General features: G+C 36.6%; 5 protein-coding genes across 6 annotated transcripts; 3 read left to right on the top strand and 2 right to left on the bottom strand.

Moving 5' to 3' along the window:
- Positions 1-8,709: 8,709 nt before the first annotated feature.
- LOC139701021 (uncharacterized) lies at positions 8,710-74,289 on the top strand. The gene is made up of 7 exons (XM_071599582.1): positions 8,710-8,894; positions 60,492-60,617; positions 61,970-62,171; positions 62,759-63,101; positions 64,798-65,394; positions 66,893-67,110; positions 72,843-74,289. The coding sequence occupies exons 2-7, from the start codon at positions 60,511-60,513 to the stop codon at positions 73,128-73,130; spliced, it is 1,755 nt and encodes a 584-aa protein (XP_071455683.1). The 5' UTR covers positions 8,710-8,894; positions 60,492-60,510; the 3' UTR covers positions 73,131-74,289.
- On the bottom strand, positions 73,372-87,527 carry Dhfr (dihydrofolate reductase). Of its 2 annotated transcripts, XM_071599584.1 has the most exons (6): positions 87,321-87,527; positions 83,226-83,381; positions 82,995-83,118; positions 82,165-82,274; positions 81,009-81,066; positions 73,372-73,481 (listed from the first exon to the last, which is right to left on the bottom strand). In XM_071599584.1, the coding sequence occupies exons 1-6, from the start codon at positions 87,425-87,427 to the stop codon at positions 73,461-73,463; spliced, it is 576 nt and encodes a 191-aa protein (XP_071455685.1). In that variant the 5' UTR covers positions 87,428-87,527; the 3' UTR covers positions 73,372-73,460. The 2 variants fall into 2 exon arrangements, with proteins under 2 accessions (XP_071455685.1, XP_071455684.1); XM_071599583.1 differs by lacking the exon at positions 73,372-73,481 and having other exon boundaries at positions 79,933-81,066.
- On the top strand, positions 87,506-88,412 carry LOC139701023 (translation machinery-associated protein 7 homolog). Its single transcript, XM_071599585.1, has 2 exons — positions 87,506-87,614; positions 87,893-88,412. The coding sequence occupies exon 2, from the start codon at positions 87,893-87,895 to the stop codon at positions 88,085-88,087; it is 195 nt and encodes a 64-aa protein (XP_071455686.1). The 5' UTR covers positions 87,506-87,614; the 3' UTR covers positions 88,088-88,412.
- A 61-nt stretch (positions 88,413-88,473) lies between these two features.
- On the bottom strand, positions 88,474-117,543 carry LOC139701124 (A disintegrin and metalloproteinase with thrombospondin motifs 12-like). Its single transcript, XM_071599701.1, has 20 exons — positions 117,133-117,543; positions 114,164-114,311; positions 113,152-113,216; positions 109,410-109,631; positions 109,230-109,319; positions 107,722-107,843; positions 107,123-107,278; positions 103,929-104,075; positions 103,691-103,838; positions 102,396-102,509; positions 101,902-101,997; positions 99,361-99,570; positions 97,613-97,718; positions 97,377-97,501; positions 94,603-94,723; positions 94,144-94,270; positions 93,947-94,070; positions 93,386-93,526; positions 91,441-91,559; positions 88,474-88,924 (listed from the first exon to the last, which is right to left on the bottom strand). The coding sequence occupies exons 1-20, from the start codon at positions 117,541-117,543 to the stop codon at positions 88,474-88,476; spliced, it is 3,243 nt and encodes a 1,080-aa protein (XP_071455802.1).
- Positions 117,544-119,488: 1,945 nt separating this feature from the next.
- Noc2 (Nucleolar complex protein 2) lies at positions 119,489-135,962 on the top strand. The gene is made up of 13 exons (XM_071599586.1): positions 119,489-119,673; positions 119,753-120,090; positions 120,162-120,280; positions 120,793-120,902; positions 123,975-124,135; positions 125,804-126,055; positions 126,680-126,868; positions 126,976-127,095; positions 129,840-129,971; positions 131,101-131,313; positions 132,142-132,396; positions 134,531-134,652; positions 135,740-135,962. The coding sequence occupies exons 1-13, from the start codon at positions 119,544-119,546 to the stop codon at positions 135,903-135,905; spliced, it is 2,307 nt and encodes a 768-aa protein (XP_071455687.1). The 5' UTR covers positions 119,489-119,543; the 3' UTR covers positions 135,906-135,962.
- The last annotated feature ends 8,217 nt before the right edge of the window (positions 135,963-144,179 follow it).

Here is a 144,179-nt window from a genome sequence, read left to right on the forward strand (position 1 = left end):
TTTCGAAAAAATCTGCAGATAAAAATAAAGCTACTTTTACTGAACAGTTACTCCTACGGAACGCATTTTTTTCAGATATTGAATGGGTCCATTTCTCGTAAATCAGACATCCCTCTCCCTGATTCGATTTTATATTGATGCTTTTATTTCCTAGAAATATCACTAAATTAAAATTCAGGGAAAAATAAAGCAAGATAAAGTCTTTTACTCCTCCGGAGCACAATTTTTAAGAGAAATAGATTACTTTTTCAAAAAAAGGATTTATGTATCTGACTCGATCCCCTTCATGAATTTTCTCAATCCTCCTTTTTTACTATTTCAAAGATTTTGAGGATCGTTGAATTCCTACCCGAGTACCATAAGTGGACTAAATCTTTATAAAAGCAACCCGGACCCTCAACGGCTCACAGTGATTTGTCCCTGTCCCTTGGTCGTTTATGTAACTTAACACTGGAGAGCTCAACCTATCCTCCTTTGGATTACATTTATACTCTGGTATCGGTGCATGAGCCACAACACTACTCCGGATGAGCCCGCACCCAAGAATGAGCTAGGTCCAGAGGCCGGACGAGAATTTAGGAGGCCTTGCGGAGTAAGTTTATAGAAGGCAGTACACCTGTTACCCCGCACATGTCAGGTGTCGCCGTTGCCCGGATAAAAGCGCTGAGGGAAGCTGTCTCCGAACCGAGAAAATCCGCATGGGAGAGCAACCACGCGCCCACGTTTACAACGTAATAAGAAGGAGCTTTCCGAAACCTGCCACTAACCCGTCAACGCCATTCCATCGGATGACGCTGAATAGGCCCGGAAAATCGAGAGGGCGTGAGAGAGAGAGAGAGGCAGATTGCATGGCGAAGGGAGTTTCTGACGTCGCGAGGGACACAACCTTTCGGGAAGACACGCAAAATCCATCTAAGACGGGAACCGTCATAAAAAGAACCCATGACAATATGTAGATCGAGACGCCGATCCTTTTTTCGCGCGCAGGATCACGCAGTCTATACCCACTCTTTAACGCCGTAGATCTCAGGGGAGAAAGTTCCACGCTCACGAGGTAATTTTTTTTCATTCGGCAGTACTCGTGGTTTCGCCGGCTGAGACCTGAAATGTAGCACATGAACTTTTATACTATCGATTTTAGAAAAACAATATGTAAAAATGGGGCAATGTCGTCAGCTAATTCCTTTAATATTCTAGCAGGTATTTCTTCCGGACCAGGTGCCTTGTGTGCTTTGATACTACGGAGCAGATGTACTATTCCCTGCTTGGTCAGTGTAAGATCGCTCATGTGTTCCCCGGGTGGGTGTGGAGGATCGTTTGGTGCGTTTGTGTTTTTGTTGTAGACGCTCTGGAAAAAATGGTTTAAAATATTTGCCTTTTTCACGCTATCTGTAATGATTTCTCCATTTTCCGTCTTCAAAGAGTGAACAGTGGGACGTTTACCCTGTATTTCCCTAACATAGGACCAGAATGACTTTGGATTTTCCTCAAGATATTCGCTTAGCATTTTAGATTTAAAAGAGTGTAGTGCTGTGCGCATAATACTTTTCGTCTTACTACGACATTCTTTTAGTAGCTGTTTGGTTGTATTCACAAAACTTATATCGTCACTTTTTAAACTCTTTTTGAAATTTGACTGTAGCTTTCTTTGCCTTCTTAATGCCGATCTGACTTCCCCGTTGTACCATCTAGGTTCCTTACTGTCGCATTTGAGTTTGGACGGGATGTACGTCTTTATTCCTTCGCGTAAAATATTTAAGAAATAATTCCAAGTGTTCTCTGTATTTGTTGTCAGTGTTTTTGTCTTGTATTCCGGTAATTTTATCTTTAAATATTCTCTTAGTCCGTTAAAATTTGCCTTGTTGTATAGGTATATTTTACGCTTTTCTTTGTTTATTTTGACGAACTTAGTTTTTAACTCCACAAGAATAGCCTTATGGTCACTGATTCCGTCTATTATTTCAATGTTAGTAATGATTTCGGGCATAGAAGTCGCAAAGATGTCTAGTATGCTTTGGCCCCGTGTTGGTGATTTAACTATTTGTTCTAAGGAGTGTTTTGTGAATATATGAAGGAGTTCTTGGCATGAATCTCTGTTTTTGGCAGATTTTCCCACGCAGTAGTTTTCCCAGTCAATTGACGGTAGATTTGTGTCACCAGCGATTATAGTAATACTGTTGCTTTGTCTGCTGCTGATAGTGGATATTTGTTCGTCGAGCTTGTGTAGGACATCTGTGTTAGAATCTGGGGGTCTATAAAATGAACACACGTATAGGCTTCTGCCGTTGTAGTCCTTAATGTTGCACCAAACGCTTTCTATGTCATCTACGTCGCATTCATATCGTTGGCTACTAAGATGTGACTTTACTGCAATGAATACTCCCCCACCCAACCTATTTGGTCTGTCCCTTCTGTAAATTGTGAAGCCGTTTGGAAAAACCTCATTGTTTGCTATATCTCCCGTGAGCCAACTTTCTGTTCCAACTACTATGTCTGCGTTTGTACTGACAAAAATATGTTCAATATCCGATATTTTGTTTCTAATGCTACGGCAATTTAATGTTATAATTTTAATATGGCTAATAACTTCTTGTTTTTCGGTTTTATGTACGCTAACAAAACTGTTTTGAGACGATTCGTGGTGAACAGAGACAAAAGAATTACATTCACTTGCATTGCTATCTGTTATGTATGTAGAGGCACCAATTTTATTAAATTTACGTGGGTTATATGTTGTTTTAACGCAAGTGCTTGTTTGTTCAATATTTTTGGGGATTTGAGAGGCATTACCTGAACTGAATTGACAAAAAGCGCTGGATTCTACTTTATTTTTCCCAATATATGACCTACGCTCTTGCCTACCAGCTATGCTAAACCCTCGACACGTGTTCGTGTAACCTACGCGCTACCAACTGCGATGCCTCGGCAGTATAATGGACCCCGGAGCGATTAAGGGGTACCCGACACGATGAGAGGACGGGCCTCAGATCAACGAAGTCCGCTCCGATTCCCCGGCAAAATCCCAGCAATCTCTCATTTAAACCCTCAATGCGGCTCCAAACGAGCCTTCCGCGGTCTGAACGCGGCACAATACTACATATACTTAATTTAATTGGGACCTTAAACTCTGCCTCGACTCGTTTCACCTCCGAGTGCATCTCCTTAAAGGAGCGCAGGATCTCTTCAGATCCACGTTCCGAGGCGTCGTTTGTCCCGACATGAGCCACAATGCGTAGCTTGGAGCAGCCCGTATTACTGACGGCCGCCTTCACCGCCAGCGTCGCCTGGGGTACCCCGCCGCCCGGTATACACCAGGACGACAAGAATCCAACACCTCCCTCCTGTTGGACTCTGCGGCGCAGCGGGTTCATTATACGCCGGACATTTGAACTACCTAATATAACGGTTCCCTCCCTCCCCGACCGCTGATGCCTTACCCTAGGCAGTGCCCTCGGAGTAGGGATAGGGGCTGCAGGTACGGTGGTGCTGTCATCCGACAGCACCTGGTACCTGTTGGAGACGGGGATGGTATCTGCCTCCGCAGAGTCCAATCCTCGCCGCAGCGTTACCTTCCCCTTGCCCCGAGAGACGACCCTCCAATCGTCCGACCTACGGACGTGAGACACTCCCTCGTTGAGAGATGGGACACGGGGTAGGTCTCTAATCGCCCAGCCACGTGTTGCATTCGGACGAATCCGTGCACCCCTATGGGCGTGGCGGGTTTTCGAATTCCCACCCTGAGCACCATCTCTCCCGAGGGGAGCCCTCCGGCCGGCGATCTCCGATCGAAGCTCCCGCACCATTCTCTCCAGCATGACGATACGGGCCCTTAAAGCCGCGCATTCGCCAGTGCCTTCGAGCATAGCAACAGGGGACCTGGATGAAGCCATCCTAATTTAATTACCAAGTTCCCAACAAAAGCTAACCTGTATACACTATGCTAAAATTTCTAGAAGGGGTTAGCTAACTTTAGCTCAAACAATAAGTTACGATTTGGAATTGAATATGAAGCCTAAGTGGAAAAAACGATGTTTGAGTAAGGTCTGGTTTTCAGAGGACCAAAAGAAAGAAAAAGGAAAGCACTCACCGGTCACCAATCAGAGTCGAAGGACAAAAACCACCACAATCCACTAAATAAATTACTACTACCACACACAGGTTAACAAACCACACACAAAACGAAAACTATATAAACGAAGCAACGTATACGTTGACACTACACTGCACTTCACTAAAACCAAAAGCACCAAGAATCGAGGTGGCAGGCAGGTAGTCTCTGGTGGGTCAAACCGGTTACCAGGAGCGCTCAGTAGGCAGGTCCGCTCAGGTTGAGGGCTAGAGAGAGAATCCAGGCATACTAGACTGAGATAGAAAGGGCATTACGGGAGATGAAACTAAATAAGGCCGTGGGGGTGGGTAACATTCCCGCGGAACTATTGAAATGTTTAGGAAAAATTGGGAGGAAGAGGCTACATGGGCTGATTCGTAGTATTTATGAGGAAGGAATCTGGCCGGAAGGCTTTGTGATATCACCCAAGGGGTTGCAAACATTGCTGAGTGAATTGGAAACTCAGTGCGACAGGTATGGGATAAGAATCAATATTAATAAAGCAACGGTTCTGCCATTTTCTAGAAAGAAAAAGGCTAAGCTTAACATTAAAATTGGAGGGCAAAAAATAGAGCAGGTAGAACAGTTTACGTATCTCGGTAGTGTTTTGGACCAACACGGTCAAAGTAGTAGGGACGTAAGGAGAAGAATTGCGCTAGGCAAAGAGGCTTTCACAAGGAGGAGGGAGTTCATGACAGGGACGTTGAGTAAAGACATTAAGAAAAGACTCGTAAAAACTTTGATATGGAGCGTAGCTATGTACGGTGCGGAAACGTGGTCATTGAAGCAGGAGGATGGACGTAGATTGGAGGCTTTTGAAATGTGGGTGTGGAGAAGAATGGAGAAGGTGAAATGGACAGAGAAGAAAACAAATGAGGAAGTACTAGGTATGGTGGGCGAAGAGAGGGGTTTGTTAGGAGAAATCCTATGGAGGCAGGAAAAGTGGATGAAGGGGGTGTTGACCGGCAGTGGGATGTTGAAGACTGTGATAGAGGGGAGAATGTTGGGCAAAAGAGGAAAGGGAAGGAACAGGATAGGGATGTTTGACGGGATGAAGGGAGGAAGAAAGTACTCAGAGATGAAGAGGGACCTGATATAGAGTAGGATGGATTTTTTGTTTTGTTAGGAGTAATAAAATTTTTGTTTGGTAGTTGTGTCCATCCAAAAATCTACGTTAACCGGTAGATTACCTTAAAAAAATATAATACATAGCTATAAACACAGTACGTTTAAATGAATATACTTTGTAACTTCCACACAATTTTTATTCGTACTACCGGTTTCAACGCAACGGCGTCATCATCAGGTACAAACATTTTTCGGGCACAGGGTTGTATATATATGCACTTTTCGGAAAGGAATGTTGGGGGAGGGTGGGTGGGGTGAATGGCTAATGGGAGGGAGAGGGGTTAGGGGGGGGGGGGTTAAGCCGCGTGGCTGGCAGGTAAAGGTCCGTTGGCGGGGGGGGGGAGGGAAGGTGGCATGGGGGAGGTGAAAGAGAAAGGAAGTTTTTGGGGTGAGCTAAATGAGGAGGTTGGAGGAGGGTAAAAGAGGCATGATACAGGGGTTTTTTGGCACATGTTATTTCCTGAAGGAGATTTCCAAACTTGGGGAGTGATTTTCAAATAAAATTTCGTTGACCAAATGTCCACTCTTCATGTGTCTTCTTATCTCCAGTTCTTCCCATTTGTCCATTCTTCTTCCCTTTTCCACGACGTGTAGTATTTCCGGGTTGAAGTCGCTGGAGTGGTCCTCCTCCCACAAATGTTTCGCAAAGTGCGATTGTTTTAAATTCCCCGTGCGGTGGCTGCGTTTGTGATCCCCCGCGCGTGTGAGGAAGGATCTGCCTGTCTGTCCGATGTATGTGGCACTGCAGTCATTACACTTCAATTTGTATATACCACTTTTGTTGACCCTATCCACCTTGTCCTTGGTATTATTTAGGAAGGACCCAAGATTATTGATGTTGTAGTAGGCTATCTTAAGTTTGTCCCTCGAAGTATATTCATTTAAACGAACATGAACCTCCACAAAGTTGAGCCCGAGACCATAGAATTCATAAACACAGTAATTAACCCGAAGGTCGGTTTGGTGGGTGATGGTAGAGTTCACCCAGTACTAAACCCGACGGCGTGTGAAATTCACGCATGAGGGTAAGTGGGCCAGTTCCTTTCCCTGTATATATATTATATATATACATATATATATACACACATATACATATATTTTATGTATATATATTTTACATATATATTATATATATATACTTATATTATATATATATAATATATATATATACATATGCATATATATATATATATATCATATTTTATCTCGTATATAATTGTATATATGATTATTAAATTAAATGAATAAGCACAATACATATCTACCAACTAGAATACCTCGTCACACTGAGAATGATGGGTGGATTGAAAAATAATTGTAATAAATGAAAGGGTATGACAATGAGAATTCTCTCACCAAAAAGTCAAATATAACAGGTAAAGGATATTAAGGAATAACAAGGAATGGTGGTCCAAAGTAACAATTAAGGAGGCTAAAATGGAAGAAGAATTAGCACACTCTGATTGGCTAGGAACCTAAGATATAACCTAACAAGAGAAGGCCTAACATCCTTGAACTCGACGGTTCGAATACTTCAAGGATAATGCGTAACAGGAAGAAAACTAATCCACTCTTCTGGAATGAACTCTTCGTGCTTGAGAGAAAATTTCATTGAAAGTTGTGGGTATCAATGTATGCACTTAATACTGTCTCCAAACTCATTTTAATCAGCCCGAAGATTGATTTGAAACATAATGCTAGAGATTACTTCGTATGAAGCCCTATACGGCTGAGAGATTCACATGCAAACAGGCTAGGGTGAGTAGTTCCTTTCGCTTTGCCGCCTCTGGTTTTACAAGAAGATTTGTAACTTGAAAATCACAAAGCTAAGGTAAGACTGACGGTGGACAGAGGCATCATCTGGAGTCGAACCCGGGCCCTCTGGTCAGTAGCACAGCGCTATTACCAATTGTGCTACCACAGACACATACCTCAGGTTTTTTTGAATCGCTGCTTCCTTTACCAATTATTTTTCATATTTGCATACCATAGCCGTTGAATATTAATTGTTTATAACTATTTTTTATGTTTTGAAAGCAATTTTTCATCAACTAACCAGAGAAAAATAGCGTGTTCGTCATTTAAGTACCAAGCATTCATATAACTCGGGAAGGAGTTTCCCTGAGACGCCCTGATGGGAGGACGTATCCTCTCTTCCCCTGGATTTTACGGCCGTCATAATGCCTCCGCTAATCTTTTCTCCAACTCCACACAAGATTTACGGTTATTTGTTTATTCTAAGTGGACTATATAAATTTTTACGCAAATGACATCAAAATTCCCTTAATTTTTTGCTAGTTTCTATTCGAAGTTTCAATTTCAGATCTTAGGCTAAGTAATTAAATTATCTCACACACCCGTCCCCAATTCATGATATATATTTCAACTCATAATACTACTTCTGCAGGAACGTCATTGGCACATGAAGTGGAGACAATGAATTATGAAATTAAGAAATTTAATTTAATTATCAATTTAAAAAATAGAATGCAACTAAATGTAGCAATAATGCAGTGAATTCACATAAAAACCGATACGCAAAAATAGCAACTCTGGAAAATCCAGAATTTTGTCTAAGGAATCGTTTATATGGCAACTTGGGCATGTTAAGCGATGTATTAGGGTATCTGGCTTAAAATGTTACCAATTTATGATTGCCCAACAACTTCTTAAGAGAGAAGAACTGCCCCACTGATCTTTATTTATGTAGTCTTTCAGTTAGACAAAAAAATTAAGGTGAAAACCTTTGCCACACAAGGAAAAATACAAGTCATGGTTTCCGGAAGCTTTTACTGGAAAAAAAAGGTTAGGCAAGTACGCGTGAATTAAATCGTCCGCTGGACCCGACTTTGCTAGTTAGGTGCTCCGAGACGTCGGCGAGTGTTGGGAAACACTGCTCGTGAACCTTGGATGTGCCTGGGTCAATGCCTATCTGATAGGGCAAGTGCAAAAATGACTGGGGAGTGCGACGTATGTATATGATGGGAAGAGCGAGGGAGATGAGCTCGGATGGGGGTGGATGGGAGAGTGGGAGGGAGCGAGAAACATAACGTCCATCTCCGCCTGCATTCATCCCTCTCTCTTTCTCCTTCTCGCAGATTTCAATGTTCTCATCTCCACTCGCATTCCCAGTCCAAAGTTTCGAAACGCATCTTCTTGAACGAACGCGATTGATTTCTGTGAAGCCCGCGCTCCGGAGGACGTGTGTATAATGTTATTATTATTACTATCATTTCCCGACCCTGGGAATACGGAACTGGTTTCGTAAATTTCTCGTCCTTCCCTCTCCATCGTGTGCACTTAAAGAAAAAGAACATCCCACGGGATGGAGGAACAAATAGACAAATAGAGATAAAAATGTGTGAGGCAAGGGGGGAGGCGTGTGGAGTTTGGGGGGCGTGAGGGGAAGGAAAGGGGGAGAAGGAGGGACAGGGAGAGTGTTGGAAGGACTGCGACGGCAACGCCCCGGCGCGGCGGTCTCCGTAAGCTTCCGGTTTAAGGTCTTCCGTGTCCTCCCGGCGAGTCGCCGACGGTCGTCAGTCAGGAGCGGTCGACAAGGGTGCTCGCAGCCGAAGAGACGAAGGAAGGCTTTCGCCGCGGAGGAGTCGAGAAACAGCCGCTGACTTATTTTTTTTAGAGAGCGTAACCCGGTGCACAGGTTCGTACCTCAGCAACAAGCTTCTGGCCGAAGCCTTTTTTACGGTCAAGTGAATTAATTTGTAAGTCGACTTTTTCGAAATATAGCCCTAATTTTAACGCATTAAGCGCTTCCATGTGAAAAATTCAACTGAAACGAGTTGTTGATTTTCAGTTGAGAAATAATCAGTATTAATTTACATAAAAAGTTCAGAAAAGACAAAAACCTTTCTCCAAAGTGTGTAAGTGCACAACCAATATCTTTAGATCAGGTGTATAATAATGGAAACAGTAATCAAATTACTTATTTTGTAGCTTTCAATCTTTCTTGTTATATTTCTAACGCATGAAATATAACGATAATTCAAGTTAACTAGGTGAACCATTTTTTGATTCAGCTGTCAATTCTAAAATTTTCGAATTAGCATTTCAATTTAACAAAGTTAATTTTTTGTAAAAATCAACTTTAATTTAGCTCCATTACGACATTACAAACTTTTTAAGACTGGATTATTTACTATTTGTCCTAGTTTCCTTTTTTTATTTTCATGGGAACCGTTGTGGTACAATTTTAAGAAAAATTACAGTTTTTCATGATCATTCCACTGAATAAATACAATGAGTCGAATCCTTGAGGACCCTCTATAAGGTCCTTGACCGTCTAAAAAAGAAAAAAAATATTATTTGCATAATAATGTCATATTCAGTTAGTTAATCTATTTACATGTGAAACCTCGGGCAATAATTTCGTAGCATATTAGACGGAGATGATTCCATTTCGTCAGTTAATGTATATTTGTCATTTTGGTTGACATCATGTTTCCTTATATCATCTTACACTATATTTGCTTGTTATCGTTGAAGCAGTTTCATGTGCTACGATCTTTTATCTGGTTATATTCAATGACCCGAGCGATTTTGTGAGGGACTATTGACCGCTCTATAAGCTGTTTCAAGGTCAATATTGGTGTAAAAAAGTATGTTCGTACACGCCTTTCGAATTTCTTTATCACTGTCGTCGATGCAGCATATATTACAGGCAAACAAATAGAAACGTGTCTATATGTTATAGCAGTCACACTTTGTTGTATTTTAACTCCATTTTTGAACAAGACCTGGCGCATAAATTGCATTTTATTATACATTTTTCCATTGATTTGTTCGGTTAGAAATGGGAAGTTTTTCCCAAGTCGGACAGAAGCGCCAGTTTGACCCGAGAGCATATTTTGAAGATGTCTCCTGGAGACCCGGTTCGAAAGCGGCGACATTCCTCGCAATAAAATGCTCCTTACAGTTGTAAATATATACACATACTTACTCTTCACGCCATCCCCTTTCGGGGCAGGAAAAAATGGGAGCCCAGAATTTCATTTCAAAAAGTATACTTCTCTGTACTAATTTCCCCCATTTATTACTGTCCTTGTACACTTCTTTCACCTACGAATTTCCTCACTAACATTACTTCATGATCATGTCTCCATAAATGTTTCATATTTTTGGGCAGCCCTCAATGGTGACAGTACGAGAATTCGATCAGCAATGTGGAACAGCAAAGCTACAGTAATCAACCCTAAGTTTGGTATGATAGCAAGACAGAGATACATGAGGGTAGACTCATCCAGCACTAACCCCAGCGAAGTGAAAATTTCTTTCTATTTGACTTCAGAGTATGGGAAGTTAGGTTACCTTTCCCTGATTTGAGATATTTTTTCATAAATTATTAAATTTCGATTAAATTCTTACTTCACTTTCATACAAATTGTCCTATTTGGGGCTGTCTGAATTGAATATGTGTAAATGTATTCAATTGATCCTCTCCCCGATTGAACACCATCACGAGTCTAATTTCCTTGAATGCATTCAGGGGCTTTAAGCACACTACCCCTCTCAAAGTTCTTAAGTAGCAATCCCGCATGTAATCTCCTGGAAGAAAATGGATAGAGTGGATTATATCGAAGATAATTATGTGTTAACCAAACACAGTCCAGGAAATACATGGTGTAGGTATTTATAACACAATGTTAATCCTTAGAGCGGATCTCACACCGTTGGGTGTCCATGCTGTGTGAAACTGTACAATTCATTGAACTTTTTGATGAGAAAAGGGAAACTTTTTCACTGTTGGGATGGTAAAAATGTTATTTAAACGTCGAAGACTTTTTGTTGAGAAAATTAGGGTATTCATTTATTGAAAGTCGGGTATCCTTCTTTTCCATAAGCTGACAATTTGTGAGCACTCGAAGTATTTCAAATTCTTTCAGTCGCATGGACTGAAAGAATTTGAATGGACACGTGTGTTCAATGTACACAACTATGGAAACTAGGGATCCGGTCCAGCTTTCATTGCATTTAAGGTACAGTACATATTTAAAGGTAGATTTTGGACGGGTTCTAGCGACTATTTACTTCAAAGTATTGTGAGAACATTCTCTCTCTTTACCCTATATTATATCATTTTTCATTTCTTCATAACTACTGCTTGCTTTAATGTTGTTTTACAAATCTTATTCTCTTCCATCCTCTACACCGCTTACCCAACTCCCCCCATCTATCACCACCTTTCAGTATTTCCAACAACCCACTTATTTGCCTTATTCCGCTGCGAAGGAAAATGAACATTATTACCACCCGCACGTTGGAAACGACGCAGTTGCCACTGGACCTTTGTTTGTTTATTAGTTTCCATTCACCCATTATTTTATAGAACGTTCCTCGTTTTTTGAGCTTCCTTCCCTCCCTATTCTCTCCGCCCCCCCAATTCGCCCGCCCACATCCGTCCGGGCCCATTGGCCCCTTTCCCGTCGAGGCACTTGATCCCCTCGACTCCCCCTTTAGAAAAATAAAAACCCCTCTCTAATCCCCAGTTCCCACTCAACAATTCTCTCAAACCCTTAGAGCCCAAGCGGGGTCCTCTATTCGTGAGCAGGGCACCATAATTCGCACCCAAAAGCGAGCTTGCCCCTCGCCCAAGTGAGAGATGAGTTTTCGGAGTCCAAACCATGAAGATTTACAAGCCCTGTGCAGATACATATATTGCCGTATCTATACATAAAATGGTCATTAACCGCCAAGAACTATAACAGAAAAATATGACGAACTACTAACGTGGAGTCACTCAGACTCTGTAATAATTTAATCATTCATTTCCGGTCTCATTTAGTGGTATAATATTATTGAAATTCAAACCGTCTTTACTTTTCAACGGGAATTTTATTGGCGACTGATTTTAAGATTAGCACGTCATTACTAAATTGTTCGGTCCCCTTGATTATGACGTATTAACGTTGAAACCGTTGTCATTTGTTTACAAAAATCCTACCGAATAGTACAAAAACCGTAATATTATTGATCCCAATTGATTACTTTTAAAGCATCCTAGTGGTAATTATTTCTTGGAATCATTGGAGGCTAAAGATGGAAAATAGACCAGAAAATTTTGAATAAATGTTTTTGAAATGCAATATACTCGTGGGAAAGTATTTGAAAATCTTACCATTTCGCCAATAGAAAATCGGCGCGCAAAGTACGTATCTCCTCTGTGTGAAATACAGTGACGTAGATGTTTTCGATTTGAGCTTTGGAAAAGCAAATGGAATAAAAATTCCTTTTCCCAATAATTTAAACACAAAAAATAGTAAGCATTAACTCGTTCTGCAAATTGACACGACAGGAATCTGCACATCTTGTATCACGATGGCCTGCTTGGCTTTCGGATCAGAAAAAATACGAAATCGAAAAAGGTGAGAGAGGTTTTTATGATCTTTCGGAAATAAAACGACTGAAAGGTTTTCATATTTCTTTTATTCATCCTTGACTTCCGTCAAGCACTTGGCATTTCCTTAATTAAGTCAGTCTCTCCCTTTTAATGATTTCCAAATCAAGGGCCATCAGTGGATTGCTTACCAAAATGACGGGATTTGTAGACAAAACAATGAAAATAGTATTGCGAATCAGGTCTAGCATAAATTACATGTGGTAATAATGACGCATACATTCATACTTCGTTGGAATTCATTTTATTACTTTTAACCTTAATAAGTATATTTTTTACCTACTATATATATTTTCCTATTTAACATTTCAATTTCACTATATTTAATACCATCTGTGCATTCAATTGAAAATGGTTTTATCAGCTGATATAGATCCACATCAATCAACCCTAAGGTTCGTTTGATAAAAGAGGGTATATTTCACTTGGTAATTGGCCCAACGGCACGCGAAATTCACACATCAGGGTGTAGGGATCAATTTTTTCATTTTTCCGCCCGTGGTTTCCCAGATGGATCTCGTTCCAGTAAAAAAAAACCTCAAATGGGCCTCCAGCGTGGTAATTTTTCAAATGACGTAAACTAACATAAGGGTTCCTTAATTCAAACTCAACCTATTAGAGATACCAAAGAATCATGCTTTCCCGTAATCTTAGTAATTCCTTGTACCTAGTGATGTAACAGCGATATGGTAGACTAACGATTTTGAGTCACAGGATTTTATAAACAATTATCGAAAAACCCAAAGAGAGATCACAACGCTTCAAAATCCATGACATCGTGTCCGATTCCTTTCTTTTTGCTTGCTCTTAAATTTCCGCGCTCTTAAGTCTTCCCTTGGGAATTTGTTTTCCCTACCATTCCCACCAGCACACGTCTCCTCCGGCGCGGCGGTGGTTGGAAACGGACTGCGGTGGGCCACGGGGAACGCATGCATTCGAGCCGTGCCAGCGAACGATGCACACCCACAATGTGCCACGACAAGGCGCTCCCACGGAGCAGTCTGATGTCCGTGATTCATCCTCCTTCTTAAAGCGCTTGGCGGTAAAAAAACCAAATCTACCAATAATATATATATATATATATATATATATATATATATATATATATATATATATATATATATTTATATTTATATTATATATATATATATATATATATATATATATATATATATATATATATAAACCATAAACACAGTAATCAACCCGAAGGTTGGTTTGGTGGGTGATGATAAAGTTCACCCAGTACTAAGCCCGACGGCGTGCGAAATTCACACATTAGGGTGGGAGGGCCAGTTCCATTCCCTGTGCCGGGAGCAAGCTCTGATAGCCGAAAAATCACAAAGCTTGGGTGGAGCTGAGGGTGCCCCAAAGAGGCTATCCCGGGAATCGAACCCGGGCCCTCCGGTCAGTATTCCAATGCTCTAATTTATTATTGGTAATCTACCAGGGTTTGGTTGGACACAAACTACCGAATGGTACAGTGGCAATTCCCTCGTCTTTCTCTTAGCAAAACATATCTTGACATCTAACATTACATTTAGCCTATCTTAAATTTCGAACACTTTCTTCTCCCCTTAATTCTATCCAACATCCCTATCCCATTCGTATCCCTTCCTCGCTTGCCTAACATTTTCGCCCCATCCCAATCTTGAGCATCCCATTCCCAATCAAAATGCTCTACACCCAATTTAACTACCTCTTTTTGATTTCTCCAGACAATCCTCCCTCCTTCCCCATCACGCCTAGCACTTCCTCGTTTGTTTTTCGTTCTGTCCACTTCACTTTGTCCAGCCTTTTCCAAACCCACACGTCATAAGCCTCCAATCTATGCCTATCATCTTGCTTCAATGGCTTTTTTCCTCAGCCGTACTAAACGAAACATAAATTTTGTAGAAATATACATCAACTAAAGATTAATAGTGAAATTTTATTGCCACATGCCAAGCGTGTAAATACTCCTGCCGCACACGTTAGCGGTGGCGGGCAGTCACTATGTAGATAGCCGAGGGTGCCTAGCGGCCTCCACTGGAATCGAACCCAGGGCCTCCAGTCAGTAGCTATGAGCACCACGGAATCAAGAAATTATTTTGAAATTAATTATTGTATATGAGTCTCAACAACACAAAAATTTATCTAGCAATTTTTCTCTCTAGGACATGGAATCGTTGCCACCAATGCTAAAAATTTGGACTCAAAGATTTATGATATACCTATATTATTAGTACTTATAAACAATCTCGGACATAATGGCAGATTATCATTGGCCTTTAAACCTCAAATATGAAAAACTTCACTCGAGAAGCAATATGTACCAATGGATTAGTTTAATATTAGTTTTGAATATGCTCCGAACCATTTAGAAAATCCTAATCCTTAATATTTTTTCTCTCTAACTTTCATTAATGTGACCTTATGTTAAACTTAGAATCAGGTAGTGTATGTTTTCCCTCCACAAAGAGTCGATCGTCAACCCGTCTCCATTATTTTCTCTAATACGTACTGACGGATATTTATTTTTGGTAAATACGCCTACACTCATCTGTAAACTTCCTTTGCAATTTAAGGTCTTAATTATTACTTCCTTAACCTAACTAACAATATTTGATAATATAATCATATGGAGCTGCTGCAGCAAAAACATTAGCAGATTCGTCCCCAGAATAACACACAAAACGTAAGAATTTTATGGTGGAAGAAAATGTGTAAATCCATTGCGTAAAAGCGTGTGTAATACCGAAAACTTAATTGAAAAATGTTTAAGTTAGGTGAGCCCTTACATCCTTTAAAAAAATTACTAGCGTGATAGAGATAAATGGATGTGAAGTGATAGTGGACGGATGTGTGTGGTAAAAGCCACTAACGCACATGTTTTTATTTAATGTGTGAATTTAACTGTTTCCAGCCTGATTAAGTAGATATATATGTATACATATATATATATATATATATATATATATATATATATATATATATATATATTTCTATTAGGTATGTAGGTAATCTACCGGTTAAGGCAGGTTTTTGGATGGACACAGCTACTAAATAAATATTTGTGACTCCTAACAAAACACAAAATCCAGCATCCTACTCTACAACTTACATATGTACACACACACACACACACACACACATATATATATATATATATATATATATATATATATATATATATATATATATATATATATATATAAGAAAGGTGCGTAAGCCAATAAAGCTTCCTTTTGTGAAATAATAAAATTGTAATTTTCTACAGAGATGCGAAATGTAATCGCATTACGTGTATTCTTTGGTGTCGAGTTTATTACCAAATTACTTAAAACAAGGCATTGTCAACATGAGATTAAGCAGTAAAAATGAAAAATACATATACATCTGACTGTATATTTACCATGCATACTGTCCCTTTCACACGCAAAAACACGTACATACGTACAGACTGGGCCGTTTTTGAATGCGGTATCCCAATTACGGTGCCTCAGTTACTGATTCTGTCGAGGCAAAGGCATGATTGCTTAACCCAGATTTGCTTTAAATGGCAATACGACCAATTTTCCTGCCGTTATGATGGTCAAGAAACGGCCGGAGGCGACAGTGACCTAGCAGTTCGTCGATATTCAGTGGATCTCCATAAGGCGCATCTAGACCGAAATATTGGGACGTTGCCAATAGAATCCAAACTACCAAACTTATGTCTAGTGGTTGTTCATTCAGCCTTCTGTGCTTCTCGAAACGATTTATGACCGACGAATGTTTGAGAAAACACGATTGAACTGGGGTGTGCAAGCGGCCGTTTTACCCTGATGGCCTGATGAGCTAATATTAAGGCCTCTTTGCACTTCACATTTGTGATCATTCGCATACACATATCTGATTAACGTTGAGAGCAAACGAAACTCTTATGTCGTCGTTGATGCATTAGTGGATCTAGAAAACTTCTTGGGTTGGGAGGGGGTAATTCATATCTGAATAAAAATATTTTACTTTTTTTTCCTTGAAGAAAGTTGAAAGTCATATTAAATTTGAATATTATCGCACTAATCAAGAGACCGCCACCCATCCTGAAGAGAATAATTTTATGCAAGAGGAACAGCAAGTACTCAAAATGGTTTTTGGCCATATACGTAATAATTATTTTTATTTGTATTCCATTAATAGTCCACGAAGGGGGCTATTGTGCTGACGAAGCCCGAATGAGAACGACTGTCATTCATCTGTCAGGTTCCACCAAGTCGCGGTTTCGAATCCATTTTCCGGCGTGTACTTTGGTAAAAAAATATTCAGGACTGTCCTTTGAGACCCTTAAAACCAGACGATCTTGGCCTTTATAAAGTCTCGCAGGGACATGGCGTACCGGTCCGTATAAGGAAGTTTCGGATGCATGGCGACTCCCAATTTTTCCGATCAGATAAATATAAAATCTTTAATGGATTCATCATCCTCCAAAAAAACATTATACGGTATCGAGTTCCCTCGAAAACGACTCATAATAATAAACCTCGCCTTATACGCGGATTGACTTGGCGAGACCGGAATGAAAAATAGCTGACACGTCAAGTCCATTGTTTCGAGTTTTAAAAATATACTAATAGGGGAACCCGAATTTGTTGTATGCGGCTCTTGTATTTCTATCATGTTTCCCTGTTGCCGCATTCATTACTTAGATTTACACTTAATTTACATAAATATCCATTTTTCACGAAAAAAGGTGTATTTTAAAATAAAACCCTTTTCGTCATTTTGTTAGCAACCAAAATACCTAAATGCCGAAATGGTGTCGTACATTTTGTCTTAGCAGATGATTCACTTAAAAGGTAGCATAGCTTATCACCTATTTTTAAATACCCACTTGAATCCCAAGCATTAACACAAGCTCCTGACTTCCTCAAGTATTTTCTCCCTAGGCATGGCTGTTACTTTACGAGGTGTGCCCACAAAATAACCGGAATTTGAGTTATTTGGGAAACGTCATTTATTCGGATATATCAATGTGATTCCCTTCGAAGTCATTAGATATTATGCACTTATGCCAGCGCTTTTCCACTCCTTGAAAGACTTCCGGAACTAGATCTTTGGTATAGCTTTTAGCTCTCTCAACGATGTTTTTTAATCTCATCTATGCTTATTGAACGACGGCCTTTTGAGCTTGTCTTTATTTTTAGGAATAGAAAAAAGTCAAACGGGACCATATTTGGCGAATATGGAGGCTTAGACACACAGTTCTGATACAGTGCTGTTTTTGCCCAAAAATTCACGAACAAGCGGTGAAGTATGAGCAAGTGCATTCTCGTGGTGTTGGAAAAGTCATGAATTTTTTTGCCAAAATACGGGTGTTTTTTTCGTATTACTTCACGCAAACGGCGTTGAGCTTTTAAGTAATACTCTTTATTGGTCGTTTGACCTAGTGGCAAGAACTCAGGGTGCTAAATTTAAAAAAAATCCGTTACTTTTTTAATACGTATCGTATTGCAGAAATTTCAAAATGTAAAAATCATTCGCCTTGACCAGGATTCGAAACCTGACCATGAGAGGGATTTTTACACAGTGAGCGTTTTGCATTTGAATGCATATTAGCGGATGACTCCTTTAAAAATTGCTCTTACGGCATCTCCCGCAGTTCTTTGAACACCTCCTGTTGTTAGATTTGTTCGATTCATAGTAAACAATAATGCATTGTTTCACCGTTAACTGTGGAAGAGTAAATTATTATTTGCCTTAAAATTTATACTGGTAACAGTGGAATAGTGCACTATTAATTGATGCAAATTGGTCATGTTCACCTACCACAACATCTTGCCTGATTTGATACAATTGTTAGATTTGTTCTTCCAACCATCAGTTAACATCACTTATATTTGCATTACTGATCTCGAAATATTTCATTAATAAATAAGCGCAAACGTAACTTTCACACACAATCGAAGAACAACTCGTTATGCAGTGTCTACATACATTATATTTTCCATGAACTTCACGGGATTTACATGTTTTTTACACGCCGACGTAGACGACAGTGTTTTATACGTTCATGTAAATCACTGCTCAGGGTTCAAACTGAACTGATGATAAGCTCTGAGACGTGTGAAATTCACAAATTCTGTGCAGAGCGATGGAAGGGTACGGAAGGAGGTTACAAAACTTGATCTCTGGGGGAGTGGTAGAGTAAGGGAGAGGGTTGTCCGGGAATCGAACCCGAACTCTCAGGTTAGTAGCCTAGTGGTACTAATAACTGGATTACTGAATAATTATTATTATTATATGTAAATTTACGGCATTTATCCCAATACTTGCGGGAGTTACCAGCGGAAAACCAAGTATTATTACCCTTATCGAATCGTTAAGCTTTTATGGTAATATTTCCATTTGAGTGGAAATTTGTTTCAAATCAAGGTTTCCTTTGGCTAGGGAAATAGCTTACCACCTTAGCCACCTTAGCCCTCATTATGAATGGTGAGGGATAAAGCTATTAACCAAAAATAATAAGCTACCCTCCCCCTGAGGAGTGAGAGAGTAGTTTATTACTACTGTGCCAACTGCAAATTTAAGTTCTGGGCGGCCGCAGTTTGGTGCTAAGCATAGGATGTCCAGAGAAATAAACTCGATTTGAAATCTGGGGGCTCTGGTCAGCAGTTACATCACAAATAAAGCTCGTGTTTATTGGGACGCATGTTCCGTTCATCACTCCACAGTTCAATTAAGAATCCAAAGATTAAGACATTGCGAAAAAAGATCAAAGAAAGACTAGCTACGTTTGCTTAACCTCTCTTTATCTCTCCGATAACTTCTCTTCATTCCTTATTTAGCTTTCCTCAGGCTTTGCCATCCAACTAGCCAGAATTAAATTTTAAAGTTCATCTTAAAGATGTTTTCTGAAGAAAACATTGATTAACTGACAACAGTCAAGCCTTAATAATACCCTGATATAATTATGGAATTGTAACGAAAATTTAAGAATTCGAACGAAAATGTAAGAAAATTGTCCTCGCGATTCTCTTATCCATTCCATTTAAAACGTTGGTCTAGTATTTCTTAGAGGTATCTTGATCGATTATGTGCTCTGCATTCCACTTAAATCATTATTTTTCCTTATATCATTCCTGAGACACGAAATAAATGAATAATTCTAGTATAATTATGCACCCAAAACACGAGTAATATCTAAAATTCAATACATCTAACCTTGATTAAATAATCCAAGAAAATAGTATCATGTATTTTACGTTTCATCCACGCAAGAATATGAGCCAGCGCAGCCAAAGTTAGTAAATCTAATGTCTCCATCCATGGGCAGTAATCAACCTGTAGATTGATTTTGGAGGAGAGAACTAAGCCTTTAGTCATGTAAAATCCAGGGTATGGGTCCTCTTCCTAGGTCATAATTAATTTTCCCATGAGTTCCTAGTGACAAAAAATACACCATTTGGATAATTTAATCCGTGGCCGATTGACCAAGATTTGAAGGCCCCGGGACTTCCTGCTCGGTAGCCGATCGCTTTGCCCTAAAAGGTAGCACATCCTAATGTAGTCTCTCAAGAGAAAAATTAAATTAATTGGGAAATAATCGCCATAATAAATCAATCTATCGTGTAAATACAACTATCCAGCTCTACGGCCTTGACCACGGTGGGTAATAATTCAATTTCTACAGATCCTGAACCTATCGAAAAAATATAAGTTGGCATGTATACACTATTGCATATTTGTTCCACTCGTAAAAATTCTCGTGTTCCATTATGCAAAATATTATTTCTCAGACATTGCCTGCAACTTTTAGCCCTATCCCGCTTTTGGTGAGTCTCCCCTCAACCGCCACATGGCTCCGTGGGCGTTTCAAGGGACTTCCTCTCCTCCCGAGTCGACGGCAGGAAGGCATATAAGAGGGGGCTGCGCGATGGAATTGAGAAACGATAAAGGAAAAATAGAAGATGCCTTGGGTAACCTCAGATTCGTACTGCGCACTCTAGTGAAAGGTTCCAGTAAGAATGTATGTGCGAAGGCATTACCGGAAGGTTCATTGCCCCCAGCAAACAATAATTGCGAAATTTTACTGTTTACACGATTTCAGATTTAATATTGGATGCACTTTTTGCGCCATTTTTTTCAAGTTATTGAATTTCACTAACGTCCTATGCTCAGCTAATTTAACCTGGAACAGTAATAAAATAACAAGTTTTTCACCTATGCAATGCCATGAGCTTAAGGTGTCGCTTGAAGAAGCAGTGTCATGTAATTTTTCCAGTTCAGAAAATCAATTGCAATCTATACGTCGTGCAGTTTATTAAATTGCCTATCATCACATGTCATTCGAACAAATAACAGAAAGATGACACTCACTATTCCCCTCCGGCGGAGGGAAGTGAGTAATAATATTTGAAGAAACATGAATAACTCTAATAAACTTAAAAATTATTATTTCGTGTTGTCATGATCACTTTTCAAGGAGACGGGAGGACCGAAGGAGAGAGATTTGAAGAAGCCAGAGGAAGCGAGGGAAGAGGAGTTGGAGGTATGAATAAAGAGGCCAGCGTTTCGGAGGGACGGAAAAGGGATGGATGGGAAGGGCGCTTCGTCAAGTTTAAGAGAGGGAAGGTTCCTCAAGCGGGGAGAAGGAGAGCGTTTCAGATATGCGTCACTTTTGTTCTATTTTTCTTTTTACCCCCCCTTCCCCGAAGACATGTGTTCGGTTCGGTTCCTGGAATCGTGGACTCTGGAAGAGGAGATAGAGAGAGAAGGGTGAGCGCATAACGATTGCCCAGGAGCTGGGAGGAAGAGAGAGCGGTAAGAAGGAGGAGTTTTCTCGAAGGGGAGAGGGTAGAGGGTCTTTGGCGTCCCTAGACGAGTTTCTTAAACCCCACGCCGCAACCCTCGCAAGACTAATCCCCCTCCTCCAAGACCATATTTCCCGACTCACCCCGCTCCCTTAACGACAGTCGAGAGAACGAGAAAAGAAAATAAGTGAAGTGTCTCTCTCTCTCCCTCCCTTCCTTCCTTTTCGGTCCCGACTGATGGGTGTTGCCGGATTGATGCTTGCGCCTCCTGTCAAATCCGAAGAATTATTTGTGTCTGTCTACTCACACACGCACGCGCGGGCACGCACGCACGCACACGCACACACCCACGTACTAAGTCGGACCATGGCGGGCCATTTTCTTTTCAAAATGAAAGAAATACCGCCGATGGGGAAGCAGGAGGGGAGAAAGGGTGGACGGTGTTTTTTTTTTCGAGAAAGATAAATACGGATCTATTCCAGACCAGCTTTGCTCCCCTTATACGGTTCACTTGCGGTCCTACCGTGCGTGAAATTTATGTTTGACGAAAATTCTTTTTTTCTCCCCATTCTCTCGGGGCTGATCGTGCTCGGTCGAAATTTTGGAAGTTGCCTTTCCTGTATCCCTTTCTTTGAGTAAAATTTTTCGAATTTAGTTGACCCAATGGCTGCGTTTTTATCACTCCATCCTGCCTACAGCGACTAATCATAGAACAACACTTGTGACTTTCACGCCGGGATTCAAACCTGAGGTCTAGGGGTTGCCAAGTCAATTGCGTGACCGACCTAACTAATGCATGCAAATTAAATGAAAAAAATTCTGTCAATGTGAAATTAGGTAAATTCTATCAATGGTTCAGTAAGTTTAAAACCTGAAAATTAATTCTATTGGTAAGCAGTCTCTTGCTGTGCAATCTCTTCTTCCATGATGTGCTTTATGGAATCATTACAAATTTGCGTTTTTTCCCAGAAATTTACTGCCCACACCTCGAAAAGTTTATAAGAAAACAATCACTATTCATCGGCTGATAATATAATGACACCAAAACACACTGTAATAATGCATTGCTGAGAAAAATTAAAAGTTTTATTTTTCAAAACGTTTCATTTTCTCAAACTACAATCTACCAAAACTATTTAATTATGATTTTCATTTCAAAACACCCAAAATGTAGAAAGTATACAGATTTAGGTAATCAAAGCGGGCCCAGATGTTTTAACTGAAAAGACGCTTTAATTCTCAGATAGCGCTCCGCAGTACATTATCGATATGTAGTGTTTGGGCGTATCAACAAATTCCGAACGCTTCCAGACGGTGGCTTAGCGATCGACTAAGCTACGCGGTTTTTGTATGCAAAGGGAAACATATCGTACGCCCGGGAAAATGACGGAAGAGATCATTGAACCAAGGCACGCGAACACGTTGAACTGAGCCCTTTCCACGTGTTTTGGGCTGATTCTGTGCCCGTCGGTCGTGACAGAGAGCAGAGCATGCATCAAGAGTGTGCCTTCCTGGATCGCATTGGCGGATGGCTCTTGACAGGCGCTGGAGAAAACTTATGAGAGGGAATGAAACACTCCGACTAGTACCCATCCAGACGCTCAAGCATTGACAGTGAGAGGGAGAAGGAGAGATAGAGAGAGAGGTGGGGGAGGGGGGGGGGGGTAGAAGTGAGAAGAAGAGTTTTTTAATGGCTGGGTTTTTTTCTTAACTCGTCATTTTTGATCTCGACCGGAGCGTCTTCCTGCTGCGTGCCCTTGAAAACCTTTGCCAAAACGACCTCTCAAGAAGGGGCCTTTGGACATGTTTTTTTTCCGTCTTCAAAAAGCTATCTTTTGGAAATGACCCTTGAATTTTATTTTTTCAATCCCCGGTCTCCATTTGTCTGCGGCGATACCCGGTGCAAACGGACAGAAGGGAAATCTTTAAGGAAAGTTAATGATGGCCGAGAGGGAACTGACAGACGTAATTCGAGTCGGCGCTTTGGCAGGGCATAAGGAATAAGAAGTGCAATCCTTGTGTGCCACTTTAAGATGATAAGCTCAAATCGTGTACAAAAAACATGTGTGTCGTGTTTTCGGTTGGCAGCTTGAAATAGCCTCCCTTGGGTTGGAGTGATCAAGTATAAAAATGACCTTGGTCATCACCGTCATTTCAGAGCGTTCGATTTGTTACTCTTAACTACAATGTATGTTAAAAGTTCTGGTAGTCAGCTTCAGCAACGCCTTTTAAATACCTCAAACTCTGTTTTCAAAAATTATCACTGGTCTAAATGTATCACACGATGATATATATAAGATTTACAATTACGCTTGCGTTTGAATTTTAGAGGGCCTGCAAATGGATTTGCAGCTTCAATAATATGGCCCTAATCTACTGTCTTCTTTCCAATTGTTTTCTTTCATATGATAAATATTATTTCAGAATTTGATTCGCGGAAACTTTTCACAATGAAATGCACTGAAACTTAGTAATTTCCAACGCCATGATGTCTTGGACACCGACCATGGTTTCAACAGATGGTTTCTTTTATCTTTGTGCATGAAAGTTGCCGGATAAGTTATCAATTTGAACATTTTTCTCTATTTTACAAATATAACCTTCATTCTTTTTTTTCCAGGAGAATCGATTTCCTTCTGATGTCTGATCAAATTAGGAGCTCAAAAATTAAACGTCATTATTCGAAATTTTACAGCTAGCTCAAATTTTAAAACAATTTTAAATTGATTCTCGGGATATATAACCTTAGATGTTGGGCTTAAAAAATATAGGAGATTGATTAGTACCATTAGAAAACTAAGCCTATCGTAATGAATCTATTGAAAAACCTGGGAATACTGCTATAATATAGCATATAATTATTAACTCTAACGAATACTTTTAAATAAATATTTTCTATTGAAATCAATAAATTCGTTTCAACAGTAACGTGAAGTAAATTATAATAGTATAAGGGCAGTGGTTAACGATAGTTCGATTTGTTTCCTCAACAAATCAAAATGCACCACATAATTTAGTATTATTTTAAAATGTGATGGAAATCTGTCAAATTTCAAGTTCCCACTCCTCTTCCATGTCATAAGTTTAAATCCTTATCTTCGACTAAATAATTGTTTCCTTGTGTTCTTGGTAGTGAACTCATTAAGATATATCAACAGTAGATCTTCGTCTCTCAAGTGCGCTGTCGTGGATTCACCGTAATTCTCGCTTCAAGTGTCTGACTCACCGCCCTCACTACTCGCTCGTTTGTAAGGCCAAGATGTTATTCTAAGAAGACTCCCAGTTCCATTTGCGAATGAAATACCAAAATGGATAATCTGTTCCTTTCGCGTTTCATCACGTAAGATCCCGGGTACCCAGGCGGTGGAGCCACAAAAGAGGTCTACGTTGTCGTCAAGGGTTCTCAGTATCCGTGGGGGGCTTCAGATAAAAGGGTGCGCGCCCATTTTAATCTCCTGGGCGAGGTGCTGGCGAGAGAAAGAGCACCTCTGAACTCAACGAAAGAAACGACTGACAGGTTGCCGAGGAAAATCGCTAGCAAGCATGAAGAACACGATCGAATTCTGACCGTCGTATTTTCTTGTTTATCGCTACTTTTCGCGTCTAATTTGCGAATCCAAAGGTGACGAATGTGCTTATTTTCCGCCTGGCGAAAACTTTACCGAAGAGCGTTACGCACTTGGAGGTAGTATTTTTGGGGTGTTAACTTTGGATATATTTTATTGATGATTGGTGAAGGATTAATTACACCCTCAATATATTGTGCTCAAATATTCGTGGAACCTCTAATTTCCTTGTGAGCAGAAAGAAGAGAAGAAGAAATGTGTTCAAAGAACAACAGTAATATATTAATTAAATTAAAGATAAACATTTGGGAGCCCTAAGGGTTTAGATTTTATCGGATTACCGTAATAAAATTTCACCATTATATCGAAATTGTAAAGAAAAATGAAATTAAAATAAATAAAAAATTGAAATCAAACATAGCATGCATTTTGAGAACTAGACATTTACAAATGAAAGCTGATAATATCATGAAGTACACGTCAGTGAAATATTTTGACCTACAAGATGAATTTTTGATATTCTCCGAGTACTAATGTACCAATAATGGACGAGCAATTGTGAATATAATCATTGATTTAATAGCAGAAATACTATATTTTGAGGAATGCAGTAATGCAGATTATCGACAAAATACTTAGTACCCAATAATTTATCCCACAGCGGGTGCTTATTTTCCCCATACTCCATTTCTTTATGATTTCTCCGAAAATAGTAATGGGTAACGAAAACCCGCAATGAAAATTTGATTGCATAGGTCTACCTAAGTGCCACAAGTCTCTACATAAGTGCCATTAAGTTTCCAGCAATATCTTCACTAAGGTCAATCGATTAATGGTATCAATGTGCATGGAGTGTACGCCCTATTATCCAAACATATAATAAATCACACATACTAAGCTCATAAATGAGCAGATGGATAGAAATTAGAAATCGTGGAACACCTTTCGATAAGGATATAGGAAAAGAATCCGTCCAAAGATCTTTGGCGATCATTTAATTAAAACCCAAGTATTTATCAACCTGTAGAAGCATATGATTATTAAAGCACGAAGAAAGAATGAAAGACTTTGTGTTTCCACAGGAAATAATTTATTGCTGTCGACTAGTTTCGCTGCAGTGACTAGATGCTACAGTGTAGCGTAACTAGTCGAGTACAATAAATTATTTACAGTGGATACGCAATGTCTTTGACTTTCTTCCTACTTTGCGAATAGATTTCCACAAAGTATCGGCCTCAACCATCTCTCAAAATATGATTCTTGAATTTTTTCCGAAGAAATATAATAATGACTTTTGCAATAAAAACACTCTATTATCTTTCGCATAAATTTAGGCCATAAAGCAGAGATGCGTAGTAGTAGTATTTGGGGGAGGCGACAGACAGCTGAGGCCATTTTTGCCATAGGGGATGGACAGTAAAGGATAAAGGGTGGAGAGAAACCCGGCGTCGGCATTAGCCTACTCTTTACGAAAGGCGCCAAGGGGTCCGAAGCTTAATGTCCCATCCGACGGACGGTGTACTCATTCAAAGTGCCCTCCACAAAGCACCTCAAGTAGGGAACGAGATACCTCTGAAAAATATTCAACACCGCCGGGATTTGAACCCGCGCCCTCAGTGTGGGAAGCCAGTACGTTAGCCCCCGCACCATCTCAATCACCACAGAGATACATGTAAATTAATCATTCCTCCCTTTAAAGTCTTCCTCATCTACCACATTTTCATTGCCGGCATCCTTACACCCCCTGCAGCACGCTCTTGCAGCGTATTCCGTGGGTTATCGCGTAGATATAGATGAACGCATCACCTCCAAACTGGGCCACTGTGACAGCAGGTACAGTTCGACGACTGCTGATGCATCGGTGGGGGCAACGGTTTCACCCAAAGGACTCACGACCCGCGAATGTCAATACCCTTTGTTTTGGCGAATTTTGAAGCCGAACCGTAGCTTCACGTCAACTGGAGCGATCCAATCAGCGGCGGTCATCTCCCGATCCGACTGCCTGTCCGGATGCTCAGCACTCATCGTTGCCCTTGGAAACGGAGCGTGCACTTTGAAGGGGGTTTGGATGGGGGGAGCAGGATCGTCGTCAGCCCATCTATTATACCTCTCAGTTTGTGGATTCCTATTCCCAATTTTTTTCCCGAACTATCCCGTGAGCATTTCTCCCGAATCTGCAGAATTTCATTAGCTATTATTTTCCGTGAATTCCATCGCTTCGAGAGCCACTGGTGTCTCTGAAGGCAGTGCGAAAGTTTCGTTTGGGGCGTTTTTCCAGTTCCTGCACTCATAATGGTCTGCGGCAAATGGCCTTATCTCATGACTAAAAGTATCATCTTTTTAATTGAGATTCCCAATTAACATATCATATTCCCGCTTTACACAACGAATTTTCGTTTTTTTTCAAAAAAATCCGATTTTTTTTGCCTGAATTTTTTGAAAGTTAATAATTTCTAACTTTTTACCGATTCTGCCGGCATACGGACTTTTTAGACGATTTATTCATTCTTTACTAATACTGATAAGTTAACGACACAATAAATCACTGCTATGATTCTAAGCCCAACCAATCACGAAACCATTTGAATACTCTATAACCTGCAATATAAAGAACCATTTTTTTAACTCCATACACTTCCTGACTTCCTTTATTCCATCGGAAGATGACACTTTTGTGACAAAAGTGACATCAGAACAAAGTATTGGATTTCAGCTAGACCACAATCAACCGGCTCCAGCAACAACAATATGCAAACAACGATCGATTACGAAGTTTAGGGATCGACATCGGACGCTTATTGAAAGTATTTTGCATGGAAACCTGAAGCAATGAGGGTTGTCAAGATCTCGTTCTTCTCACCCCGGGGGCCTAAAGTGCCCTTCGAATGGAGTATCCGGAGAATATTATACCCTCAATTACTTCTACTGATTTTACCCCTTAATTTGTGTAAATTCCTCTATTACGACCATTGGTATAAATGAGGGAAGAACATCTTTTAGGAGTCCATTAAAATCATAACTTGTTTCTTTCGCCTGCAAAACAAATTACGAATCCCAAAAATTAATTCTACCCGAGTGACTCTTTTAATGGACGCTGCCCAAGGGCTTGAACATCTCGGACTTAACTGTGTAACTTAGAAACAGGAACATAGACCGACAAGCCGTTCTGCACGACAATTAAATGGCATTAAAGCAAAATAGTGACACCTCAAAGTGTCACTTCAGACTTCAGATTTCTTAACATGATCATTAACAGAGCCGCTGAAAATCAGTTGACAATTTCTTGATGTAAATTTACACGGTACCAACGTTCTAAAAGAAATTTAATTCAGTCCTTTTATCGCCAAAGAACCGTTCGACGCGATTCGCGATACCCTGTACCCCCTTATTTTTCCCTCAAACCCCTACCTCGAAACGATTCCATTAGGGCGTACTCTGCACCGAGCGAGGGGCATGGCCGTCTTTCCCTGTTCGCCCAGCCTCGAATCTCCCGCGATGTGATCTGCGGGTTACTACCTTCTGATGTCGCAAGCGGGAGGCGCCGAAGTCTTCGGGGTGCGTTTCGTTCCTGACCTTTCGCAAGAGAGTTCCTACGCCGAAACTGCTCGCACTGCCGCGCTGCGAGAAGGGCAGGGGAGGGTAGGTGAGAGATGGTCGACGTCCCGCGAAGGGGCCTCCCTCGAAGCAACAGCGGCAAATGCACTTCCGTCAGCGGGATGTTTTCCTACATTTTCTTTTACGACGGCGAGGAGAAGCTGGAGGGTATAACAGAAAAAGGACGTCTGCGTCGAAGAGCTGGCTTTCGAAAGCTTCCATGTCATTGGAACTGGTCACTCGGGTGGTCCTCGATCTTCGCCTTCGCCAACGGGGGTAGCCTGTGAATTCCGAAGTCATCGCTCTTTCAGTCGACGTTTCGCTTTTGTTTTTTTTTGGGCGGAGACGGGTTGCAGATGGAGAAATGAATATAAAAACTAAAGGAGCTTTTGGATTCGCATTTAGAGCTTCGTCTAATGGACGAGTAATATATGTCGCATATAGATGAGCAGAAATCACCTTTACAAAGACTTTCTCCTCCATTCGACATGACCATGATAACAATCCAGGAATCCGTGATGATTAAAATTAAATTGTTTCGTGAATTCCATTGCTTCAAACTAAACTTTATGAAATGAATGCAATGCACTGTACTTTTCACAATATTTTACAGATTGATCTCGAAAGCCGTACCGCCGCTCTTCGTCTACATCTAAATAAGCTCTTGATGATTTCTATTTGTTTTGCAATAGAACTCATTTAGACTACAATTTAAAAATTACGGTGTGTATTTCAGTCTTTTAACATGGATGCATCAGTGCAGCACTGCGAAAGCGAAATTCTCCCACAGCAGTGTGGAGCACTGATGTAGGAGAATTTCGAGATCAGAGGTAATATTCTTATTTTACCGTCTTAAAGTCAAATGCTAGAAATTGATTATTCTTATGAAACAATTTTTTCAACTAAAATACTATCGTAATGAAACTGTAGAGGAATCAGAAATAGCAAGCATGAAATATTGGACGAAAATAGTTAAAAACAACTTTAAGCCAAAATCGTAAGGAATAAAAAACCGATAACTCCTTCAGTTTAAAATTATTATATCATGTATCAAGTAATAACTTATTTACTCTGGATTTTAACCTGAGTGGTATGAAAAAAATATTAAAACGAAATCGATCGTTTTTTTCGAACTGAGTAAAGTCGTAATTTGTGCGAAGAATTACTACTTTCCCAATAATTTCCGTACACAGCCTATCTTCAACAGCATAATATCCATGAAATTATTTAAATAGTTACTTGGAAACGATGTCCCTAAATCAATTTTGTTTCGCCGGTTCCTTTAATCTACATAATACGAGGTTAACGTTTAATCCAAGTCATCTTAAAGGCAATTCCGTGCGCGCTAATTTTAGACCGACTGATTCCCCGATCCTCAAGTCATCCTGGCACGCATCCCATCACATGCTCGCCTTCAGTGACTGCATATAGCATAGGCTCCCTACGACCAACTGTTGACCCGCGTTTATTCAAACGTCCTGCCGTTTCCGCTATTCAATCGTCCGAAGCACGAGCACTCGCATTGTTCTTCGCCACTCCGCCGTGAGACAATGCCGAATACGAAGAGGAAGCAGCGTTGCAAAGGGCCCATGTGATATGACGCTATATCGACACGTATCGATATTTTTCACATCGTAGGTTGATTTGAATAATGTTGCGTATACGATGTACTTCAGGATGTAATTCATGTACTTATAATTATCGTCGAAATTTCCAGATTTCTGAAATGGACCATTATTGATTTTAACATCATGGACAATAAAGGCGACTTAAAATGCAGTATATACGATACAGTCCTGTATGTACGATGCTGATTATATCAGTTAAATTCTGAATGAACAAACATACAAAATACGAGATACGAAAAAATTCTGGATGATGATTACATATATACCTGTGGTATTAAAACATGACGCCGATTGACAATACGGTCGATTTGAACGGCATTGTTGACACTTTTCACTGATTTCAAAATGTATCGAACATCTTAGGCACCAACTCGATAGCCATCTCAAATATGATGGAAAACTAATGAAATGAAAAAATAATGTTAAAAAAATGGTAGTAAAATACTAAAAATTAAATGTACAAAAGAAGTTCTCGGCAGGATCGGGTGAAAGAGGTTTTTGGGAGAAAATCGAAGAAGGCAGGACAAGTCTGAAGGCTGAAGACGGTGATAGAAGAGGATATGCTGCGCAAAATAGCTAGGGGAAGGTAGAGAAATAGAAATACATACAGCCTGGTTGAAACTTAAGCTGGAATTGAACCCCTGTCTTCCGGTCAGTGATCAAACGCTATATCCACGGGAGTACCACGCCCCTTCGCCAACAGACTACTGTTTTCAATTAAGGTATTCTAGCAATTAAAGGTGGAGTTTGGACAATCTCTGAGGACGATTATCTTCTGGGTATCACGAAGATTTTCATTTGTTTGTCCTATATTATTCTCTTCTTCATTTCTTCGTAGACCCCGCCTCAATGCTGTCTCACGAGGCTATTGTTCCCATCATTCCACTAGCCCGTTTGATATTATTCCCCTTTCTGTCCCAGCCATCAAATTACCTTTCTATATTTCCCCCAACCAACATTACCCGAATTTTTCGAATTGTTCCTAGCAATGTCAGACTCCTGGTAATGATAATAATATAACGAAGGTCGACATTGGAAAATGAATATCGCACCATCGCAGCATTGCGCCAGCGAACGGGGGCGCCCCATGCCGTGGAACTCTCGATTTGTTCACATTGGCGACCTTGCGGAAAGGAGCATTTTGGGCGACCCCCTATTTCACTATTCCCTCCTCTTCTCCCCCCCCCTCCGATTCCCCTTCCCCTTTGGCGTTTTAAAAATGAGCCGCATTGGGCGGGAAAGCAGCGGCTTCGCTCCCCCTTTTCCCGCCTGTTTCTCGTCCCCTCCCCAAACCAAAACGACGGACTGCATGATTGCCGCTGGGGCGTTGACTGCTGTCGCTCGCGCGGCCCTCTACTCCCGTCCGCTCGGCTGTCGAGATGAGTTACATATGAGCACGTCAGTCACTTTCTCGCTCCCTCCCACCCATAAAGGAGGACAGGGAGAGGAGCCTTGGGCTCGCACACAACATACACAAATCTCGGAACGCATGTATATGTATACGAGCACACAAACGAGAGGAGACCCTCTGCGGGGCGGGGGAGATGCCGAGGAAGGAGTGAGGGGGATACCGCCGACGCGCCAGCCGGAGGTAGGCGAAGGAGTCGTTCACACGGCCGTGCGTGTGACCCCGGGCCCCGACCGACTCATAGCCGAGGGAGAAAATGCATCCGAATGAATAACAAGAGCGAGGGGGGTAGAACTGTGCATCCCGGTCCAAGGTTAAACGATTTGAGCGAGCGGGGGCACGATTGCCATCCCACCCCGCGGGATGGTAGGTGACGGAATCCGAAAATTACGGTGCACCGTCCCCAAGATCATACCGTGCAGCTCCGAAATTTTAAAGCGGCTATTACCCTTGGTAGTTGACGCGCAGCAGGCTGATTTTCATCGGACCGAATACCAGTTCCGGTCATCTTGATGGGGGAATCGTACCTATAATTTCGAAGTTATCGTCAGCATTGCTGCCGTAGTGACTATGCTGGACAAATATGAGAGACATTTTGATAAATATGAGATGACAGTAGTTTGTATTGATGACTCCGCTTGCAACAATTCTGTATATTTAGTCGTGAAACTATAAATATGAAAATGTCCGTGGAAAGGATGAAAGGTTATAATCGTATTAAATGGCAAAATCTTACGACTTATGTCACCTAAAACGGGGCAAATTCTCACGAAATTTCTTCTCATAAGGTGGTACTAAAAATCACACAGGCCAAGACTTTACACTATGAAAAGATATGGTACTTCATGGAATCTAGTTTCATAGTTGATCTTCATACCATTTTCCATTGCTAGACGTTTTGAAGAACGATATACCTCTCCATGGCAGTTTCTACGCGTTTAACCAACGAAATTTATGAAGGCCAAATAATGGAGAATTTGAGTGAGTATATATTTTTATACATCTTGGGATTGGAATTTCACTCTAGTGAGGACAAATAAATTGCTAAGGTTATTATCAATAGTGTTTATCCGCAGTTTAAGTTAGTTTTTTTTAGATGGACACAGACTTTACATCGTTACATTTCTTAGCTTCGTCTAATTGGACACAACATGACAGCCCACATTACAATAAACTTTTCTTCAATTCCGCTTACTTTCCACCTCCCTGCATTCCGTCCGGCATGCCTATCTTTTTCCTCCCTCGGCCTCGCTTGCCGAACATCCTCCCCTCTGTCACAATCTTCAACTTCCCATCGCCAAACAAAATGCATCCTTCTGTCCTGCTTTCTTTGGATTCCTCCTTTTTCCCCTTCTCCCATCTTGACTTGTACTTCTCTGCCTGTTTTCCTTTACGCACAAATACCTCGAAGCCTCTAATTTACGCCCATCACTTTGATTCAAAAACCAAGCTTCCGCGCCGTACAAAACCAAGCTTCATATAAAAGTTTTGACGAGTCTTTTTCAAACATTATTACTCAGGTTCCCTATCATCAATACCCTTCTCCTTATGAAAGCTTATTTGTGTACGTTAGTACTATTTTTCCGGAAAATTAATATAAATTTGAACTTTAATACGCCACTGCATGCATTAATTCCGTTTCGTTGTGAAAGCTCATTTGACACATGTATAGGAAACGTCAATGAAAAATATGGATCTGAGTAACACTTTAAATTGTTATTCTTGACAGAGACATCGATAAAAAGGACTAAACACGAGTGGATTTAGGTGATGAAACTCTTTTGGTCCGAATGGTGTTAAGAGAAAACTTATCATTTTTGGCCGCCACGTCCATCGGGGACAAAGGTCATCTCGCATTTCAAATTTTTTGTCCCTATTCCGGGGCCGTGAATTTGTCAACCTTGTATACGGCTGACTCTTATCCTTCATCATTCACAACTGTAAAAAAATATCGCACTCCTCATTTTATGGTGAGTGATAGTCCACTGTGGAAATTTTAAAATCGAGATAGCTTTTAGGCTTAAGGTTATGGTATTTGTAAATTGCATTACTGAAGGTTGAAATTGCGAGATCCTGGAGAGTCTTAATTGATTTCCAATTAATGCGTCCTCTGAGAGAATATGTCCTCTCTCCCATAATAACTTCCCACTAAATATTAAACTATTTCCAATGCATATAATTTGTAAAAGCTTTCACAATTTTATAATTATTGCACAAAAATGGGGTCCACAAACAAGATTGATGTAGACCCCCAGAGGCCACTTTGACATTGGGAGCAGTCGATTCGAGCTAGGGGTGGATTGGAAATGGATAGCAAAAAGTTAATTAAAAGTCATAAATACAATAGAAGCATCAATGTTTATCTTATATATCCTCGTCTCATTTATAAGTTAATGTGATCGCTGGATTAATAAATATATTATCGGTAATATTTTCAATTCAAATCAGACCACCGATGCTCCCCTTTTGTTTCATTTTAAAATACGACTCAAAAGACCTACAGTATTCAAATTTCGTTTAAAAAATGTTTTGACCCGAGTCGATGGTTAAAAACGATTGGAGACCCCCTGTTCTGGAATGATTTCGTCGTAAGCAGGATATGAATGCAAAGGATGAATATCTATTCGCAAGCCTTTGATCTGTGTTGAAAAGAATAATTTTAGGCTACCTAAAAATTAATGTTCTGGTGGGCTACTTTCACGTTTTGTCACAAAATATCAATAAGTGTAGGTCACGGCTTTTCTCACATCCAAGACCCTTTCAGAATATGATTATAATTCATAAGGGATAAAGCTGAAGTTTTCAGCGAAGTTGTCAAAATACATTCGTAATTTATTCCCGTTGATAAATTCTAAATCACTTAATATTCCATTTCGACCAACTCTGCACATTTAATTATTCTTTAACATTCTTGCTACGTTCGTAAAAATATGCTTGAGAAATAGCTCTCTTTACTAAATGTGCCATAGGTTATTTCCTTAAAGAAACATGATATCTTTTCTGCTGGAATTAAATCTCATACAAAATTATTGCAACTCCACGTGTTAAAAAATACCAAAACTTATTAAATCTTTTAATAAATTTCCATTGGAAAATGTTATGTGACTAATATTCGATAGCTGAAGGCTTAGCCCTTCAATCGTGAGAATAAAAATGTTCCTAGCAAAATTGCCCGTAATTCTAACGCCTTAAAAGCTAATTATTATCTGTCCCTATGACCTAACATTTAGCTACTGATGGATTACTAAAATTTCAGAGTGATCTCCGGAAAATACCGGCAGTTTCTTATGACTTACTGATTGGATGGAAATTTTTCTTTTGAACACTTCAATTCATTAATTGACAAGTACGTATTGAGATTGCAAGTCCCGGAGTCTTTTATTTTTCAATTCTCTAACGGTGGTGGTCCGCGGCCTGCGGCGGCAATTACTGTCGATAATTCCTCTTATTCTGTGATAGCGAGGGGGACGCAAACAAAAGAATATGCGGGTCCACTTCATTGGATTGGTTGTGGGCACATGTAGTCAGCAAGAGTCTAAAGGAAGAGGTGTTATATTCTCATCAGTGAGGCCACATTTGCAATATGCCACCAGAATTTAAGTTGCAGCATAAAAAGGTTTAATCAAGCCATTAGAAAACTTTCAAATAGCTACCACTAGAACTTAATTATTTATTTATTTTTTTTTTATTTTCATTATTACTTTTTACCACTAGAACTGTTAAAAATACTAAAATAAAGTAATTGAAATGAACTGCAAAAGTAACTCCGATGAGAGTTCCTACCAATAAAAAGGCAAGAAATATTTTGAAAGGTATAGATAGATAGTCTTTATTTGGGCGAAATTAAAACATTAGGTCCCTTCTTCAATTTAAGCATTGGTCAAGTATATAACAGCGATAATAATTATAGGAAATATAAAGCGATATAGAAAAAGAAAAAATGGTAAAATTATGATTTACAATCAAAAAAATAAGCACAAGATGTTTTTGTGGGAAAAAGATAGGCAGTTCAGACATGAAAACCCTAGTAGAAGTCCACGCAGAAAAACACCCTCAAAGTAGGGGTGTGTGAAAACCCTGCGAAAGCCCTGTAAGAGAGTAAAAAATAATAATAATAAAATAAAATAATAAATGAAGTAAAATAAATACACATATATAAGTGTGAGATAGAGTACAAAACAATATGGTAAAACATATTATGCATATACAATGGAGTACAGTACAATATATACATATGAATACACAGACATACATAATAAATTCAAATAATATGAGATGTGTATTAAAGTAAAGGCAGTGGGATGTTGAAGACTGTGATAGAGGGTAGAATGTTCGGCAAAAGAGGAAAGGGAAGGAACAGGATAGGGATGTTGGACGGGATGAAGGGAGGAAGAAAGTACTCAGAGATGAAGAGGGACCTGATAAAGAGTAAGATGATGGATTTTGTGTTTTGTTAGGAGTAATAAAATATTTGTTTGGTAGTTGTGTCCATCCAAAAATCTAACTTAACCGGGAGATTACCTTAAAAAAAATTAAAGTAAACTGAAGTTGATAGTCAGAATAGGACTGGAAGTTGATGATCAGATAGGATTCTCGAGTTCGCTTATTTTACGGAAGGACTCAGTAGTACATATTCAAAACAAACGAGTTTCCAAGTGACTCTGAGGGTAGTATCATACAGCAGGATTAAATTTTCATAATGGAACATCAGAATATATAATTGAGATATATGTCAGCGCTGACGAATTCAAGTACTCGGTCTTCCCTCTCACGATACATAATAATAACAAAATCAGACGCAAAGATGCCAATTTTCTTAATTCAAAGAGCAAAAAGTTTTTTACAAACACATGCCCTTAGCTTAGCACTAGGGACTGTTGTCTTAACATCCACCGCCGCACAGCCGTGCAGTGACCCGGGGGATGCAACGTATGTACATTTGGGTGGAGACTGCTTCACAAAGAAAACCCATGGCACGACAGGCGAATCGAAACCTACGAATTTTCTCTTCCCTCCTCCATTCCCTCCCATCGTACAACCAAATGATTTTTATCTCCTAAGTTGTCATTTCCGTGGCTCGCGGGGAGAGGAGAGAGAGTTCACCCACCCACCCCTCCCGTATACCCCGGTCGTGTGTGTCATCAAAGGCAGTTATAGCAGTCGCTACTGCTCCACCCACTCGCCGGATGCGGAGACCGAATGAAAGCCGTTCTCTTTCGGTTGTCGACCTTGAAATAATTGCCGGGGGAGTGAAATATGAATTGAACTACCCCCCTTATAAACTCGACAAAATAGAGAGGCGCACGTGCACCTACTACAGAGGTACTCCTGGGCGATGTCCGCCCGGGATTCGACAGGAAATACCCCTTTCGGTCCCGAGCGCATTCACGGGCATGCACAGACAAATTTTCCTTCTCTTCAACCCCAGTCTCGGTGTTTCCGGACCGTAGGGATGGAGCCTCGTGATGGTACAGGGTCGCCGTCGAATTAGGTCCGATTAAAAAGGTAGGCGGAATCCACATTCAAAATAGACGAATTTATTTTCCCTCGCGGGTAAGAATTGAGTTCTTTTTGTCGTTCACAACGCTGGGGAAAAGTGTGGGGTGTGGAGAGGGATGGGAGGGAGGAGGTGGGCTGAAGTAGTTTAAGGGCCCGGAATTCCGGTCCTCGCCTTAAAAATCGGCCCCGGATTGCCTTCCGTTGCAATGGGGTGAAAATATTCTCACGCGTCACAATGGGGGAGCGAAACGTTTCGGCCGCCCATCGGGGACCTAATAAAGGCTCATACAATTCAAACATTGAAGTTGGAGCAACCGGAGCTATGACACATTGTTGAAATACCACGTTCCCATCTGATTTCTAACTTGAAACTACCGGTCATGGGGGTTTTTAAATTAAACCACTGTAACGCTTCTAAGCCTTGCCTAAGGTAGTACATTAACCCCATAACGCGGTAATCTAATTTTCAGCACTGCGTACTTTCCTTGAAATTCCTTTCACCAGACTGAATTCACCACCTGAGTATTTCAATGGTGTTTGGAATTAATGAATGATAAAATTATGATTATGGGTTTTAACTTTTAATGTAGCTACCAATGGTTGAAGCAGATAACATTTAAAGAATACCAGTATTATCATTTATATGATTTCAGAAGTAGATGGGTTAAGTTTATAACCTTTTGTGGCCAAATTTATACTTGGAGTGAAAGGGTTCAGGCTATGGGTCTCGAAGTTTCCATCCTTAAATGAAATTACCCTAGCTTTTATTAACAAAGTGTTTATTCCTAAGTAAAACTACGCCACATCATGTTTTAGTTAAACATAATTCATTTATATACCTCCTATCACGCAAAGGAATTGTTACAGAGAAAGTGCCTCGGAACCGATCATTATTTACGTACCTAATTGGAAGGTTAAGGCATTATTGTAAAACATACATATCTTCAGTATACATAGTGGCCATTTGCAATTCCATATAATAAAAAATCATTAATTCACTTTTGATCTTTCGCCGTTAAAAATTCTATCAACGCAACAGTACTTAATTTTTAATAACTGAATGCATTGTTGTACGAAAAAAACACAAATATTAAGCAACTAATATTGATCATTTTCAATCGTTTAAGCTGTTTTTTACCATCGGTGATCCACCGGTTAAGGTTAAAGTTGATCAACAACCCAAGTACTCGTTCGCCAACAAATGATTGCCAGTAACTGAGTCAGCGTACAACAGGGCAAACAGTTTTATAGAAACCAGGTACATTTATCACATTCGTTGGCATGTTTAATTTTCTTTGTTTTTTGACTGTGACTACTCGATGTAAAAAGTGTACTTGAATCCATTTTTTAAGCGTTTATTTCTCTTATTACCAACGGTTTTCAGTCTTTTTGTGGGATTTATATATTTGTCAACGGCAATAGTAAAACTAAATTTCTCATATTTGTTTTAAATTTTAAGTTATAGCCTATTCCTTGACACTGCAGGGTGTCTCGGTAAGATCCTTTTGTACTTGCCTTCATAGGCTTGTTTTCATTTTGTGAAAATTACGAATAAATATAGATTTTCTCAGTCCAACTTAATTTATATGCACAATCTACGGTACATCCCAACTACGGCAAAGTCACTGTCAGGACGTGGAAAGCAAATTTTGCCAAATCGCAGTAATAACTAATTTGTCAGTCAGTGGAGATAATTTGATGAAACTTCGCTGCTTCTAACATCTAGATACGTACTTTTTTGAATTGGTTTACGGATCATTCCTGCTGGTGACGGCATAACTGTTGAAACAAGTAGCTCTGGAAAAGGTATAATCTACCATTTGAGTAAATCGTCCTTAAAAGCAGACAATGAACGTTTCACGCTAAGCTCATTGAGCCCAATCGTTGCTCTCTGAGATGGCATGAAATCCCTTGTATCTCATCACGTCAACCCTCCAACTGCGGCGGCGGTTAATAGATTTGGCATCCTCTCAGATCTTTCGCGCTAAATGCGCTAATGGATGGGAATCTTTAGAAGGATCTTCTTAAAGATGAACCACAAATACCATCTCCTTGACACATGATCTCGTGTTTGTTCAATATTTGTAAGTAATACAGGCATAACTTCGAGATAAAAAGAAGAAAAGAGTGATAACTACTTCCTTAGAAATTTTTCAAGGGTAGCCTTTTATAGGGACTGATAAAGGTTTTTTGGTGTTAATATCAACCTGAAATTTAAAGCATAAGTTTACCTTTAAGAGTAGTCTACCGATCAAGGTAAGTTAGTAAGTCTTGACCACTACTTAATTCCTTTGTCCCATCTAACAAGAGCCTAAATAAATACTGTAAAACTGCTATTTAAATAAAAAAAATAATAGATAAATAAAAATTCTTAAAATTAACATATTTCTTGCCTCCCTTCATTCTGTCTAACGTTCTATTCCTACATCTACCTCTTCTACTTAACATTCTCCAATTATCTAATATTTTTCAACATTTCTTTGCCAAACAATATTCACTGCAACCGTTTTGCTTGCTTTCTCCCAACAACTCTCTCTCATTCCCCATCATGCCTAGAGCTTCTTTGTTTGTTCCTCTTTCCGTCCATTTCACTTTTCCATCCCTTCCCCCTCCCCATATCCAAAACGTAAAAGCTTAAAATTTACGCTCATCCAACAGCCAAGTCTCCGAGCCGTAAAATACGGCCATATTAAATTTTCACTAGCCATATCTTTATGGGGTAGTACTTTTTTAAATCGCTCTTTTAAAGGACGAAATCCGCAATTTTTGAAAATAGGAAAAATACCTTCTTTTCAAGTATTCTCCGGCCCTTTTCATCTTAGTATCAGTCATTTTAATATTTGACGAATACAAACATATATACAAACCCGCAGTATGCAGTTATATACAAAATAAATCTATCCAGTCATTAGGGACAAGTATTTTGTTCATTTTAGTTCACTATTCCAAAAATTTGTATTTTTCTCAATTTTTGGAGAAAAATAGGACGCTATTTTGCGTATGGCTCATGTTAATTTCGTCACTGTGAACTTACTAAGTTAAATATTATTATTACTGACTAAGTTAGTACCTATTAAGTTTGGTGTTTTGGGTCAAGGGTAGTCTGTTGCCTAATCCCCCTCTGCCACACACCCTAGCGGTGGCTTGCAGGGTACTAATAACACAACTAAAACTAAACCTGATTTTACGAGTGCCAATCTATCCACGTGGTACCCTGCCAGTCACTAAGGGTTTTTGATAGGAGGTGATTACACAGAAGGTATGCAAAATGAAAATTTAAATTTTGTTTTACTTTTAGCATGTATGTATACGAGTATATATATATATATATATATATATATATATATATATATATATATATATATATATATATATATGATTTGGTCGAAGAAACACGGAAGTGTTGCATAAAACACGCACAATATTTCTAAATAATTTTGACGGAATTTAGCTCCGTGTTCTTCAGAAGAAACAGTAGTACTCAATATATATGGCTCGTATATGTTATAAATTTACTTGGAATGAATTTGTCCACTGCTGTTAGAGTAAAGCGAAGGAAGTAATTCCACTAATCTCCACTATTTCGAAGTTTACTATTTTTCTTAAAATTTACAAATGATCTCTGTAACTCGCTCTTTAATCCCCCGAGCTATCGACCGCATGCTCGATTTTGCTCCACCTCGACCTTAGGTCTTCGGTTTATGTGCACTGAAATTCAATTCTACCACGTGAATCTCCATGCAAAAAATCAACTTAATGCAAAATAAAAACCCGCTCTTTACAAAATTTTTCATTGCAATGCCAGTCATTGACTTGAAATCCGAACCTGAAACTATGAATACAGTGCATTCAATAGCGTATTTAGTTCATGTATTTACGGATAATTTATATTAATATTCGGAAACATAAAGCAATCGTGCATAAATAATCTTCAAAAGGAGAAGCGCATTGATGATAGGGGACATTAGTAATAATATTTTGAAAAGACTGGTTAAAATTTAAATATGGAGCGAGGTTTTGTGCGGTGCGGAAACATGATCGTTGAAGGAAGATGATAGACATAAATTGGAAGTTTTTGAGATTTGGATGTGGAGGAAGACAGAAAAGGTTTTAAAAATTTGAAAGGGAAGCCAACGAAAACGTGCCAGGCAAATTTAGGGAGGGAAGCGGATTGATGGGAGCAATCCGAAGGAGGCGGTAGAGATTGATAAGGTGCATATTTAAAAGGAGATGGGAGGGAGGAAAATAATTGTCGCATTGAACGGAATGGAGGGAGGAAGGAAATATGCGGAATTGAATAAAAATCCAATGCAGTTTGAGCTGTCAGATTAGGTGTCTTGTCAGACGAAGCTTAAGAATGCTACGATATTCAATCAATAACCATCGAAAACCTACCTTAAATTTTAGACTACCAATAATAATATTTGAACATGCAAGCGTAAAAAAAGTGAGGTTCGTCATATTGCAATAATTGTTCCAATAGCTCTCCTCATTCGCGAAATCAGTTCACGCCTCCTAATTTGAGGGTGTCCTCGGCTGTTTGACGCGCCGCTTCCTCCAAATATTCAACCGGAACGTAGAACGAATGCCCTCAACACAAGCGCCGTGAATGCCGAGAGCTTCGCTTCCGACAGACTCACGCATGGGGAGGTAGTGCCATTTCTCTTTCGGCTGTTCCCCGCGACCACTCAGGTCACGCATCCGCATGAAATAAATTCACGCGATAGCAAAACATCCATGTCCCAGCCGGAATACGAACAGGAAAACTTACAATCCATCACAATAATCAATGATTAAAATAAAATAGCTATCGGTTGGAAATTTAATCAATGAAGTGGATACCGTATACTTTCACTAATAAACTTTCCAGCCAATAGTTATGCTATCAGATTTTTTCATGAGAATCAATGAAAAGAAAACGAAGGTTTTGAGGTTCACTATAGGTAAGCTAATTATAAAATGGAAATCGACTCGTGCACATAACCCTTTCTTTTTAGCGTCAAATTCTAAGAAAATATGCATGTGGCAATTTTAGAAAGATTCTGTGGATGATCTGCCTAAAAACAAAGAAAATTTCTAAAGTGCATTGTGTGTTTAACAAATGTAAAAAAAACAAACATCAAATTTGTTCAACTTTCGTCACATATTGGATGCATGAAAATTGAAAAATATCATTAAAGCACAGGAGAGGTAACGTAGAGCGTGAATATATTTTACAGAGATATTATAACAGCGACCCTTTAAGTGTATTGCGGGAAATGAGTATGGCAACGTCATTTTTGGATGTGCGCGCCTTTTAATAAATTATACCACACTAGCTCGCGGAGTATGTGGTACACTACTTTAGAAGAGCAGCACAGTTCGTACCTCACATCGTACATTAGGGCCAAGACTGAATAAGATAAAAGTTAAAACGTTAAGCAGTTCGTAATTCGAAGTACGTATAAATTAACATTAAAATTTAAGGGCATGGACTAAAACAGGAAGAGCAGTTGACGCATCTTGATAGTTTTAAAAGGGTAAGGTATTGAGGACATTATAAAAAGTATTGCTTTCCGTAGAGATGCTTTTACAAAGACGAGGCATATGAATACAGGGACCTCAAATAATGATGTAAAGAGAATATTAGTGGAAATTTTGATACTGAACATAGTTTTGTGCGACTCGGAAAATTGGTCGTTGAAGTAAAATGATAGGTGCAAATTGGAGGCTTTTGAATTTTGGGCGGGGAGGAAAATGGAAAACTTGGAATTGTTGGAAATAAAAACAAACGAATAAGTCTTAAGTATGGCGTGGAAGGAGAGAAGGTTGCTTAGGGAAAAATTCAAATACACAAAAGTGAGGCACCATTTTGTGAACATTTGTAACACTCACGACAATTGAGCGAAACAACTACGCAAAATTTTACACTCTGTTTGCAACTTCACAAACCGTTATTTCGACCGTTTGTGTAATTATCTAGGTATAATCTTCATAATGACACAGGATGAAATAACAATGGTAGGGGTATTGAAAATACAATTTGAACATTTACTTAGTTGTTTGTCCTATTATCATAGATTATTCAAAGGAGTAGTAGTAGTTTTTATGAGAGGCGACCGACAGCTAAGGCCATTTGCGCCATTAGGGATGGATGGGAAAGGAAGGGTTAAGAGAAACCGGGCGTCGGCATTAACCTACTGTTGCCGAAAGACGCCAAGGGGTTCGCAGTTTAACGTCCCATCCGACGGACTTCGTACTCCCTCAAAGTGCCCTCCACAAAGCACGTCAAGTAGGGATCGGGATACCGCTCTTCAAGATTTGAACCCGGGCCCTCTCGATGAGGAAGCCTGCACGTTAGCCACTGCACCATACCGATCCCCCTTATTCAATGGAGGCAGGGAAATTATATGTAGGGGATGCAGGGAATTTGGAGAAGCAATTCAAGGCTGAAGACTGTGATAGCGAATGCTGAGTAAACGAAGTAGACGAAGCAAACGAATAAACGTGCTGTATGGAATGAAGGGTAGTAAAAAAGTATGAGACGTGGGGAATGGTTTATTATAGTGTAGGTTTTAATTGTTATTGAGGTGTTAGGCTGAGCCTGGGAGTGTAGCAATGGTTAGCCCGTGTCCATTAACGATAATAGACCAATGTAATGAACGGGCGGGCAGTCGATAATACATGGGATTCACTCGAGGAAGAGTTGAGGCAAGCGTTGATTTAACCACATTTATAACGATAAAGAAATTCCATAGCATCCGCTACAAAATAATTAACTCAATGTGGATAGGTTACTTAAAAAAATAAACTTAACACCATTTCATGGCGTTAAATATTTAGTCGTCTCCAGCCAGAGGAGAGAAGACCAAAAGCCGACCCGAATATTCATAATTTTTATAGTTATCTTTAAACTTTATTTCCTGTCAAAACGTGCAATATACATATGATTTTTCAATCAAGTTCACAGTTTCACTTTTCGCAATCACATCTGTTAGCATAAGTCACATTTTGTTCGATTGTTCACACGTATAGTTGTTGTCAACTGAAGCGCTCTTTGTTCTCGAAGAGGTGGCAGTGATGCTCACTTTATGGCGGTATATAATGAGCGTGCTCGCGAGAATTCTTTCACTTCTGAGAGAAAATTGCATACAAACACAATCCATGTAAGTGTTCATCTTAAAGGGGAGGGTGAAATGTAATGAGAGCCAGTAACTACACCAGTTGCACGGGGAAATGAAATATGTTTAAATTTGACAAAACGTCTTGAATGGCACCTGACAACCAATGTAATAACGTCCAAAACGGCATTACTTTCGAAGATTTATGAAACGGTTCAATGATAGCTATTAATTCAATAGTTCAATGTTCAATGTATTAATAGGTCAAAGATCGTGCATTCAATGATTAAAGTTCGTTGCACAAATATGCTGAGTTAAAATTCGATTACTTAAAAAAGTTCGTGCAATTCGTATCTCAATTAGTTTAACATTTATCTTATGTTGGCGTGAAATATTGTGAACGGAAAAATTTAACGTCCGGTATCTTATAACTTCGTTTGGATCAGAATTACGATTTGAAATGAGCATCCTACTATCTCTTTCTATTTCAATATCTACTTTGAAAATATTTCCTATGTTTAATCTATAAAACTTATACGCTGGGTCCATTAGCTATTTTTTACATTTGTGCATATTAGCTTTTTTATTGTAAACAGTCTTGTGCAGACTTTTTTAAGGTGTTGAACTCTGTGCTCATGTTCCGACAAAAAATCGGAGTGGAAACTGAAATTCCGTTCTCTCACATGAACGGATTGGAACGTTTTTTTATACTAAAAATAAGACTTTATGAAAAGAGGGACTCCTGCGCTTGGCAAAACAAGCGCTCCGGGGTTAATTACCGACCTTGACAGAGTCTCTTTGCTGGATTTTCACTTCCTGACCCAGCTGCTCATCCGTGCCCAGATTAAATCTCCCCGCGTCCATTGTCCACTTAAACTGTCCATTGAGGACACCTCCCAGCTAGAAATCTGAAAAAGAGCCACTGAGCACTGGAGAGAAATTAGGTACATATATCATGGAAAATATGTCCAAAGCAACTAATGAACATGGAATTCCTTAAGGCATAGAATTAATTCTTTCACAGATTTAATGTCAATATCAGATTAATATAAAATAAGGTTAGGAATTGAACAAGGTTTTTGAAAACATTGGTTTTTAACATTCCATATTTGTGAAACGAACTTGAATCATTTAATTTCAATATATTTTTTATTCAATGAATAATCATTTAATAATTAATAATCAATGGAATTATTTAATTAATAATGAGCAATGAACCTTTCAATAAATCGTCGAAAATAATGTCTTTATGACATAATTCAGCGGTTGCCAGACGTCATTCAAAGTGTTTTGTCAAATTTTAAGATCTTTTATTTCCCCATGCAACTGTCGGAGTTACTGGCTCTCATTACCTTTTTCCCTCCTTTTTAAGGTGATGCTTAAAATGTATTGCATTTTTATGCAATTTAATCCCGGAAGTAAAATAATCCTCGCGGGCGCTCATTATTTACCACCATAAAATGTGCATTACCTTTTCCTCCTTGTCATTATTTTCAACTGACTTCCGAGCTTCCGCAATTCATACAGCTAATCTATTAGGTGACCCTTTTGCTTCGTACGCCTTGTAACGAGTTGTGCGTTCCATCACGTCGGCCTCAATCATTCTTCAGTGATATCTCGTTTCGATTTATTCAAATCGTCTTTCTTCATTCCCCATCATCATACTCGGGGCTTGACGAAAAGTGCGCAACAAACTAATTTATTTATTTAAGAGTTACATTGAAATTGGGGGATTTTCCTGGTGGCAATGGTCAGATTTGGTCAATGATCACTCTTAAAACGAAAAATACATACATACACGCACTAGAAAAACAGATAAGAGACAAAATATTCTTACATACAATGACGCTTCCACATCACATACAAACAAACTTCCACATCACATACAAAATGCCGTCCATATCACATACAAACAATATTTTCATAACTACAATGAAGTTTACCACCCAGTGGCTGCTTTACATTTATTCTTAAAACTTCTAAAATAGGGTGGAAAGGGCTCAAACAAACCTCAAGGCAGCTGGTTCCAATCAATAATATTTCTATTCAAAAATTATTATTTTTTCTTATTTGTTTTTTGCGTCCTTATTTTTATTTTGAAACTATGGTCGTTTTTTCCCTTAAAGTTTGGATTTTCTATCTCTTTCCATAAATCTTCCCTAGCTTCGTCTTTTTTAACAATTCTATACATCGCGCCTAACCTACTCCTTTGTCTTCTATTTTTCAAACTCTCCCATTTCAGTATATAGTATCTAACATTTCTGTGACATATCGGTTCTTTTATGATAAAAGTTTGAGGAAAAAGAACCGATGAAAATCCAATCACGTGAATCGATTCATTCATTAAATTCCATTACTCGAAACGACTGCACGTAAGTCTATTTTAATAGAATTTTGGAATTGAATCACAACTACCTGTCAGATCTGTTTCAGACTTATATATCGATAAAACCGTACGTTTACTTCGAAACTTTTAATCGACGCATGGCAATATTAGGTTTTTTATGCTTCTGTTACCCCAATCACTCCTCTTCTAAGTAATAGTAGTATTTAGGGGAGGTGACCGACAGCTAAGATCATGTGCAGACAGGAATGGATGAAGGGTGGAGAGAATCCCGACGTCGGCATTAGCCTAATCTTAACGAAATGCGCCAAGGAGTCCGCAGCTTAACGTCCCATCCGACGGACGGCGTACTCACTCAAAGTGCCCTCCACAAAGGACCTCAAGTAGGGATCTAGATACCACTGAAAAATATTCGACGCCGCCGGGATTCGAACCTCTGGGTGGTAAGCCAGTACTATAGCCACCGCACCATCTCGATCCCCACTCCTCTCAGTATTTTCATCACAGTTAATTCTTCCTCTCCGGGAACCAGTTTCTCTTGACTTTCTCCAGTCATTCCATTGCATGTTTTTTCAATCGTTTTGTCTTCAACTGGTTATTACTCTAATTAAGTAAATGTATCGGTCATTTTTTTAGATTTCGTGCTTTATCATCTCATTTCCCGATTTAATAGTACGTTTCGCAGATTTTCTATTAATAATCAATATTCCATCATCGAACCTACATCCATCATTCTGAATATGCCCTCCCAGGGTGCTGAGAAATCTATGTTTCACTCCATTTGTACCTTAGAACGAGGTTACTCAACTTTTTTCTGCTGTCAGCGATATATTTATAGAATAATAAGTGGACCAGATCATGACCTCAGTGCGACATCGACCGGAAAAAATTACTTTCCATGAATGAAAGCTGACACTTGTGTACCTATTAAACAAATATACAAAAAATATCTTATGACATTCTTGCAATAAAACCCTGCCTACACATACGTATCATGAAGGTATAACACCGGTCACAATAAAAAAGTATCTGTAGGTTGGGCATATTTGACATGAAACATTACTTCAATCGAATATTCTAACAATTATCAAAATAAACATAAAATCATCATTAGAACTGTGCTCCTCTGGCAAATATGTCCAGGTTTTGAACTCAGGTGAATATTTCGGCTGATTTCTAGAATTAAAATGGCTTCGGATATTCCATGGACTACCCGCAAGCTATTAATTAACTGCCTCACTACGATTGGGCTCAATGGGCCAGATATCCTTAGTTTCGCTAGACACCAACGACGCCGGTCGACCGGAAGCAGTGCATAGGCTCTTGTAAATGGCCCTCGTTGTCCTTTTCCTTGGTTCCAAGGTTGGAAAAAGGAGTGAAAACATTCGAAGATATTCAAACGTGTCCCACGCTAGTTTAACCGTGGAAGAGACACGCCCACGTTATTTGGAACCGTTGCCGGCGAAACAATTACCCGCGCGTCGGCGTGAAATATAGGCATGGAAGGTCTGCTGTATCCTTGGGTCAGCCAATAAAAATCCTCCCTTTGACGGTTAGAGCTACAAGGCATTGATTCCACTCCTGTGTGCTGAAAAAATTGGAATAAATGAAATCGAATTCGACTTACCACGAAATCTATTCTACAAAAGCGGAAGTAAAATGAGCCAAAATCTATTGGCGTAAAATTTTAAAACAATAAAAAAAACGAAAATGATGATGATTAATTTAAAACCGGGTCGAGGTTTGTGTTTTTTACGATCTTGCATCATAAAATACCATAAATTTACCAAAAACATCATTTTATTCATTCGTAATATGAATATTTCAACACCATAATAACACGATACATGAAACTAAAATGTGTAGTTGTGTTTAACATAAGAGAGACAACATATCTTATGGACAGGAAAAATGTTTTTTTTAATAACAAGACACTATCTCAAGATAGTTTAACGGGACGAAAAATTTCCGCGGATCGTGAGCAAAGGGAGGAATGTGATTAAAGTCCCTTAATTTCTTGAATGCTTTTGACTTTTAAATTCTCTGGTGTGCTTCATTAATATTTCTTGGAAGAGCACTGAACTCGTGGGGCTGCAAGAAAAAATAAAAAGAATTCACCCACTCTTAACTCAGTTGAATACGTGACAGGTATATGAGAGCCGTCGAACAAATTGATAATCCAGGAATAAGATGCAAAATAACAATTGCCAGATCTGGCGAATTTTCCTAAAGACATTCGATAGAAACTCGTAGTCAAAAATGCTACGACAAATAGGCGAATTCTATAAAGCTAAAGTCAGGAATCAGGATTAAAAGATGCTGTCTATATGATGGGAGAGTAATCTTCACTAATAATTGTGTATTGAAGTCGTATTAATATGGCAATTTAAGCGAGTAAATAAGAGATACGCATTTATTCGTTTTCCCCTAGCAGAATTTGCGATTGCAACAAAATCAAATGAAAGACCCCAATATTTTTATGGGAAAAGATTTTTATCAGCTGTCTTTCCTTAAATGAACATTTCGTGTATCATATTTGATTCCGTATATTTACATAACCAGTGACCTAATATCCTCTTCATCATGGATTAAAGGGGATCCCATGGCAGGGCGGATGAGTAAATTCGCCCTGGTAGTAAAATTATGTATAGAAATGTGTATAGAAATCGATTTCAAGAGTCTTATGCAGGAGAAAATAGCTTTTCGGTTACGCTAAACATTCTTTTTCCATTTTCCGCTAACTCCATCTCGCCTTGTACACTCATACATGTATTTACGTCCTTGCCTCGCGACTGTTCCCGCGCCACCAATGGAGTACGCCCGATAAATCACACACAAGCGCAAAATCCGGATTTCGCTTCTTCCGAACAATGGAAGGTTGAGAGAGCGACTAAAGCGTTAAGCGACGAGGGCGTTGAACTTCGATTTTACTTCTGTTTGTGACATTTTGTTCTCCTCCCCCACATTATTTATTCCGATACAACTGCCCTCGCTTTCTCCAAATCCGCTGGTCATCAACCATATTAGTATTGTAGATGTGAACCCATGAAAGGATGGGTTAACGGTGTTAAAGCCCTCCGAGAACCGAATGCGACTTATCTTTTACGGCTGTGGAATAACCCTTATTTCATTTCATAGACCAATGACCACGACGAGTCAGATAAAACGATTATTCCGATGTTTTCTATCTGATTCTTCAATTACATGTATCGAATGGAAGGGGATGGATCTTATTGTTCTGCATATAGCTGAGCTGCACTAAACCATGCCTAGGACTGATGGCCAGTGATGATAATGATGATAAATCTGTGGTTTAAAGATTTTTTTATAAACATAACCACGCTGAATTAGTGGAATTTCTTAAGGAAATATATACTGCAATACGTCGAACGCATATTAAGTTAGCTCTGAAAGTACTCGATAGTAAAATTTACATTAGCTGGATTCCAGGTAGAAGTTCACTAAACTTACCTTTGAGGAAAATTCCTGTTATAGTTTACTGACTGTCATAGCAGGTATATTAAAAAAAGACAAAATCCGCATAATACTATCAAGTTCTCGAAGCAATATTCATTCCACTTAAAATTCCCGCTAAAAGCTCTTTGAGTCAGCAATAGATCGATATCGATATTTTTCACCAGTAATTAAGTCCTAAGTACGCTGGAACGTAACATACTCTTCACTCCCGGTAATTTTCAATCCGTAATACTCGAGTTTTGAATTTTGCTTAAATAATAAGTCCATCCCAGTTGCATTTCAAACCCGTTGATGATAAACAGGACTTCGGCCTCGAGAGTGTTTTCGAGTAATATACGATCGCAGGAGTCATCAAGCTTCATCCTTGTCTGAAGATGACGGAAGTAAATCGTCTCACCCAATAGACGTCTGCTCTCGGGCGCGTAATTAAAAGCGGCATCTCCAGAAGATTTGGCGATTCCGCGCCGCCTGTCTGCAGGCGTAGAACTGAGTTGATAAAGTGTTTCATTCAACAGACTCCGTTGAAATCTCTTGACGCTCTAACATTTCGTCAAAGAGATAGCTTTGCCGTTCATTGCACACCAACGGTTTGTGAAAAGTGTCGTTGAAAGAAAATATTTTCACACTTTTTTACAGCGCAATTATTTGGAGACACAGCGTCGCAATGATCTTATCATTGGTATTGCATAGACTCATCTGAGCACGAGATCAAAAAATGTGTTATCCAATCTGGGTTCTGAAAAATCACTGGGTTTCCTCCATGCGACTCCGTACGATTTAATCCTGAACTCCTGGAATTCATACGAGATTTTGTTAATTTGATATGAGATTTTTTGCCATTGATTATCGTGTTGAAAGAATCTTGGATTCCACTGTTCAAGGTTAATTGAGTATAGCTTTTAAATGAAGTTTTCCTCTTGACACAATTTTGAAGTAGTAAGTTTTATAAATCTTGATAACACGCGTGGGGGTTGAGCGAACTTGCATGTATTAACACGATCGCCGTAAAATATTCCAAAATCATCATTAGAATTATCTTATTATAAAATTTTCGGCAAATCAGTCATCCGTTTTGTAAAATTTGGATATACTGTAATAAATAAATAACGTAATTGAATTATAAACTTGGAATTTGCATTTAAATGAGTCTGCGAAGTTTTTACGAGTTAGTTCGGCTAATGTATAGTGAAATCGCACTCGAGAGAGATCAAATTTGTCTTCAAACGCGAATTTGTTGTGTTTTTTTGGTATACGATGGAGTGCGATCATTTAGTTTGTTCTAATGGCCATGATAAAATATTCACCACAAATCATAAAATTTTTCACTAGACTTAAGGTCATATCAACAAAGTTTGTAATTGATTTTCTCTCGGCAGTTGACTTTTTCTATGGATTGGAGGCGTAAGCAGCAATTTGTTTGTGAGTCGCACTAAAGGCTTGAATGCATTTTACTCATCTACAATTACACAAATACTCCATAAGGGTGAACTTTAAAAATGAGCGAATATATATTCATGTTTTTGTACAATTTCATATTGATGCACGAATGACTGGTCTCCTAGTACGGAGCAACAACCATTTGTGCATTAATTTGAACTTGTACATATATATGAATGCATATTTGCTCATATAAATAAACACACGTACACTTATACACATGCATGTCTGTAAACATCATATAAAGGTAAAGGGATGGCCATCGTCTTAGAATGGGTGTGTTCGCAAAATGAATAAATTTCGCTCGCTGAAAAATGGAAAATATTCTCTTGGGTTCGCGTATGGATATGTATTCTGATGGGGAAGAACGATTACTTAACCTTTCAGAGCTAACATACAAGTAACATGCTTGTAAATCGTTCGTATTATATCCCGGTAACCCGAACAGCCAATAATTCCCTTGGTTTGACTAGTCGATTCGCGTTCACTCTACTTTCCTGCAAGTCTTAGTCTTGAATTCTATCTTCGTGACCTGTATTTATATTGATCGGTATAATATTATATAACTTATGGGTGCATTAATAAAAGCGTGAATAGTAGAGGCGTATGAATGAGGTAAAATTTAATAAATCAAAAAGAACATTTGCTCACAATGAAATTCATATTGTGACACAAACATAGTGAACTACAGGAAAGGTAGGCCAATGAATGCGTCTTCGTAGCATACAAGCCATAGCATGATCCACACGCCATAATGGATACTTAAGTTTACGAGCCTACGAGTGTGAAACTTCTTATCATTTTCTATCTTTTCCTTCAATTTTTCTTTGCACCAAAGACAACTCAAAAGTGAACTGACCGTCCCTTCGTGACCTCTAGATTAAAGACTCCATCATTACCCATACGTTGCTGATAATGGCCTTGAATGAAAGAGTCGCATTTTGCAATCAATCTGTCGTAACTTGCGGATGATTGAATTTCACCATATATCATTGCTTGGGTTTATCATCTGAAACTTTAAGGTCATTAATCAATTAAAGAGTATGGGGTTTTCACCCTGAACATAGAACTACAACATACAGATTAACTGCTTGAAGCATTATAATCGCAGTATAGAAAGATTAAGGATGCAACAGGTCAATATTATTGCTCACGTCGCCTTAAGCCAAAGTCAATGCTTTCATAGATTTCCGCTAACGTAATACTTAAACTTTTTTTATCCGCAATGAAAAACTGAAAAGTCCCCTCTGACGATGCTAAACTAATGCCAGGAATCGGAAGGATCACCAGCTTTAAGAAATAGTTCTGATGAGGCGACCAAAATCCTGTTGCAATCAGAAACAAAATTCCAAATGTTCCGTCTTAAATTACACCGTAAATCTCCGCGGTAAATCTGTTCTTTTAAACTAAGTAATATGAAACATTGCGGGGAAAATACAAAAGGTGAGCATAGGAAAAACATGGAATATTTAAAGCTTTCTCCTGAAGTAATATTTATTTACTCAGCATTCAGCCTCGATCGGCATTGAAAAGAGATGTTCATAACTAACAAGTATGACTCTTTTCAAAAGACTTCGTTGAAGTTGATTTTGTTATTCATTTTGAAAGGGTGCGTTAACTGTCCCAATATTTATTGTAAATTTTAAACTCGCTGATTCACAGGCAATACATCATCTTACCGACAATCATTTTGGTAATGAAACTAACCGCAGGGGAACGCAATGAGCCTTAGTTTAGATGTGAATATTACTCTCAATAATGCCCTCGTCATGTTACCTGAACTTGTTTTTACTAGAAAAGGATGTTTGGTCATCAAAACTTCCATTAATGACAATGTCGCACCCAATATAGCGACTGGTTAGTATCCTTCTTCATGAAATAAAAGCTGTTATTTTGGCAATTGATTTATGATACCTTTCGCGTTTTCGAACTCAAAAATACAATAGAGAATGAATGAAGGGTCAATCCATTATTTTGACCGCTACAAGGCGCTAGAAAATAACTAAGTACACAATAAAAATGACAAAATTATTAAATGCTCATTTGACGTGTTTTTACCATTTTTTCTGACTTTATTACGCAAATGCATCTGTTCGAAATTATATTTGTTATCATCGTATGCTTTTACCTATTATTTATTCCTATTAATCTATACCCAGATTCGGTTAGGAGGAAGGTAAATTGAGAGGCGTTGAAAGTTTCAATTTAACAGAAATCAGTTGATTGGCTTTGTATTTTATGATTATTACTATTGGTGTTTTACTGGTTAAGGTAGATTTAGGATGGAAACAGGCTACACAGTTAAATGACAATCCCCTTGCCTCTCCCACTAAACACCCCCTGATATCCACCATTACCATAAGCTCCTCTTCAATTCAGCATATTTCCTTCCAACCGTCCAATATGCTTTTACCATTCCTACTCCTTCCTCGGGTGCTTAACGTTCTACCCTCTATCACAGTCTCCAACATCCCATTGCTAATCAAAATTCTTTGCAATCATCTTTCCTTTCTCCCTTGAATTTATCCCAGCAATCCCCTCTACTCCCGCATCATGACTAGCACTTCCTCGCTTGCTTTCCTCTCTGTATACTGCACCTTTTCTATTCTCCTCCTTTTCAACATTGTAAAATCCCCACTCCAAGCCTATCATCCTACTTCAATGATGTTTCCGCTCCGTACAAAACCAAGCTAAATATCAAAGTTTTGAAGAACCTTTTGTTAAAATACTTGCTCAGTTTTCCTATCATCAATTCCTTCCTTCTAGTGATATTTTTTTATAATCATGGTCGTGATGACAATACATTACATCCGTCGACTTTTTATTTGATTTATGAAGACTCCACAGAAATGATTAAACATTACAGACGTCTTACATTCACATCTCCAGACCCAACGAGATGGCATTAATGTCTAGGTGGCCGTTTCTAAATGCTGCGAGTCAATTTACAAGCCTTCTGAAACCTTCAGGTACAAGAAATCAATATTTACATTACTTACATGTACCCGCACTATAGAAGGTATACATGCAGCAAGGGATTATACTACCTGCAGGTTCTGTTTAGAAAAATTATAAGTAATTACATTTATGTCTAACACTTAAAGCTTCGAAAATCTGGACCCTGTTGGCATTTATGGTACATGGTTTAATTTTTTACAAATTTTTCATGAGTTCAACAATTTAGCTTTGTTAATATAAGAAAATTCCAACAGTTTTCGCATTTCGAGAAATATTCCGAACTTATGTCAAAATAACAGGCAAAATATCAATTTTTAGTAACAAACGAGTACTTTTAAGTACGCTTTAATCAATATTAGCTAATAACGTCTTCAGCTAGCCAAAGTTTTCAGTTTAAATAACCTCCCTTTGTCACTTGTGAGACAGCAAAATTTCGAACGACACATCGGAAATTTTCTCGCCCAGCAATCATTTTCATAGCTGGAAAGGTGAATCTTGGGATTTTGTATGGAATTTACTTTCAGGATCAGGATTGTAAATCTCGGGAAATCTTGGAATTTTCCCTGATCACGGGATGGCGGATTCAGGTCCTGTTAAAAAAGATGGAAGTGAAATAGTTGAGCATTGTTACTAGGCGTTACTAGACTTTCAAAAATTCATTGATAAAGAAATATCAAGACAAAAGACAAACCGATCGGATTGCTCTAACGGGCAACGCGTTTGCCTGCTAACAAAAAGGAGATCGGTTCGATTCCCACCTTGGGCTCAGACGTTGCATGATTCAAGCCTTGGGAAACCAGACTGACGAGCGTAGGAGTACCTGGATTCCAAAATTACAAGGACAACCAGAAACATCCACAATCAACATTTGTACTAGAAATCGGGTGGAGCATCAAAGAAACACCATCGCTCCCGGTAAAAGGAACCATAATTATTTTTGGTTTTCCATACAAATATATGACTTGCGTCAGCGCCTAAAGCAAGTGAAATACAGAGGAACTTTTATGAACGCGTGTATTTTCATGACCTGTTCTGTTCCGGGTGGGTACGAACTTGGTTTGATGGGAGCTCAGGAAATTATCACTCGTATGTTAATTAATATACATATTTGTACGAGGGTCATCCGGAAAGTAGTACCCGTTCGTGAAATAAAGACACAAAAGTAAATATTAACAAACATAAAAAATTTTATTTGAAAGAGGATACTTTAAACTACTTCTCAACATAATCTCCAAGCAAATTAAGGCATTTGTCATAACGTGTGACAAGTTTCTGCATTCCTGCTGCATAGTCCTTCGCCGCCAGCTCATTGAGATACGCGAGGGACCCATCTTGCACAAATTTTTGCATAATGCAGATGGTGTTTAACAATTTCATGAACAATTGTTCGAGAAACATTGGGAAAATGCTCACAGATGTCATCAATTGTGACGCGCCGATCGTTCCTCACGAATTCGTCAACTGAGCTCACCAGTTGGTCTGTAATGACAGACGGTCTCCCCGAACGCTCATCGTCGTGTGTGTTCCCCCTCCCCATGTTGAAGTTGCGACACCACCGCCGAACAGACGACTCGTCCATTACATTGTCTCCATACACCTCCTTTAATTGGCGATGAATATCACATGGGCGAACGTTTCTTGCATTGAGGAATTTAATCACTGCCCTCACTTCACAACTGGCGGCGTTCTCAATTTTTTTAAACATTGTAAACCATCACAGAAACAACACAGGCAATGCTAGCGTCACGCAACTTGGCTCAGAGAAGGCAGACAAGCCACTGAAGCTATCTGACCTCGTCCAGCGGCTACTCGCGTCGTCAGCACTTCATGCGGCACGAACGGGTACTACTTTCCGGATGACCCTCGTATATTAATACATATGTTAGTGCGTTATATACATTTGTTACCACATATCAGCATACAAATTTAAAAAAATATGCTTTCTCAGGTCTCTCCTTGGATGAACGTTGCGAGCGAATCTGGTGAAACGGAGATCTCATCTTTAAATGCTGCACAAACTCATAAATGTCGGCCCTTATCTTACTCCAACTAAAAGACGCTGAGGATGTCTTTGATCTTCACCCCTCTCTGATCTCAGGAAGTCATAACGCACGCATGAATGCTTCCGGGATGCGTCCCGATGCAATTATGTCATATATCTATGAGTTCTTATTTCTTGGGGATAAGCGGCCACCTTCGGGGACGCACGCATTCAGATAGTGTGGGGGGTGAGCAACAAGTGACGCACGTGAGCAGCCAAAAGGATGGGGGCGTTTTGCTTTTTGTTATCAATGTTTATTTCAATAAAAAATTAACTTAATAATGTCAATTGAAGAAAGAAAATAAGCGAACATTAAAAATTACGCTATTTCATGTTTTTTCCAATGATCACGTTGGTGCTTTTTCTTCTAGGGAAACACTGGCATTTAAAAATGGAATGAGAGAATTTCACTATAAGCAAGCATTTTTCCTAATCTGTGCTTGAGGACAATCGGGCATTGAATAGTGCTTCCCAAAATTAGCCTAAATTTTCTTCCTCTTTAGCTCTACATTGGCTATAATTAGCACGAAATAATTTCCTTTATTGTCAAAATGGCCGTTTCCAGACCATTTTACATATTTTGCCCTGGAAAATACGACATGGTTTAGGGTTTGTTATTTTATTAACGGAAAAGAAAAAACTATCATAAGATGCAATTGCGTTAATATTATGAGGTAATGCTAATGTCCTGACGACGATTTGGAAATAAATCGAAAAATTGGAATGTAATTTTGACGCAGGCCTCAACAAACAACTCTCGATTACAATATATACGATACCTAAACACTCTGCTATTTTAAAGTCTTGACGCTTTCATTCTGGCAGGGAATAGATGATCCCAAGTCTAAACTGTGTACATTGCATCCCAAGGTTTATTTTTATTTAGCCCATGGATACTCATCAAGTCTGGAGGGCACTGAACGAGAGTAGTCCAACTCTCTACCCCAGGACTACCACGACCCGCTATGTGAGATAAGGTGGTAGAATGTACATGTTAATCTGAAGAGTTCTACGTTTAGTGTTCGCACTTTTAACATCCCCCGGTTAATTTTATCCGCATTTTTATAGTTTCATTCAGAGACACGTTTCGAATACCCTCCACGCAGACACATTGTTTTCCATGATCGTAGAAAACCATGAAATGCCTATCCGATAAACTAAGTGGAGAAGGAATCCACATCCCCGATGTATGCAAAATGATAGGAATAATATTACTTTTCATCTTCCACTTCCCCTCCTAAACTGCAAAAGTGCTTAGATGAACAACAATATTAGAAATAATGAACTTTATTGAACAATAAAAGTACTTTTCGGAGATTTTAACGAAAATTGGGCAAACAAACCAAGGTGGTTAATATTGCGCCGTTGGCTCAGGTTCAAAATAAAATAAAAACACTCATTTTCAAAAATTCACATGAGTTACTTCATCTGAATTCGGTGCATGATTCCATGCATACTACCTTGATCAAAAATTTCCCGGAATTTATTCAGAAAATTAAAAATACAAGTTTATTCATCTAAATCTATATTGTCCCCTTCAAAGTAATCCCCATCGACTGCAACACACTTATGCCAGCGCTTGATCCAATCCTCGAAACATTTTTTATATTCGGTTTTCGGTATGTCCATCAGTGCTTCCTGCGATTTTTCCATTACTTCCTCTCGGCTGCTAAAACGCGTTCCCCGTAATGGTTTTTTAACTCGATTGAACAGAAAGAAGTCACAGGGAGCCAAATCAGGTGAATTCGGTGGCTGTTGGATGGTATTTGTTGCATTTTTCGTCAAAAAATTACGAATAATGATAGCACTGTGCGACGGTGCGTTATCATGGTGCAAAATCCACGAGTTTTCTGCCCACATTTCTGGTCTCTTTCGGCGAATTGCTTCACGCAAACGTCTCATAACGCCCAAATAATACTCTTTGTTTACTGTCTGGCCTTCTGGCAAAAATTCATGATGCACTACACCGTTGTAATCCATGAAAACCGTCAGCATTGCCTTCTTTTTTGACTGAAAACGACGTGGTTTTTTTGGTCTCGGCTCATTTGGTGAACGCCATTCACTTGCCTGATGTCTGGATTGCGTGTCGTACTCATAAACCCACGTCTCGTCTCCAGTAATGATCCTTTTGATGAATGTGGGATCGGATTCAGCCTCGCAAATCATGTCTTTTGCGACGTCAACACGGTCTCTTTTTTGCATGAAATTGAGGTCTTTTGGCACCAACTTTGCTGCTACACGACGGAAATCAAATCATTAACCACAATGTCTTGGGCGGATCCATAGGCAATGTTCAAGTCCTCTGCTATTTCTCTGATGGTTAATTTGCGGTTATTGACCAACATTTCTTTCATCATCTTCGATTGACTCACGACCACTTCTGAACCGCTCGTGCCACTGGTAAACCGTTTTTACCGTTTTTTTTAGAGAATCGTTGCCGAAACACTTTTCCAACATTTCCAACGTCCGTGCGCCACTAAATCCGTTTTTTACGCAAAATTTAATACAAGTTCGTTGTTGCAAATTTAAATCCATTTCTGCAATTGTAAAAAATCGCCAACACACACAGAGATAGATGTACTCTTGGCTACGTAACTTTTGCAAATGTCAAGTTATGACACTAAGATTTAAAGGGAATATCAACAACAGATGTACCAATTTAACAAAAAAAACAGAACTCAAATCGGAACGATGGGAGCGCCACACGGTGGTTATTCCGGGAACTTTTTGATCAAGGTAGTATTGCGACAAACGGCTAAAAGTTCTTAAGATGGCTATTATAGGAATTGCTTTTCATGCACAAATGTTCATAGATATGTGGTTTGCACTCTCGCCAAACTGATAACTGAAGAATAAAATAATATTCTCGTTTCTGAACATTTGTTCATGAAAGAATTATATCATTATCGTATATCAATAGAAAAGTTGCGCCAGTTTTTGGTAGTTTTTGCAAGTTTGCACTAATTAGTTGCGCCTCTATACAGCGACTGGTTCAACTAACTTTTACAACGCGGTTTTTTAAATCTAATATTGTTAATTTACGAAGGATTTTATAATGAATATTAATCTAGGTTTTTAATGTTTGCTTATCAATAATTCAGAAAAGGTAATCTTTAGTGAATTCAATGAAAAAAGAGTAACGTTAAAATACATTTAATTGCATATAAATAAATGTGTATACAATTACGAATAAATAAAAATATTCCCGAAAACAAACCTGTAAATCAAAATTTGACCCCTGGATAATAATATTTAGCTATCGCTAGAACATCTTATTCTGAATAATTTTAAAATGATTGAAATTTGATTTTTCTTAATAGTTTCAAATATATGCTAGCATGTAATATTTAATTATATAGGATAGCAAAACATTCTACATTTTGTAACCCATCAGAAAGGCCATTATAAATTGTTAGTTTGTATAACATAAAATCAGTAGTCTTTTTCAAGATAGAAGGAATGATCAGGGGTATATAAGAAGACCTGGAGGGAGGTGCTATGGTTGGGGATATGAACAATTGGTAAATGAGAGGAGTGTGCGGTTACTGTTGATGACATTGGAAAAGAATATAAGTGAATAAGTTTGGTGGATTGTAGGATAGGAGATAAAGAGATATTACCTAGTGATTTGAAAGGAAAATATCCTTGTTATGTTTTCCAGTATTTGGATTTCTCACCTAAATCATGAGTTCCTTGTAAAATGTCAAGGTAAAAATATATTATAGCCATTCTCCACACACTGACCTGGCCAATATATTTACCTCCTACCTGCCTTTATTAGGTAATTATTATTATTATTATTACTTTTTATTTGCCCAGAGATCACAATACAAAAATACCAGGTGGGTGAAGTATGTACATGATGTAATACTTAAAGTCAGTAGTTTTCAGTGATATACGTGCATGGGGTAAGGCTTTAAAGGTTCAGGGGTGGAACTACCTCACTTTGCCCCCATCTCTCCTCATACTAGTAATCAGCACCTGATAATCAGCCCATATTTCAACATTGAAACTTCTATTCTAGGCAATCCCATACAACAAAAATGGAGAGATGCAGGCGAAGGCTTGGGGTTACCAGCTGTCTTGTTAGTGTTTTCATGTGCTCTCTGCTTATGCAAACAGTTCACAGTTCAGCAATCAGCGATTACCGGTAAGATAATATACTCCCTGCCCTGGTGAAAACAAAACACAAAATTTGAGCATGAAAAGTATGTGCAAAAGATAGCCAGAAGTGAGTTTTTTTTGGAAATTTCATGGAATGATTTTGTAAGTTTTGAACAAATAAATTCTTAAATATATACTCATTAGTGGGTCCAGAGTTCACCATTTGCTTTCAAGCATTTTGATATTTCCAATTTCATTGAACTGGAATTTTTTACATACATTAATTTTAATTTATTTTGCTCTTTGGGTGCTCCTGGTGGTCTGAGCACCCCTAGACATCCCACTAAGAATGTGGCCGGCCATTAAGTTTCCAAGTGGCTGAACCAATAGAGTTGTCACAATATCCATGCCTAAGGAGGTACCTGTACTAGCAACCTTTAAGTCAGCAGACAAGCATGTTAACCTCCCAACTAACCTGGCTAGCCTAGACAACTTAGAGAAGGCAATATAAAAAGGCATAGCTTTGCTGCTATTATTTAAAACAAATGGAACAATGAATTTCAAAAATAGATCACATCATGAACACTTTATTTGTACTTCTGCCTTCAGAGTATTGTAATAATCAAACCACATGTTAGTCTGATACGAGTAGATGAGGGCAGAGCTCACCTAATCCTCAACCTTAATATGGGATGTTAAATTCACACATAGGGTATGGGGGGCAGTTCCTTTCTTCATGTGGCCTGTGGTATCCAAAAATCACATAGCTTGGGTGAAGTTGAGCGTGTCCAGTGGTGCCACTTGGACTTAAACCTGAGCCTTCTGGTCAGCAGGCCAGTTGACTACTGAGCCTCTAGGCAGTTGGAGTGTAAGACCATGCAATTCGTGGATGTCATGGAAGACTACGATCCAAGACCATACAATTTATCATATAAATTTTTGTTTGTTAGTCATTTCATACAAATGCATATATGCTGCATATGCTTTCAAATGCCATTGAATGTTAAGACAGAGACTAATTAGCAATGCAGATGGAGTAACGAAGCATGCTTTTCTAGCAGTAGAGAAGCTATTCAAAATATGAAAAGTAAGGACATGATTAAAAGCTTATAAGTGTTCTCATTGGATTCATGGAAGATGCAGTTAATATGCAGAGTAACTAAAGAATTATTACAGCTATTCCATCAAAATTTCCCTTTCATAGAGCTAATAGTGTACTTTTAATTGTTGCTTCACAATGTTAGTAATATGGGGTTTCACTATGATCAGTTAAATGAATTAAAAAATTATTCAGTTTCATTCTCAAAGATTCTCACTGTTCTTAATGTTAAATCGTTTATTTACTTTTAAAAGTCAGAGTCATTTCATTGTGATTTTTCAAACTTTCCTTTAATCTAGTCCACATGATATACATGATGCACTCAGACTCATTGGTGCAACTATGAGTAACTACGGAGATAAGTTGGAGAGACATGAAGGCAGAGAGAGACAACTAGGTGACACCCTTCGAAGAGCCCTTTCAGCTGTCGATAAGCGTGTTGCTTTACTACAAAGATCTTCTGAGGAGAGACACAGGGAGCTTGAACGCTTTTTGATCCAGGTTGTGCTACCTTTTCATTAAGCCATTGCAATTGAAAGCAAAGCAGTATGAGAATTGGTCACTCTCTTTACTTAAATACTTCCAAATCAGTTGCTTTTCATGATCCAGTGTCATTTAAAATTAATGCAGAGTCAAAAAAAATCTGAGCACTAATCGCTGCATATTATGGTTTCCTATCAGGGAAGGGAGATCTGAAATTTGGCCATTAACTGCTTGCATTAGTTCTTTGCATATGGGTCCAAAAGGTTTACCAAAATGAAATTTTATAAGTATTTGTTAATTAAGTCAAAATGATTATTCTGAGAGAATTGAAAATTCTTTAGAAGAAAATGACAAATAGATGTCCTCATATTTTATTTAGAACTGTTTTTTGCTTGCATCTTTAATTCCATTTTATACGAGGAAATAAAAAGCTCATGGATCTATAATGGCATTAAATATTATATACATTAGGGGATTTTTAATATACACTTTAAATTAGGATAGAGCATGAAGAGCCCACACTTAGAAAATACAAAATCAGGATTTAATATTTATTATTAACAGTACTCTGCCTGAAAGTTAAAACCTCCTTCCTACTCTTCCAGGTTGAAGAAAGAGAAAGAATCCAACTTCAGAAGGCTACACTAAACATTGAATCATTGGGATCAATGCTTGAAACACGCCTCAGAAGCATAGAAGCTCTCTTGCAGGCAAATCCCAAGAGCCAAGGCGATGGAGCACCAACTGAAACTGCCTGTGTTAAACTACTGGAGCCAAAAGTAGAGTCCCTGCAGCAGAAGTTGGAATCAGTTGAAGAAACAGTACGAACTGAGACAACAAAATTAAATTACAATATGAATAAATTTGAAGAGGGCTTAGTTTTGAATATTGATAAATCTGGAGATATTCTGGAGTACTTAATAAACACTGACAACAATAACAAGAAAAGTAAGTAAGAAATCGAATTTTCACCACCCATCAAACTAATTATACATTTAGCCCCTTGAATTCTTTTAACATGCCACTGTTTCTGAATAGTTTTTTTCTATTTTTCTGCATCATGCTCATGGAAAAGGCCAAGCGTGTTGAATTTTATTCCCATAGTTAATTAACGAGCGGGAACTTTTGATAGAATAGCAATTAGTTTTCCTGGAAATTAACATTAAAAACTAAAGAAATTATGTAATTTCAACCAGTTAGCAATATCTTACCTACTGGAATAGGGTATAATATATGTGTATTATCTTCTTCCCACTTCATTGGAAATAACAAATAGGCATTAATATGCATAAGTATGGGAATTCATAATGAAAAAACATTTGGTGTCAGCAGTCAAAATTTCCAGGTGAATTTTTATACATTCCCAAGCACAGGACTGCTTAGAGTGTACCTGATGACATTCCCATTGAATTATAAAGAAATGGATTATTCTCATATAATCAAACCAGAGGTCTCCAGAGGCTTCCTTTCACCAGCAAAACTAAAATATAAACTCTCTCTTAAATAGGTACACAATATAGGTTCATACTTTAAGGTAGCTAATAAATCTATTGCATGCAAATTTTAATATAAGCGACAATTTTGGTGCTTGGGAATGAAACATAATGACATAATTTACTAACACCACTTAAATAGGTGAGTGCAATCCCAGGTGGTGACATGCATTTAATATTCACCAAGCTTATTTTCATCCTGATCTGCCTCAGCCTTTTTATGATTTCATATTCCATTCATCTTTGAGCATGAAGTAGTTTTAGAAAAAGTTGAGGTTCACTTATTGTCCTGAAATAATTTTAAATCTGCTAAAATTCTAGGAAAAATCAAAGACAGGAAAGCTAACAATTTTTTTTAAATTCACAAAAATAAATCAATCAATAATGTGAAATAAAAATAAGCGACACCATTGATTACATAAGCATGCATAGAAAAGTAATTCAATGTAACGTATGAATTCACTGTAATTGTTCTTGGTAAACTATACATGAAGCGCAATTATACAATTTTAGCTATTCACAGGTTGAATTATTGATCCAGAAAGTGTTATCTTATTTTATTATTCAACCAAAAATCAAATGTTACTTTTCATTGACCTGGAAAAGCAAGAAATCTTTTAACTTCCTCTCAAATATAGGTATACAATTATACTGGCTTAGTCATAATGCATACCAGTATGGATTCAACTATTATTCTTTGCTCACAATTAGATAACAGAATCTTTATGCAAAACAATGGGTTTTTAATTCATTCTCATTCATTCCCCTCCATATTTTAATATTCCATTCATAATGCCATTTGAACATGCATAATATGAGGAAATTGATTATAAATTGATACCTATATATGCTCCTCCACAAAATACCCATGGTCCTGAAAAATACCTCTGATGACTGTGAAATGTAATTTTTCCACCATTTCAGAGGGTCGATGACTGTGAAATGAAATGTTACCACCATCCTTAGACCTGGCCATCGCATAATTTTGTAGCCACATTACCTCATCATTACATGGATACTGATTACTGTACAAGTTCCCTTTCCCTCTTCATTGAGCATTACAAATTCCCATCACACATTATTTCCCCCTTCCATAAGATTGACCTTATTTAACATACAATTTAATAATTTCCTATCAAACTCTCTTTCAGATGGGGGCAGCGCTGGAAATCATCCAGAAAAATCAGAAGAAATTAAGGGATTAATGACTTTAGTGTCTAACAGATTGGACTCAATTAATACACAATCATTGGAAGCCCGCCAGGATACTATCCAAGCCATTAATAGAACCATGATGACATTAGAACAAATTCGGGAGGATATTAAGACAGTAAACACCGTGCAATCAGAATTTTTGGTGCAGAAGTTAAATGATGTTCAAAATACAACACTGTCAGCCATTGAACAGGCTTCCCAGGAATTTGAAGCTAAAGGAAATGATAGTGATGCTTGTCAAATCAATGAGAATTTGATGTCGCTAAAAGAGAGGCTTGGGGCACTGTCAGAGCTAACAGAAGCAAGTAAGACTGAACTTCAGATGGAGGTACGGCATGTATCCAATCGAATTAAATTAGAAGCTAGTGGGGTTCGTGATGCAGTCTTAAAGAAAATGGATGATGCCATGGAAATTCTGTCACCAACACCTCTCCTCAAGATACTAACTGACATAGAAAATGTGATGCTACAAGCAGCCGATGGAGTCATGGATGTTAGGAGGAGAGTTGACCATGGCAATTTGCGTGTAATCAGTAAGTACCATCAAGGAATAGGGAGTAACCATAACATCAGCTTATAGAATAAAATATTAACAGGTAAACCAGGAGAAACATGGTGCAGAAAAGATGCAAATAAATAAATATACAAAAAATTCAGGTGGATTTTGTCCAATCCAATGATACAGAGAATACTGCATCATGATACAGGACTATGTGTCATGCTACAGGACTGTCTGTCGCATGATACAGGCATTAAGAAAACCCTGGCACATTAGAGACGATTTTTTATCACGTGGTAGATTTTCGTTTGTTTTTTGGCACATATAATTTAATTTTTTGAGCCAGCCTTAATATTGGCACCATTAATGTTTTTTCAGAATTTTCAGAAAGGCCAATGTTTCTGAGGCCGATCTGTGCAGCTGATTCTATTATATTTCATCAGTTATTTATACTTTTTTTTGAACATTCAGCAAAATATAACTTTATTCAAATCATATCCCTTGTATCATCTTGATGGACATGCTATTTCAGTGGGTAGGGTGATGGCCTACTGATCAGAAGGCCTGAGCTCAATACCCATGATTGCCTCTGGGCACTCTCAACCTTCCCCAAGCTGTTGATTTGTTGGGCACCAGATCTTCCTGAAAAATCACAAGCAGAACAGGGAAAGAAACTGGTCTTCCTACTTATGATGAATTTTAAACAGTTGGGCTTGTATTGGGCGAGTTCTAACCTTACATACTAAAGTGACCTTTGTGCTAATAACTCTATTTGGCTGGTAGTATCATTTTGAATTGCAAGACTGCCTCTGTGTATCAATGATTTCATGAGGCACACATGGCACAACAAAGATACACAGGTTTGTATCATTAGATAGAGATTACATACCCATGATGCACAACTTTTTTTCAAGGCATACAGATCATTAACAAATGATACAAAGCTATATATCATTCAATGCACAACTATAACCACAGCAACAATCCAAATCAGTCTCTCTGTATCATGAAACAGAATTTCCAGCAAAATCTCTCTACATTTTTTCCAAGGAACATAACTCATATTTTAACTATTTTATTTATAGAAAATTATAGTACAAAATGTGCTCAAATACAATTATGGTCTGAGAACACTGAGCTAAGGAGAAGTTAATTAGTGTTGATATTGCCTATTTGAAGTGATAATTACGGTGTTACCACAGTAGTTGGTAACAAACATCAATTGCATCAATACAATATGCATATTACAAGGTTGTGATGAGTGGATTTAGTTTTGTAGATTGTATTTTTAGGGTTATAAATGATTATAAGCAGCAATTTTTTTAATCCTTTAACCTTAAAAAAAGTCCTATGGTAAGACCAATAATACCATTATTGGGTACTTGGGAAAATTTTTGGGTAAAATCCACTATTTTGAATCATTTCCCTTCTTTTTATTTCCATGCATGAAATAGATTTTTTTCCTATCATTTACGCATTTCTGAAAAGATCAGCCTCTGCTCATACGATGCAAATGTTCCTATGAATTGCAGATGAACTAGGGGAAGAGATTAAGTCTACCTCATCGTCAATGGAAAGCACAATATCCTCTCGACTGGACAATTTGGCTGCTTCAGTTCTGGTAAATCAAACAGGAGCAATGGAAACCCTTTCCCAAAAGGTGGAAAGTGAAATAAGCCAAGTATGGAGACAAATTGGGATTATGTATCAGCAGCTCACCCAATCTGTAGGAATGCTCGACAAACTTCAGGTGAGAATGCTAGAAGACTGAATTTAATGAACCCTGCTTCCTTTTTGATGGTGAAGAATGCATGAATGCTTTATCTCTTTTTATTGGGAAACATAGAATCAAGATAAATATCTGTACAAATAGGCAAAAAAAAAACTAGCACTTGATGAAAGAACATATTCTGATTGAAGAATGAATCGAAACTTGAGAGCAACAAAAATAGAGAGAAAAAACCATAAGAATGCTTTCGTTAATATTGCTTAAATACCAAATGAACTACACATTTTTCCTTCTAAATTTGAGCATAAGTACCAGTCTACCCATTGTGATAGGATCTTTTAAGGTCATTAGTTTTTTGAAAATTTCTATATATACATATATACACTCATATTTTGTCACAAGAAAATGGATTTTTGCATTGAGTAAATGTATATTCTTTTAGATATTAGTTAGGAGATTAAATAAATGGATATCAAGGTATGGATAGAACAATTTATTGCAAAAAATAAGGTCTACAACACATTATTATAGCATACTTAATATAATTCAAAATATATAATATAAATTATTTAACATCTCACTAAAAGTGTCTTTGTGTCATACATTCTTGGTGAATGAGGGAATCTGTAGTGCTCCATGTGTAGAATGCAATATATGAGGTGCTCTAAAGTGGATAAGAAAATTAATAACATATTAATAATTCAAATTGAACTTTTAAGGACTCTGGCAAGTAAAGTGAGTAATATATGTTTAGAATATGGAGACATGGTAATTGTCTAATGGGACAGTGTTACTTGGAGGGTACACTCAAAATATTTCCTTTGCTGCAGTAAAATATTGTTTTATTTTCCCAGATTGCATCAACATTTTCTAACCTCATGTTTAAATGTTAACAGAAGACATATTTCAACATCCATCCTTAGCTAAGTCTTTCACCAAGAAGGTCACCTATAAATCTTTGAATTCCAAAGTTTGGGCACATAAAGTGTCAATCATCTTTTGCTCCATATAAATATATATGTAATTGAATGTGCATAGTAAGCAATCCTGATAAGCACATTTGCTATCACAGTAAAACCTCGTTATTTCAAAATCCATTGGACCAACAAAACTAAATTTCAAAATATCCAGATTCAAAATAAATGAACCAAAAAATAATTTTAGCAGTTCTGTATTTGGCCATAAAATCATAATGCCAATTTGTAGTTTGGTACTTAAAATATATGACAAACTGACAAGGCAGATTTTAAATTTAATGTTTACACTACATGTAAACAGAAAGAAAGTACTTAAAGCTATGAGTATTTAATAAATGAATAATGAGGAAAAAATATGAAAATGAACGGTTTGTGGATGTGAAGTAGCAAACTTTGGACTTCCATCCACTGGACTAAGTGTACAAACCCACCATAACTAATGCTTTTTGAGCACATATTTAAAGTGAATCTTTTTTTTCCAATTTATTTTTCTTTCCCTACTCTCACTACCATTGAAATAGGGCTAGTACATTGTGCGACCTCTTGAACTGTGATGAGATTCTCAATTGAGTAAGCACTATGCTGGAAATTTCATATTTTTTTAAACCATTCACCAAAGTAGTACATCCTTCTTTTATGAATCCAAATCAATCTTATTGCACCTCCTTTTAATAATAGTAGTATAATTTCCTCTGAGTATGGCTTCTCCATTAATTATAACAATAGCAAACTGTATTATGATTGCAATGACTGAAAAGGACAAGTTTATCATGAAAAAACAACACACTATAAAAGTAAATAATTATAAATACAATAATAAGTATATCACAAATAAAAGTAAATAAGAATTATTTTTCTTAACATTAGAATTAATGAATTTAAGTTCATAAAAATATAATTTCGTCATCACTGCCATATTACGCTAATCCCTTATATGCTTGAGTCACAACTTCAACATCTGCAAGTTATTTGCTCAAAAAAAATGATTTTAGCCTTAATAATATCTTAAAACTCAAAATGCAACTCGCACAAGCATGGGTACTAAAATTACATATAATATTTTTTCTTTCTATAATAGATGCAGCACATTTAGTTATATTATTTATACATTTAGTTATATTTAGCACATTTAGTTATATTTAGTTATAAGTTTTGGCAAAATGACCTGAGTTTCACTAAACACTGACAGACACAAGATAAGAATAGGCACCGAGCTTTGAATGAAAGTCATAGCAGCACTCATTCCTCCCACTACTCCTTTCTTTCAGGAGAGAACTAGGAGAAAGCAACTTAAAAATCACTTGCCTTTTAGCAAGGAGTCCACAAAAAGAATTGCTGCGTAAAATATTGAAAAATCTTGCTAATATTCTTTTCAGCATATGGGTAATCAATGGGCACGATGTGGTGCTTTGCAGCATCTTGTGGTAAAGTTGGTAATGCACAGCAACTAAATGGTTGCCAATAATTTATTTTAAAATATTACTTCTCACTTCAGTACTTTAATTATTTCCTTGGAGTCAGTTAAATACTGAGAATAGGGTAACTAACTAAATATTGTTACCTTTTTCATCAAATGGTATACGCATTTTTTTCTCTCTACCATTTGCTAACTTCTGGGAGAGGCAATGTTTAGCCTGAATCTTCGCTGCATTTCACCAAAATTTATCTCATTCGAGCATCACTTAGATTTCATTGAAAATTGAATGATTTATTCATTTAGTATGAAGATTTAAGGACATGTGCATGTGGGATGTCCAGGACTCATCATATTAAATACCATGGATATACATGTACGTTACTCAGAGAGGAAAAAGTAAAACTTTACAGAATTATGGAATTCTTACATGAAGAACACTGTGATTCTATTAAGAATATCCCGATCATAGGCAGCTTACATGCATATTAAATAAAGAATCAAGTATACTCTCACCTAAAAAAAATTACTCATATAATTCAAATCAACTTATTTGGAGGACAATTCTTGTCATCATATCACATTTTGGATTAAAATATCTCTCTCCAAAACAATCTCAAAATAAGCTCAGCCGATAAAAATAAAAATACCTAAATTAAATAAATAGAAAAACAAAATCATGCAAATAAATACTTGGTAGAAAAAATATCAAATAAAATTTGCAAAACTTTTTAAATTACAAATTAAAAACAAAATTATAAAAGTAGGATATCAGATTTCATTTCACCTTTGTTCACTTAGGTACATTCTTTGCGACAGAATTATTTTAAAGGAGATATGCACCATTATATTAGAAGTAGCATTTCCCAGAAACATCTCTATTTTTACATACAAAAGAAGTATTTTAAGCAGGAGGAAATCGATGATACTAAGTAAAGACAAAGAAAAGATTAGAGTAGACTTTAATATTGAGCATAGACTAAGTCAGTCTGAAACCTGGTCTTTGAGACAAGTGGGTGAGCATAGGCTAACCTAGCAAATTAAGAAGGATACATGTTACTTTAACCATTTCAAACCCATGCCTCCTCCTGCATCTCTTAGACAATTTCAAAAGCTCTTTGTAACTAACTGAGTCACTTCATAAATATTCCAAATATATAATTTAGCTGAGTTCTGGGAAACATGAGAAAAAATAAGGAAGGGAATACTCCTTCTTAACAATATATGAACCATACTTCAATTTCAATACTAAATTTGCAGTTGAAAATGATATCTTCACAAATATAACCTTTACAAAATAAAATGAGCCATATGGTGGCACTGTGACGATAAAAATATAATTTTTACTAGGACTGACTACACAAGTTTGCTTCAAGTGCACGCTGTCTCACAGAACAGTACCCACTGAAACACTTCAGCAGATGCCTAACTTCTGCTTCAATGTCAGCAGATGCCTAACTTTATGGTCCCTGAATATACTTGGAAGCCGTATTAAAGGAGTTGGTAATTTTCCACTGACTTCATTTTAAGGAACAATGCATTTCACCAACTTGTGGCATCATCAGGTACAAATTTCGTTTAGATGCAGTGGTTGAATATGTACCCTTAGGACAGAGGATAGAAGGTTGCTATGTAGGAGGGAGAGGGAGGGAGGAAAGTTGAAAGTGGGGGTCAGGGTTTTTTGGGTAAGGGAAAGGCGGTGGTGCCTTGGTTATGATGTGACATTGGGTGTGGTCAGGGGCATGGGAGGGGTAGGGGCAAACAGGCACTTTGAACATTGGATTGTTCTCCCGCAAGATGTTTCTGGGAAAAGAGAGAGGATGGATGAGAGTATAATTGCTCATTAAAAAGTATCGTTTTGGGGTCTACCAAGTGCCTAAAAACCTCAACCTTTGGTTCAGAGTCAATTTTCAATCCTTTAGGGAGGTTATGCAGTATTTATGAGGCAAAATTGCGATTGTATTTATAATCTATAAGGTGTTTTGCGAGGATGGAACTGGAGTTTGGATTTTGGGACACCTTGCATGTTCTTTAGTTTGTGCCTTGAAATTCCTCCCAGTTTGATGAACAAAAGAGGTCGCATTTTAGTTTGTAGATGCTTCATTTAAAAAGTGTATCCTGTTTGTCTTTACCATTAGCTATGAGTTTGGAGGAATAGGAAGTGGTTAAAAGGCTGCTTTGAAATAGGAAGGTGATAGGAGATTTTATAGGAAATACTCCAAGGACTAGGGTTGAACACCACTTGAAGTCTTTAGATGTTGAGGAATGTAAGGCGGAAATTCTAATTATGGCCATTGCTTTTCACTTTTTCTGAAGTATTTCTCTAATTAGGTTTGATTTGTACCCATTACTGGCGGCAATTTTCATATTTGCCCTAAGTTCATTATTGAAATTTGTGAGGGAATTACAAACTTCTTCAATATGGACATCAAACAATTCCACCAAGTGAAACCTGAAAGTGTAAAGTACACTTGGAAGCATTTTGGTTATCTCAAAAGGGCTTTGAGAGAGCATTTTATGTCTTAAACACTTTTTGTCATTTATTCATTAATTTGTGGTCAACTATGACCAGCACTTCCTCTAAGAGGAGACCAATACTTCCTTCATCATCCACCTATCTCTACAAGCTTTGGGACATTGGTTTCTTTTTACAAGAAATAATAGAGATACCTTTATGATTACCAAAGCATGTAACTTTAAAACTTACAAATACTTTAAAATGCATGGGGTTTCAGTGAAAATGTTTTAATAAATGATTTTTTTGCAAACCATATGACTTTGCATTACAATGTAGATGTATTTCAATGCATTATTTGTACTAAAAATAATGAGATCCTATGCATTGGGCAAGGGGCCACCCTAATCTTCAAAAATGATATTTTGAATGAAGCAAAACTGAAATAACGAGGTTTTACCCTAATGACAACAATTATAAGCATACGACTCAAATAAATACAAATTCAAAATATTACAAATTTGCCACTCAGTGAATACTGCTACATAGTCGTAAGGATATTTTCACATTTACACAGCCATTACATTATATTAAGTAAAATAAACATTTTTTTTAGTGATAACACTAAATATATCTGCAGTGAACATGAAAATATTTAAATCCATATCATGTGTATAAACATTAAACATCAATTTTTAAACATATTTTTCATCTTCCTGACAGGCAAGCCTGATTGACATTAAGAACATATTAATAGCTTCAACAAAAGCACACATTCATGAAAGAAACTATCAAGTAAAAGGCTGATCAAACTTCTGTGGTCTTCCTCATTCTAAATATATCAATTAACTATATTTCAAGTATAAGCAAAGACATCATACCTGATTATTTTATTCAATACCAACAGGTCCAGACAGAAAACTACGTGAATGGAAGTCTGAAGTCCATGGGTAGCGTAGAGGGTAGAGTTGGTGAGATTGGCGAAAGGGTGGGTGAAGTTGAAGGAAACTTGAACTTCTTGATTGGGCGTCTTTCCCTGGTGTCAACTGAGTTCAACGTGGTGAAGGTGGGACTGGCAAAGGCTCTGGATGATGTGCGCCAACACATGGCTTTGGTCAACAACAACATGATGGAAGTGCCAAAAGGCACCGAGTATGATCATGTGAATCAGGTGTCACCGAACCAGGATGAGTGACTATGAATTGAATAAATGGAACACCTATGAAGGTAGTTTTTTTCATGATGCAGCATTTTTTTTTTTTTGAGTGCAAGTAGTTTTGATTCTTTCAACTTGCATCATTAAATGGGCAAGGAGGACAGTGGTTAATTAGGCTGAACAAATGTTACCAGGAGCACTCACTGGACACTTGTTTCTTGAGAAGAAACTTGGAAGAGATCAGAATTTGATGAGGACTATGTAGTTCCATTCAGACTACGTGACTTTCAAGTCATGGGTGATGTGATAAACACTTAAAAGTGAAAGACAAATCTCCATGGACTAATTACTTTGCCTGATGACATGGAATCAATTCTTTGATTGAAGTGACTAGAAAAGATAGAGAAATATTTTTAAAACCTAGGTTTAGATTGGTTTGGATTTTCTAACTTTTAAGCACTATATACTGAATTGATATCAAAATTGCCAAATGTAACCTTTATTACTTTCAGATATTATTAAATTATAATTAGTATTATTTGAGTATAATTGTAACAAATGCCAAAAATGGTATATCTCATTATTTATCTAGACTGAACCCCAGGAGAATTAAATGTTGTGTAAAACCATGAACTGGTAAATTTCAACTGGCATGAATAGCAAGTTTAAATGCACACAATATCCACGGAGCTCATACAACAGGGGACATCCACCAATACCAATGGACCATTTCTCTATTACAGATTATTGTGATGCCACTATTGGCCAAAATTAAATTATTTGCGACCAATTAGTTAAGTGAAAGGTACGTATCAAAATGTCACTGGAAATTGCAATTACTTATTGGTGCAATGGCACCTCATAAAAAGTAATACACTTGTAATAAAAATGTGGAAAACCTGGCATGAAAAAGAGAAAGTAGTGACAAAATAATAGGTGCAAAAAGGTTTGTGATATCACTATATACGTTAACACTGGAATAAGGTTAAATTTAGATACAATATTTTGATAATGTCCAAAACCAGTATCATCTTATCCATAATCTTCAACAAGTCCGGTCTTTTAAAGCCAAGTATGTGCTTCCAGAGATAGATTAGACAGGTCTGAGAACTCGAGTTGATCATTTCTAATTTGCATAAAATTTCATTTTCTGCATTTACCTAATGTTTAGCTTTTGCAATAAATATTTCATTTTATTATAGAACTTTGTTTCATTAAGCTGATGCCTTTTGTTTTTCTCTGAAAATATCTGTTTTTAACAATTAACACATGGCCTGTTATGATAGTCAGCTCTTCAAATAATACCTCAAGACATTACTTAACCTTTCACACATTCATTTTTTGCACTTAGCTATTTCACCAGTAATTATCCAGACACCTTTATTACAGGCCTCTGACAGCCCATACCAGTAAATATGCAAGATTAAATTCAATTCCACAACAGATACAAACATTACATTTATAACCATCATTACCACAGAAAATTTTCACCCCTTAGCCTATAATTCAGGTTGTTCTTTCCAGTGCGCTGGAATATTCACCTCAACCCTGTCTGCTCCTACATTTATACCCACCCTGCAAACCACCCAATGGTGCACGGCAGGGAGTGAAAGTACTAATGGAAAAAGACTGGGAAATGGGAGAGATTATTATCAAACTGGATTCGGATATGGGTTCCAAAATTTAGTGTTGCCAATGCCTGAAATGTCATGTGCTTAAACCTGACTGGTGCCATCCTCAGCAAAATATGTACAGGCTGTGGAATGAAGTGTAGAGCCTATGGCTTCTCACGTCAGTCCGAGAAACAATAGGTTAAATGAGAAAATAAACTGAGACAACAACCCTAACAGTATGGATTTAGCATGACATAGTGCATAGTCCTACCGAGGTGATCTTTACCACTTCTTAATTCCAACATTTGACCTTCAAATGTGAGCCATAGTATGTCTTGCATTCAAAGTTGGGCTCCCTGGATCACTCCCAGTCGCAAAACTTTCCCAATACTAATTTGTACACATAATGTAATGAAATATCAACATTGGCCATAACTAAATAGTGGTAACATCATTATGAAGAAATACTTAAGGCAAATGATCATATTCGAGAGTATGTAATAACAAACAGAACTAAAAAAGGAAAAAATGGAAATAATTCAAAAATTGAGGTGCAAATGAACCTAGTATGCAACTTCATTCCTTCAAAAGTTACAAAATTTATTTTCTTTAGCAATTCGAATCTTCTACTATCTATTTTAGGCTATTTGTGAGGGATAAATTCTTTGGTAGTGAGGATAGTAAGTGAGCATAGAAATTTATGACATGAATAAACGATGCTATAAACATACTGAATCTTAAAAGTTAACAATATAACTGTTAACTTAAAATTTTAAAATTAAATTCTGCCAGTTATTGGACTTATTGAAATAATTCATACGATATACTTAGTTTTATGATCATATATTATCTTAGGCAAGGTAATTGTCATAACTAGAGATGCACTAGTTATTTAGCATTAATTTAAATCCAGTATTGAACATTCTCGATCAATAGAATTTGGAGTGCAAATTGTTTGCTTGTGTATGCTTTGACATTATAGAATAACAGATGAAAATGAACGGCGCCATGACAATTCTTTGAAACTTAGGCTGAAAGTCTTCAAAATGGAAATTTAAGACCAGATTAAAATAAGAAAAATTTAGACCAGGTGAATTTACATCAATACAATACAAGCAATTAATTGTTCCTAGGCTGACTCATTTTTCCATCAGGCCATGAATACAAAATTAGGGAAATAAATGCAAAAAACTGGGTTCCAAAACTCCCTTTCTCCTACAAAAATACATGATAGCAATAACTTCTCAACTGTTAATTTAAAATTCAAGTACTACCAATCCCATTCACCTGAAAGTCAGATACCTCGATGATTACCGCAGTGAAAGCATCAATGAGCACAGTGAAAGCATCTATAAGCACAATGAAAGCATTAATGAGCACAGTGAAAGCATCAATGAGCACAGTGAAAGCTGAAAGATGATGCCCTGTATTGAAGGAAGCATCTGATGCCCACAATTTAAGTACCATATTTTCCCGTCGATAATGCGCGTGCTATCTATACAAAAATGTTCAGATGATCGAAAAAATGACGATGCGTGTTATGCAATGAAAATTGAAAAAATCCAAACACAGACGTATTTTTACACACACACATCCAATATAGACATATTTTTACACACTATATATAATTTTTATGCACATATATATATGAAAATACAGGTGCATGGCATCTATACACGTTCAAGATAACTATGAAGCCCTGGACTCGTGGCATCTATACAAATTCATGATAACTACAAAGTTCTGGGTGCGCATTATTGATGGGAAAATACGGTAATTACTTTCGATTTAATCTTCAAAGTTCTAACACTTAATGCAGCCCAAGAATCCAAATAAACTGTTTCCATCCAAGTTCATTCATTTAAAATACAGCTAATAATAGTTTATGGTTTGCGTAAAAATATTTCTCCAGCATCCTGCCTTCAGAATGAACTTAGTATGAACTTCCAATTTCTTCCAATCCCAGTCAAGGCGAATGATTTTTACACTCTGAAATTGTTGCATTTTCCAATTTTTTCTTTAACTTGGATAACGAGAAGTTTTATTTTAACTTAATCCTGTCAATGCACTCATGCTGAAAGTAACCAAGAGATTTTTAAACTTTGAGGTTTGAGTCCACTCAGCTGAACAGGGTCTCCTTTGCTTACTTTATCATTCAACCTGTTGAATACATTCATGATATTTGCTTCGAGATTTCGGCTCTTTCAATATGAGGTGTGAGAGTGTATGTGTGTGATAACTGACATTCCTGTGAACCATTTGATATTCTGAACCTGTAAGCAGTTTGAGTTAAGTGCAAGGCTCACTTTCTGGGTGATTAAGTGCCCAAGTCGATCAGCTGCGAGCAAGCTGTTGGGTGCCTGGCTGTGCTCAGCTGTCGCAACTCTCAAACTAAATATTTTATACCAGTCAGCCTCAAAAGACTTGAGTCATATCAAAAATGAGTCTGAACGTATGTACACACTGATTTACCTACGTCTTCTAGCTCCTTTCTCAAAGCAGTCAATAAGTGGTAAGCAAGATTTTCTTAAAAGACAATTGAGGGACAGAAATTCCAATGGAAATTTAAGTACCAAAGTGAATATACCAAGATAGTTGAAAAAAAATTATATTCAAATGCTCATTCATCACCACAAAAAAATCAATATCCTTCAAACATCTGAATGATAAAAATTGATTTGTAACTGTATTTAAGTTGCTTCCAATGAACCAACAAGAATTGTGCATTAATTAATGACAAAAGAAAACTCGGCAAATTACCAAGACATTTTTAATGTTCTCTTTCTCCAGATGTATACATGTTAAGACTTTTCCTCTCTTAATAAATGACATTCAGTAAAAAATTATATTTTGTTACAGTAAAAGGGTTGTTAATTGAATAGTGCAAAAATTTTTATGAAAATACCCGTACATTTGACATTGATATTTTTAAAACATAAAGCATTAAAATTAATAAGTAAGTGGAAGTTTAAAATCCTGTGGAGAAAGCACCAAAATCTGATTTGGGCTTTGGTTCCTAACTAACCACAACACTTTGCACATTTATTCCACAGCATGACACTGATTTTGGTTTTTAGCTCCTACCTACAGCAAAAACTAAGTTTTACATAAAATGGCCTCGGGAATTTCCACCAACAATTGAAAATTGGGTCTTTGAACTTTTTCATTCTTTGAAATCCCAAGAACAAACAGCATATTTTAATACATGTTTTATGGAGTATCTGGCATAATGGTGTGTTCAGGACAACTTCTTAAATGTAACTTACAGAGTACATATTTCATATGTCATTTCTGGGGGAAATAATTTTTTAATGAGAGATGTCAATCATGTCTCTACACCATGATGAAGAGTCAAAGAGGTGTATATTAAAAAATTTGTAGCATTATTCTCACGAAGAAAACAATGCAAAATTCTTAATGGTTGGAGTCAAACAGGAAGTGCCTTAGAAGAAGCACTTCGTAGAATTGTAATTACTCTGAACTGGTTAAGATCTACATGCTATTTTTTAAATGCTTTTATTCATTATCCCCTGCACTCCAAAATATGTGCAAAATAAGCATTACACATTGAATAACCAAAATATCAAGTCACATTGTGCCGATCACATTGAGAGCTAACATTAAATTCGCTACGGAATGTGGTTTAAAATAGGCTGATAGCCCATTAAATTTTATGCAAAAGAAATGCATGTTAACCTCTAAATATATTTATAATTAAAAAAATAACTAGAGAGATTCACTTGCACATATAAGCATAAAGATAAGAGAATGCAAATCAGGGAGACCTCTTATCATATGGTTTCCCATCCCAAATTTTCCTCAATTTTCTCAAAAACATTGTCATATTTCCCAGTTTTGTTTCTGGAGTCTTGGGGATCTGACAATATATATTTATGGTAGTAATTCTTCATTTTTTTCATACCACTGATATCACTGAAGTCAGTGCAACAATAGATGCGGTTTTGAAATATTTTCTTAATTTTGTCATATTACATTTTCCCAACATGGTACACTGGGGAAGGTGTGTATGGAAGCTCATTAATAAGTTATATGAGAAATAGGACTAGATTATGTGAAATAGGATAGGTTTCCTTAATCTACTGAAATAATGACAAATAATGACAAGTCCACAAAAATTGAAATTGTCCTTAAACAATAAGCAAAATATACCATGCCTACCAAACATTTCATTTGCCAATTAAACTAAAGCCATTTTAACATATAAACAAAATAACTTTGGAATTACAATATTATTTTACATAAAAAAGAAACATAAAACCTAGCAGAAAGAGAATAATGCAGTCTAGGTATCCTAAGTGGTCATTAAATGAAGAAACAACGTATTTTTCCACTGTTCTTTATTTTGGCACCACTAGTTTCAATGCTTAGGTATCAAAATTAGGTACCTGATGATGCCTAAGCGTTGAAACTAGTAGTACCAAAATAAAGAACAGTGGAAAAATACATTTAATGAACATGAACTTTCACAAAGTTGAGCCAGAAACAATCAAATACATCCTAAGTGGTTATTGTTGGTTGTACTTGGAGAATGGCTGCCACTATTCTGACAGTAATAAGTCCATAGCATTGAAAAAAATGTTAACATCATTTTTAAAATTGACAAAAGTGGAGACAATTTTAAGAATTTTCAAAATTGTTTGAGAGTGGTGATTTAAACTCAGAAAATGAAGATGTGTACAGAAATAACGATGTATGGCAATCCTAAATAGCAATCAGAATAATTTGTATACCCATGAGCTACGAATTAGGGAAGTCAATATTACTAAAACGTAATAATGAGTGCGGTAAATTTTTTATTTATTGACTAGGTGAGAATCCAGCTGTTTTGGATGCTGCAATTTTGAACTAACAGAGTGAAAAAATTCAAGAGGGACTGCAATATCACAGAAAGAATTATGTTTAAAACTTCAATGGCAAATGTTAAGTAATTATGCCTGAATGTGCAATTTTTTAAATGGCACCATATGAAATAGGCACAGCATAGCCTAAGGAAAAAGAATAATTTCAGATCCACCCTGACCTGTTCTAGTATCTTATCATTATATATTTGAAAGACGGAAATTATTTTGATCTTAAAATATCTATGTTATAGTGTGTGAACTTAAAACTATATTTTATCACATAGACAGATGTTAATCCAACTAAAATTAGTATTACACAATGGAGTAGTAGTAGTTTTGAGGGGAGGCGACCGACAGCTAAGGTCATTTGCGCCATAGGGGAAGGACAGGAAAGGATGAAGGGTGGAGAGAAACCCGGCGTCGGCATTAGCCTACTCTTTGCGAAAGGCGCCAAGGGGTCCGCGGCTTAACGTCCCATCCGACGGACGGCGTACTCACTCAAAGTGCCCTCCACAAAGCACCTCAAGTAGGGATCGAGATACCTCTGAAAAATATTCAACACCGCCGGGATATGAACCCGTTACACAATGGAACCTGTCATAATAACCACCTCTGTTAGGTTATCACCTCAAAAAACAAATACTTATTTTACACACCAATTAACAAGGTTCGGTATGACACAGCAGTAACTGAACCGCCACTAGACAATCACCAGCTACAGTGAATACAACAAGGCCAAATTGCATCCCTTCACATGGAATGTGCCTGCATGAGATAACATATATTCTCAACTTGTAATTAATGCACTTCAGAAACTTATTACCCATACCTTAACCAGGATTTGTGCAAACAACTTATTTTCCCTATTACATAAAAGCATACATAAAAATATACATATGCATTACTTTAATTATGAGCATTCAATAGAGATCTTCCTGGCCTTTCATATACAATAGGATCAAAACATGCCAATACCAAACATCCACCATGCTTGCTCCAAGGACCCAACCCTACTGCTATGTTATCTCAGCCACACTAAGGGGACCTATGGCCTTCAAGACCACTTTTTTTAGAAAAATTCTGAGGTTTGCCTTAGACAGGTCCCACCGTCACTTAAATCAAAATATACTTCATCATTTCCAAACTTAAACACACATTTTAGTACTCTAGTGAAAATGATCTCATTCAATCAATAATGTAGCTAAAATCAACAGAAAAAAATATTTACAACAGGTGCCTTAAAAATTATTTAGTTATTTCTTAGAAACTTTACAAAATATATGCAAACTTCATCTGAGAATCAAAATAATATCCTTCCTAATAATATGTAGGTACTTCTCCAAGTTTCCAGTTTTCACACAACACAGTACAATATGCTTTCAAATACAGCAATGTCAAACATTCACAAGAAATCAATTTTGGGATGTTTCTTTCTCATATACCTTGTATTCATATTTAATTCCATTTTCTTCTTGAACCTCTTGAGGAACATTTGGATCACTGAAATGAAACAGAACAAAATTATCCAAGAGAAATTTGAGTATAGACATGCAACCAGAAAGCACATGCAATATGGATTGACGACTGTACCACATGATGCATACATGCAATGGAAAGAAAATACTTATAATTGCCTTCCTTTCTGAAAAAAATACTAAGAGTACCTAACAGACTTTTCAATAAACAAATTGCCAGTAATCATAAGTACTACCCTTCCATCCATCTACAACAATCACCTCAAAGGGATTTGAGTCAGTTTCTACCCTGTGCCACATACGTATATACGCATTTTCATAATTAAACACTTTACCATAGAAGACACAAGAATGGTGTAAATAATCAGTTTGGATATATCAGGAGCATATGAGTAGCACCAAGTTCATGTATGTGTTCATATTTAAACACAGACTAAATAGCATTTTTCCACAGATGATGCTCCTGATAAATCATAATCAGTTTCATGAAAGTGACAAAGGACTAAAGTACCCTGCCAACTCCTTTTCCTTGCTAACTTCTTCATAATGAAACCAAAAGAACAAATCTCCAGCATGAACCACATTTAATGGCATGCCCTATGTACTGTTTTCCCAAACAATGGCTGAAAACCAGGTCTATTATGTGAAGGTGAGGCCTTCTAAAGGTTAATAATTTTTTCCCCATCCTCACTACTGCTAACATAATAGGCTAAGGATTTGGCTGACTTTACCCCCGATGGTTAGCAGATTCTACAAATTATGTATGTTGCTAGTATTATTATTATTACTGGTATTACAATTATTACCAATATGAGTCAATGCACAAGGTACGGTGAAGTGTCAGACTGAAAAAACCTTTTATTCTCCTAAACACACCCTCCAGAAATGGGGGTTCTTCTCATAATATCCTATCAACATGGCATTTTAACCCAGCACCATGACCCATTAAACTTAAGTTAAACCAAAGTTGCAAATGAAAATTATTAATAGTGTATTTCATTAATCCTTTATAATACCTGTTTACTACAAGCCTACCATCCACCTATGTACATAACTACTAACCAATATGCAAAAAAATGAACTTATATACAACATTGACACAATATGAACTTGCAGTAGTTACCTCACAACCTTAAATGATGGACTGATGGTAGGAAAGAATGTGTCACATTCAAACATGGCTTTTATGTGAGTCAGGTAAAGCCTGTGGCATTCAGGTAAATCCATGCTGGCCTGTAATGGTATAAAAAACTGAATTCAACCAGTGGCATTCATTAATACCCTTACATGACACTGATGATGTGGATAATAATAAGCCATGTGATAAATGGAAATCAAATGTTCATAAAAATTTATAATATCATGTATGCTAGGATGAAAAGTATATCTATTGCCTTAAAACAAGATTTGAGGAGAGTTTTAGTTCACTCTGGGAATCCAATCATAAGAAATATATACACTCAAAGCTGACACAAAATTACAAGTAACATGTGGCTGAACAAGTGCTCCTTTCACACGTGCTGATCCCAAGAGAGGGTTAATTTCCAATAAATCATCATCTTGTTAGGAATGGGATATTCCATAGTTTCAGGCTTTGCTTTTGTGGAACTTATCCATTATGGAAGGAAAAACACAGTGATGTTAATTCCATTTTATGGGAATTAACATAGCTGTATTTTTCTTTCTGGTATTAGAAACTGTACCGCGTGTGTGCGACAGTTTTGAGGGTATAAATTTCTAATGGTGGGACACTGGGAGTAAGACAAAACTCTCCACAAATCTTATTGTGAGGTATTAGGTAATATGCACGTCATTAAAGCATAATTAGCTTTCTAATTTGTTATGGTCGTAAGAGCTACACTTCCCTTAGCTATTTAGTATTTGGGCTTCTCTCATTATTGATAATGGACCATACTCAAATCAGTACTTCAATCATTGAAATTTATAGCTCACCTTATAAAGAGAGCTTCCACCAATTACCCAGACTGTTTCAATTACAGAATTAAAGGGAGGCTGTCGAAGTTGGGCAACAGCTCCCTCAAGAGACGAACACAAGAGCACACCTTCTGCAACTTCTCTAAAAATTTATGAAAAAAATGAGCAAAGATTAAAAAAAAACTTGCTTGATAATCCATTACTTCTATGTGAACATTAAAATTTTTTGAAGCACCTCCATAAGCTTACATTTTATTGGTGGAGAGAACAACATTAATACGATCAGGAAGAGGTTTGAATTTCTTTGGGATCGACTCCCAAGTTTTCCGTCCCATAATGACAGCATTCTTTTTGCTGGGATCCTTGGTTCCTTTTGTCATCTTGGAAAAGTAAGCCATTTCAGATCTGTAATTGCCAATTTACATTAGTTTTAACGGTTGTGAAAAGTCATAACAGATGAAATAGCCAAAGATTGTGGTGAATTACACAATACAAAGAAAAACCATTGCCTTCACAGAATAAATGGTCACTATCCTTTTGAATTAAAATATCTAGTATTCTGGTTTACATATGACACTAGACTGATGTAACCATGTGAGAATTTTTTGAGCAGCTTGTGATTTTTAGAACACAAAATTGCCCATGATAGAGAAGGATATATTTCTAGTGCAGACAACTACATCAAATTAATCATGTTATACTCTCAGTAAACTGAATGCTTGCAATAGAACTTTCACAGAATTAATCATAACAAGTGTCAAAAGGACAGCAGAGTAATTATTTGGAATGTTAAAATGAATAATAACCTTAAAGACTATGTAGAAAAAATTATTAGACGAAGTAAATATATTCTCTTTTTCTGTTAAACATAGGAAATCTGGGTGATCCATCCCCTTCATTTTCGAAAAAAGGCTGAAAAGATAGCTGTACTCAAAAGTAAAATTAATACCTTCCTTCAGATCTCTTACTAGCCTATCTAGTTCACCTTTATTTTGAATAAATTCATAGGTGTGATAAAGCATTACCCTTCATGTGAACACAATTTTGAACCAGGGTATAAAGTGAAAAAATACTGGCATATTAACTATCAATACATATTTTAAAATGATAATTTTTCTAGATGGTACTACTAGTACAATAATAATAATGCATGATGAGAACATATATGATAAAATATTGAGAGAAGTGAGACAATCAGTCAGACAAAATCTTCTATACATTGATATCTTTGTTCATGTTTCTTAATGTCAATGTATCAGCCCACGATCATTATTACATAGAAACATAGGAAACCATTGATAATATGCATACTTGATGCATTTCATCTGTATTTGAAAGTTTATGCCAGCCACTTTTCATTAACCATCTTTATGGCAATGCTAGAGACCCGCATCTTGGATATGTGGATTTAAAAAATTCATTAAAATGCATGGGAATCATGTAAAGAGGAATAAAATTTCTTTGCAGTCTTTCAATAATGTTTTTATAAATAAACAATAAAACCTGTTTCATTGGCCACCTCCACTTAAATATCGGGACTTGCTAAAGTTAAAAAGATAACATATATTCTCTATCCAATTCTCCTGCATCCACCTCTCAAGCCATCTTAAAATTTCTCCCAACAACCATCTCTCTTCCCCTACTATCCCTAGAACTTTACATCTGGTATTCCTTTTTATTTTCTCCAGTCTTCTCCACACCCACATCTCAAAAAACCACTAATCTTGACAAATCTAATCCTCTTACCTCATAGCCACGTTTCAAAGCCATACAAACTCATGCTTAAGTTATCATGTTATCACGAAATTGTTGTCAGCATTAAACAACAACGTGGTGAAACCCAAGAATGCAAAATCCTTCAATCTATGGATTCCTAATCCTTTTTGTATTTACTGTTCCTATTTGATTTCCACATTTTTCGGGCTGCGTCCGTGTATGTCGTTTAAATGTACAACAGTTTCGCCAGCTATCCTGCTGGCGTCCTCAGGTCAAGGACATATTTAATCCAGATATGTCAGGAAATTCTGACCTGAATCCAAATCTACTTCCAGGAAATTGTGCGACTTTAATCACACTATTTCTAAATCTATACCCAGCCATAAGAAAACCTAACTAATATCTTCCTGCATTCTCCATATGTACTCAAGTCTATTGTGTTTTCTAATTTAAGTGTCAGTTACATTTAGTTATTTTTCTCACACAACTTTATTTTTCTACCAGCAGACATCCCTTTCTCCGAAACCATATTCTCCTAACACACTCCAGTCTATTCTTTTACCTATGACCGCAATCCAATCCCCCATCACTATCAAGAATTAGTTTCTTTGTACATTTGCAATCATTTCACCTGCCTACTTTGCACCTTCAGTTTTACTTGTTTACCCATCCCATTTTTATGATGGCTGGATAAGTCCAGAGATCTATGTATCGATAATCATTACAATTTTGTGAAACTCTGAGCAGCTAACTGCACCATGTCACACTTTATCTGCAAGACAGCATTTAATGGTCTAACTGAAAGTACACTTCTTCCTCATATTCACAGTACATTCATAAGAGAAAACCTCTCTACACAGTAGAGTTATGGAAACAGTAGGAAAAAATACTCTACAACCCTTATTTAACATGAGTAATCTTCCTCCAAAGAAGTTTTAAAAGGACTAAGACTATTTTTTATCTGATGACAATTTTACTCATCTTTCATATTTTACGTTTTCCAGCACATTTTTAATACAAAGAAATATTTCATAACAATGAGAGAGACATAAATAGATATAAAATCCCTCCTTAATGGTTAATGCATCAAAATGAATCTTTCTACAGCCCAGAATAAATTACGCCACCTTGTTATGACATGATTGGTAATTTTTTCATAAATCACATAAGATGCATATTAATCACACTTCCATCATTAGTGATACTATCCGATGCAGTCTGTTCAGACTTTCGGTTAAAATGTACTGGGCAGCTAATTCCTATTATTGATCAACAATTCTATATTCTAATTAGCTGAAAATGTTACTTTCTTCCCACCTACATGGCTCCCTCAAAAGTTGTGGCAGCATCACAATGAAACTTTGAATACTAAATAATAAATGAGGTAGCTTTACTTTCAACCATTGAATTGTGAAGACAATCAGCTAAAATATAAGAAGTTTCATTTCGAAATGCCAAAAAACATTGTCACTTAGTTTTAATACCTTTAACTTTTTCAAAGCACTGAAATGCTGCAGGTTAAATTTGGTGATGTATATGGTAACTAGTATATTTTCCCAAACGAATGACATTATGTTAGATGTCACAATCGTATCTAGTATTACTTCAATGTTTTATCTTTGAGCTTTCAAACGTTTTAGTTAAATGGGAATTATGAAATATTTCCAAAATATATTAACTTGAATAAGTGGTGTTGTTATATGAATGCTGTTCCACAAAGTGAAACACAAATTTTACCACTGCTACAAACTTTTCTTCCCCTAGATTTACCTGTTACAAAAAGGCTAGAAGATGGTTTTGTGGTGAAATGCTCGCATTCTTTCTGTGGTTGTATGAGCAATGTGCTTTAATTATGAAAAATTTTGGACTGATAATATGTAAACACTGCTACTAACTTTTTTCCCTTAAATTTACTAGTTACAAAAAGGCTAAAAAATAGTGTTGTGGCGAAATGTTCACATATTTTGATGGTTTTATGCACCATATCCTATGATTTTGATAATTACAGGACGCCCCGCCGGGAAATGATGTCAAAACTGAAGATTTTCTGGTTCGTAGCACAACCTACCTACGTATACTTGAATGCCTTGCATGTTTATTCCGAAAAAATCTCTACCTACGACTGCGGCACCGACTGCATTATTGAAGTCCAAAATTGGCCGGAAAATTGCGTGCTCTGTAAATCCACGAGTATCTACTATCGGTACTAACTATCGGATTAAACAAAGTATGGCGCATCATTTTACCGAAAGTAAAGCAAGTGATGGGTGGTGTTGTTATTCAAAGAGTACGGCTTGTTTTATATTTCATTATTCGCAATTTACATGATATTAAATTCTAGTGCATGTTACAAAAACATTTCCTTTGGGCGACTTGTCAATGATAACAATAGAAGTTACATTTACTCGGTGACATCATATTATGCGAAATTGATGGCTTATCAGCCAATTATAACGAAATAAATGAATAAATGCACATGTCTGCAATGTAATGACGCAAAATATTCAAACAAAATAGAACACAACAAAAATACATCTAAGTAGCATTGAAAGTTGGGTTGGAAAAATATTGGAATATTACATGTCAACACCGTTAATAATATTAATCTTTAAACGTTTCATTACTTACTTAAGCTTCCATGGCAATTCTCCTTTGAATCCTATTCCCATATTTTCGCATACAGCGACAATCAAATTTAAATTCGGCCCCATGTTGCCTTTACTGAAGTAACGCATGTCGTTGTTTTACCGGCTGCTTGTCTGGAATTACATCATGATTTCGCTTTACATTTGTTTTAAATTTCGGAAATATAGCAATAGGTGGCTAGTTTCCACGTCTGGGAGTAACGGAACGAGGTCAAAATTCGCCGTGTTCATTTTTGCTGTCGTTAGTTAGACACCTTACTGTGTTCAACCACCAAAAGTGAGTCATACATGTTGAAGTTTTTCTAATTCAAAATTGCGAGTATTCTTATTTCGCACCGTAATGGCAACGTGTAATTATGATCTTGTGAAAGAGGCCTTAGGCTTGTTTTGACATGGACCCTAATCTATTGTTTTCCCAAAACGTATCTTACATATAAATTTTGTGGTATCTTTTGTTAATTGGAAGCTCTACTCCTTCAGCGGAATATCATTTTTAGGATGATGCGATTTTTAGCTGCAAATTTGAATTCAAATCGGTATTAATTGTTTTTTCAGATGTCAGGACGAGAGGGAGGTAAGAAGAAACCTTTGAAGCAGCCGAAGAAAGCCAAAGATGATCTTGATGAAGAAGATGTGGCCATGAAGCAGAAGATGAAAGAGCAACAGAAAGCCCTCGAAGCAGCAAAAGCAAAGGCAGCCCAAAAAGGGCCTTTAGTTAGTGGCGGCATAAAAAAATCTGGCAAACGATGATGTGCTACTTGTGAAAACTGGAACTTAAGAAAATCGGCGAATGACTTTTAAAACGGTGAAAAATATTTATAGAATGGGAGTTGCTTGACAGTTTTGGAAATTTTCCGCAGTTTTTCAATTTACTCGTGCCCAAGGTTTTGTGACCATTAATGTATAAAATCAATACTTGGTTCATTCCTCGATCATTTTCCGTGATGAAGTTTTTATTACTACAACCCCATGTTAAATTTTCTTTCCCGAGTGAATGCATTGTAATTATGCGCTGTATGTTAAGCTTGCTGTTATAATAAATTTTTTACAGTGCGAAATAAAAAGCGTGAAATTCTTAAAATTATTTTATTTAGTCATGCCTTCAATGAAAATCAATTGCAATATGCATACTTCGATCAGTGCCATCCACTTTTTGATTCTTTCATAATTCTTCCTTCTTCGTTAATTGCATCCTTCCCTTTAAAAATCTCTGTTTTCTTTTTGTCAATTTCGTCTGGTAATTGATCACCTAATTCGTCGTAAGCCTCGTCTGACAGTTTCAGATCCTGGCGGCTGTGAATGATCGGAATTTTAATCAGTGTAATTTGTTCTTTTGGAATGGGGTCTTTGGCAATTTCTCCAACGTGTGTGTCTGGCTTGGAGTTTTTCTTATCTCTCGGCTCCTGGCATGGTTCGTCACCGGTGCATGTCTGCTTGTCATTAGGCGGCTTTCCTGTGCACTGACGACTGTCTGCTATTTCCTCTTCTTCTCCATTGCCTATTACTGTCATGCACTGTACTTCTCGGGTCTGAAAACCTTTTTTTCCGTCGCAACCTGTGCATTTGCTCCAAGATCCCGTACTCCACCTGAATCATGAAAAATGTGCTTCAGGTTATCGAGCTAAAGGTGAAGGTAACTTCTTTCTGTATTATCGAGGGAGGTTTTAGAATCCTTGAACATACTTGAAAAGTTAAGTGCAAACGTAGCGTAAAGTCTTATTGTCACCCGTGTCACTTAGTGAAAGGCATAAAGTTTTTGATGAAATATTTGTTGAGCGAGCGGGTAAGTAACTCTATTGATAGCCGTTAAGAAGTTGAATATTGTCGTGATTTGTGCATTTAGTGAGTGTGTGCCTACAAATGTGACATGAAGTTGTGTACTTCGAGAACACAATGATGTGCGGTGTACTCTTTTTCTTGTTCTTTAAACATTTCTATTATGTTTAATAGTTGTGACTTTATTTTATGAAGAGAATATATTGTTTATAAGAAAAATATATTTTAGTATAAAGCCTCGTAATAGTATTACTAACAATGCCAATAGTTTCTTTCGATATTATAACCCATAATGTCGGTATTTAAAAGATTTTTTTTTTAATTTGAGTAGGTGTCCTAATGATTCCTTAGATACATTTTTTTTTTAAATTTTATGCGTATGTGCTATTTTATTGAACCTGATTAACATTAATCACTTTCCAACTTAAGTCTAATCTTCTGACTGTTAAGCAATTTCAACATATGAAAATGTAAACATTTACGAAGTACAGGCAATATTTGGCTTAGAAATACTACTGCGTACAGCATTTAGGTCTTCAGTCATTTATTAGCCAATAATCATTCACAGGGCATATTAGCATTTTATCACCATTTTCATGTTGAGTAAACATTTAATTTCTTAGGGCGAATTGAAGGAAAACTGATGCACAAGGGTTGGTTTGACTCTTAAGATATATCCAGCATTTTTGCTCTAATTTATGACATTTAGAATTTCTACCCTAGGTCTCTACAACCTAGGGTTATTGCCAATGTAGTAGTTCTTAGTTTTTCAGTAGTCGGTACCAGCCTCTGTTTGGTTCTGTTCATAATTATGTATGATATTTTGTGAAAGCTTATAAAAAGAATATTTTTATACTCTGGGAACATGGCTTATGTTTATTAATAAAATTATTTATGTTTAAAGGGGTGTGGTGATAATCCAGAGGATAGTGATGGGCTATTGCCTTTGTTAGATTTTGGGTGATGCCTCAGGGCACCCTCAGCTTCACCCAAGCTGCTTGATTTATCTGCATGGCTAGAAGCATTAGGCAACTTTCAAGGGAAAATAATAATTTTTTTTCAGTTATAATTTAAGTAATTATAAGGATAAAATATTTGTATTTCAATTGGTTTTTTATATTTGATTGAGTGATTATCCCAAAATATGTATACCTCTGATGAACTAAACTTTAAATCTGGCAACATTATCCTGATACATGGATTTCATATGCCATAGTGCCTATATTAGTCTGAGGTGCACTCTGCCCTCAACTTTCAGGTTCATGGTATTTATGTTGTCTTATTAGCAGGAGAAAGTTTCCAAAAGCATTGATTTTTCAATAGACCATAGGGTTTACAGTGTTGTAGCTGTTAATCTCTGATATTCCATGTTTTGAGCTTGAGAAAACTCCCTGTGCACTGTGTTCCCAAATGTGATACTCAATTTCTCCTAAATTTAGTTCTTTTAGTCCCAGTTTCTCAATTTTTATTGACTGTGTGATGGGATTGTTTATATTCTTTTATTTTCTCAATTTAGTTGTGTATTTTTTGTAGTTACACAATCAAACCATGTTTAATGGGTGAAGAAAAAATAAACTCAAGCTCTTTTTTAGAATCTAATAAAAGTGATTGTTCACCATTACTTCTTCAAGAGAGAGATAGACAAGTTGATTTATTTATGGCTCTGAATTTAGTGCAGGAGATTCTCTGCATCACGTTTAAAGAAATGCTTAAAAGATTTATGGATATAATTAATTGTTTAGGGACTACCTCTTGTTCATATTCCCTCTTTTTCATTTTGGAATTCCAAGTTTTATTAGACTTAACTTATCGTCCAATTCCTTCCCAGAGAAATTTCAGTTTAGGGTTGAAGCCACCCCTCACTTCTGCACCAGGCTATTCAGTTGTCAAAAATCCGGAGGCTGTGGCATTGACTTTTTACATTGAATTAGTTTTCAACAAATACAACATGAAATTGTAATGACAATCACAAACACCCAAGCTGATAGAAAAACCCCCACGGTTGTGAATCAAACCTGTAGCCTCTGGATCAGCAATTGAGGACGTGAACTAAGTTCCAACTAGTATGATCATTCCCGTGTACTACATATATTTTTACAGACTTATAGGAACCAAAAAATGCCTTGAATTTTCAATTCTAGGTATTTCTTATTCCTGTGGGTATTAGTATCACCTTTCAAGCATAGTTACCAATGTCTAAATTTTAATAAGCTCTGTTTGATTTCCATCAATGTGTAGCATAAAAATGTGAGACAGCCTGTATTTTTATATGCATTTATATACATAGGCTATTGTGGAGATCAAGTATTTCATTAAAGTGAATGTACCTGGTAGGGCATGGATTTGTATTACACTCCTCCATTTTAGTCTCAGGCTTTGGGAGATGAGTACAGAATGTGTCACTGACTTCACCCGATTCCTCCTCAATGCATTTAGCTGCTGAAATCTGTCAGGATATAAAAGTTCATACAAACTATTGAAAGAAGTTTGTATTATAATTATTAAATAGCATTAAAGTGAAACATCTGAGATAATGATTCCCTGCCAACTGAGTTTCTGAATTGTTGAGTAAACATTCTTCAAGACGATTTAATAACAATGATGCTTCCTTAATGAATATAATATACAATAATCCCTCTTAGAGCCTGACGGTATAATGTAGTGATACAGTCTTCTTAGGCTGTTTGCCTCATTGTACTCTTGCTTGGATGAATTTATATATTTTTATTATGTGACACATGCAGTGGAAAGTGCTGCTCTTCAATGATTAAATATCATTATTATTCACAAATGGACATTCTGACCCCATTATTCTAAATCAAATTTTCCAAATTAAGTTAAATGAAGATATTTTTCTGGATCGAACAAGTGCTTATAGCTGGAAAGCAAACCTACAACTGCAGACAATCGCATGAAGACCAGCATATTTATGTCATTTCTCGAAATTCACTACCCGAAATTATTTTCATATTGCCTAACTAATTAAGGCAGCTTTCTCATCATCTTATAGGAATGTAGATAATACTCAGTGCTGTCAAGTTTTTTAGATGCGTTATATCAGGAATTTGATATCCTAACTTGAGGGGTCATTAAATACCACTACAAATGTTTCTTCAACATTTTTGTCCTCAACTTGTACCTATAACGAAGAAGCTAAACCTTTCGGCACAGTGCATATAAACATCCAGCATATTTTGAAGGAATCAGGGGAATTTAGGTTAATAGAAGAGAAATTTTCTAGAAGGAGAGAATCAAAAACAAGGTCAAACAATGAGAAAGGTAATTGAAAATTTTGAGATATATAACTGAAGGAAGATGAACTTAAATATTGATAGGACTCTTGTACAGTGAGCAGTTCTTATGGGGCTCATTTCATTTCTAGCCCACCTTACACTACTTCCTTATCTTAGAATTGATGCACAGGCATTCAAATTAAAGCATGTTAGTTATCTACAAGGTTCATATAAAAAGTATCAGTCACAATTTTTTACTGATGTGTGGATGAAGCGCTGAATTTAGACCATCAATTAAGTGTGTGCATGATTGCAGGTTGTATTGGTATTGATAAGATGACAGTGCACACCATTATCAATGAAAATTTGGTGTTGCAAAAGATCTGTGCTAAACTCATCCCTAAGGTCTTGATGGATGGCCAAATCTGAATCAACTGTCTGCTTGCAAAGACCTGCAATGGCATCACAATGATTTCTCAAACCCCTTACAGTCCCGACTTGGCACCAGCGCACTATGTTGTATTCCCATAAGTGAAATCCTCCCTCAAATGACACCACCATGGGACTCTTGTGCCATCAAGGAAGCTTGCATGTGTACCCTTAAGGACCTTCTTGAATCCACCTACGAGGGAGCTTTCGAGTCATGAAAAACTGCTGGCCGAAGTGTGTTGATCTCAAGGGGTGTACTTGGAAGAATTTTGAGACATTTTAGAAATATCTGAAATAAATCCATGTTTCTGAAAATGTGCCTGATACTTATATACAAATCATGTATTGTAAAAAATATTATTTTTTAACTACCCTATTTTCTAATGAACATTGGTCTATAATGTAGTCTCTAGTCTGAATGCCAGTCTCATTTTTCTATCAATTGGTCTACCAAGTCTTCTTCAATGTGCATGCCTACTTCAAGGCCTGCAACTGTAAGTTGCCGGCTCCATTTCAATTAAAAGACTTGGAAAATAATTACAATATTAGCTAAATCTAAATTTTGTCATCAAGACTATTTTAATGTATCCTTTAAAATTCATGATCATACCCTTGTTCCTCCTCCACACATGACAGAGCAAGGTTCCCAATTCACAAACTCCCAGTGATAACTGGGAATACGCCCAGTACCTCCAATTGGTACATAATATTGGTAATATATTCCAGGATTGTCATGTCCGTAGAAAACATTCTGAAATGAGGATAATAAAAACAGACCATTAAATGCCACCCACCAAGCACACAATATAAATGAAATTCAACAGTTTCCACTATTCATATATGTACTATTATATCGATCTTTAATGAAATTGAAAGTCAGTTGGTGAATGAAGGGCTAGGTGAGAGGATGAATCTGTTTATTTCATCTGGCATCCTCTTATTCTTTCTGTAGTTTGAATGTTATCTTTAATAATAAATTATTCTTATATGACATCCGGTACCAATAAATTGGACAATCTTAATTGCAAAGCTAAAAAAGAGGAATTAATTTTGGCTCTTGTGTCTTTACATCAATACATGTAATCATTACTTTAAGCAGGTATGGAATAATGTTTCATGTGATGTGTGACAATTAATGAGGCAAGAGGTCAAAATTTTTTTGACAACTTACATATAAAATTAAATCTTCCATGGACGGTCCTCGAATAACAAGCTTATCCTTTTGAGGTTCTGGATGACTGTATATTCCAATTGTATCTCTACCAAAACTATACTCACCATCACTTTCTTCTTGGCTAGAATAAATAAATTCAATTCAATTAGTCCAAATTCTTGGTCAAATATATTTGTTAAATTTCATTTTCTTACTAATTTCCATTTAGATAGAAGGTCATGTGATCATCTGCACCAATGGCCAGTGTATTCTCTGTTTCTTCTAGTTCTTCAATTAATATGTTTCTACTGTGCATCGGAATCGTTGATATTTCTACATATCCTAGAAGAGCAGTTGCAATTAATAAAAGATTCCATATTACAATCAATATTTTTGTACTACTATATGTGACAATTGTGTGATTTCAAAATGAGTATTCGCAATTGTCTTTGAAAAAATAATTTCAGATCATGATTTTTGAAATGGATTACTTGTGACTTTCAATGCAGAATACTAGATGTTAAAATTGAACTCAACTGGAAACATTCTTTGCTATAGTAGGGTAGTGTCCATTGTATGCACAAACTTAAGTAGGTAGGTATGTCCTCTTTGGTTTTAGATGATTTGATTTTATAAAAGCTTTAAAAAGAATAGTTGTTTTACATGTGACATACCATTTCCTTTAAGTTGAGTAAATGTTCCCTCCACTAATTTGCAATGCGTTCCATCACCATTGCATACTCCACATGCATCCTCTATTGCGTCCGAATCAAGTCCCCAATCACATCCTACTGTCTGTATAAAAATTGTTCAAAGAAATTAGATTGAAGGTTTCAAGTTGCAATGAAATATTTTATTTGTTATTCATGAAAGCATTCACTGTGATTTTTTGTATGCCCATTCAAAAATTATTGTTTCTTTCCTTGTGTTTAAAATAGTTTTTGGTCAACATTTTAAGACCTTAAATTTATTGCATAAAAAGTGAGCATAAGTTACAACTTTTCTATCCTACAGAAAATTGTTACACATTAAATAATTCAACAAGTAAGATGGATCCTGTGATAATTTTGTAGCTTTCCAGCAAGTCATACATACCTTTTTTTTAAAGATACCTCAGTTTATTACTGAATGGGAATAAATTATATAAGTGGATTATCAATTGCCATTAATGGTGAAGTGAGAGGAGAGGAGTTGAATGAGAGCAAAAAAGGGAATAGCTTGATTACTCACTTGAAGAATTCATTGAAGATGCCTGTAGAGCCAGCATGATGTTGTTAGCACACACTTATATTTCAGCTTCACAGGATAATGGATGGGCCCCTTGGTAGGGATGTGATATAAAGGATGATGAGGGAAAAAGGGGATAGGAATGTTGAGGGACAAATAGTGGCCAAGGAAAAGGATCAATGAAGATGGAAAAAGAGGAAGTTGTAATGCCACTTCAATGGTAAAGCTATCTTTATCAGGGTAGCTATTCCTATAAAATGACTACACTACTGATTGTGAAGAAGGAGGGGGAAATGGGATGGGATAGAAGGAGGAAGAGGGGGTTGAGAGTGGGTTAAATGTGTGAAAATAAAAGCTAGAGGGGGAGGCATTGGGGTTCAGGCCTGTATTCCTTTTTATCTTTCATCCCACTCCTCATATCTGCCCACTTCACTGACTCTCTTCCCCTCCACTGATTATTACTCTTTAACTAATCCTCCAGTAAAAGCTGTCATCCTTCCATTTCACCTCACACACTCCTAAATTATCATCTACTTTATATGTTCTCTCCCCATCTTCCGATTTATATTTTCTAATTTCCCTGACCTTAACATTGTCCTAGCATTCTAAGTTACTATTTTAATTATTTCAGTCCATTCCTGTTTTCAGTGCTTTTGGTTTGCAAGAATTTCATGAGATGATGACCATGGAAATCTTACCTCTCCTACTGCCAGGCATGAAACATACGAGGGTCATCCGGAAAGTAGTACCCGTTCGTGCCGCATGAAGTGCTGACGACGCGAGTAGCCGCTGGACGAGGTCAGATAGCTTCAGTGGCTTGTCTGCCTTCTCTGAGCCAAGTTGCGTGACGCTAGCATTGCCTGTGTTGTTTCTGTGATTGTTTACAATGTTTAAAAAAATTGAGAACGCCGCCAGTTGTGAAGTGAGGGCAGTGATTAAATTCCTCAATGCAAGAAACGTTCGCCCATGTGATATTCATCGCCAATTAAAGGAGGTGTATGGAGACAATGTAATGGACGAGTCGTCTGTTCGGCGGTGGTGTCGCAACTTCAACATGGGGAGGGGGAACACACACGACGATGAGCGTTCGGAGAGACCGTCTGTCATTACAGACCAACTGGTGAGCTCAGTTGACGAATTCGTGAGGAACGATCGGCGCGTCACAATTGATGACATCTGTGAGCATTTTCCCAATGTTTCTCGAACAATTGTTCATGAAATTGTTAAACACCATCTGCATTATGCAAAAATTTGTGCAAGATGGGTCCCTCGCGTATCTCAATGAGCTGGCGGCGAAGGACTATGCAGCAGGAATACAGAAACTTGTCACACGTTATGACAAATGCCTTAATTTGCTTGGAGATTATGTTGAGAAGTAGTTTAAAGTATCCTCTTTCAAATAAAATTTTTTATGTTTGTTAATATTTACTTTTGTGTCTTTATTTCACGAACGGGTACTACTTTCCGGATGACCCTCGTAGCTCAGCAGTGGGCCGAGTCCCGTAGTTACCAGGACTCATACTCAAATCTATGTCCATCATTGTATGTGGTAATTTATTGAGGTGGTTTCCCATTGCCTTCCTCAATAGTGTTTTTAATGTAGCACCATCACTCAAATGGTCTCCCCTCTGTGGTTGGATTCCTTTACAGCCACCTTACCAAGTAACAAATGCTGCATGGAATACCTTTTGCCTGACTCCTACCCTTCAGTCTATCATGGGTGACCCTACCAGGAGAAATTATCATTGCTCTCACCTACTTAGCTCTTGGGGTCATCAGAAGGCATAAGTCCCACTGCATCAAAGTTGTCGTCCATGAGGAAGGGATATAGTTACGTTTGCTAGCAGGGTATGCTCAAATCAACAACATCAACAAATGTGCAAGTTTTTCTGTGGTGAAGTTTCATTAAATGTTTTTTGAATAATAATTTTACTGGTTAAAACAGTTAGATATGAGTGCAAGATATCTCAAACTATGGGACTTACTTGTTTGATTTGTGATTTAATATTGAATAAAGTGTTGCCTGACATTCATAATAATCTTCTTTAATTTCTGAGGCATTATATAAAAATTATTATGGCTGGTTTATAGTTGTCATGCAAAAAATTCTTAAATAAAACAAATTCTTAAATTGAGAATTATAAAATCAGGGTTAATCACAAGTCAGTATAAGTAAATCATTGGATATGATATATTTTTAATTTAAATATGGATTACTTACCCTGCAGACACCTCCTATGCACATATCACGCGTCCCTGGTTTACAAGGTGTTCCATCTTTCACAGCATGACCCATTTTCAAGAATAAATTCCCTTCGTGCAAGCATACTAATGCGCATGGATTTTCTGATAATTTAAATAACCATAGCAAGTGGTTACTTTGGATTTGTTATTTATTAAGTGTATTGATCACAGATTAAAAATGTAATAAAAACTACTCGTGTTTCAACTTACCACCTTCTATAAAATATGGTTTCCAGGTGTGGAGCTCGCCATTGTATTCAACTGAGTTCTTTTCGGAACATTGGAGTTCACGGAAGTTTGGCTTATTAGGTGGACATTTCTGCAATAGTTATCTGTGACAGTGCCATTAATCTAGTATTCAATTAGTATATTATTCTAAATTGAAATATTGTTCAGCAAGAAGCTATTCATGGGCGTAACAATTATTTTCATGTTCAAAACCTTTCAAAACAAACTGAGCGGTATTTGGACTGATTGTCTTCAAAGCATGATTAGACTTAGCATATGAGAAGCAGCTTCATAGAAGTCAAAATTTTTTAGACCAAACCCGGGTGTGCATTGAGCTTGCCTACCTTAGCAATGGGTCTAGCCCATATTAGTTGGGATCATATATTCAAATACAATGCTATGATTCTTAAGTGTGACAAGAACATTTATGGCTTCACTATAATTTCAGCAGTGTAAATACATGGCCTAGACCTTGGGTGAAATAAAAAAAATATTGGTGAATGCCGCTCCTAAGAACAGTAATGAGGTGGTCTCTCATTGTCTTCCACACTACAATACTGCAGCTGTGAAAGTAATAATTGCTTTACCTCCAGTAAAATGATTTTTGCACAATTGAAGCTGTGGTATCCACCTTCGCTCAAATTGAGGAGGGCTGCTGCTCTATTTGCAATTAGTAGCCATTTGCTTGTTTGCAGCCACTTTCCATGTCAAAGCAAATTTGCAGGATTTCATAGAATTTGTAACCTATACTACACAAGGATGAACCAATACATCCCATGAGTAACAGCATTTATTATCCACAACTGCTTATTCATTGAGTATACCTGCTTATTTCACAGCTAACCTTTGTATTTATAGGTCACTCCACCACCTGCATACCCAGTAGATGCATTCAATGACTAAGCTCAGTCAAAAGAATGATGGGCAAAAATGAGCAGAGTAACAAATGAAGAAGTACTTTGGAGTGTGGGTGAATAGAGAAGCCTTTAATATACACTTAGAAAAAGAAGCTAGGAATTAATGGGACACATTATGAGGCCTGGCAGTTTACTGACATTTAGTAGAAAGAAAACATAGGAAAGGATTAGTGAAGAAAGACAAGGGATAATTATGATGAGATAATGAAAGAAGTCAGTGCTAGGAACTCAGAGAGAATGAAAAGATTGGCTTGTTATACCATATCTCAGAGAGTTGCTAAAAACAATCCTTAGATTCCTAGAATGAAAAGCTATAGAAATTCACAGGGTATGAGAATGACTTATTAGCTTAAATGGTCAAAGCCACTGGCCAGGCATTGAGGTGTCTAGGTTTGACTCCCAGAGTCAAGGGAAATGACTTTGTCTCAGTAAAATTCCTGCATTTTGATGAACATCAATGAATGTCTATGTTGAAGTAACTGTTCTGTCATTTTCTGTAGTTCTTAGAACCCTTAGATTGATAAAATGACGATAACTGTAAGGCAAAATCACACCTCATTAAGCATGGGGTTGACCTTCTGCAGTATGATTTATCATTACAGTCAAGAAGTACTTGATTTATTACTGAAGTTTCCACCTTTACTGTTCTCAAATGTTTTAAGTAAGATAATAATAATCCCTTCAGGCTTAACTTTGTAGAATAGCATTAAATCCAATGTTGTGGGAAATTAAATGATTAACTATTCAATCACCAACTTCAAATAAGAGTATCTTGACTATTTTCTAATATAAATAATTCTCCCATAAATTACTCACATTTGTGTTACAGATGGAATAGCGTTTTCTTTGTCCAAAACAATATCTTCCTTTGCGATTTGGCCTTGGGTTGTCGCATTCTCTCTCAGACATGGCAACCCCACCTCCACATGTTCGTGAGCATTCACCATGTGGGCTCCAAGCTCCCCATCCTCCATTTATGGCATCTGGCCTGGATCCCACCTCCACACACTTTTTCTGGTAGCACCACTTTATAGATGCACAAAGCCATTTAATTATTTGGTAATTTTGATGATTTTTATAGTTAAAAATTAAAGGTAGATATTTTAACTCTTACAAATGGCCCTTAGGGGGGTTGGGTAGTCCAGGGGTAGAGCATTGGACTACTGACTGGAGGGCCTGGGTTCAATTCATGGGCAAGCCTCTTTGGGCTCATTGAGGCTTGCCCGGGCTTAGCTCCTCCCTAGCTATCTGTTTTTTTTAATACCAGATTTTCCTGGGAAATAACAACTGGCCCAAGGAAAGGAACTGGCCCGCACCCTGATGCTTGAATTTCACACCCCACCAGGCTTAGTACTGGGTGAACTCTTCCATCACCTATCAAACTGACCTCCGGGTTGATTATGGTGTTCATGGTTTTTTTTTTTGATGGTCCTTAAATAGCTTCCATACATATATTTTGCCATTTAATCCTATTTGATCCTTAAAGCAGATAAAGTAAACACTCCTTGAATGGAGCTTGTAACAAAATGATTATTTATGCATCCATGTAGAGTTAGGAACAATATGTTGTAGTACTTTATTCCATTGCTAGTGGAGGGACTCCCTGTATCTGCATGATTTTTAAATATCTTCTTTGGTGATATTTTTATCCTGAAATTGTTGTCAATACTAGATTTGCCTTATATTATTAATATACCATGCTATGGTAATCAACCTAAAGTAAGAAGTATACATAGTATCTTCCTTTAAAAAAATGCACTTTCACCAATTTGCCCTTAATATCTAGCTGGTCCCTGGCCTTCCAAAGTGTAAGAGACGATTTTATATAATTTTGCTAACTAGAGCAGGCCATAAAATTATTGTTCTCACCCAAGAGTGCCCTAACACATGTTTATAAATGCTATATTAGTATTGAAAGGGTTTTCGGGCATACACATATCATGATAAGGAATGTTGACAAGGACTATGGAGAAATGAGGCAATTAGAAATATTAAATTAGAGATTTTTGGCTGGCCATCTTGTTCAATTATAAGGTGAATAGCTGCTTGCCTGGGTTAGGAAATATTCCAAACATTATCACTGTGCAGAATTTCCATAATTCTGGATGATGCCCAGTGATTATGGGTTGTCCTTATGGGGCATGTACTTTGACCTTGAGCATTAAGAAACACAGTAAACCTCCTCCATACAGGAAGTTTACTGTGTACATGACACACTGGTCCACTTTCCCTGTTGCTTTTACCTAACTTTCCCTGATTCCAAACTCTTTCAGCTCTTACTGTTTCTCTGGAAGCACTATCTTACACTACTCTCTAAACTTTGATGTATATGTTTTTGCCAAGAGTTTTGTGCATGTATTTTATATGAAGTGTGATTTTATCCCATGGCTTCAATTCACTGCATTTTTATTTGAATTCCAAATTTTTACCTGTTCAAGGTAATAAGATTATGTCAGAAGTGATATTTTATGTATTTTATTACATTGAGATATGTTTGTATCTTGCAAATCATTACCAATCAATAGCGTGGACTTAAAATTTTTAATTTTATTCCAATATAGTTGGATATCCACGCAGCAGAATGATTACAGCCAACATAGATGTCTTCTGGGTCTGGATCACATGATTTTGATTAAATATTTTCATGCTTCAAGTGATACAAGTGAATAGTAGTAGTATTTAGGGGAGGCAACCAACAGCTGTGGTCTTTTGCACCATAGGGGATGGACAGGAAAGGATGAAGGGTGGAGAGAAATCTGGCATCAGCATTAGCCTACTATTTACGAAAGGTGCCAAGGGGTCTGCAGCTTAACGTCCCATCCGACGGACGGCTACTCACTCAAAGTGCCCTCCACAAAGCACCTCAAGTAGGGATCAAGATACCTCTGAAAAATATTCAACACCGCCAGGATTTGAACCCAGGCCCTTTGGGTGGGAAGCCAGTATGTTAGCTCCCGCACTATCTTGATCCCTGTGATAAAAGTGATCTAGTTGAAATAATTAAGAGAATTTAATTTCTTGACTCTATGTTTGGGACATGGTAGTCGAGATAGTAGCATTGGACTGCTAATCGGAGGGCCTGAAGGATTCAATTCCCAGGGATGCCTCTGGGTACCCTCAGCTTCACCCAAGCTATGTGAATTTTTGGGCGCCAGATCTTCTGGAGAAACCGTAGTAGGCACAGGGAAAAGAATCAGACGCCATACCCTGATATGAGAATTTCACATGCCATTGGGGTTAGGACTAGGTGAGCCCTACCAGTACTTACCAAATAGGCCTTCAGGTTGATAATTCTGGTTTGGTTGGGTAAATATTGAAACTTAAAAGTAGTGGAGAATAAAAAACTGTACGTAGTACCTTTTTTGCACCACAAGATGTTCCATCAGCTGGAGGCTCACCAAAGGAGTAACATGTTCCATTTCCAGTGCAAAACAGTGCTTTACAAAATTCTTTCTGTGGAGTCAAAGTACATATTGATTCATATTAATCACATGTATGATCATAAATACTGTGAAGTAACTGGCAGACAGCCCCTGAATTTAGTCATAGGGATCAATTAGCTTGCAGCGCTCCCATTTAAATAAGGTTCACTTAATAATAATTTAGGCTTCACATGAAATGTTTAAATCCATTCACCACCAGATGTAGATTAAATAGATTTATAGTTAGTATGTACCTCATAAACTCTGTCCACTTGCACTGAAGGGTCTATCGGCAAAACACTCAAGCCATTTATTCCAATTATAGCAAAGATTTTTACTTGCTCACAACAATGGTTCGCTTATTTCTCCTACATCGTAAAATAACTGGGTGTAAAGTTGAACTACCTAACTAATCAGTCTGGAATATACATATACAGAGGAGGCAGCTGAAAAAATTTCAAGATAGTCATAAGCACTATCATACTGCTGGTTCAGCTGAAGGAATCTTTTGGTGACTAGAGAACACTCATTAACCAGACTGATCTGATGAAGTAGGAGTTATTGCTACAAATTCAATGCTAGAGAAGAATATCCATAGCTGTTTGGTTTTTTTATCGAAAAAATGCCCACATACTAATAATACAATCAATAGCTGACTTTCCTTGGAGACAATAGACAATATCCTCATATCAGATGGACCTGAAAAAGAGCCTTATTGGCTTTGGATTTATTTCTTATCTGTTGACAGACTGTTAACCATAGACACCATTGTATCTATCGAGAATGAAGGTTAGATGTGGAAAAGAACACAATATTGTAGTAACTAATTCAAAAGCTTTGACTATGCTCATTTTGTGAGAAAGGTCAATGGACAATGGAATACCAAACTGTGGTAGTACCACTCCTCATTTAGGAAATGGCAGAACTTTAAATCCAGTCCCAAGGGCCATGCTGTATATACTATGGATGGCTAGTCTGGGGTATACTGCAGGTTGCCTTCATACCAGGTACATACACATACATTTTCTGGTATCTATGAAGCCAAATATATTCATTTCTTATTGCTATCACAATTGAACAAATAAAATCAGAAGTCTGTAGATACAAATCAGAATAGGGGAGTTGAATTATCCTTCTGAAAAGGGTAAACATTTGGAAGTTATGTATTTCAGTAGCCACTCCGCTCCACTTTTCTGTGCATCTATATGCCATTTTTTATGCCTCTATTCACTACATTTATTTTATTACTTAATTTATATGTGGCAGGTTTTAGGAGTGTATCTACTACATATTCAATATTGTTATTATGGTTCAATTTTAGGCCCAAACTTTATACTATTTATAGATGTTTTACTAATTAGAGAAGAATATCATGTTCATTTTGAAATATTAAGTGCCAGGAAGTGTATCATCACTGGGTAATTATTTTATCATTTGTACACATTGTTCTTTTCATATACGTGTATATGTGTGTGTGTGTGTATATATATATATATATATATATATATATATATATATATATATATATATATATATATATATATATATATATATATATATATATATATATATGTAGTTTCAGAGCTAACTAATTAAAATGAGCATGAGAAGAAATGTCCTCTGCATTCAAAGATACTCGAGCCAGTGTCCATTGCAGTTGATAGTAGCTAGAAGTGAAATTTGTATTTAAAGTAAAAGAGCATGAATGAAAATGAATACATTACTGAATCAACAATGCAAGATTTAGTATTTGGGCCATGTGTCAAGGAACACTGAAAATCGGCATCATAGACAGCACCAGGTGGCATATCTTCATCCAGTTCAAATTTATGGTCTTCTGGTTCATTCTCCAGGCAGCTTCCTAAGTTGTTACTGGGAATAAATAATTCAACTTTATTCAACTGGACACATTTAGAACAATCCAAATAATTATAAAATTACTCTCTGAAAATGAAAACTTACTCAAGTAATTCAGTCACATATTTTCGACTGCATTTTGACCACTTATCCACTGACATACCTACATAAGGTGCCATAACATGAGAGAAACCTTTTCCTGACTGAGGACTGCAACCAGATACTGCAGGATCATCATGTGAGCAGCCCATTCTGCAATAATGGATTGAGACTTAATCAACTTCTATATAATTTATTTCAATTTTTTATGAGTTATAATAAGAAGGCAGAATCATATCAGTTTTCATACACGTAAATGCATTACTATTTTTCAAGCACATTTGACAATATGTATAAATGAAGAATGTTATGCAGTTTATCTACCATCAAAAGTTTGCTTATGATTTTTGATTGTAGGTTGTGACTAAAAAGTCTGTTTGATTTTAAAGATTTCTGGTATAGCATGTTATACATGGAAAGTAGGTGACCTCCTTTGTAATCTGAACATGCAGTTTTGACACACTAGAAGTGACTCTTAACTATCAAATCAACATTCAGGTTGTAGTGTAGAGTTTTTCACCTTGTATTTAATTTTATTCTTATCTTGCCAGTGAAATTTGAGTATGAATGCGGCATATCTTTGTCAGTTTTTACCTTAACCAAGTGCCTATTTTTTACTGTCCTACATTGAGGTGAATGTTGAAAAAACTTCTTGGTTTTAGGTCAGTGATGTGAGTTTTTGGGTTTCTCTTTAATATGTGAAGACATTTTACTATATTAGAGATGATGCAACGGAGCTCTCAGGTGTGATTTAAATTTAGAAATGAAATATTTATTGAAATAAAAAAGAAATACAAGTTTAATAGCAGTGTGTGTCATCTTGCTAACCATATGGGTACATGGAGTACATTTCATCAAATGAACTGGTAAATTTTATCAAACAACAAATTACATTCTAAACCAGCTCTTCTATATTTTCAGGGTGGCCAGTAATAATTGTATTCTAAAATGGGAAAAATCACTTTTAAAACCTGGAAATGGGGCTTAAAAGCATGAATGAGTTGAACTTTTATCTGATAAAATATTGAACAGTGGATGTAAAAAAAATGATTTCCACTTCTTCCTTTTATCCTGGATACTTATATAATAATATCACACACTGGTCATTAACATAAAGGTAGGCTGTATTTATTCTGATTTATGAGATGCATTATAGTTCTCCCTTCTAATGAACTGCAGCCTTCCCATTATGGAAGGGCTTCTGGTTGATGGTAACCACTATGGCTGCGTTGGCAGGATCAAAGATACTTGCTCCTGGTAGATACCCATGACACATACCAGAAAGGTCAAAGGATAGGAGCCAAACAAAAGATAGTCTATGTAGTCTCTTCCTTAGTATGGCCATTGAGCGATGCCTGATTCCAGTGGGGTGACCAATTGAGAGATGGTGTCACAATATTAACTACTGAGGAGGGCAATAGGAAAACCACCTTAATAATTTATCTCGTGAACAATAATGGAAAAAATTATGAAAATTAATCCAGGCAACAGAAGAACTCAGTCGACTGGACCATATATTTTGCTTGGCAGCAGGAGAGGCAAGACTTGTGAGGTCATCATCACACAAAGTCTTTACGAATCATAAGCAATAGTAGCAGCAGCAAAGACACAGAAGAGGACCAAACCAGTTAGTAGAGGGGCTTGGATTACTAGAAAATGTTGAGGACAGGAAATTATTAAATATAAATCAGAAGACGAGGAGAGAAAATAGATATTTTAGGATTGCTAAGGTGAGATATAAGGAAGGTGGGGATTATTAGAGGGGTTAGCGGTTGATGCACAGCAGAGGGGCAGAGAGCAAACTAGAGATGGCAGTAGTATTGGAGGAAATGGTAGGAAGAGGCGTAGTGAACATAGAGCAAGCAAATGAAAGAATATTATTAGTAGAGTAAAAACTGAACAACTAAAATTAGTCATTATTCAGACCTACATGCCAAGAGCAATCATAGGGAGGAAGAAATAGGATATATAATCAATGAGAGGAAATAATTGCATGTGTCCCTGGAAGGAAACATTTGACAGTGATAGGTGATTGAGACACAACAGTGGACAAAGGGAGGGATGATGGTGGTGGACTAAGGTTCAGCAAAAAGTAATGACCATTGGGAGGAAGCAGAAAAGTTCTGCAGGTGAAATGGTTTAATCATAATGAATATTAAACCCCAGAATATACATCAATATATGAGGAACATGCCCTGAGGTTCACAGATATCAGTTAGACTATTACATATGTATTATTATAATCATTACTGATCACATTAGAAACTCCATGTGACTGATATTGGACGAGAATCAATTTCAACAAAACTAAGGGAATGAGCTTTAGTTTCCCGGTCAGCCTAGGGGTTGCAAGTATTGCTGAGTATATTAAAAATTCCCTGTCATAGTTATGGAAAAAGAATCAATTTAAACTAAACAAAGTAGATCAGGTAGAAAAATTTACCTATTGCGGTAGTGTTTGGACTAAAATGGCCAAAGTAGCAGCGATAAAAGAAGAAGAAAGACATGTGTTAAAGGAACTTTCACGAGTATGAGGGAGCTGATGAAGGGACATAGAGAAGGATACTAACAAATATTAGTGAACATTTTAAATGAATGCTGAAAACTGTGATAAAAGGGGAGAGCTTTATGTAGTTGAGGTAGGAGGAGTTTTCATAAGCAGATGAATGATCATGGAGGACAGAATTAAAGGAAGTGTGTAGAATGTGTCTGGAATTGAGGATTTATTTTAGTTTACCATGAAAGACACATAGATGGTGTCTTTTAAGCGTGAGGCTTAGAAATGCAGAGATATTCAGACTGTATCCATTCAAAATATAACTAAGACAAGAGAGACTGAAATAATAATTTTAGTACTGAATATGGATGAATTGAAAAAAATATTAAAACGTTATTTTAAAAATTTACAAAAATCATTTTTGGCACAAATCATGGTATGCTTAATTGGCTAAATCTGCCTATTTTATTTCTGGGTACCAATCAACTATCCCAAAGACTTTTGATGTCGGCTTGAATCCCAACTGAGTAATGTATGATTTGTGAATTTTTCGTGATTTTTCTTGAATTATATTCATAAATTACATTTTATGCATTGTGAATAAAGCTGTTATACATTAAAAATCAATTTTATACAGTACTAGCTTATATTTTCTGTTATTGACCATTAATAATACACATATTTAAATAACTAGAATGCTCACAAATGACCGATTTCATGAGTTACTGTGATTCCCAAAACTAATCCATTGTCTTCATTGATGCAGCAAGATTTCTCAGGCAAACATACACTTGTGAGATATGCCAGGCCTAAGAGGCCACAGGCTCCTTCATCATTCCCTTCAGCACATAGATCGTGTCTGTCAAGAGGATTGAATTTCAGTTTTAATGGAAAGTTTCACAATATCAAGTCAGATTTGAGTTTTAACACTTTTAAATGGCAAAAGTAATATCTTTGAGCCCTACTTTTAAATAATTATGTCATTAATTAATTAGATACACATTCTGTGCAGACAAAATTAGTCCAATGATTTCTAAGTCTATTTTTAGGGTTTTCTTTCACATGATATCAAAAAAATTCTTAATGTTTTCTTGCTACATACTATTTAGTTTAAGTGTGTCTATACTACAACATTTTTCCTCTAGCCAAAATTTCCTCGCATAATAATATAAATACATTTATCCTTATGGATAGCATAATTGTGCTACATTGCTTTCATTTTAAAAGTAAACAATGTCAATGAAAAAACAATCTAATTTTATTATTTATGGTGGGTTCCAAAAATTAAATTCAGAATTGTACCTTGTTAACAATACTGCTATATCATGGTGGTTTGGATGGCTTATTTTTGGATTCATTCCCTGTTGCCATTTGCAAAAGCTCTTTAATGTGTTCTCTGAATCTTTTGAAATGCTCAAATCCATCTGAAAACAGAAAGAAAATACAAGTGGTTTTTAGTGGAGGTGATTGACAGCTGAGGTCATTTGCACCAAGAAAAATACAATTATCTTCAGAAATGTAATGATAAAACACCTCAGAAAGGTTTGAGATTTGGTGGTATTATTTGAGTCAAAACAGCCTTCGCAACCTTATATGTTGGTCTATCTGTGGACTGAAGGATATTTTGCTTTCATTTTGAAAATAGGAATATCTGTGCCTTCAATATAGAAATATAGTGGCATGTTGAAGACTGTGATAGAAGGAATAACATTAGACAAATGGGATGGAGGCAGAAAGATAGTAGGCTTTTTAGATAACATAAAGGAAGGCAGAACTTATGATGCAATGAAGAAAAAAATAATGTAAGGCAAAGAAAGTGGAAGTCCTTGACTAGCAAATAAATAGTGGTTAGGTGCTATCCAGAGCCTACCTGTATGTTTGTAGACTACCTTGTCTTTTTGTATCATTATCATAAAACAACACATTGTCATTATCCATGTATTACAGTTGAATCAAAATTTGAGGAGTATTTAAGTGAAGACCAAAAGCAGTAACTTCTTTTTGATAATCATATATCTGAAAAATCAATCTTAACCCATAATCTCAAAGTGCACACAGTGCAACAAAAGGCTTAAAACTGATAAGGAACTCGTAATGTGTTCCATGGTATGCATTCTCTGGGCTTAGCCAACTCTGAATTTAAAAAATTGTAAAGATGATGACATAGAGTGGTTCTACAATTTATGCTACCATGGGGTCCTTAGTGGCAAGATTGTTGGACCTATACATTTAATAACTCTATGCAATTTACAACATCAAATACTTTCTTGGAATCTAGGAAACAAACAAATACATCCTGACAGTCCTTTTCTATAATTATTTCCTGCTGTTGCATTACTGCTATGGCATTAAATATACCTTCCCCACCTCCCCCAAAAGGAAAAAAATGAGGAAGTGCTAGGTATGGTGGGCGAGGAGAGGGGATTGTTGGGAGAAATCATAAGGAGGTAGGAAAAATGAATGAAAAGCATATTGATTAGCAGTGGGATCTTGAAGACTGATAGAAGGGAGAATGTTAGGTAAACGAGGAAAGGGCAGGAATAGGATAGGGATGTTGGATGGGATGAAGGCAAGAAGAATGTACGTATACAGAGTTGAAGAAGGGCTTGTGGTCGAGTAGGATGTTGGGCTGTGTTTTGATAGGATAAACAAAAAAATCTATTTGGTAGTTGTGTCCATTCAAAACCTTATTTAACAGGTAGATTACCCAATAAAAATAATCTAAATTCACTAGATTTCCTTCATAATGAAGTATATAAAAATAATAATAATTATTATTAATACAAATTAGAATAATAGTAATGAATCACCTCCTCCTTTTCTGTCTCCATGAGCATTATCCTAACAATAATGACATCAATTTGGTTTCCTATCGAAGAATCATGATAGAAGCCAGAGACCTAGGGAGAGAATTACTGAAAGTCATTCTTTTTACTAAAAGGAATTAATTTTATCAGTACAGTAACACATCACGATTAGTTAGCACATACCATGTTCATTACTGTCAAAATATATCTTTCAATATTTGATCCCTTGTGATATTCTATAAACTTCTTATCAGCCACCACTAATGTTTCTATGAAATTTTGGCCACTTGTAGATCTTTTATAGGTGCCTGAGGAGTTTCGACTCTCCCTGTGATGCAGAGCCTCTCGTGTCAGTCTCTCCTTCCAAGCTCCCTCCCAGTCATCTGAAAGAGCCAACTTCTTTAACTGTAAAGCCATTGATTACATATGTGGTCGAAAAAAAACGTTATTTGTCTCTGGATCAGAGAAAAATATAGTCTCAATGTATAACATAAAATGAATAAAAAATAGAAACCATCTTGTACAAAAATTTGTTGACTCAAACTAGGTTAGCATTAAAATCAGAATAGGCTCCCAAAAAGATGGGTTTCTCGAGCTACTCATCACTTTAGGAATGACTTATGTATTCATAAATGAGGAGTAATGGAAAGTATTTCTGCATCACAAGAGATGAGATATTACTGCTTAGCATATCTCAAAAGAGGGAAACTAAATCTCCAACAAAACAATAGGAATGGTTAATAGGAAAATGTTGAGGAAGCTATGGATTTCAGAAGAGATGATTAAGAAGATAGAAAAGAGGAGGAAATGGAAGAAGATAAACATAGAAAACAGCAAAAGAAACATGGTGTATGAAGCAGCAAAAGGAAATTGAGAGTTTACTGAGGAAGGTTGGCGCACTATACAGAAGGGTGAAAGCCCTATGAACAAGTAAGAAAGGACAGTTCACGCATACCAACCTGGATATGAAGGAAAAAGTATTAATTGACCCAGAAAGATCCAAGAGAAAAGGAAATAATGCATAGAGGAGCTACAGATTTTAGGCCAGGCAAGATTAGACAAAGAAAGGGAAATATGATGTCAATGACATGAACTAGGTCCATACGTAAATGCCTCAGACTATTCAGGCATGGGTATCAGATAGAGTCATTATGGGCAGTATTAAGTAGAGCTATCCACTATCATCGATGCTTTTCAAAATATGCATATGTGGAGGAAATGGTGAAAGAGGCAAGGGAAAACTGCAGTTAGAAATTCAAGTGCTTTGTGGGGAACTTATAAAATCAGTTTTGTGAATAATCAAGGTTTATTTAGCCAGTAATTCAAATTGTTATAGTCATTTCTCAGTGTAATACAAAATCAATGGAATTGATGATCAGGAAGGGATCAATGTAAAATAAAAGCTATTAGGTTCAAGAGAAAGGTTAAGAGAACGCAGCAACATTAGGGAACAAAAGCTTGAGCAGAAACTAGAGCATTTGTAAGTAGTGAACCTCACCTTCCTTAAAGTGTTTTAGACAAAGGTGATGGGTGTGGCATATGAAGGAGAAATTTGTTAGGTAAAGAAACCTTTACAATGAGAAGGGAGATGAGTACAAAGAACTTCAGTAAGCATGTAATGAAATGATCAGGGAACACTCACATAGAGCATTGTTTTTTATGAAATGGGAACTCGATTGTTGAAATTAGAATATGACGATTGATAGGTAGTTTTTGAGGCATGGTTTTGGCAATTGATGGAAAAAGCAAAATAGGTAGAAAGGAAAAAATCATGGCAGTTCTAGGTATGCTAAGGAAGTGTTGCTGGGAACAATTCAAGGAAGATAAGAAAAGTGGATGGAGGGTATTGGTGGTGTCCAGTCATTCAAACGAACACTGCAAGTTAGTGATTGTAGGGCATATATTCAATTGTCCAGATCAATCTGCTCACATTAAAGAAACTTATGCAACATTGAGAGAAAAATTCTATTTTCCTTTGCCTTCTAAATGAAGCAACTGAAATTAAACAAAGAGAACTGAATTTCAACAAGCAAGTTGGGCTTTAGCACCAGAGCAATTTGTAATGGCTGATTTTCAAAGAGAAGTTTCATAACAATGGGAGTTTTTCAGCTCCTGCCCACTTGTTTTTGATTTGCTGTGATGATGGGTAGTGGAAGATTGCAATGAAGACTGTGTAGTATTATATTATTAGTATTCTACTAGTTAAGGTAGGTTTTAGATGGGCACAGCCAATTCATTGGTACAATTATGCATTTCATTGCATCTCCTAAAAAGACACCAACTGATATCCAACACTGCAACTAATTCTTCTTCAATTTTACAAACTTCCTTCATCCCTTCATAACGTCTAACATGCCTATCCTATTTCCACCCCTTCCTCAATTGCCTAATGTTCTCCCCTTTATCAGATTATTCAGCATCCATTGCAACAATAAAGCTCTCTGTGCATCTTTTTCTCCAAATGACCGCCTTTCCTCACCCACCTTGCCAAGCAATTCCTGGTTTGTTTCCCTTTCTATTTCACATTTCCCATCCTTCTCCACACTCACATTTCAAAAGTCAATAATCTCCAAGTCTATTGTCATACTTCAATGACTAGAAGACAATGTAGGTGTATGAAGAATGTGTGTTAAAAACCTGCAATCTCAATTATTATTAGGTAACCTACTGATTAAGGTAGCTTTTGGATGGTCACAAGTACCAAATATATATTTTGTTTTTCCTAATAAAACATAACTAAACATCTTACTCTACAACTGGTCCCTCTTCATCTCCATATACTTCCTTCATCCCTTCATTCCGTTCAACAACCCTATCCTATTCCTGCCCTTTCCTTGTTAATCCAACATTCTCCTTTTTATCACAGCCTTCAACATTCCATTGCTGGTCAATACACCCTTCATCTATTTTTCCTGCCTCCTTGTGATTTCTCTCAGGAAACCCCTCTCCTCACCCACCATACCTAGTGCTTCCTCATTTCTTTGCCTGTCTGTCCACTTCACCTTCTCCATCTCTCTTCACACCCACATTTTAAAAAGCCTTCGATTCACATCTATCCTCCTGCTGCAATGACCACATGTCCCTGCTGCACATAACTACTACAACTGCTATCAATCTCAATTCTGCTGCAAAAATTTTCATCATGGTTTTTAATTGGTAATGGAATGCTGAAGACAGTGAAAGAGGGGAGAATGATAGGCTATTGAGGTAAAGGGAGGAAAACAATAGGCCGGTTTGACAAAATGAAATGAGGGATAGAAGAAGGGTTTTTTTTGTAGTAGAGGGAGTTAAGTTATGCCATTTTATATATGCTTACAAATGTAGCGGTGTTTCCACTCACTATAGCACGAAGGAGTAGGTAAGTAGCATCAGTAATTATATTTATAAGCATTGAAGTATCATATATTTTCAATTTTTCAATAAAGCATGTGATTTTAATAATGCAATCATTGCTAGGAGTAAACATAGTGAATCCTTATACATTGAAAATGTTCTTTCTCAATTCCTTTGTGGTTATAGTTGATCCCAATTAATAATTCTAACAATACTGTCACTTGTAAATGTCTTTCCATAAATATTTTTAGACATTCTTATGAACTTTCTTAGCTTTATCATACTTTAGAGCTCTTCCCATGACTACAACCTTGATGTGGTGGAAGGGCTAGCATATTCCTAGGACACACAGAATTGAGCTGATGGGAGTACTTTAAATTACTCCTGATAATTCCACCCATCCCAGATAGGTTAAAGGGTAGGATCCAGAGAAAGGTAGTCCGCACAGCTCCAGTTTATCATTGAGGCAGCTGTAATAGGCATCTGATTCCAGTGGTAGTGGCAAGAAGAAACCACCTCAATTTTTTATTGCATGAATAATGGTAAACACAAACATCCATATGAGTCCTCGCAACTGCGGGACCCAGCCCACTTGGCCATGTGTCATGCTCAGCAGCAGGAGAGGCAGGACTTCTTCAGTCATTATCACACAAAATCCTTAAAAAGAAGAATCAACAGCAGGAGCACAACAGACAGAATAGCACTAAACCAGTGGGAATAGGAACAAGCGAATGTTAGGATGCTGTTGAGGACAAGAAAATCATAAAATATAAAGTGGGAGATAGAGGAAATGGATAGGTTAGGATTGTGTGAGATGAGATGGTAGAAAATTATTAATTATTGGGGAAATAATGGACGAGTATCTCACACAGTGAAAGGGAATAGAGCCAGCAAGAGATGTCATTATTATAGGATAAAAAGTTAGGAAGAATATAGCAGTCAAGTAAGAGAATATTATTTGTAAAGTAAAAGCTGAACTAATAAAGTTGATCATTATTCAGGTCTACATGCAAACAAGTAACTATAGGGAGGAAGAAATAGACAGGGTATAAGATCTTTCGAGGAAATAATTCAGGTTGGACAAGTTTTCAGGTATAAGAAACTTCTAGAAAATATAACGGAATGAAAAGTCCTTGGACAAGAAGGAAAAGGAAAGCCAATAAAGAAATTAAGACCATGTTAAAAGCATGGCTGTTACAATGTACCTGTTACATGAATTGAAAAGAACAGCAATGAAGAAAGTCATATATGACTACAATGACAAGTGAACACATTTACTACATGCTTTTACACATGTAGGTACTTACAAAATACACTCAATATGATTTTGTTCAAGTATTCCCCTTCCCTCTAATTATTCACTCTTTTGCATCTCACATTCAGCCAGATGACCTGACTTAATATCCCATATTTAAAAAATTAATTAATCTGAAATATTCTAATGGGTGAAATTAAGTTGATCAATAGCTACGTCTAATTCAATATTAACTTCAGACTGGAAGAGTAACTACTCAAATGTGGGCGGTTCCACTCTCAAATAACCATACATTCATTGGTATTACCCATCTTTAAAAATGAGAAAAAGACAAACAAAGGTAGCATACCTGATGTCCCACATGTGCCTGTCTCAGAGCCTGGATGACCTGTTCTTCTTTTAAAAATGACATGTAAATGCTCCCCATTGGCCGCAGGTTCTTCACCTTTCAATGGCTCAATGAAGTAGCTATTCTCATTTGTTTTTATGTATCCAACCTATTTATGTGTGTTATCATTAGGGTGGAAAATACTATTTTAAAAGCTGTTTGAATATCTGGAAGACACAGTTAAGCCACTGACAATATAACAAATAATTAAAACCAAAAACTACACATTAAATAACTTTTTAAAGCATTTTATACCATCATGTATGTGGTTCAGCAAAAATTGGACACATTTCCTTTGAATGCTGATGTTACTATCTATATTAGGACAGTCTGAAAACAGGAATTGAAAGTTCTTGAAAAGGAACCTCTACAATTATATCATAAGGACATCTTGAGTATGGGCACTGGACATGGTAATTGTCAGCACACATAATTCATAGTTATAAAAAGGCTATCCCTCTGAGGTCTAACAGCAAGCCCATCACACACAAATAACATCTAATATAGGCCTGATACCAGTTTTCATCAATATACATCACTTATTAGCAAAATGATGTCAGCTGGTGGTAAAAATGCCAGCATATTTCTGATATTTGCTGAAGACATCAGAGAAATTTAATATGAAATTAAATTAACACCTTCCTGACAAAGTAATGGTAAGAATTGGATTTAATTTAAATTCAAATAAAAGGATATGACTCACATTTGAATTTAATTATTGGGAATAAAAATAGTTGAATAATTAATTAAAATAAGTTTGACTTTTTTGGGGATTGAACTGGCAACCTTCGAATTGGTACACATGAGTCCTGATCACTCAGCTGTCTCAAATTTCTTACATGACAGGAAGTCAGAGAAGTGTCATTACCATTGGGCATATAAGAAGCACCTTTGGTACTATGTGTCATATCCGATGATATCAACAGAAAGCTATTAAGTCACCAGATGATGAATTTCATTCTAACTTGGCAATATATTCCCTGGTTCACATCATTCTTAGTCAGCTCTACTGAGGCCATGTTTACATCAGAGAAAGATGCTCAAATGATATCACTTTTTGATAGGCAAATATCCCTTTTACGAAGAGGAAATATATCATATATTTCACTGTTAAACAGCAATGTTGATGTCACCAGAAAAAGATACTATTTTAACATACCTTTGTCTTGACAACATCACCCAATATTAAAATGATGTTATATCAAAATGTAACTGCTAGATTACTTTAAAAAAATACATTGGACCAAAAGGGAAACAAATGAGGAAGTACTAGGTATGGTGGGTGGGGAGAGGGTTTTGTTGGGAGAAATTCTAAGGAGGCAGGAAAAATGGATGAAGGCCATATTGATTGACAGTGGGATGTTGAAGACCGTGATAGAGGGGAGAATGTAAGACAAACGAGGAAGGGCAGGAAAAGGATAGGGATGTTGGACAGGATGAAGGGAGGAAGGAAGTACACAGAGATGAAGAGGAACTTGATGTAGAGTAGGTTGCTGGATTGTGATTTGTTAGGAGTCACCAAATATTTATTTGGTAGTTGTGTCCATCCAAAAACTACCTTAACCGATAGATTACCTCGTAATATTAACATTAAAATGATATTGGTCCGGTATATAACTTACATATGATGCCACCTAAATATGAAAAACATTTGGCAAGCATATGAATACGCAGCTTTTATGGCTAACTATCTCTTGATTAATATGTAATTTAATACCTAGGTTATCTGTATGCATTTTTGCAATGTATATCACTGACTCATCCCTAATAACTACTAGGCTAAATCATTTTATGCACAATAGATAAATGGGTCATTTGATTGAATCAATATGTTTATGGATTGGATGAAAGGCTAAAAAGAAACCTGGTATTCATTGCCACTGTGTTCTGCATGTCTGAGGAACATCTGAGTTCTATGGAACTTAATCTGTATTCCTGAGGAACATTTGAGACTTGCCTACTTTGCCTTTTTCCAACATCAACTAAGTTATGGCCTAAGGCTTAGGGGACATGCAAGTGACACAACAGCTCTGCCTATGTTACAAAAGGAAGCAGTTAGGATTACAACCAGCTCTGGCCATCATGATCTTTGTCATCCCCTAATTGTCAGGCTAAGAGTGATGACAATCTTTACCATATACATTTACCAGTGCTTAATTCATGCAAAAGATAATGTAAATTACTATGCATTGAGAAGCAATTTACACAGCCATAATACAAAGTCAAGAAATTTGTTAGATATTACCCAATGCAGATTGTTGAAAACCATCAGCCAGTTAGATAACCTTGCTTTAAAATTCTATAACAAACTTCCCCATACTGCAAGACTGACTAGCTATAATAGGATCAAAAATGTAATTGAGAATTAGTTGATTTCATATTCCTTGTATAATTTAATTGAATATTTTACTGACAGGCAGAATAGGGCATTGGAAATCCTCTTATAATCACCACCCTTTGAGCAACTTTGGATATAAGACCAACTTCACTTAAGATTGCTGAAACAAGTTTCTCAATCATGTAAATAAAATTAACAACTGCACAACTATATGATTCATATAGAACAAGCGACCAACATAAAAGTCCATATATGAGTCTCAAAATGATATTTTTTCCTAGTAATTCACCAAACTTCTGATTTCATTTTATTTACATTGATGGATATATCTGACACAAGCAATCCATGATGAATCATTGCCCGATTATAGTTAGATTTGCTAAAATACACCTTGAAGACTACAAGACATGCAATTTTATATCATGCAAATAAATTCAATGAATGATTAGTAATTTAATATCCTCACCTATTATGTGCCTCAAGATACATTGGGCAAGAAAATGAATAGAATTCTATTAAACAAGAGAGGCTGAAAATAAGGAGGAATGTATTAAACCATGGAATTATCTTATATTAGTGTAAATCTACTTACCAGACCATCACACAGTGAGAGTGCAGCAAATGAGTTTGGTTGTCCTCTCACTAAACCATTGTAATGGCAGTTATGTTCAGCTCCAATTTGTCGTATTTTTACTTTATTTGTATTGCCACTTTCTCTTCTTCCTCGGACTTCCAGGATCAAATTTGGTGATATGAAGTTCCAGTTTGGTAAGAGTTCCAGATGGTTTTCTCTGCCACCTATTCTAACTTTGTAGTGAACTTTGTGTTCTTTGTCACTCCTTTTCCTAGCTGAATGACCATTTTGCTTTGTAGTTGATTGTTCCTTATGCACTTTTTCATGGTAATGAGGTAAAATATATGACAAAAAGGAACTATCTTCATTCACCTTTTGAGGGACCACTATTTCATATTCTTTGATATCACGGGTGTACCTGCCTTTCATCAAATAAATTGTTTATGTTAAATAATGTACCACCAAGCAATATTTATAAAATTAAATGTCTCATTTAAACAATTCTGGGTGGGTACTTTGATGATAAAAACCCTGTAATGTGCCAAAATGTTTTTCAGTGAGGTATATTCTTTATATTAGGGAACATAGTAGTCCAGTGGATTGCATGTAGAGCTACTGACCAAAGGGTCTGGGTTCAATTTCCCACTAGACATAGAGAATGTTAATATTAATTTTCTTTTCCGACATTTCTCTAAAACACTGAGCAAGTTACTACTTACTATCACTATGCACATACTATGAAATCCATAGTTATCAATAAGTGAATACATGAGCACTTTTAAGAGAATGATGGTGTTGAGGCAACAAGAATCATTCAATGGTAAGAACATTATGAAATCGCGTAAAGTTTCAGTAGATCCATTTCAGTAAAATTTTCTCTATACTTAAGAAAGGGTTTTTCACTACAGGCATATGTCAATTATCTAGTTAATGCTTTCATACGATTAGAACAGTTACTTGCATTTCCAAATGCTTTTCTATAATTCAGTTAAAGAAAGTATATACTCCTTATAAATTTTCTCAATATTTGTTAATCATTAGAAGAGATAGCCATTGACTATTATAAAAGTTGGAAGAGATGGAGATAATTATTCCATATTAATCGTGTAGTGTATAAAACCAAGAGTGAACGGTTGGTGTATAACAAAAGAAAAGTCATAAGTGTCATATGTGGAGGATAATTCCTTGAGAAGTAAATATCCCAAAGGGAAAAATTGGGATATACCACTATATGGGTTGGTTAAGCATAGGGCTAAAAATATTAATGAAGTACCTGCTATCGCACACTTGTGATTAAAATTTGCCTTCAGGTTGAATGCATATTTGCAACAATTTTATTAATGGTCTAAGTAGATGAAATATTGACTATTTTAAGAGCCCCAGCATAATAGGTAGCTAATCTAAATTAATTACAGTTTAGTTACTTTGCTTAGGTACAGATAAAATTGATATTTTCCTGCGATTATAATTTTGATGGCTGAAATTAAATGGATGCAATATTTAAGTTACACGATTTCAAGTATATCCTTACCTTCAGGTTTTTGGTATTTACTATTCCACTCTCCGCTGTTCTCTTTATTAAAATGACCATTTATACCACAAATATAACAGCAAATAATAATAATATTTTGTTTGACTTTCATGATAATTGTGAAATAATTCAGTCAAAAGTATCGCATCAGTATAATCATGAATGAAATAATGAAAAGGACTGAAATATATTTTTTAGTTCACTTTTGTAACGAAGTCCTCCGACGCTGCAGAGAATGGTCCTCGATTGTTTACGAAGAAGTTTATTCAAATAAATTTGCCGTATGTACAATCTACATTCATTTTAAAAAATATAATAAATAATGACATAAAAATACCCAATTAATTATTATTAATATGCAGTCTTAATACATTTTTTGCAACAACGATAGTGAAATTTATAAAATCTTATTTATTTAATTTCATGTTGCGCATTAAAAACAGCATTGTTGGAATCCATGAAGTCTTAAGATGTAAAGTAAAATATTTGATTAAATAATTTAAGCAATACGAGAGCATTATATAGTCCGGATAAAACCATGGGACTAATGATGAGAATAACATCATTGTGGTGTTAAAGTTAATGATAACACTCCGATAAATGAACGCTTAGTGGAAATTATTTACTAGACTAGGATGATATACGTGAGATGAATGGAATCATATTTAACAAAGGTTTAGAGGATTAATAAATTTCATAAAATAATGATTATATTTGCATTAATTTTTACTTTGCCTTCTATGCCCATAATGAATGGCATTTGAAAGTGCTACAAAACAGCTCACGCACACCACCCCCTTTAGTTAGGTTTGTATATTCGATTGTGTTTTGTTCTGTGAATTCGCCGTGGAACACGTGCGTTGTTACTAGTTCGTAAATGTTCTAAGGTTGATTGATAATGAAGGCAAAATCTTATGTCGCCAAAAGCAAATCAAATTCTTTTAAGTCTAAGCCAAATATGAAAGTAAGCACCAAAAAGGAAATTCGTGATGATACCGAAAGTGAAGATGAAGACCTGTCTGGAGAAGGTAAACGCAAGGAAACATCAATTGAATTAACCTTGGATTGTTGGGAATCCTAATTAAAGTGAATAAAATTTAAATTTAGAATTAGGTGATGATTCGGAATCCAGTGATACGGTAGAAGATTTCGAAGAGGATGGAGATAGTGAAGAGTGTGATTTGGACGATGAAGGGAGCGAAAAGGGTATTACAGATGAAGAAAGTGATGAGAACTCGGCTCCGATTAAAAGTGGAAAATTTGTAGAAGATAAGAAACACAAAAAGTCTCTACAAAAGCTTAAGAAATCAGATCCAGAGTTTTATCAGTTTCTCCAGGAAAATGACAAAAAACTTCTCCAATTTGATGTATCAGACAGCGAATCAGATGCTTCTCAGGATGAAAGTGAAACGGAAGCTGTCCATGTGCCACCGAAAGAATTAGAGGTTGGTGACATATGTCTTTTTATCGTAGCGATTGATTGCGAAATGTATTAATATCTATGAATTTCTTCAAGGGCGCGAGTGATGAAAGTGATTTTGAGGAAGAGGAAGGTACTGTGACCGTGCATCGGTCAAATAAAGTACTTACCCTGCAGACGGTCGAAGAATGGCAAAATAGCCTCCCCGAAGACAAGTAAGTTCAGTAATATGATCGTGTTTGTGTTGTCACAAGCACTCCTTATGGCAAAACATTAAGCAAATTCGCAAGCATTCATTAGGCAAAAATGTGTTGTCAGTCTTTCAGAACCTTGGTGTGTCATGATGTATCTTTTGGAGTATCTTGCTTTGGATCCGGTTGATACCTCTCGAGTTGAAACCACTGATAAGAAATATTTTTTTGAACTTCTGGTTCCCAGTAGTTCTGGGAATATACGGAAGTATCAGAAATTAATTGCACTTAAATCTTTTTCGAAATATGGGGAATTTGCATGGTGTAAGACGTTGCACTAGGTGAGGTCCACCTTTTAACTTACCTGTATTTTAGAGTGGTTTTGTGAGCTTCGAAATAGCTATTATAGTTCTGAAGATATGCATGCTGGAAGACGAAAAAAAAAAAATGTTACTCATTGGATTCTTTCAAAAGACTGTTAATGTGAAATCATTGAAGTGTTATGAAAACATTGGTTTTTATATTTATTTATGCAGGACAATAAATACAGTTGTGGAAGTGATGAAGGCATTTCATGCTGCTGTCCAAAGGGTTGATAGTGAAGATGATGGTGATACTTCTGAATACAAGGTTTCTGGAAGTTCAGGTAATATTAAACTCTGTGTCTGGCATCATGTATATCTTCATTGAAAAGAATTGCCTGGTTATTCCCCCCCCCCCAAGTTCCATCTGTGACTTGAGGGATAGTATATAAAAAAAATTTGTCTTCATTTTCCTAATTTAATTTGCATATTTGGCAGCTAATAATATGCACCTTCTTTTCTGTGGGGCAGACTCAAGAACAAAAGTTTCAACAGTTGCACAAAAGATTGTGTAATTTATTGGAGTAATTTTTAAAAAACAAATTTTTCCACTAAATAAGAAGGGTACATGCTGTTTTGTTATGATCAGTCGTGGTAAAATTCAATGAAGTTCATTTGATATCTTCCTTACACCTTTCGACAATGTGAAAGCAATTAACATGATTGTTAATCTCATCACAAAATAGGAAAAAAGGATGTCTTATATGGAAAAAAGGATATCTTATATGCTGTCAAATATAGTAATTTTTTAAGTCAGTTTTTATAGCAGTCAACTCAAAACTTCGACAGTGTGTTCTATTTTTCCCTTGCGAGGGATGCCATGTGAAAGATATCAATATTTTAAAATAATAATGAGTATAAACCATAAACACAGTAATCAACCCTAAGGTCAGTTTAGTAGGTGATGGTAGAGATCACCCAGTACTAAGCCCTATATGGCGTGTGAAATTCACACATCAGGGTAGGGGGGCCAGTTCCTTTCCCTGTGCCGGTTATGGTTTCCCAGGAAGACGTGGTACCCGAGAAATCACTTTAGCTTGGGTGGAGCTGCAGGTGCCCAGAGTGCCTTGCCCGGGAATCGAACCCGGGACCCTCTGGTCAGCAGTCCAACGCTCTACCCACTGGACTACCGTGACCCGCTTAATAATGAGTATAAGACAATGATAGTTTTTAATAGGTTTCAATTTTATCCAATCACAGATATCACATATCTCAGACTGCTCAGGTGCGAGTGGGGAATGGGGAGTCCAGATGGGCAGTGTTAGGAAGAGGTGTAAGTCAGGGTTGCCCATTATCACCGTTGTTGTTCAACCTGCATGCAGAGGAAATGATTAAAGAGGCATGGGAAGAACTGGAGGTAGGAATGAAAGTCGGCGGGGAATTCGTAAAATCATTTACGTTCGCTGATGACCAAGCTTTAGTTTGTCAGTCAGCCAAGGGGTTGCAAGCATTGCTGAGTGAATTGGAAATTCAGTGCGACAGGTATAGGATGAGAATCAATATTAATAAAACAAAGGTTATGCGATTTTCTAGAAAGAAAAAGGCTAAGCTTAACATTAAAGTTGGAGGGCAAAAACTAGAGCAGGTAGAGCAGTTTACATATCTCAGAAGTGTTTTGGACCAACATGGCCAAAGTAGTAGGGACGTAAGGAGAAGAATAGCACTAGGCAAAGAGGCTTTTGCTAGGAGGAGAGAGTTGTTGACAGGGACATTGAGTAAGAATATTGAGGGGACATTTAGTAAGAATATTGAGAAAAGACTCAAAAACCTTGATATGGAGCGCAGCTATGTACAGAGCGGAAACATGGTCATTGAAGCAGGAGGATAGATGTAGATTGGAGGCTTTTGAGATGTGGATGTGGAGAAGGTGAAATGGACCGAGAAGAAAACAAATGAGGAAGTACTAGGTATGGTGGGCAAGGAGAGGGTTTGTTGGGAGAAATTCTAAGCAGGCAGGAAAAATGGATGAAGGCCATATTGATTGGCAGTGGGATGTTGAAGACTGTGATAGAGGGGAAATGTAAGACAAACGAGGAAAGGGCAGGAAAAGGATAGGGATGTTGGACAGGATGAAGGGAGGAAGGAAGTACACAGAGATGAAGAGGGACCTGATGTAGACTAGGTTGCTGGATTGTGGTTTGTCGCAAAATATTTATTTGGTATTTGTGTCCATCCAAAAACCTACCTTAACCGGTAGATTACCTTATAATAACAGATATTTACTCCAGGTATTGTGATTTAGTAAGCAGTGCTTCTTTGTTGTTTGTTCAATGCAGCTAAAAATGAACCATACCCCTTCCCTTCTTCCAATTGTTGGTATTTCCTGCTGTGAGAATCGTCATGAGTACTACAAAACATTATATATAAAAGTGTATATTTCGCCAATTTGTTGCCCCTTTCCTACAGAAGAGGCACCTTACCTCACATGTGTTGCCTGTCTACCTTATCAATGGCCCTGCCTGTAATCAGAGTGGTGTTTCAAAGGGGCCATGACATCTTGTAATGTCTTTGAATTTGCATTGGCTGCTGAATCAGGCATATCATTCTTTTATGACAGAAATGAGCATCCAATGCATCATTTTGTGATGCTATATTGATAACCATGACACTAAATGCATAAACACAATAAAAACCACTGGCTGAAATTCCAAATGAAAGTATGTATTGAGTGGATTAAATGGTAACATTATCAATTTATATGAGTCTCTAATTTCTTGTTTGAAATCACTGTACTGGTACTGTATTGGAACAATATTTTAAGGTTGTAAAATCCAGATGACCATTTATAAAAGTCTTCAATGCAACTATTTTGACATATAGTATTGTTAGGATGCCTATAGTTTTCCATATTCTTTTTACCCTCCCTTAAAATCTCTTATTTATTCCTTTTTTCACATTTCTTCAATTCTGCGCACACACTCATTATTTCATCCTACCTGCATATTCTCTTCCTCACCCTACCCTGCTTGCATAACGAGCTACTCCCCTCTCCTTTTTCAACATCCTATCATGATGAAACTACTCTTCACGTACCTTTCCTTCCTCCTTGGTTTTCTCCAACCTACCTCTCCTCCCCTACCATGCCTAGTACTTCCTTGTGAATCAAAAACATACCTTAGCGTGACCGACTGACATTAATAAGTAATTGATTATGAAATTTTAAGCAAAGAAGTTTTGTACATTATGCATGTGGTGCATGAAATTCTTAGTGTCTCACTGAATGGTTTGTCCGAAGTGAGAAGTGTTTTTGTAGTTTGCATGTAGACTATTGAGGAAAATCGACGTTGTATATATATATATGATATTTAAGAGCATTCTACTATTGTGTGTGCAATTTATTTTCTTTGTATTTTCAGTGTTTAATGCTGTAGTAAGGTTGTGTGTTGTTCACTTGCCATTATCACTGAGGAACCTTTTGAAAATCTCACCAGAAGCCACACAGTTCCAGCCAAGCAAATGCAAGAAGTGGAAGAAGATTCAAGGTTCTCTGAAGGGATACCTTACTGATTTACTAAAAGTAAGTATGGTAAAACCATGGTGAATTTATGTGTATAGTTTAGGGAATTGAAATGTGAGGTGGACTGCACTAATGAAACCTGAAGCCATAGTTAGGTTTGAGCAGCATCAAATATGTACTTATTATTCAAATTTGAATTATAATTATTGGATAGCCATTTGACTCAATTACATGTAATCAGCATTTTTAATTGTTCAATGACTTAATTGAAGGAAAATACCAACAATTCATGAACTTAGTTTATAGTGAAGCTAGCTGAAATATGCCAATGTGCCTGTCTATTTATTATATATATTGCAGTAAAAGGTCTCCGAGGGTCTATAAAAACCTATCTTCAATTCACTTTGGAATAAACCAATAAAGAGATTGTCAATTATTAAGCACACTGTGAAAATTCAATAGTTTTAGTGAGAACAGTTTTTATGAGGGGAGATGTTTAATTGAATTTCTTTCTAAATTCCCTATTTAATCATGTATTCTTTTACATGAACCTTTGCTGATCATTTAATTTTAAATGTCAAACTCTTGCCCATTTTCTTTTCTATGAGTTCTACTTGGGCAAGGAGTTAGTAAATATGGCTGAGCCTTAAGTTGAAGATTTATTTTATCGTCAAAATTTAATTTTGAAAATTTAATACATTGGTGTGTCTGCCTATCTCAAGCATTCCATTCTACCATGTTTTGTGCCTTAAATAGTAACTTTCTGAACAGAATTGTCTTTCACTGCATTAAATGAGATCAAAATTGTTTCAATAAAATACTAAACATAAAGTTAACAGTTACAGGCTTAACTTTGTGAAATTCCTTCATGATGAGGGTAAAAAATAACAGAAATTTTACACTTCCACACACCTTTAATGCCGTACAACCATGGTTTCGATGCTGTGCATTATCGAAACCATGGTTGTAGGACATTAAAAGTGTGTATAAGTGTAAAGTTTCTGTTATTTTTTACCCTCAACTGAACATGAAGTTAATTTCTTGTATGGTGAAATTGGATATCGTAGTTGTAAATTGCCAGAATTAGTCCTGGAAAACTATAAAAGGCACTTGTGCTTCTCTACTACAATGACTGTTAGGCATTATATAAATCATAGTTTTCTTTCAAATGTTATTGCGGGATAGTTAATCCTCATGCACTTAAAAAAAACTACCGATCCTCATTCTTATACTCTTTATTTTATGTCAGATTAATTATTTCTGGAGAATTGGTGATTTTGGGAAAATTATTAGCATTGGTTATAATGTGACTATCATATAATGCAAATCACAACCTAATCCCTGAAAAAATACTGTATAACTGTGGTGCAGTGTAGATGCAACTTTTAAAGGGTATTCATAGTTACCGAGGTAAATGGATGCTAAAATATCTTGGGTGCATGGCAAATACATTATACTGAATACATTTTATAATAAGATATTTTTAATTTTATTTTGAAATTTGTGGATGTGTGACCACACTTTTCAAATTAATATAATGCTCGAAACAACTGTGTGAGTGAGTAGTAATACTAAAGTGATGTATCAGCAAGAAAATTGGAAGACCTTGCTGTTTTCATGTAGTAATGTTGTGCAGAGTTATTAGGTATTACATTGAATACACTCTTAGTTCAAAGACTGTTTTATGTTGGTGTTGTTTATTGAATTTGTAAACCTTGTTTATTACAGCTCATGTCCAGTGTTTCTTCTGAGAATATCCTAAGTGTTTTATTGAAACATAATCATCAAATGATTATATTTTGGTCTGCATTCTCCAATTTAAAGAAACCATTGGTAAAACACCTAGTTAAACTCTGGAGTACGTCTGAAGATGATACTGTAAGGATATTATCATTTCTGTGCCTTTTACGCCTCAATTCTTCAAAAGCCCTGGATCAGAATGCTGAAACTTCTACTAAGTTATATGAAACAACCTTAAAGGTATGGTAAAGTAATTTCAAAACAATAGTTCTCTCTTAAATTTTGGAATGCATGGTACTATAAAGTAAAACTGGTTAGTTGTTGTCTTTGAAAATGTAACCTGTCAGTTCGAACCAATGAAATTAGTCAGTTGGCATAAAGTCAGAGGTTCACTAATGGAGATGCAATTTAGGGATGAGGCCTGGCAAAAATATTAAGTGATTTGCACCTTAGTCATTGGGATTAATGAGAGAGAAAAAAATCATTTGTAACATTAGGTGCCAAAATAATTAATACCCAAGCAAATAAAAACTTTGATGTAAATAAAATCTGGTCTCTTAAGAGCAGGAAGTAGCAATATTTTCAAGTGAAGTCTGATTACATCATTTTCCTTAAATGAAAATTGGGCGTTTCCTGAAGTTGGCATCTAAGCTAAATTGCTTCTAGTCAGATTTGCAATTTCTAATGTAGTGTAAAACGTATTGCAATTCAGGATGCAGAATACTATTAGGTTTGCTACCACAATTTATATCTTATTAACTAAAGCAAAAACTGTGAAGCTAGTGTTTTAGGTCTAAATGTTTTAATCGTTCAAAATTTTACCACTAATGTGATCTCATATGTATATTTTTTCCTCATACCTAGATAATGTACCTAGCTTATGTTCAAAACACCAAGTTTGTTTCTCCAAATGTACTACCAGCAATTAACTTCATGAGGCAATCTTTGTCAGAAATGTATGCTCTAAATGAAGCTGGTGCATATCCTCATGTGTTTATGTATATTCGTCAGCTGGCTATACACTTACGGAATGCAATAACTCTCAGCAAAAAGGTAAAAAAATATTGTTTAATCGAAATATTTTCCTTCTTATAAAAATATTTAATATATATTTCATCATGTACTTTGTAATAAACATTTCTTTTATTATTTACTTTAAGGAAAATCTTCAAGCTGTTTACAACTGGCAATTTGTTAACTCTTTACATTTATGGTGCAAATTACTATCAATAACCAATGAGAAATCACCTTTACGGCCGCTTTTATATCCGCTTGTTCAGGTAAATTAATGGTATATGCTCATATTTTGATGGAATACCTCAATAGTATAATTTATTATGCTATATGATTTGAGTTTTTATTAATTTACCATTGTTTACCATTGTTACCAAGACACAATATGCTAAGTTATAGAGCATATGCAGTATGGGATATTGCTTCTATGAAAACTGTTGCTGAGTCAGAGTGGGATGAGCCAGCATATTGTCATGATGCTGGAGAATAGGGTGCTCTCCAACATCATGACAATATGCTGGGTCTCTGGCTGGCTGCCACTTCATCTGGTCCACCTTATGAGCTCCTCTGTTAAAATTTGTGGTACCATGTGAAAGGCTCATGATTTTAAAGGTGTTCATGATAATACATTGACTGTCATGAATGTCTGATCTTATTTCTTCCAAATTGAGATATTTGTGCTGGTTGGCTGTTGTAATGTTTAGAATCTTTAACAGTATCTGCCCATGTGTGGAGCGATTGGCTCAAAAAATATTGTTCTACCTCTAAACTGTCCTTGTACTTCTCCAAGCCTTTTGCAAGCCTCTGAAATGGTTTTGTCAACCTTAAAGCCATTTAAGCTAAAAGTAGTTCCTGAATCTGCCATTTCACTTAACTTGAGGGCTGTGGAGGGCTGCTATGCAGCACAAAAAAAAGGTGGTGATAAACTTGAAATAATATTTACCTGAATTGATACAGGCTAAATGGTCTGAAAGAAAGAATTTGATGAAATTTAATCGTGAGTTATGCATGCAAAAAATGTAATGACTACAAATGCTATTCTGAGAAATTTTAATATAACACCTTGGGCTAGCATAAATGCGATGTATGGAATATCATAGCTACTATTTTAGCAAATGTTAATTTTAGTAACTACTATTTTTAGTATAATTCACAATTGTTTGTTATGGCATTTGTCTTATCATAATCAGCTGCCTAGTGCTTGTGGAAAAGCTCTAAGAGGAATGGTGTCCTGAAAATTTTCTGATAACAGGTGGTGTTATGTTTGAAAACGTTAGTTTTGATTCAAGCTAATGTTCCCAATCGAATTTCTGGGGTTGGATCTGGCAATAACGTGCTTCTTTTTATCCTCCACTATCCCATCACCCCTGCCTCTTGCATTCCCTAAAGAAATGGTTCTCAAGAATTGCTAATATGCCTTAATTACAATGGTAGCTGTGATGGATGATGCAGAAAAACAGGTTCTTTCCTTAGGGACTGCTGATGAAATTATTTTGTCTCGTGAATCATGTGTCATCTTTTTCTGTCATGCTAGCACCGAGGAATGTCAGGACATTCATTATAGTCAGGCCTAATTCGTGATGTTACAGTAATATGTAAATTTATGTAATTAGGGTTTATAGTTAAATAGAATAAAAAAATATGGCAGTCAGCACAACACCTTGAAACTCCCTTGAAACACATGTTTAATTCCAAAGAAACTGCGGGAGATGCCGCAACAGTAACTTTTAACGGAGTCATCCGCTAATGTGCATTTCAATGCAACAATTTCAGAGTGTAAAAATCATTCGCCTTGACTGGGATTCGAACCCAGATCCCTCAATATCCGGTCGACTGCTTTAGCCACTTAAGCTACCGAGGCGTCCTCTTAAACTCTAATTTTGGGGCTTTTAAAGGAACAAGATGTTGTGACGAAATACTGTACATACAATGACACAGGCATTCGTAGTCGTGCGCGAGGCGCCACAGTCCACGAGGTTAAAGCCAACTTTAAACGCTTATGGTGTTTTCACGTTGACAAATCTGAAAAAACTTTGTACCTTTCTAAGAATGTATTTAAAAATAATTTGTCGCTATGGAATTATTTTTAAGATAATAAATGAATACCATGGGTGTCAGTGGTGTCTCAGTTGTAGTAAAGGGGCAGGAGGAAGATTGTGGGAAGAGAGCTGTGAAGGAGTAGGTTTATTAAAAGGGAAACAGTGAAAATTGTATGGAATCAAGTGGAGAAGGGAAGGTTAAAGGAGGTGGTGCACTTAGAAACACACTGAGGTTAAGACTTAAGCAGTCTCTTTTCTTGATTATTGAAAAGGAGGAGAAAGTGTGTTTGCATCATGACTTACTATTTCAAATAGACACAAGTAGGTGAAGACTTCAAATGTTGAAATAAATTATGTCCTTCCTGTACCATATAGGTATGATATAGTTTTTTGATGAACCAATCAGAAATTGTAAAGAGACAAAAGTTCATAGTATAAAAAACCTTATGCAATTATACATGTAGATATTACCATGTAAAGGTGAATTTCTTTTTTTCTACTGTAATAATAGGTATAATAAGTGGGTAGCGGTAGTCCAGGGGGTAGAACGTTGGACTACCGACTGGAGGGCCTGGGTTCAATTCCTGTGCAAGCCACTCCAGGCACCTGCAGCTCCACCCAAGCTATGTGATTTTTTGGGTGCAAGATCTTTCTGGGAAACCATAACCGGCACAGGGAAAGGAACTGACCCCCCTACCCTGATGTGTGAATTTCACATGCTGCCGGGCTTAGTAATGGGTGAACTCTACCATCACCTACCAAACCGACCTTTGGGTTGATCACTGTGTTAATCAGTTTTTTAATAGGTATATTTTATGCATTCAGTGTACAGTAGTGCACAAGTAAAGGGTATCTTTTAGCCAAGAGACCAAGTTAATTCAAACACTTATTCTCATCCAAGATTTTTCACTGAATGTATTCCTAATGATAATTGGTAAATAATCTGCTAAATCATAGTATTTTTATTTCAGGTAGCCATTGGGACAATAAAATTAATTCCATCAGCTCAGTATTATCCACTGAGGTTTCACATAGTCAAAATGTTAATTCAGTTAAGTAGTGAAACAGGTGTTTACATTCCTGTTATGCCATTTCTTCTTGAGGTGAGTGTTTTATGTACATTTTTTAGTTATTTAAAGTTTGATGTAGTAGTTCATTTTCTTATTAGCTGATCTGGTTTCAAGCATGATCTATCTTGTAAGGTAGCGTGCCAGTTTTTCTCTTTCACATGTAGAACTGCTTACATAATGCTTTACCATAAATAGTTAGTCAAAATCCCGCTAAAATCTATCAAAAAATACTGCTTACACAAAATTGTTGAAATAAAATAATAGTTAAAAGTGTGGATATTGGCTGAAAAAGTGTGCTCTCTCTGCTATCACTTTGAGAAAAAGTATATGTGATGTCAAATTAATTGAAAATTTGTAGAATATGCGTGTACAGTATTTTTAACAGACATTGTGGAATAGAAAAAGCTCGGGTTGTGTGACTGATTGTGGCTAGCCTCATTCTCATTATTTTCAGTAAATGCATATTTTGTGACTCTACTAAGTTTGGAGTTGATCACACTGAAAGCAGATATTTAATTATTTTTGCTTTTAAGAGTAATCATGCTGAACAAGATAACATTTAATATATCCATTTACTAAGCTCTGTTACATGTTCAATTTGGAACTACAAGAAATCACTCTTCAACTCACTGAATTTCCTGCTTCCCTTCATTCTAATAATTATGTGCTGACATTGGTTGAGTATTTTATTAATTACATAAATATGTTAATTTTTTCATATATTTGAAGTAGGCGGCAACGTTTCTATAAACTGTTTTGTGTCAAGGCATCAAGAAGCTCAGTGTTCCTGAATCTTTCAATAATTTTTTGGCATTATTTCTTATTTTCATTTTTTATGTTGTTAACACATATGACATCAATTCCTTTTGTAATGTAATATTTTTCATATCTTTGCTGTTGAATTGGCCATTTTGTACTGTGCATAATGATGCCTTGAATTCAGCTAATGTCAAGTTTCTCTGGGGTAGTAAGAGAACATAGTGTTCTCTGAATGCTGTCATTGTTCAGACAGAAAAACATCTTTTCAGAATGGTTGATTTTTGTGTCATCATGGAAGCCTGTTTAGTTGTAGTCAATTCTTTGCAAATATTTTTGTTTGATAATTTTTATGCCATATGTATATTTTTTAAGTGCAAGCAGGCTCACATTTTAATCTTTACAGGTTTTAAATTTTAATTTCAATAAGAAACACACCAAGGTTTCTATGAAACCAATGAACTTCAACTGCATTTTGAGGTTATCCAAAAGCCAGATGCAAGAAAATGGCTTCAAAGACGCTGTGATTGACTCAGTGTATGAGCTCATTTTTATGTACTTAGCCACTGAATCTCATCGAATAGGCTTTCCAGATTTGGTCATTCCTCTCTGCATTGAGGTTTGTATCTTTACTTTAACTTATTGGACAATTCTTGTCATATCCTAGCAATTTATGGTGAAGGTAAATGTGAAGTAATTAATCGAATTCTGATCCTGAAAATGTCTCAGGGTCACCGTAGGTTCTTACTTTTTTCTTGAGCTCCATTTGTGATTATGTTGGTTAATATATTAAAGAACATCTTTAAGTTTCACAAAAAAGATTATTTTTAACTTGTCAACTAGGGAACAAGAGATTTAAATAGATATGAGGATCGTAATTTAGGAAGGTTGCCGTCATATCAAAGTGTATAATTTTCTAGTTAGCCTAGAATTTCTCTTCTATTTGGATAATTGTTTCTGTTGAAGTTGCTCAGGACCATTTTTAAAGTAACATATACTTAATTTAACATAATTTAACCTCCATATGTTCACTATTTTATTGTTATCAACATACTTGTAAAGGTTTTTTTAACCCTGATAAACCATAATGGGAAGTTTTAAAAAAACTGTTTGCTGATACAATATTGTTTTGATTCATTGATTTATGCATAAGCATACCATAGGATGGAAATGCAATTGACCAAACTGTGGATATTGTTCATATTTTGTGATAGGATAACGTTGGGCTGCATTTTCACGTATGAAATCAGGTTAAAAAAGCCATTTTTCTTATTATGTGAATTAAGGTCTTCATTAAAATACACTTGACTCCCTTATGCCTTAATACACTTGACTACCTCACTTTCTTTTATGAAATTACTGTTGTTATTCCTAAAAATTATTAAAAGATCCTATTTTGTACCAATTTTATTTATAATACAAATTTATTTTAATACATATGTTGCAGATAAGGAAATTCAACAAAACTTGTAAGGTGGCCAATTTCTGCAGAAAAATGAAGCAGATGTTGGAAAAAGTGGAAGAGAATGCTAAAGCAATTGAAGATCAGAGAAAAGTATCATTCCAAATCCATGACCTAAATGCCATCTTGGAATGGGAGACTAATATGAAAAACAAAGGCACTCCATTATCTAAATTCTGGGATAGCTGGAATAAATTAAATAAGCAGAAAAAAGCCAAAGTGGAGACTGGAACTGATAAGGTAGGCACTTGTGCTTCCATATATTGTGTAGTTTAAACTGCATAGATTCTCACTCTCATCAGGGTTTAGTTTTTCATTAAACACTTCACTTATTTTGTTTGAGTATCAATAATTATTTTCATTGCTTATACATTTATTCCGTAAAAATTACCAAGTTTAGGTATACTCGTAACTTCATGACTCATTCTAAGAAATATTTCTGATTTAGTCATTTTTTTCATTCATTTCTGACTCATTATTATTGAACATTATTTGCTTGTGTTACATAACTGTAATGTGCTCAAGATGAACATTTTGGTCATCCATTACATAATAAGTTAAATGATCATTGTTGATAGATTTTTTGATGCCGTGTGGTAATTTATAAATGGTAAAGGTAATATATATTAATTTTCATGACAGTTTTGCACATTATGGCTATTAAGGGATATTACTTATATAGATTTTTTAATTTATTAAATATTTGAAATTTTTCTGGATGTGTCTGGGTATTTTTTGCTCTTTTGCTAAAGCCTTGTCTCTGTGCTTCTTCTTACATAATTTTGCATACTATATGCTCAATTTTTCTTTCATTATTTACCCACTCTGTGCATAGCTTGTGGTCAACATTTTGTGCACTCTATAGATTGGTTTTCTCAACAAAAAGTAACTGATTTCAATTTGAAATTATTTACCTTTTTTAGATTGTTTATTTTAATTGTCATTTATTATTCATGAACATAAGTTCATGGAATAAATATGTACCTTTCAATGGGAAGTTTGACCAATTCTTTGGGAAAAGGCATCACATAAGTTGGTGGCACTTGCCCGCACACAGAATATTATCCGGGAGGGGAATTAATTGTATAAGAAGATACCTGTGGGAGGAGAGTGTGTGAAAGGCAGGGCTGCCAAATTACTCACATTAACCCTGAAGAAGGTGTGTGGCCAATAACAATATTTCTTGTGAATAAAAATTTAGCTAAAAGTAACGTAGTATACCTTTGCTTAAATACCTATGTTGTAATATTTCTTATTGATGTTGCAGTTTTGTTGTTTATTTTGCACTCATTTCTGGCATAGAGTAGGGTTGGTTGTGCAAAAATCAATGTGCTATTGTTGTAATAAAACTTAGGCACACAACTTTAATTGATATGCATATTGATGAATTAAGGTTGATTCTATAAGATAATTTAGAAAAGAGATTTGCCATATTACCCATATTATTTTTCATATTGATATTTAATTTCTTCTATTATCTTTTATTTGTTTGAAGTGATTCTACCTAATAATTGATAATTTAGTTCATTTTGCCATTTATGATAAACCTTGCTTTAGAAGGCACTTCATTTGAGGAGAAGAATAGGGAGAAAGTAAATTAAAGGAAAGTGATTGGAGGCACCCTGGTGATAGATGTGGAAACTCTTTCTCATGTGCATTTAGCTAGTTTTTAGATTGAACTCTTCCGTTTCAAAGTGCCAACAAGTTATGCGATTCCTGTAATTATGATTTGTATTTATTTCTTCTTATTTGATAGAAAAATGAATTGTTGGGGACATAAAATGGCAATAATTACCCATTCTTATTTGATTGAAAAATGAATTGTTGGGGAAATAAAATGGCAATAATTACCCATTCAGGAAGCCTGAGTTTAAGTTTTCATCGACAGAAATATTTTTAGTTTGTGACTGATGTAGGTGTAAATATTTCAGTCAGAAAGTGTTTGAAATATGGCAGTATTTTCTTTGCTATACTGGCTAGCAGTATCAAGTTTTCAGTTGCTGCTCCTGAATAACTTTCTTTCAAATAAACATTGAAATTTATGTATATATATTTCTGATTTGGCAGCTTTACCTTCTTAAGTCAGTACATATTTAATTGTAATTGACTGTAAGCTTTACTGGTTTTTGAGCTGAGCATTCACTCTTGGAACCTATTAGTCATTCTTATCTCCTAAAGTTACTGCAGTATTTGCTCTTCCACAGCATAAATATACATTTTCTGTTGATTGGTAGTTAATCATTAAATTGGTGGTATTGATTTTGATGTGTTAAATGAGGAATTTATTAAAAAATGAAATCTAAAAGAATTATTAAGTGTGGATGTATTGTGGTTGTTATTTATTTATGTGATTAATCTTGTTTTTATAATATAGGGTGATGATTTTGAGTTCCCTGCCATTAAGAAAGCAAAGAAGACCGAAGGGATTCAGAAACCAGCTGGCCCTGTTGTTCTTTTCCCTTCATCAGATGAATCCGAAGAAGAAGTAAAATTTTGGTTTGTATTTATGTGATTTTCCAAGATCTTTTATTTAATGACCCCCTTGCCTGTTTTTGCATGGTGAGTTGATGTTGCTCCGAAGTAAAGAGCTATAGTACTAGGTAGGAGTGTATGAAAGTATAATACGCTGTAGAAAATTCAGGCCTGGTGCAGGAAGTATGGATACCTTTTGTTGGGTGTGTGAAAGTATTTTTCTCCAGGAGTATCATTTCATTATTCTCTTTAATAGGAATTTCCATACCTCTCCAGTGAAGCCTTCAGGTAATGGGTTTTGAAAGGAACAAAATTTTGCTTTAGCATGTTAATGAATTTTGTATTGAATTTTTAAATCAAGTAAAAAATCAAGTCAAACTTTCAAAATGATCAAACATTTTGTAGGTAAATAGGCATAAATGAAATATGAAAAGGTATAAATAAATGGTAGAGTATGAAATTAATATAAGCCTGTATAGTTGTTAACAGTCAATGGTTTTGACCTTGGTCAAGGAATTCGATGAAAGGTTTTTTTATGATAAAAGCATAAACTTTTCTACTGTGCCTATTGGAAAGAAGATATAGGAGAATGTTGTCATAATTATTACTAATTGGTAGTTCTGTCATTTGGGGTATATTTTGGATGGTAACACATGATCCACCTCTTATGTTTTTGTCTCACCTGTATAATATTACCTTGATTCAGAGAAGATTGGAAAGCTTCCTCTGTCATGCCATAGTTAATTATACAGAGTTTATTGATATTTTAACCCTCTCATTCTTCATATTGTATACCTTTGCATGAATACAGATATTTTTCATAGATCTTCAACTACCATATTTTTACATATTTAGCTTGCTGGAGAAAACCTCGAGGAGGTAGGCTAAGGCCCATAATATAAGTCTTTCACCATTATATTATATATTGTTTTACTGACATAGAAATATCCCCTAAATTTAAGTGATATAGTAGTAAACTTAGTATTATTTTTTCCCTCTTATTATAAATTGGTTTTTGAGTATTTCTGTGAATGCATGATGTATGTTTAGAAACCCTCACTGTTTTATTTAAAGCTTTTTGATAGAATGGTATTGTATTTTCTATTATTAGGAAAGATGAAAATAAGGAGGAAGAAAATTCCAAAAAGGTGAAGAAATTAAAGAAAAAGAAGGTGGACAAACCTGTGAAAAAGATTAAACTTGATCATAATGATGGAGACTATATGAATGATGCAGCTGATATTGTGCAAGATTTAAATTTATCAGAGTATGCATAAATTTCTGTAAATTTTTAAATGAGTACCTAATCAAATACACATGGTTTTTATATGTTGTATTATTATTATTATTATTTTAATTTCCCTCAAGGTTGCATTAATTATGTGAGTGTGTGTACATTCATAGATATTGTTTTTTGGGAGGTCATTACCTTTATCAATATTTCTAGAATTCCTCTCTTTCATCCAAAGCTTTTTGCAGAATATTATTCCCAAATTCGTTTTTTTCTGCAAGATTGCATTGGTAATGATATTGAAAAAATGTGTGAAACATGCCATGCCAGATGTGAAGTCTCTTTTTTTTTGTGAGTATTGCTTAAAGGAGATGACAAAATATTAGCACAAAGGCCATGAGAGCTAGAGAAGGGGGTTCAACTTAAGAAAGTCCAAATTTCATCTTTTTGACTAGTTATAAAATTTTCTCATCTGTCGGTGAAACATATTCAGGATTTTTTATACGTATTGTAGGCTTTGAATGATTTCCTTATGCCACTAATAGACAAGATGAAAATTTTATTTTTACAAAAATGAGTACTTTCATTAAAAAGTCATGATTAACCATTGAGAACTGAATTGAATGAGTGAACTTCAATTTGAAACATGTGAATGTGTTTAATATTAATGTTTTTATGTAATATCAGATAGTCTCTTGTTCATAGTAGTTAATGTGCCTGAATTAAAGATCTTGGTGAGGTTTCTAGTGGCATTATGCTTGTATTGGTGACATTTTTTACTCTTTTTTTTTGTGACAAAAATTTGTAGAATGAAAGCATCATTCTCACTAATATCAAATAAATTCAATTTTAAATTGATTTTTGTGCAGTATCAGGAATTGACCATGGGAAAAGTAATGGAATTCTGCAGAAGACTGGTTAATTTTAACAAATATTTAGTTTAGACACTGCAAAATGGAGAAACATCCATGGAAAATGCTGGGTATTCATAGTTTTCAGTTATATAATGGTTGGGAACTGCAAGATTAATTTGCACTTTCTTGGGAGTGGATGCAGGTTCTGATCACAATTTAGTAATAATGAGGTCAGGAGTATGATTCAAAAAGATGAAACTGGGAGAAGGCTGTTTAGGAAAGTAAATGTATTAGCATTAACTGGAATGATGGAGCATCAACAAACACGAAGGTAGAGCAAGAATAAATAGGAAAAGAATAAGAAAACCATGGACAATGAATGAGATGGTTGGAAAGATAGGACTAGAGAAGGCTATGGGAGAATATAAAAATGGAATTGGGTAGAAGTATAGAGTGTAAAAAACTAAACGGGTGAGAAACTTAATGGAAGAAGCATAGGGAAAGTTTATGCTGGGATGTGGAAATTTTTCAAAGGGTGAGGTTTGTGTACAATATAGGAAGGTGAAATCACTGTGAGACGGTAAGATGGGATTTGATTATTTTTACAATTATTATTACTCCCGCCAGCATGGCTCTAGGGGTCATTGGAACTCCCAAGCCCTTCCACCACGTCAAGGTTGTAGTCCGGGGAGGGATATTTATTATGCATATATATGTGTGTGTGTTTATATAAGCATGTACGTATATACGAGGGTGGTTTTTTTTCAACATCCAATGGTCCACAAAAAAAAGACTAGTGAACATTAAAAAAATTATTTTACTACCAAAAGTTATGTACACTTTGATTACTTTTCGACATAATCACCTTGACAATTGAGACATTTGTCGTACCTGTGGACAAGATTTACAATACCCTCTTCATAGAATTCGCCAATGAATTCAAATGAGTCTTGACGTCTTGAATCTCCTCGTTGGATTGGAAGTGCTCCCCTCCTAGCCACTTCCTCATTTCAGAGAAAATATGGAAGTCACTCGGCGCTAGGTCGGAACTGTATGGCGGGTGATCGAAAATTTCCCGTTGAAATTGCTCTTCAAGGAACCGTTGGGTTGAACCAGCCCTGAGGACGGGAGTTGTCAGGGATGAGAACAATCCCTGATGTTAGCGTGCCTCTACTTTTGTGTCGAGGAGGAACCAACGAGGAGCTTCAATAAAACGTCAAGACTCATTTAAATTCATCGGCGTCAACATTTTATGAAGAGGATATTGTAAAGCTTGTCCATACAAGGTACGACAAATATCTCAATCGTCAAGGTGATGACGTCGAAAAGTACTCTTAAATGTTCATTAATTTTGGCAATAAAATAATTTTTTTATTTTCACTTGTCTTTTTGTATGGCCCATCGGAGGTTGAAAAAAACATCCCTCATGTGTGTGTATATATGTATATACTAACGCACATATATATACACACACGTGTATGAGGGCGGTTTTTTCAACTTTCGTTAATAATAGTACTATGGTTAACATTTTGTAGTCGGTGGCCAATTTCGAGTTTCTTCTGTTTGAAACAGGACATCATCTCAGTAAATTTGGTCGGTTACATGTTGTGGTTATACGCCCCTGTGAGATGTCACATTCCGATAACTATATTGTACCTTGTGTGTTTTATTGAGATATTTACTCGGTGTAGGATTATGCCCAGTTTTACATTCTTCACGTCAGTGCTATTCTCAAGCGTTTCGTTTTGAAAAGTTAGTCAACTTTCCTTTTCTGTTTATGAAATACGATTTCAGTGGTCGGTTGGTGAACTGGAAAACGATGAGGTACGTATGTTAATTCACTATATAAGTAATTGAGGTGATGGATGTAAATGTTTCCATGACATAGCATTTCCATATTCGTGCTTACGATGCTGTTCAATAGTTAATTTTCTATCCAATGGCGCCAATGCTCTAAAAGTTCTAACTACGCATTCGTGTATGCATTGGCAATATCGGGTAACTTAGCGGTTCACCTTGATTTTTATCGATAATACTTATCAAGGATCGCCCACTGCCGTCAGCGAACTGAAGGAAAATAACTACCCCGTACATAAATATGGACCCCTGCACTCCTTGCAGTCGTAGCCTCCCCCAATAATTCTTCCCCCCTTTCAGTTTAGTGTATATATTGAAAGTTAGTCCGTTCCCTGATTCACTGAAAAACCTTGCGAGTGCCTATTTCCCTTCAGTTCGCTGAGGAGGACTACTTTGTGTCCGAAATGTGCGTATCCGACGACGCACACCCTCGCCTTCCCGTCTTTGTTGTTGTCTCTTGGCGCTGTTCAATTTGAGTAATATTCTCCCAGTAGGTATGCCCTTTTGAATGCGCGAGTGAGTGTTTTACATAATGCTTGTGAGTGTGTCAGCTCTGTGGTTGTCCCTGACGCGGAATTTATTCCTGTTAAGAGTCGCGGGTAGTCTGTATGTGTTCATAAACCACGTATCCTTAATGGAGTCTCTGAAACCCTGTAAAGGATCCCGTTTGGGTTGTGTGCGTGTGTCTGTAGTTGGTCACTGGCGAGAAAGTAACTATCTCGAAAACTACTGCAGAAGGGTCTTCTGATTGAGAGGCCTTGGTTGGTCACTGTCGTGGAATTTCTTTTCCCTTAATCCCTCGCAACAAATTTAGTTTTCTTCGCGGGACGAGCGGTGCTAACTTATTACGGCCGTAAGGGGTTTTCCTTTCATTTGTTATTACACTCTACTCAGTCTTTCGTGTATCTCTAACTTCTTTCTTATCTCTTTGTTTATTGCAAACTGGATGTTTTTAAGTTTACTTCCTATCGCCTTGAGAATTTCTTCTCAGATTTTGTTTACTCGGGTCACCTTGTTTTTATTAAGGTCTTCCAGTGCCCTGCCAAGTTCATTTTTCATTATATCGGGCTTCCTGTCGCAACCGTATGCCTCGTTTTCAGCTCTCATTAAGCCATCTTAGAAGCCTTTTGACCAATGATATAGTTATATTATACATTCCATCCATGTTTCATGTGTTTTAAATTATATAAGGATATTCTCTTTCAATCTATAATGAATTTGAGATTTTCTTTCGAAGTTTCTCTTCTCTGACTTGTAGGCTGGTTTGGTATTCCCTTCCCAATGGTTTCATCGATTTCCTCTCATTTGCTTCCAGTACAGTCTTCCGTGGTCTTCTTTGAATTTCGGATGTCTTGGTTCCTGAACTTTGTGTAGAAGGTTTTCTCACCTTAGTTTCTGGGGTTATACGAGTAGTCATTTCTTCTTTCTGATATGAACTTTCTTACCTGCGTTATCTTCCATATGTTTTCATTTCCATTTTTGCTTCTTGCTGTCAGCTATCTTACTCACGAGCTGTTCCACTACTTCTATTATTTTTTTATCCGATCATTTCATATTCTTAACTAAAAAAGTGTATTTCCTGTCATAACTTGAAACCAGGAATTTTGGCAGTACCTACCACGAAAGAGAATGGGGCGAAGAACATTCGTGTGTGAATGTTGCATATGCTCCTATTCTGGTATTGTTTCTACACTTTCTCTATTATATTTTCCCTCCAAGGTTTTTAAGTTTCATCTTTTTTCATTATTTAGTCTTGTTATCCTCCTAAAGAACGGATATTTATGGCAATTAGCATGTGATCACTGCTTACATTTGCCCAGGAATAGCCTTTGCACTGGTTCACATGGCTTTTGCACATTTTTCTCAATTAGATGCTGTCTATTTGATATGTATCTGTCATCCTTTGCCAGCTTTTACCATTGCTTTTCGTTACAGGTCTCCAATAGATTTTCCCCTTTAGAATTTGGTTTCCCAGCACGAACTACTCAATGCTTCTTCCTCCTTTCTTTTTTACGTATCACGATGTTATCTTCTTCCAGCTCTTCTTATACATTTCTATTGTCTCGTCTGTGTGGCTGTTTGTCGGCATATGGGCCACACCATCTTTACACTATCGACTTAACTTGATTTTCAAAATCCGATAGTTAAACAGCTAGCATGACTTAACTCTTTTTTCAAATTTTGTGATTTTAATGATTACTCTCTATCGCATCATAATGATCTTCTTCAAGTATCACTTTTTATTTATTTCTTTAGAAGCCATGTTATTTAAGCCATTTCATTTTTTTAACTCCTACAATATTATTTCCATAATCAGTGATCACTATCTTCACTTTATTCAACTTCCCGCTTGATTATAAAGATCTAAGGTGTCCGTTCCTTGCCTAACGTTTAACCACTATATATGACGTTCCTCCCCCAGTAGTCCCCACCCTAAGGTCCGTTAATTACCTGCGTAACATTTGTTCAGACAGATATTCCATTCTGCCATTCGTATTTGTAAATGCTAGGCGCTACCTTCATAGGAAACTAATATTGTTTCCCATTTCCTTCCACGTCATACTACTCACGCCGATTCTTGAGCTTCACTCACGTTCTCAACTAAAATCAATATCGGATCGATCTTTTTTATCTACACCATCACTTTTTTTGTTGAAATGCTTTCCTTCATCTGTGGTACGGTGTATTTTAGTTCTAAGAATAGTTTTTTCTTAACTCGTTGTGGAAAAATCGCAAAATGATTAATCAGAAACTTAAAAAAATGACCAATCCCGCGATTACCTGGAGGCAGTCATCATTTCGACTCAGCTTTATGGTAAGAAACATTCCCCCGGGGATGCCCTTTCATCTTTATGCTTTCACTCTGAGAAACATCCGCATTAGAACATTGCCGATGGTTTATGCTGTCCGCGCGAAACACTTGAGTTTGGGAAATACATGTGATTCGCGATTGAATGACGGAAAACTCGTCGTCGGTTTAAGTTTATTTACATCTACGTTATAAGTATATTCGAATTTTGCACAATAAAAGGCATAATGTATCTATGAAATAAGTACAGGTAATATTTTGTCGATAAAGTTATTAAGATACCTACCATGGCCCTTTTTCCAGGTCTTATGTCTTCGTCGAAGTTATAGTCCCTCAAAACATAATGAAAAAGGTTTTGGGGAAAATATTTTAGGTTCCAAAAATCTTGGAAGATATTTAATGATATTAGCTAAAAGATTTAACCTTGCCGAAGAATTTGGACCTGAGACTAAATATCTTAAGTTTCCTTAGATTTTCAGGTCACCCTCAGACAATGTGACAGTGAAAACAAAATAGTTGTTATTTCGTATAAACGTGCATCAATACCTATAATATCCTGGAAGTTGTTTGCATGACTTCAGCGTTTCTTTAAGAATGTGGGTTTTGTAAAACTTTGTCTCGGGATGCCTTCTTTCCTGTAAGATTGTGATTTTGGCCTATTTTCAGGGGACGCTCTTGATGGTAAAACGTGGATTTGCCCCCTTTCCCACGTCCCTCCTCGGTTATGCCTTGTGGCATATCCACGCACACATTCCACTACCCTGCCCCAATAAGAAATATTGAATCCATTCCTGCCTGCCATACATTTTCAACCAGGTCACTCACGCCTCCTGCGCACCCCAGTGCCCAACGTACGTTTTTTTCTCCGTTGGAGTAGCCGGCATCTTATGCATTGGGTCCTAGACTTTCCATATTAATTACGACCTCTTCTCTCTTCCTCCAATGTCCACAGAGCTATATTCCAGGAATTTCCATTTGCGTGCTCATACCACTCAGATATTCAGTTCCTTTTTTTTTAAATCCGTTAGTGGGCTTATTTCTCCTCTATTTTTTTATTTACTTCATATGTGCCAAACTTAACGTAATGCTTTTACCTGCAGTTGTTGAATTATTTTACCGGAATTCATAAATAACGAACAAAAAAGTTCCAGGCTTGGAACTCCTTGTTGAAAATGGTCTTTCATTTAAGATCGTTATTATCATTTTCCTCTATGTGGGAGTGATTTCTCACACCGTCTGCTGCCAACAGCAGGAAGTAACATTTTCTACTTGTGACTTTGGGGGTGGGGGCCAAAACTTGCGTCACCAATGATTATTATTAAGTTCCGCTTCTTACTTTCCAGTTCTGCATGATCTGTCTTGGTATGGTGGGGGTCTATTGTATCAGTGGTTGTGGTTAATTTGTATTTCCTCTTTTTTCGCGCGCAAAAGAACTTCTACAGTGGTTGAAATTAATGCTTGTTTGGACATAGATTTTCCGCTAGCATGAACATGGATCTGTTCATTTGTTTTGGATCATGGATCTGTTCATGAGTTTTTTGATGAATATTTTTTTCCCTTTTCGCAATCTCTAACCACGCTTCCTCTTCATTATACCTTACCCATCCCACTTGGTGCTTGCACCCCCTGCCACGCACCTTTTTGTTGGATCGAGGGGTATTTATGCAAATGTAGATGTAAGATCTTTTCCGAGATAGTTAAAAATACTTTAACGCTAATTGCCGTCATTATGTCACCCTCGTTAATGCTACCAATAAAGGCATCCTGCCAAGGGGAATGTGGTCTTACGTCCACCTTGAGCATCTATAGAAGAGGGTGGGTTTTGTCTGCATACAAACGCCACGGAAGGTACAACTAAATTAAATAAGTCAAACGTGCTATCATGACGACTTCCAATATCGTTCAATGTGTTTACTCTTGGAGAATATTTTTTCTGTAAATTTTGCTCTTTAAGAACTTTTCGCCTGCTTAATTTGTCTCCTCCGTGCGAAAAACACGAAACTGATGTCTTGCAGGCACCATGGTACCAGTTTAAAGGGCTGGATATTTTGAACAAAGTCGCCAAAGTTTTTTAGTCAATTCATTTAGATGTAACTGGATTGTTCTACAGTTAATTGTTACATGTAATACAGGATACGGCAGCTTGATTTCTCAAAACTTAGCTACTTTTGAAAGTTCGCTCAAGTCAATACTTAGCTTTTTGGAATAGAAATCATTAGATATTCTCCAATTATATTAGTACAGGTCATTTTTAGTATAGGCAATCGACCGGTCAAAGTAGATTTTGGATTGATACAACTTCCAAATGATTATCTTGTCTTTCCAAACAAAAAAACAACCCAACATCCTACACTTGCACAACAAAGTCCCTCTTCATCTCAGTTTACGTAATTCATCCGTTATTCCGTTCAACATCCCTATCCTTTTTCTTCCCCTTCCTCGTTTTCCTAATATTCTCCCCTCTATGACGGCCTTCAACATCATATTGCCAGTCATTATGATTTATACCATTTTTCTGCCATCTTAGGATTTTTCCTGTAATCCCCTCTCCTCTGCCACCATGCCTAGTACTTCCTCATTTGTATTCTTTTCTATCCTTAATATCCTCAATCCTTCTTCTCACTCACCTTTCAAAAGCCTCCAATCTACCCTTATCGTCCTGCTTAAATGACCATGTTCCCGCGCCATACATACAACGCTCCATATCAAAGTTTTGGCGAGCCTTATCTTAGCATTCTTTCTCAATGTCCCTGTCACCAATTCCCTCTTCCTCGTTAAAGCATCTTTGCATATTGCAATT

This window comes from Hetaerina americana, unplaced genomic scaffold (genome assembly GCF_022747635.1).
Source record: "Hetaerina americana unplaced genomic scaffold, ioHetAmer1.1.p SCAF_11, whole genome shotgun sequence".
Lineage (NCBI taxonomy): Eukaryota > Metazoa > Arthropoda > Insecta > Odonata > Calopterygidae > Hetaerina > Hetaerina americana.

What these genes read in the sequence shown, in the direction of transcription:
- LOC139701124 (XM_071599701.1), bottom strand. Translation starts at nt 117,543, where the DNA reads ATGAAAGGCAGGTACACCCGTGATATCAAAGAATATGAAATAGTGGTC. An exon ending in TTTTGACAGTAATGAACATG is followed by an intron (nt 109,320 to 109,409) that starts GTATGTGCTAAC and finishes TTCTCTCCCTAG; the next exon opens with GTCTCTGGCTTCTATCATGA. An exon ending in TTCTATCTAAATGGAAATTA is followed by an intron (nt 94,071 to 94,143) that starts GTAAGAAAATGA and finishes TATTTATTCTAG; the next exon opens with CCAAGAAGAAAGTGATGGTG.
- LOC139701023 (XM_071599585.1), top strand. Translation starts at nt 87,893, where the DNA reads ATGTCAGGACGAGAGGGAGGTAAGAAGAAACCTTTGAAGCAGCCGAAG.
- LOC139701021 (XM_071599582.1), top strand. Translation starts at nt 60,511, where the DNA reads ATGGAGAGATGCAGGCGAAGGCTTGGGGTTACCAGCTGTCTTGTTAGT. An exon ending in TGACAACAATAACAAGAAAA is followed by an intron (nt 63,102 to 64,797) that starts GTAAGTAAGAAA and finishes ACTCTCTTTCAG; the next exon opens with ATGGGGGCAGCGCTGGAAAT. An exon ending in GAATGCTCGACAAACTTCAG is followed by an intron (nt 67,111 to 72,842) that starts GTGAGAATGCTA and finishes CAATACCAACAG; the next exon opens with GTCCAGACAGAAAACTACGT.
- Noc2 (XM_071599586.1), top strand. Translation starts at nt 119,544, where the DNA reads ATGAAGGCAAAATCTTATGTCGCCAAAAGCAAATCAAATTCTTTTAAG. An exon ending in TGAAGACCTGTCTGGAGAAG is followed by an intron (nt 119,674 to 119,752) that starts GTAAACGCAAGG and finishes ATTTAAATTTAG; the next exon opens with AATTAGGTGATGATTCGGAA. An exon ending in TCATTCCTCTCTGCATTGAG is followed by an intron (nt 131,314 to 132,141) that starts GTTTGTATCTTT and finishes CATATGTTGCAG; the next exon opens with ATAAGGAAATTCAACAAAAC.
- Dhfr (XM_071599583.1), bottom strand. Translation starts at nt 87,427, where the DNA reads ATGCGTTACTTCAGTAAAGGCAACATGGGGCCGAATTTAAATTTGATT. An exon ending in GAATTGCCATGGAAGCTTAA is followed by an intron (nt 83,382 to 87,320) that starts GTAAGTAATGAA and finishes TGGCAATTACAG; the next exon opens with ATCTGAAATGGCTTACTTTT. An exon ending in GTGGAAGCTCTCTTTATAAG is followed by an intron (nt 82,275 to 82,994) that starts GTGAGCTATAAA and finishes ATACCATTACAG; the next exon opens with GCCAGCATGGATTTACCTGA.